Source organism: Trichechus manatus, unplaced genomic scaffold, assembly GCF_000243295.1.
Source record: "Trichechus manatus latirostris isolate Lorelei unplaced genomic scaffold, TriManLat1.0 scaffold00144, whole genome shotgun sequence".
NCBI classification, from domain to species: domain Eukaryota; kingdom Metazoa; phylum Chordata; class Mammalia; order Sirenia; family Trichechidae; genus Trichechus; species Trichechus manatus.
The window spans coordinates 1,274,470-1,418,648 of record NW_004444080.1 but is presented as its reverse complement, the minus strand read 5'-3'; the positions used below and the strand labels follow the sequence as shown (position 1 = coordinate 1,418,648).

Sequence of the window (144,179 nt, the reverse complement as noted above, 5' to 3'; positions counted from 1 at the left end):
TTGAAAAACAGAGTTTTAAGCAAATTGAGGAGAGGTAAACACAAAGAAGAGTACCTGTTGAGGTTTTCCCCTCACTCAGTAGGTTTGAGTTTGCAAAGTTTTATTCATTAAGCCTATTATTTCTTCCTAAGAGCTAGGCCTGCAATTCCAGTGGCTGCCTCTGCATATAGTAAATGGTGGTAATCTGGACTGTTTCTGTGTGGATCAACCATTGTGCATTATGCCAGGCACAGTTGTGAGTCTTTGGGGATAAGCACAAATAACGGTCATTTTGCTTCTATGAAAATATCTTTATTTCAAAATCCCAAAGAATAATAGTAATCCCATCCAAATTGTTATTTGTAGCAAAGTGAGACACTGTTTAGAGCCTTTTTCTCTTTACTCTGTTCAAGAAGCATTGGGAGTGCCAGCTAAAAATGCAGATTTCTTGGCCTTGAAACAAGAGTCCCCAGAACTTATGTTTTAAACAAGAACCCAGGCAGTTCCAACACAGGTAGATCTGTGGTCATGTTTAGGGGAATTTAGAGTAAAGGTTGCAGTGTTTCTCAATCCTGGTTGCACATTAGAATCCCCTGAGGAGCTTAAGAAAATCATGCTCGATCTTTCCCCATACGAGCTGAATCAGAGTTTTAAGGAATGGAACCTGGACATCCCTATTAACTAAGTTGAGAACCACTGTGTTAAAGAAATAAGCTCCTGGATACCATGTTGATACCACCTTTATGAGTGTCCTTTGTTATTAATCACTACATTAACCTTGGTTTTGCTCTTTATGCTTTAAGGAGAACCTTTCTTCTTCATGCTTAATGATTCCACACTGAACATCTCTGGGACTTGTCTTTCATGAGTTTACTTTTTTGTTGGCACTCAAAACCCTCACAGACACTTTCATATAGCCTTTGATCTGCTTTCTAGCAGATACCACTTTAGCTGCTAAATTACCCCCTCTTCCTAATATCCACTTTCCCTTCTGGCACACAGAGGAGATAGGGAGAAAAAAACAAAAGGGTATAGTCCTTTTGATCACAGTATGAGACCTTTCTTTCCAAATCAGGGGTTTCTCTGAGTGATAACTTCTCTATCATTCTCCTCCCAACAGGAATTCAATATTTGATTCTCACAAAATTCTTCTAGCTTCCTACAGTTTCCAAATCATCACACCTGTTTGACAAAGTTTATTTTTCCTTAAAGAGATTTCTTTTCTTCTGATTTCTTTAGATACATTTTTACAGAATCATTTTACCCATGGTGTCTTCAAGCTATGAGGCATAGTTCTTAGCGTGTAAATCTTCATAGTGACTTAATTTGTTGGATAGGGACAAATAGTATTTAATTCCTTTCTTCCTTTACGGTATCTCTCTTTTGCTATTTTCTGTTTTCACTCTACATTTTTAAACTTCTTGTTGCTAAATTGTTGTTGAGTAACCTCCAAACCAAACCTGTTGCCCTCAAGTCATTTCTCATGACCTTATATGTTACAGAGAAGAATTTTTCCTTAGAGTTTTCTTGGCTGTAATCCTTACAGAAACAGATTGCTGGGCCTTTATTCCATGCCACCACCTGGTGATTCAAATCTCCAACCTTTGGGTTAGTAGTTGAGCAGAAACCATTTGTACCACCCACGGACCTCTAAGTAACGTCTATGTTACTCAGTTCTGATTCTTATCTTTCTTGACCTGCTAGCTGCACTTGAGACAGGCAATCACTCTTATCTCCTTGGAACACTTCTTCATCTTGGTTTGCAGAATACCACACCATCCTGGTTTTCTTCCTGTCTCTGCCTGTTCCCCTGAGTCTTCTTTGCCCACACCTCCTCATATTCCCAATCTCTGAACATTGCCATGCCCCAGGGCTCAGTCCTGACCCTTTTCTTTATCCACACCCACTCCCTTGGTGATCTTATCTGTTCACATGCTGATACGCTCAGATCCATATCTCTAGATCTGACCTCTCCTTTGAACTACGAACACTTACATCCTGCTTGAATGTCTAATAAGCATCTTGAATTCTAACATACCCAAAACTGAGCACTTGCTTTACCATCTCCCACCCGCAAGCCTGCTCTTCCCCTTTTAGTGAATGGTCATTCTGCTTAGAAACCTCCAGTGACTTCCCATACCACTCAGAATAAAAGGCAAAATACCTACAATGGCCCTACACTGGTGCTACTCAGAGTGTGATCAGAACCCGTCCAGGTCCACGACTACTGTATCCAGGCCATGAGGAGATAAGTACAGAAAGGGAGAATAGGGCTTAGAAACTTTTATAGCAATTTGACAGTGATTTTACATCTGTTGAATCTAGTAATAAAAATTGGAGCTTATATTTTGTGTGTCTTTTTTATTTTTGTAATAATTCATTGTCAATTAAAAAAAAGAAAGTTGTTTACCAAAGACAGCTTGTGAAGAACTGCCCTTAACAATGCGCCCCACCTTCACCCCTCTCCATCTGTGACCTCACTCATCTCCTGCCATGCACTGACACCCTCCACTCCAGCGCTCCACTCACGCTTCCCCTTCGTCCCTTCCTTCAGGTGTCCTTCAATGAGGAATCCTCTAGGTGAGACTTTCCCTGCTCACCCTGACAAAAAAATGCCACCTATCCCTACCTCCACCCCCTGCCAACACTCTATCCCTTTTCCAAACTGCTTTTTTTTTTCCTTTGCACTTTTCACCATCTAACATATTATATGTTTTTATTTATTTATCTTAGTTGTCTCTCCCCATTAAAATGTTAGCTCTAAGAAGACGGAGCTTTGTTTTGTCTAGCCCCAGAGCCTAGAAGATACCTGGCACCTATTGTTGTTGTTAGGTGCCGTCGAGTCGGTTCCAACTCATAGAGACCCTATACCTGGCCCCTAGCGATCCTATACCTGGTACCTAGTAGGTGTTTAATAAATATTTGTTAAGTAATTCAAGTCCAAGATAAAATTTAATGTAGGTATGGCAGATGTACAGGGGACAGGAAATAACGGAGAAATACTGAAAAATTGAGGCATATACACACAAAAATGATGGGAAGAGTATGAGCATTTTCAGAAGTCATCTAGGCTGCCCATTCCCTTTGTATTGCAGGGAGGGGGGTTGTCTGATCTTATGCCACTGCTGTTGCTGGAACTTGAGCTTTGAGCAAGTGAAGGTTACTCTTTGTTCTTTTCCTTATTTCTAGGCCCTTCCTCGATTTAACCAGAAAGGAGAGGTATATAAGGCCCAGATAATGAATGTGAGCTGGTCAGCTGATCACAGAGTTATTGATGGTGCTACAATGTCCCGCTTCTCTAATTTGTGGAAATCCTACTTAGAAAACCCAGCTTTTATGCTACTAGATCTGAAATGAAGATGGATAAGACATCCTTGAACTTTTCGTGCTTCCAAAGAATATATAAAGCCTAGCTGTGCTAGCACATGCTGTTCATTGCAATTTGTAATATAAATGATTTGGCACAATATTTATCACTATTCTGTTAGACTTTTTACTGAAACTGATAATGGTGTAATAGTTCTCCTGAGGCTGTCCTGTCACATTTTATAGGTAATTAAAAAAAAAAACCAAACCCGTTGCAGTTGAGTCGATTCCAACTCATAGCAACCCTATAGGACAGAGTAGAACTGCACCATAGGGTTTCCAAGGAACAGCTGGTGGATTTGACCTGCCAACCTTTTGGTTAGCAGCTGAGCTCTTCACCACTGCGCCACTAGGGCTCCTTATAGGTCATAGTGTGACTTAATGTGCTGCTGAGATCTCTTTGTCAATGGATTAGAACTGGCAAGAACATAATGTTACTAAAAGACAGGTAGCCATATACAGTATTTGCCCTGTTCTTTTTTTTTTTCTTTTTTAACTGACTCTTAATGAAACTTTCCGTTCAACTATTAGTTGGGAAAAGGAATTTATATACAAAAATGTTTTCCATTTCCCTGCAATAATGCAAATTGTTGTATAAAGTAAGTGGAATTATACTTTTAAAATATCCCGGTATATTCTTTCTCTATAGAGATTATCATCTGTAAATGACTTGTTTATATAAATTAATGTCTTTTAAAAGGGAGAATTATAAGCTGGTCATAAAAATGCCGAATTAATAGTTTTATAACCTGTAAGACTATTAAAGGTGTTTGTTTAAAATAGATAAACTTTTAGAATTTTGCTAATATTTTGATGTTTTGTTGGGAGAACTTCACTTTCACAAACGTGCTTTGTGTAAGGAAGGTACTTTAAATGTAGCAGCCTCTGGCATTTTCTTACGTTCAGAAATCTACTTCCTTTTAACTTTCTTGGTCTTCAGCTAAAAAACAGGATAGGATAAGAAACTGAGGTCTATTCTATCCTCCATATCCTGAGTGGGAAAGTGAATAAGAGGACAGAGAAGAATTTAGTGAGTATTATGGGCAGAAAAATAAAATAATAAATGTGATACAGAAATGAATGTGTCATAATGATCATTTTGTTAGAGGCCCACTATTAGAAATAGCATCAAAATGAGTATAGTCCAACATTTTGATTTGCATTCAGAGATCCAGGTCCTTTCTAATGCTGTCTATATGAATACTGTATGCCAAAATTAGTTAGTCAAGTGAAATGTTGTGACAGAAAAAAGTAGTTTTGATGTCCTCTTGATTTTTTTTCAAAATGGGAATAATTGTTTAATCAAAAATAATAAATCAAATAATTCAGATAATAAAGTTATAAAGAAAAATCATCCATAATCCTACCACTATTAACATTTTAATCATGTAGCTGTATACATAGCTATTCTTTTTATAAAAATGGATTATACTATAGCTATTATTTGATAATTTGATGTTTTTAATTTAACAATATATTATGGGTAACTGTATGTATCAATAAACAGTTCTATATTATCATAACTTTAAATGACTGCATAGTATTTCATTGTATGTATGTAATCATACACTCAAATACTGATTGAGCATCTACTGTGTACCACGTACAATGCTAAGTACTGGTTACACATTGCCTACCCTCCTGGTCCCTGACTTCATTAGGCTTGTAGCCTAGTGGAAGAGAGAGCTGTTAAATAATCATAAAAATATAATTACATACCTAGGTAGAAAAAAATCTAATAGGGGTTCCTGATTCTGTCTGGGGGAATCAGGAGATGGATGTTTCATAATTTACCAATTCTCTATTGATGGGCATTTGCTGAATTTTAGATGAGGAATTTGACCTTCACTTAAAGAATGTGAAAACTAGGAGAAAAGGAGTCCTGAAATTAAATATGCCGCTGTTGAAAAGAAGGTCCAGCATTTTGGGCTCAAGATGTTCTCTACATTCCCAAAATAACTCTTGAGCTGTCTGTTCTATCCCACCCCCCTACCATTACCATCTTTTCTTTAGTCTCATCCATTGGGAATTCAACAAAGGATTTGCTCCTTGCCATGTGCAGGACCTTTCCGAGGAGGAGACCAGAGGTCCTGGACTATAGCCCTAGCAGCAGTTCTGAGCCAGCAGGCTCTACACATTACAGCGGGGGTCAAGGCTTTTGCTGTATTCCTAAATGTTGAAATTAAAGGGGAGAAGCCAGAAAATTCACATACTTCATTAATACATCTGGGGGTTAGAAGGCATCTATGCAAAGGGAGAAGCCAAAATTATTGCTGGAAATGGTCAACAAGAACATCAAGAGTCCATTCATTATGTAGACCATCACTCTGACATTTGAGAAGGAGACACAATAGGGAAGGAAGTTTGAAGGACAGGAGCCTGAATTGGTATTAATTTCCATTTTGGAAACCAAAAAATACCTTATGTTGAAACATTCCAAGAAGTGGTTATATAGGAAGAAGAAACAAAAGTGACAAATTCTTTGCCCAGAAAGTCCACTGATCTGTTTGGGCATTTCTCTTTGCTTTCCAGTCAAAGTGAATTCCAGGGATCATTTGATGGATTTCCTTGCTGACTATGGTTTGATAGTTGATGGAGTACACCAATGTTCATTGCAGCACTATTCACAATAGCCAAAAGGTGGAAACAACCTAATTGCTCATCAACAGATAAATGGATAAACAAAATGTGGTACATACATACAATGGAATACTACTCAGCCAGTAGGGGAAATGAAGTCTTGATACATGCTACAGTATGGATAAAGCTTGAAGACATTATGCTGAGCGAAATAAGCCCATCACAAAAGGACAAATGCTATCTCACTTATATAAAAAGACAAGAAAAGGCAAATATATAGACACCAAAGTTTATTAGGGGTTACCAGGGGTGGGAAAAGGGTGGTTAACAGTATTGGAAAAATTGCATTGATTAAGGGTAGGGTTGCGCAACTGATGTAATTGCTGTCAGTAAGTTGTACACTTATAAAAGGCTGAATTGGGAAAGGCTGTGTGATAGATATATTTATAACAATGACAAAAAAAAAAAAGATTAGCTGCTGAGGCTGCTTATGTACAACCAAACATCTCTTGGGATTTGGTTCCTTGGTTTGGAGGTTTAGGGTCATGATTTCATGGGATATCCTAGTAAATTGGCCTACCAACATGTTTAGTGCTTTTGTTTTACCTTTTAGTTCATTGTGTGGTGCCTGGAGTTTTAAAAGCTTGTAAGCATCCATTCAAGACACAACAATTGGTCTTTATTCACCTGGAGCAACAGAGGAGGAAGGAGAATAGGAGGAGGAAATGGAATGTGTGGCTAATTGCCTCCATGAACAACTTTACCAAGAGACCAGAAGAACTGGATGGTGCCCAACTATCATTACTGAACATTTTGATCAAAGATTCTATAGAAGAATCCTGATCAAAAGGGGGAGAATGCAGAACAGAATTTAAAATTCCCATCAATTCCAGACTTTCTGAAACCATGGAGGCTGGATGAACCCCTGAAACTATTGCCCTGAGATAATCTTTAAACCTTAAACCAAAAATATCCTCTGAAATCTTGAAAGCAAACAACAGCTTAGCTTAACTAATAAAGAATGTCTGCCTTGAGCATTGTGCTCTTTTAAGATCTATCTATATGGGATCAAATTGACAGGAGCAAGTCTAAAGATTAGATGGGAACCTTAGGGACCAGTGAGTTTATTATGTTAATGGGGGAGGAACAACTCAGAAAAGGAGGGTGAGAATGGTTGCACAACTCTAATGTAATCAATGTCACTGAATTGTACATGTCAAAATTGTTGAGTTGGTGTACGTTCTGCTGTGTATATTCTCAACAACAACAGCAACAAAATAAATAGATTTTTTTAAAAAAACAAGAATGCTACAGTCTTTGATCGAACACATTATAAAAGAAAGCAAGTCATTCTCCTTCAAGATTGACTGTATTATAAATCACAGAATATGAGGCCTGCAAAGTATAAAACACTGATGCATTTGCTTAACAAATCTGAAGTCAAGGTTAATCATACAGGTAAGGCAGAAACTGATGTCAAGTATCTCCATCACTTATTTCTCCCCTAAAAATACTAAATAAGCTGGTATCCTATCTTTATGAGAACAAGTCTAGAAATGACTGTGCTTTTCAGTTGAAGAGACACGTCTTTACATTGTAATTTGAAATTGGGATTTGATATACAGTCACTAGCAGTAGACTTTATTCTATTTATTGGAGAATTAGTTCAGAAAGGAAATACCCTCTCCACTCTTCTCAGAGGTGTAATTAGAGTAAAACCAGGGAAAGATCTTTGATGGGCAATGTAGGAGGACTGCAGACATTAGCCATGTTATTATATCTTCCCATCTAATTTGTATCTAGAGGAGGAAAAGGACTCTGTTCAAACATCCTTAGATTGCCATTTTTAAGAGTTCCAGGAACAATTTTTCTAAGTTTAAAGAGACTGAATGAAGTCATCAAGTTAATATTTATTCAAATTCTTATTGTTGGTAGGTGTCATGGATTGAATTTTGTCTCCCAAAAATGTGTGTCAGTTTGGCTAAGCCATGAGTCCCAGTATTGTGTTGTTGTCCTCCATTTTGTGATCTGATGTAATTTTCCTCTGTGTTGTAAATCCTAATCTCTTCCTGTGGTTAATGAGGGAAGATTAGGTTGTGTTAAAGAGGATTAGGGTGGGATGCAACACCCTTACTCAGGTTACAGCCCTGATCCAATGTAAGGGGAGTTTCTCTGGGGTGTGGCCTGCACCTCCTTTTATCTTACAAGAGATACAAGGAGAGAGATGGGACCTCATGCCACCAAGAAAGAAGCATCGGAAGCAGAGCACATCCTTTGCACCTGGGTTCCCTGTGCTGAGAAGCTCCTAGACTAGGGGAAGATTGATGACAAGGACCTTCCCCCAGAACTAACAGAGAGAGAAAGCCTTCCCTTGGAGCTGGCACCCTGAATTTGGATTTCTAGCCTCCTAAACTGTGAGAGAATAAATTTCTCTTTGTTAAAGCCACCCACTTGTGGTATTTCTGTTATAGCAGCACTAGATAACTAAGACAGTAGGACATCGGTTTTAAATAAAATTTTTGACAAAGTATGGTTATACTTTCTATGTGTAGTGTGTCTATTCTACAGCACATTTGCATTCCTTGGTTAATCAACATGTCTAGTACTTTTAAGCTCATTTTAGATTTTATAGAAACTAAATCATCATTTTGGTCTGTAAAATGATTATTATAAATGATTTATTTACCACTACTGACTGCTCTGACTGGGATCACAACGGAGGTCCCTGGACAGAGTGGGAGAAAAATGTACAACAAAAAATCAAATTCACAAAAAAGATCATACTTACTGGTCTCACGTAGACTGGAGGAACCCCTGAGACTATAGCCCTAAGAAGCTATTCTGACCTGGAACTGAAGCCATTTCCGGAGGCCACCTTTCAGCCAAACAATAGACAGGCTCATAAAATAAACAATAACACCTGAGAGGAACATGTTCCTTAGAACAATCAAGTATACAAGATCAAAAGGACATTTACCTAAAAGCAAAGATAAGAAGGCAAGAAAGGGTAGGAAAACCAGAGGAAAGGAAACTGGGAAACCAGGGCGGAAATATGGAGAGTGCTGACACATTGTGGGGAATGCAGTTAATGTCAGGGAGCACGTTACGTACAAACTATCAGATGGGAAACTAATTTGCTCTGGAAACTTTCACCTAGAGCACAATAAAAAAATTTAAAAAACAAATAAATGATTTATGTATGGCATTATAACATATGATTGATCACGGCAATGATTTATCCTATGCCAAATTCTTGGGAAAGAACACAGTCAAACTCTACAACATTATTTATATGGGAAAATATGATCCACCCCTGGACATCCTTATAGCTCAGTAATGAAGTCACTCCTGAGGTTCACCCTTCAGCCAGAGATTAGACAGGCCGATAAAACAAAACGAGACTAAAGGGGCACACCAGCCTGGGGGCAAGGACAAGAAGGCAGGAGGGGACAGGAAAGCTGGTAATGGGGAACCCAGAGTCAAGAAAGGGAGAGTGTTGACATGTCATGGGGTTGGCAACCAATGCCACAAAAGAATCTGTGTATTAATTGTTTAATGAGAAACTAGTTTGCTCTGTAAACCTTCATCTAAAGTACAATTTAAAAAATTTTTAAAAAGATCCACATTACAGGTGCATTTACTGGGCCAAAAATAGGAACTACCTGATTGATTGATTTATGCCCTGCTGCTTTCAGAAATAATTCAAGAAAGCAACTTTACGCGTATGCATAATCACTACATTTGAACAGTACGATTATTATTGTTGTATTGTCGTTTATAGCCATCTTTACACACAATTTTTAGTAGTTCCTGGGTGCTACAGGAGTCTCTGGGTGGTGCAAATGGTTATGTGCTTAACTACTAGCTGACACACTTAACTACTAGCTGAAAGGTTGTTGTTCAAACCCATCCAGGGGCACCTCAGAAACAGTCCTGGCGATCTGCTTCTGAAGTGTCACAGCCTTGAAAACCCTATGGAGCAATGCTACTCTGCACACATGGGGTCACCATGAGTTGGAAATCAATCTGACAGCAACTAACAACACACACGATTTTTAGGTAAACACCTTAATTCATTTTATTTAATCCCCACAACAATCTTATATACTGTTATTCTTTTATTTTACTGATGAGGAAGAAAAGTCTTATGATTAAATAACCTGCCCAAGGTCCCACAGGAATGGTAGAGACGGGATACAAAATTAGACGTCTTCAAAGCCAACCTCTTAAGTACTACATCATAAGCCTGCCCGAGCCACTGTGATTAATGCCATTTAATATAGTCTGCTCCAAAGTTAGGAGCCCTGGTGGCACAGTGGTTAAGCGCTCAGCAGCTAACCGAAAGGTCAGTGGTTTGGACCCACCAGCCACTCCTCGGGGAGAAAGATGTGGCAGTCTGCTTCCATAAAGATTACAGCTTTGGAAACCCTATAGAGCAGTTCTACTCTGTCCTACAGGGTCGCTATGAGTTGGCATTGACTCAATGGCAATGGGTTTTGTTTTTTGGGTTTTGGTCCCAAAGTTTATACCCCTTCACAGTTCCCTAGATTTCTGTTTAAGATAAGTTGTTCCGTTACATTGGTTGTTTTCTCGGCTGCCCACAACAAGGGAAAATTGAAGAAGGCTTCCACAGGTCCCAATTTTTGCTTGGGAACAAAATCTGTAATTTTAACATTCTTAGTGAAGAGCAAACACCATGTCAGAAGATGACTAGGCTATTTTGGCACAAAAAAAGGAGGAGGAAATCTGTATTATTGGGTGTCTACTATGTGCCAGGCACCATGCTAAACACTTATCTGTGTCTCAATCCTCATGACAACACTTCAGAGTAAGTGTATCAGTTAAGATTAGATTCGACTGCATGTTAACGGGGACCAAAACCAATAATGGTTTAAACGAAAGAAAAATCTACATCTTGGTCACGTAGACGTCCTCAGCTAGTGTGATGGCTCTGCCCCACTAAGTCCTCATAGAACTAGGCTTCTTCCAGCTTTCTGTTCTGCCGTCTCTTTGGTGTCACACCTGTCCTCACTGTCCAGATGGGAGCTTTAGCCATCACGTCCACATTCCACACAGCAGGATGGAGGAGAGGGGGAAGGTGTCTCTTAAGGAAGATTTCCAGAAGCTTTCAGGGACTTCTCCTTATACCCCACTGACTATAACTTAGTCACATGGCCACACCTAGCTGCAAGGTATGTTAGGAAATGTTATCTTTATTCTGAAATGCCGTAAGTTCAAGTACAGCTCTGTTACTATGTATGGGAGAAGGGGAGAATGGATATTAGGGAACAAATTGCCAGTCTGTGACACAGAAGATATTTTCTCCATTTTCAGGTTAGAAAAGACTATAAGACATAAAGCAATGTCTCAAAGTTACATAGCCACTAAAGTGCAGGACTGGGGCTTGGCCTAGATAAGTCCACTTACTCCCATGTTATATTACCTCTTAAACAACACAACTGCCCTGACCAACTTCTCTGACTTATGCTAATAAACAATAGAGAGTAATAGATGGGTTGAAACATTATCAAGTGAAATACCTAAAGAAGCCCAAATTATATTTTATCCTTCTTTACGTCTCCTCTGAGTCTTTGCAAAACTATCATCAAGTAGGAAGGTGAGTTTGATTTTTATTGTTTTCCACTCTTGTCCTCTGTTGGGAATGTCGTAAGTGCCACTGCCTAAAAGGTCAAAAGTTTGTAGGCAGTAAAAATGCAGGGACTCCCTCTTGCTTCCATTGTTGAAATTTCTCTCCTCTTCAATCCCAACCTTTACTTTTAAAGTGTGACAGCCAGGACTCTTTCATTGTAAGTGACGAAAGCCTAACTTTTATTGGGTACACTACAAAGGGAACTTGTTGACTCATATAACTGAAAAGTTCAGGGGTATCAGTTTTAGGCATGGCTGGATCCAGGGCTCTTTATACAACAAAAATCTCTTTCTCTCTCTTTCTCTCCCTGTCCCTTTTTCTTTCCCCCTCTCTCTCCATATCATCTCTTGGGTCTTTTTCCCTTTGTGTTGACTTCATTCTCAGGCAGTCTCTCCCAATGTGGTGGTAATGATGCCTACCAGCACCTCCAGGCTGACATTCCTAGAATCCACACTCTACTTCAAGTCAAAATCGCAGTGAGAGCTTTAATTGGTCTGACTTGGTGCACATGCCCATGAATGTGAGCAGGAGCACACAATACTCTGATTGACCAGCCTGGGAGTCAGAGTCGGCTCCATTCAACCACCTGCACCAAGAATGGGGATCTGGTAGACTTTTTAGGCAAATTTTTAAAAACCAACAAACAGGTCAGTTACATAAAGTGAGGTGTTGCTTTTCCAGCCCCAACCCACGTTAAATTCTGGATGTTTTCTAAGAGAGTTCTTCAAGGACTTGGAGAAGGGCTGGAGAGGTAGAATGGGGAGTGGGAAGAAAATACAGAAGATAATATTAAACTGCAGGTTGTTTATTTTGATTCCAATATTTTACAATTTCCCTAACAAAGAATATTTATATTTTCTTCCCAGTTTATGTTCAGTGTTAACATGGAGTAACTTCATTCTCAAACTTCAAATGGTGTAGCATTGACAATTCAAATAATGTTGTAAAAAATATTAATTACTAGCCTCAATATTCTCTATTCATGTAATCTTTTAAATTTGTCACTTATTAATCTACTTTGTTCACTTGCTTTGATATTTTACTCTTATACTGGCACATTCATTATGGAAGAAGAGAAAAGTCTAAGTTAAATTTTCAAAGCCCAATTCTAAGGTCAAACATGATGTACAGAATTTCATGCTTTACCTCGTTGTTGCTGTGTGCCGTTGAGTCAACTCCAACTCATGGCGACGCTACAGGACATAGTAGAACTGCCCCAAAGTGTTTTCTAGGTTGAAATCCTTTATGGGAGCAGATCACCAGGTCTTTTCTCCCACAGAGCAGCTGGTGGGTTCCAGCTACCAACCTTTCGGTTAGCAGCTAAGCGCTTAAACATTGCGCCACCAGGGCTCTTTTTGTAGGGATATTTACCAAGAGAAAGAGAAGACACACTTTTGAATTTACCTGACCCATTCTACGATAGATCTAGGTCATTACATTAGTCTGAAACAGGTCCCTTTCAAATTTTACAGCAAATGTCTCAGCCATTCTTCACAGAATCTGTTCCAAGTCTTCTCTGCTAACCTTAAGCATCTACTCAAACGTCTCCCCAGCATTGCATACTAAGAAGATAATCTCATTTCTATCTTACTGAGAAAACAAGGTGATTCATCCTGAGGCTTTTTAATTTCTCTCCTTTTCACGTCTAAATCTCAGCATGTTTATACTTTCTCTTTGTTTCCCTCCCTCAGAAAGAAATGGTTCTCCACCTGCAAAACCCAAACTTTCTACCCTCTCTTATTAATTCCATCTCTTCTTCCTGATTCTTGCTCCATTGTTTAACACCATTGCCCCAGATCACTCGTAAAATAGTTCTCTCTGGACCCAACCTCTCTCCTGAGCTCTAGCTACTAATTTCCCAACTCTTTAGCATATCGAGGTCACCACACATTTCAGTGAAACCTCACCTGAACAGGTTAATTCTGAAATATTCATGCTATGTTTGGGATGATTCATGTTATCATTGTTATCCCATGAAAACAACCACAGACTCTTTTATGTTACAGAAGGCATTTCCATTCACGTGAACACTGACAGTAGCATGAATCCCTGATGTTTGCAAGTTAAGAATTCAATGGAAATGAAAATGAATTCATCATGAGGCTGTCCCAGTACTGAGAAGAAGGGCTTTTAACCACAAGCTAATTCCTATGCTAGTCAGACCTTTGGGAGAGGACTTAGGCCCAGCTTGCTAAAAGAGCAGAAGAGTTTGGAGACAGTCCAGAGGAGAGCCACAAAACAATGGAAACATGACAAGAATAATTGCAGTTCTATTATAAAGAGGCTATCTATATCAAGCTTTTACTGAGTACCATTGGAATGTTACAATGCAAAGCATGGGGAACAGCTGTTGTGGGTCATAACAGGGCAGAAGGAATGAGAGCAGACTGGAGATAAAGAACTTAGGTTAGATACTTTCTGGTTTGAGCCCCTGCTGAGAATTTGCATTTCCACCCCAGATATACTGAAGCAGAATCTACATTTTAACAAGATCCGCAAGTGATTTTTATGTATAATAAATTTTGACAACCACTGCTCTGCTAGTAGTTCCCAGAATTGGTCCCTAACCAGCAGCATTAGCATTGCCTGGGAACTTGTCAGAAATGCAAATTCTCAGCAGGGGTTCAAACCAGAACAAACAGGTTAGAAGCCCTGTTAGATACAGGGGGAAAGTCAGAATCGTTAAAGAAAGGGGTTAATGCTTGTCTCTGGCTGAGTAGAAGTCAAGAGTCTCCTCCAACAGGCAGCGCCAGAGCCTTAACCCATCCACATGCCCCAGAGAAACCATCGGACTGGATTAAATAAGGGAAAACCTACTTAAGTAGAAATTTGCTGCAAGAAAACTCCACGGTAGTGCTAAAAATGTGGTAAAAATGAAAGTCCAGAAAGACCAAGATTATAAAGTCTGTACAGAAATTGCAAGCGTGCAATCAGCTGTAAAAAACAAGCAATTTAATTTCTTGGAAAAATGCGGCTAGAGTTCAACCTGCAGTGGCAAAGGCAAGTTAACTAAGTTGATGGCAGGTGTAATTAAGTTAAAGGAAACTATACTGCCTATTTATATTATTATATATATTATATATATAATTATATTATATATATAAATAGAAACATGAGCAACAATATGAAACATTAGATATTCAAATGGGACAGAGAGATGATTCAATGAGTTGTCACCACACTAACAACTCTGCAAACCAAGAGTTTCTCAAAGTTGCACAAGAATCTGGCCTTGGTCCCAACATGTTGCTGGCACAAGATTAAACGAGAGCACCATTGGTTCAAGCATTGCTTGGATAAAGCAGGACAAACTGTCGCAGAAACAGCGTAACTTTAAAAATCACCACAGTCCTTGACTGCTCAATCCTCTCTATTATTTTTGTGTATATCAAAAATATCGTTATATAAAGGTAATGCATTCTAATTTCAATCAAATAGTATTAACTTGTATAAGATGTTTCTTTTTGGTTGTAATACTTTCTAAATACAGTAAAAATTATGGGAGTTTTCACCTTTACCAGATATTAAAAGTTCTGCATAATATTTGTGAAAACCCAATTTTTGTAGTTGCCTTTTTTTTTGGGGGGGGGGACAACACGATTTTTCTTTCTTCTTTTTAAATTACTGTTTCAACTGATCTTAAGTGTATGATTCAGTGACATACATTCACTATGCTGTGCAATGGCCACTACTTCCCATTTCCAAATGTAGTTGTTTTTCAAAATGTTGAGTGCAAAGTGTCCTTTCCAAAAACCAAAAACAACAGTTGCCATCAAGTCGATTCTGACTCATGGTGACCCCATGCGTTTCAGAGTAGATCTGCCCTCCATAGGTTTTTCATGGTTGTGACCTTTTGGAAGCAGATTGCCAGGCCTTTCTTCCAAGGCATCTCTGGATGGGTTCGAACTGTCAACTGAGTGTTTAACCTTTTGTGTCACAAAATTTGGGTCAACAGTCTAGAAACAAAGTACCACCCAGAATTACTAAGTGGAAGAGTTTTAAATTCAGGATAGTTTTTATTTCTGTGGAAATATAACTTTTATGTGGTACATAAAAATAAAAGCAAAACATCTTTTAATCTGGTATGTAGCCAAAAATGCCTCATTTAATATATAGGAATTCCAGTGCTATTTCGGTGTTATTATTTGGTGGGTGTGTGAAGGATGTTGTTTTTTCTTTTCTTTTGTTTTCTTATGAAGCAAGGCTATCATGGCTTTTATTCTGGGTTCATCTCATTTTAGATTTGAATTGCCCCAGGAAGCTTCTATAATATCCTCATGACTACTGTTTAGGTTCTATATGTCATGTAAGAGCTATCTTTATATATTGGGAAAAACTACGGCAACCACTTCATTCATCAGTAAAATTATGGTTTGCTCACTTGCATTTCGTTTGCAGATGATATATTGCTAACCTCATGGGGTGATGTAAAGATTAAACGAGACAGTGGAGGCAGAGTGCTCAGCAAAAGTCATGTCATAGTCAGAACAGGTTAGGTTTATGCTGGAGTAAAGGAGCCCCTGGGTGGCGCAAACGGTTATGTGAAACAGGGATGTGATCAAATACCTGTGGACAAGCCGACTGATCTCAGTGTTATTTGTAATAGTGAAAACTGAGAAGCAACCTCAGTGCCTAAAATAGAAGAACAGTTAAACAAACTGTGAGTTTCCATTTATGGGCCATACATGTTGTCAAATAATAACCCTTTTGAAGAATTTTTAATGGTGTGAGAAAATGTGCATGATACCAAGTTACATGAAAGAAGTTATAAATCTGTATATACAATATGGTTCCAATATTGTTTATGGAAGAAAATTCATCAAAATGTTAACAGGGTTCATCACTGTGGCAGACTACAGGTGATTTTAAGTTTTGTCTTTATATTTTTCTATATTTTCCAAATTATCTTCAAAGAGAATGTTAGTTTTGTTGTAACCAGGGAGTAAACCCATTGCTGCTTATTGGATTCCAACTCATAGTGACCCTGTAGGACAGAGCAGAACTGTCCCAGAAGGTTCCCAAGGCTGTAATCTTTACAGGAGCAGACTTCCACATCTTTCTGCTGAGGAGTGGCTGGTGGGTTCAAACTGCTGACCTTTCGGTTAGTAGCTGAGCACTTAACCACTGCATCACCAGGGCTCCTTTAACCAGGGGAGTAGACATTATATTTTAAATGTGCTTTTATCCTTTCCATCTTAGTTTGCTAAGGCATGCCATAACAAAAATATACCACAAGTAGGTGGCTTTAAAGAACAGAAATTGATTTTTTCACAATTCAGGGAGGCTAGAAGTTGTCTCTCGGGGAAGGTCCTGCTTAGCCTCTTTCAGCTTCTAATAGCTGCCAGCTGGGCTTATAGATGCATCTATCTCTATCGTCTGTCTTCCCCTGTGTCTTTTCATGTGTGTGTTTCTTTTGTAAGAAACCACTCAGAAGGGACTAGGTTGGGGACCCACTCTATTCTGGTATGACTTCATTAGCATAACAGAAGAAAACCCCTATTCCCAAACAGGATCCTACTCACAGGTACAAGTGTTAGGGTTTTTCATCATATCTTTTTAGAGGACACAATTCAATCTATTAACACCATCTGCCTGCTGGTCTTCCACATGGCCCTCTCCTGGTTCCCCCCGAAACAAAAGCATCATAATTGTATTTGGCTGGTCAAGGCCATGAGTTCTAATGCAGCATACACCCATGGAACCTCAGAATGCAAACCTGGGCTCCAAGCAGCTATCGAACAAACACACAATGACAGAAAGAGAGAATAAAATAATTTGTGCAACATTGTAATCTGAGATATATACTTCCTGTAGAAGAGCGAAGTCACTTGAGATGAGCTCTTCTACCTCCCCTCAACTGTACAATCTCCTTAGTCTTGACTCCTTCTCAGAGGAAAAAGGGCCCACCACCTTTTCAGGGTTAGCTAAGCCCTATGATCATACAGTAATCTCATCCATACCTAGCTCCTTCCTTTGTGCATCTTCTACTTCCTTGGCTCTCCTGTTGGAGAGTAGTAATAATATCTCACACTTACTGATTACTTACTACTTTCAGGCACTGTCTATGCTCTTATGTATAATAACTTACTTAATCCTCACAAAAGCCCCTGAGAAGCTCTTATTTTTATCTCCATTTTGCCAATGACAAGTACACACAGTGGGAACTGGATATTCAAGTATATAAGCACATAAAAATTTAGTGATAGGTGCGTGTAAAATTAAGCAAAAAAAAAAAAATTACATTCAGAAAAAAACAACAAAAGTATAAGAAAAGGAATGTGATCATTTCCACTATTCCATTCAGCTATGAATAATATTTACATAATCATAATAAATACTAATTACTGATATAACCAAAACTGTGATACAACTATGTTGGGAGGAGAGGAAGAAGGCCAGTGTATTGGGCTTCCAAGGTAGGAGGTCAATAAATGGTATATGAAGAAATAGGAGCATAAGCATATTATCTGGAAATATAAGAAGAAAGAGTTAAAAAGGTTGTGTCAGGTCCTTAGGTACAGATAACAGAATCTTCCCTAGCAAACGTACAAATGAAGGCCTCCCAGAACCATATCACAGAACTGGCCTAGAGCTGCTGCAGCTGCCCCCAGAACCAGCTGGATCTGCTGTGGTCAGGAAGCTCTTGCTGCCAAAACTGACCCCCTCATCTACTGCCTCTGTTGCTACCCGCTCCCAGCAAAATGGATGCCACATTCTTTGCTCCTAAATCAAAGCCCTTGTTGGTGTATGTGATTAGTGGAACCTTAGTCACATTCCTCAATCCAGCAGCAAGAGAAGCTGGGATTTTTTTTTTTTTTTTCCTTTTTCATTCTCCCTTGGTATTGTGGGATTCACAATGCGGGGGATTATCAAAATATGAGAGGATGTTCAAAAGATTTTGGGTAGCCAGTAATGACAGATAGGCATTATGTAATACCTTATCTATTCCTTCTCTGTCACCCTCTATGTCCCTGCAAAATCACCAAAATTCTCACTAATCTCCCTCACAAATAGCTCATGAGTACGTTCACGTTTCTCCATCTTTTCTGCCATTCTTCTAGTGTAGGTCACTGCAACAACTTCTCAACTGGTCTCACTTTTTCTGCAGTGTTGCCTCTTAGGTTTAGGGATGGGAAATAAGAGGCTAGTTAATTGCTGAGAGGAAAGAGAGATGCCTTGAAATTTGTGATAATTCTGTCAAATTAAACTTTAATTATAGACAGTGCCCAAGGCAGAAATAACTCTAAATTGTTTCATAAGTGATAATTTAGTATTCTTTTAAACTGAAACAAAAACTCCTTCCTGAATCTCAGTTTTGACTTAAAAACTTATTAAAGATTTCTGTGCATTCAAGAACTTTTCAAAAAAGTGAAAAGACAGCCTACAGACTGGTAAAAAATATTTGGGAACCATGTATCTGATAAGGAGCCCTGGTGGTGCAGTGATTAAAGTGCTTGGCTGCTAACCGATAGGTTGGTGGTGTAAACCCACCAGCCACTCTGCAGGAGAAAGATGTGGCAGTCTGCTTCCGTAAAGATATACAGCCTTGGAAACCCTACGGGGCAGTTCTACTCTGTCCTATAGTGTCACTATGACTCGGAATCGACACATCAGCAATGAGTTTGGTTTTATATACCCGATAAGGGTCTAATATCCAAAATTTATAAAATACTTCTACAATTTAACAACAAAAAGACCAACAACCCAATCAAAAAATGGGCAGAGGACTCGAACAGACGTTTCCCCAAAGGGGATATTCAAATGGCCAACAAGCACATGAAAAGATGCTCAAAGTCATTAGTCATTAAAACTGATTGCTGTGGAGTAGATTCCAACTCATAGTGACCCTATAGGACAGAGTAGAACTGCCCCATAGAGTTTCCAAGGCTGTAATCTTCACAGAAGCAGATTGTCTCATCTTTCTCCCATGGAGCAGTTGGTGGGTTTGAACTGCTGACCTTCTGGCTAGCAGCTGAGCGCTTTAACCACTACACCATCAGGGCTACTTTCATTAGCCATTAGGAAGATGCAAATTAAACCCATAATGTGATACCATTCACCCTCATTAGAATGGCAATGATCAAAAAAACGGAAAACATTAGGTGTTGGTGAGGTTGTGGAGAAATAAGAACCCTCATCCATTGCTGGTAGGAATGTAAATCGGTGCAGCCACTGTGGAAAACAATTTGGTGGTTTCTCAAAAAGTTGAATGCAGAACTACCATATGACCCAGCAATTCCACTCTTATATACCCAAAAGACCTGAAAGCAGCCACATGAACAGATACATGTACACCAGTGTTCACCGCAGCACTATTTACGATAGCAAAAAGGTGTTAACAACCGAAATGTTCATCAATTGATTGATGGATAAACAAAATGTAGTATACACATACAATGGAATATTACTCAACTATAAAGAGGAATGAAGTCCTGATATATGTCACAACATGGAAGGACCTAGAAAACATTATGTTAAGTAAAATAAGTCAGTCACAAAAGGACCAATACTGTATGGTTTAACATATGAAATAAGCAAATATATACAAATCAAAAATTATTAGTGGTAACCAGGGGTAGGAAGGAAGGGGAAAGAGAGAGTTTTTGCTTAGGGTGCATTGAGTGTATGTTAATGGTGATGAGATAATTTGGAGAAAGATAGTGAGAATGATTGCACAAGTTGAAGGATGCAACCAATGTCACTGAATTGTACATGTAGAAATAGGAGTGGGATTGCTGGATCGTATGGTATTTCTATTTCTAGCTTTTTGAGGAGGGCCATACCGTTTTCCATAGTAGTTGTACACTTTACAATTCTACCAGTAGTGTATGAGTTCCAACCTCCCTACAGCCTCGCCAGCATTTGTTGTTTTCTGGGTTTTTTTTTTTTTTTTTTCCCCTTGATCTGTGCCATTATCCCTGGGGTGAGATGTTTTCTCATCGTAGTTTTGATTTGCATCTCTCTAATGGTTGATGATCACGAGCATCTCTTCATGTGTCTCTTAGCCGCCTGAATGTCTTCTTTGGTGAAGAGTCTGTTCATGTCCTTCGCCTGTTGTTTAATTCGATTACGACTTCTTTACTAATTCTTTTTGTATTAGTAAAGAATATAAAAAGACTCTCTGAGCTTACATGCTGTAGAAGCATTAGAGCATTTCTATGGAATAATCAGACATTTAAAATCACTAAAATTGCCTAGTGTCCAAGTAACTAAATAAATTATGGTACACCTAGACACAGAAAACGTCCCTGGGTGGTACAAATGGTTTGTGCTCAACTATTAACCTAAAGGCTGGCAGTGTGAACCTGCCCTGCAGTACTGCAGAAGAAAGGCCAAGAAAACCCTATAGAGCAGTTCTACTCTGTAACACATGGGTTGCCATGAGTTGGACTTGACTGGAGGACAATGCACTTGGGTCTTTTTTTCAGACATAGAAATACTATGTTGCCATTAAGAGAATGATGCAACTCTAAATATACTGATACGAAACAATTTACAGGATATACTAAATGAAGAAAATATGGTACAGAACAATGTAGATAGTGTGCTACTCTGTGTGTGTGTGAGCACAAAGGTGCACATTTAAAGACTATAAAAACCAGTTAAATCAGTTACTGTTGAGTTGATTCCAATTTATGGAGATCCCAAGTATGTCAGAGTAGAACTATGCTCCATAGGGTTTTCAACAGCTGATTTTAAGAAATAGATCGCTAGGCCTTTCTTATGGGGTGCCTCTGGGTAGACTCGAATCTCCAACCTTTTAGTTAGCAGCTGAGCATGTTAACTATTTGCACCACCCAGGTACTCCCTGAAGAATATAGTCATATTATACTAGTCAATTCACAGGCCATCTTTGCAATGGTACATAAACAACTGGCAATAGTGATTACCTTCAGAGAAAAGAACAAAATAACTAGAGGCAAAATTGAGGTGAGACTCGTTATCTTCTTGTTGCATGTGCATTTATTACCAATTCAAAATAGAAATAAATGATTTTTTAAGAATCTGGAATTAACTCCTATTTATAGAGGTTGAGAGATAATTAAAGTCAGGATATAGCAGAAGTTTGGGGCTCCTCCATTATTGGTATTTATCCATGCCTTCATTTTTACTTTATTCTGAAGTATTTATGCCTTTGGATTAAATATTTGCAGATCTATGATTTTCTAGGGGCCCTGGTGGTGTAGAAGTTAAGAGCTTGGCTGTTAACCAAAAAGTTGGTGGTTTGAACTCACCAACCACTCTGCAGGAGACAGATGTGGCAGCCGGCATCCATAAAGATTACAGCCTTGGAAATCCTCTGGGGCAGTTCTACTCTGTCCTATGGAGTTGTTATGAGTCTGAATCCACTCAACTGCAAGATTTTTTTTTTTTTTTTGATGGTTTGCTAGGTAGGGTTTTTTATCATACCATACATCAACATATTTACAAGTTTCTCTGATTGGAACAGATTCATGGAATTCTATTAAATACTTAAAATACGTAAGTCATGAAAAGTGGGATGACTTTCAGTAGGAATTATTTTTCAGGAGTTTAGGAATCAGTATGCCTCAGAGTTTTATAATGCTTGTAGTATAGCATTTTGCAGGTTCCAGAATGCACTCACATACATTGTCAGTTGATCCTTCACACAGAAGCCCCATGTGATTCTTGCTATTCTCAGGTTTGCCCGTGAACTAAAATTAGAACTGGGCTGACATTACGTTTCACTTGGTTACGGTCTGACTGAGGATTTTAATCACTCAGAGTCACACTGAAAAAAATTCACCCTGTATCCACTCTTAGCTAATAATCACTCACTTTGGGAATGTCAGCTTCTACATCTACCAGCAGCGGTAAGTATTTTTTCAAAAATATTTTCTTTCCATTTTTCACATATAAATTAATTGTTGATGATGCCTTTACCTGTCTGTATTTGCTGGAATGTAAAGCCAAACTTGGAACTGAAGTTAAACACTTCTTTGGGGGTTCATAGTCACTCATGTAATTGTCCTCCTCTGGAAGACAGATTCCTGAGAATAAGAAGTCTTTCTTCTAAGATGGTATTTCTTCTGCTTTCTTTTGACTTTGGGATGCCAACACCCCAGTCAAGTCATTGCCGTGCTTACTTCACTGCCACTTTATGTGCTTCCCTGCTGCGATAATAATCAAGGTGGGGAATATAAGCCTGCGCTGGAGGCAGACATACATACATCGTTATTGACTTGTTTTCTTCGGAGGAAAATTGGATGTTATAGGAAAACTGATGGATGACCAAACTTTAATGGAAAATGAGGAAATTAATTAGCAAATGAATAAAGTAGCTATATACTCTAGTAAAATACACATATGCGTGTAGATATGGACTTGGGATTTTAAAAGTATTTTTTATTATTTGATAAACAAATACTTCAAGTTATTATTGCTAAAAATCATGCCATGTTTTGATGGCTTTATATTTGGATTGTACCCTTCTTGTAGAGTTTCTCCAACAACCCAATTTTTTTTCTGCTTTTAAATTGCAATATTTTTAATATAAACATGTGAGATGGCAGGGTCAGATAAAGAGCAAGATCTTTTCTTATTTAGGGCATAAACTGTAATTAACATAAGTTTGTGTGTTTAAAAAAATTAAGAATAAACATTACAACAATAAAAAAGGATAATATATAAATTCATTTTTTAAATAGTCTAAAAGATTACATATTCAGTTAATATAATAAATTATAAGGAATTTAGGGAAGGGAGTGATAATTCACTGGGATCAAATACAGTTTTTGCTTTTTCTGCATTATGTGGATTTGAAAAGAACTTTTTCATTTTTTAAAATGATTTTTTTTTTAAGGAAGAATATACACTGTAAGGAGAGAAAGAAAAGAATATTTGATAAATTCAGCAAAATACAAGAAATAAAAACAACAAAATAAAGCAACCAACAAAATGTTACAATAAATAGAAAACATCTCGTATATCAGTAATAATAAATGTAAATGGATTAAATTTCCCTTTTTATAATATAGGTTGCATAAAAACAATTATAACATATTCAGCTTCTAAAACAAAAAGATGCAGTAAGGTTGAAAATAAAGGGATGAAAAATACTCTAATAAAGGCATTTTTCACTGAAAAGAAAGTACTTGGGGGTAACATTAATATCAGATGAAGTGTAGTTGAAAGGAAAAAACATTAAGTAGGATAAAGAGATTTCATATTGAAATACTAAGATAACTGAATAATCTTAAACATTTACATATTTAACTACATGATTCTAAACTATATGAAGCTAAAACTAAGAGAAATGTAACGGAAAGTTAACAGATCTATAATCCATGGACAGCAGTAGCACTACCTACTTCAGAAGACAGCAGATCAAATAAACGAAAATATATAAAGGATTTAAATAGCCAATTAACAAAATGGATCTAATTCATAATTATGTAATTTTACACTCAAATAGAAAATATTCTTTTGAAACACACATAAAATTTTTACAAAAGTGACCACGTATGATTGCCTACTAAAATCCAGTAAAATTAGAAATTAATAGCAAAAAGACAAAATAATGACACAAAAAACAAGATTTTTAAGTACTCTATTATTGTACCATGTACAAAAAATAAATCAAAATGGGGCATAGACCTAAATGAAAGGCCTGAAACTATAACATTTTTAGAAGAAAACATAAAAGAAAATCTTTGTAACCTTGGGTTATGCAAGGATTTCTTAGATGCCAAAGCATAAGTCATAAAAGGAAAACTGGTAAGTTGGACTTTAAAAAATTTTTAAGTATTTTATTTTGTTGTTATTGAGAATATACACAGCAAAACATACACCAATCCAACATGTACAAGTCCATGACATAGAATGCAGTCTTAAAGTTGTATAACTATTCTTATCCTCCTTTTCTGAGTGGTTCCTCCTCCATTAACATAAATTCACTGCCCCCGAAGGTTCCTGTTTAATCTTTCAAGTTGCTGTTGTCAGTTTGATCCCACACAGACAGATCTTAAAAGAGTAAACTGCTCAAGGCAGAGATTCTTTACTACTTAAGCTAAACTATTGTTTCTTAACCCAATTTTTGCCTTTCTTTTTTATTGTTGGGAGAAGAAATTTCATCTCTTCCACTATATCTCTAATCTTATGCAGTTTTTTTTGTTTTTTAATTCTACCTATTTCTTGTTTTTTCATTGTCTTCCTCCTTAAGTATGGGTTTTTAAATACTGTAGTTTAGTTTTGCCTATTTTTAAAACGATATATAAATGAAATAATACAGTATATATTCTTTTTTGTCTTGCTTCTTCCAGTCAATATTATGTTTACGCTATTCATTGAGTGTCCCTGTGCTTCACTGTATAGACCTCCATTTGTATGAAATACACACACACACATATATATACATACATACATATATATATATGTATGTATGTATATATATATAGAGAGAGAGAGTCCTGTTTAAGTGCTTGGCTCCTAACTGAAAGTTTAGTGGTTCGAGCCCAACAGTTGCTCTGCGGGAGAAAAGACCTGCTGATCTGCTCCTGTAAAGATTACAGTCTAGGAAACCCTGTGGGACAGTGACCCTACCCTGTCGTATAGGGTCATTATGAATCGGAATCAACACACAAACATATGTATGTGTGTGTGTATATATATTCAGTGCAAAAATATATATTCAGTGTGAAACAAATATACAAACAAATACATATATGCTGCTGTTGTTGTTAGGTGCTGTCAAGTTGGTTTCGACTCATAGCGACCCCACGTACAACAGAATGAAATACTGCCCGGTCCCTCGCCGTCCTCACAATCGTTTTTTTGAGCCTATTGTTGCAGCCACTATGTCAATCCATCTAGTTGAGGATCTTCCTCTTTTTCGCTGACCCTCTACTTTACCAAGCATGATGTCCTTCTCCAGGGTCTAGTCCCTCCTAATAACATGTCCAAAGTACGTGAGACAAAGTCTCACCATCCTCACTTCCAAGGAGCACTCTGGTTATATTTCTTCCAAGACAGACTTGTTCATTCTTCTGGCAGTCCATGGTATATTCACTATTCTTCACCAACACCATAATTCAAAGGCATCAATTCTTCTTGTGTCTTCCTTATTCATTGTTCAGCTCTCGCATGCAGATGAGAAATTGAAAATATCATGGCTTGGGACAGGCACACCTTAGTCCTCAAAGTGACATCTTTGCTTTTTAATACTTTAAAGAGGTCTTTTGCAGCAGATTTGCCCAGTGCAATGTGTCTTTTGATTTCTTGACTGCTGCTTCTTTGGGTGTTGATCGTGGATACAAGTAAAATGAAATCCTTGACAACTTCAATCTTTTCTCCATTTATCATGATGTTTTTTATTGGTCCAGTTGTGAGGATTTTTGTTTTCTTTATGTTGAGGTGTAATCCATACTGAAGGCTATGGTCTTTGATCTTCATCAGTAAGTGCTTCAAGTCCTCTTCACTTTCAGCAAGCAAGGTTGTGTCATCTGCATATCGCAGGTTGTTAATGAGTCTTCCTCCAATCCTGATGCCCTGTTCTTCTTCATATAGTCCAGCTTCTGGGATTATTTGCTCAGCATACAGATTGAATAGGTATGGTGAAAGGATACAACTCTGACGCACACCTTTCCTGACTTTAAACCACGCAGTATTCCCTTGTTCTGTTCAAACGACTGCCTCTTGATCTATGTACAGGTTTCCCATGAACACAATTAAGTGTTCTAGTATTCCCATTCTTCGCAATGTTGTCCATAATTTGTTATGATCCACAGAGTCAAAAGTTTTTGCATAGTCAATAAAACACAGGTAAACATCTTTCTGGTGTTCTCTGCTTTCAGCCAAGATCCATCTGACATCAGCAATGTTATCCCTGGTTCCACGTCCTCTTCTGAATCCATCTTGAATTTCTGGCAGTTCCCTGTTGACATACTGCTGCAGCCACATTTTAATGATCTTCAGCAAAATTTTTCTTGCATGTGATATTAATGATATTTGATAATTTCATAAGCTGTGCACATCTTCAATATTAGTAGATGGTGTCAAACTCTATTCCAAAGTAATTACACCAATTTATACCTCAACCAGTATACTCAGTGGCATCCCTGGGGGGATGCAGGGGGTACCACTGTCAGAGGGTTGACATCAAAATGACTGTTTTAAAATTTTCGTGCAGTGTTTCAGCAGAAGCTTATTATTTTTTATAAATATATCCCTGTAGTTATGACAACAACAAAAATTTTTGTAAGCCCAGCTTACATGTATCAATATACCTAGAAGGCTAAAATCTATGCTAATTTACTTTTTGTACCTTCTAATGAGCTCTGGTCAGAGCTGTCATGATTACCCAGTTACAATGATGCTTCAAATCACATGGTTTCCTCTGCAAGTGCTACAAGCACACGCTGTTGTTTTTGTTGCTACCAGTGTTTTTATAGTTGCTGGTTTTGTAAAATTTTCAGTGTTTTGGCTACAATATTGTGGTAATTAGCATGGGGGGGAGTCACCATCAGTTATAGCACAGGGTGACACCAACCCTAGTGATGCCACCAAGTATACCAGCAGTGCGTTAGAATTTCTGTAACTTGAATCCTAACCAGCACGTGGTACAGTCTTTTTAATTTTAGTCCTTAAGATAGGTTGTTTTGGTGGTATTTCATGGTTTTAATCCACATATTCATAAATTTGAGTACCTTTTCAAATGTTTTTCTGGCCATTTGGATTTCATCTTTTGCAAATTTCCTGTTCAAGTCCACTTTGTTTTTTTCTCGTTGATTTTCAGGAGTTCTTTATATCTTCTAGATACAAGCCTTTTGGCAGTTGCATGTGTTGCCAACATCTTCTCCCACTATGTAGAATTCTTTTTATTCTCTAAATGGTGTCTTTCAATAAAGTTCTTAATTTTAGTGTAGTCTGATTTAGCAAACGTTTCCTTTATGGATATGGTTTGTGTTCTTTTTCAAAAGCGTTCCCTACTCTCAGAACATAAAGATAAGTCTTATATTGTCTCCTTAAGGTTTATTTTTTCCACTTTCACTTTTTGGAATTAATTTTAGTTCCAAATGGATATTCAACTGTCCCAACGTCGTTTTTTTTTTTTTTTTACAGGTCATTACCCCAATGTTCTGCTGTGCCCATGTATGTATGAGTATGTTTCTGAGGTTCCTTATGCAGTTGCTTAGATGTTTGTCTATTCTTGTATCAATATAACATGATCTATTTCTATAGCTTTCAAATAGATCCTGATAGATTTAGAATAAATCCTTCCACCTTAGTTTTCTTCTAAAAGTGGCTTTGGTTGTTTTGTATCCTTTGAATGGTCATTAAATACTAGAATCTGCTTGTCAAGTTCCCTCCTCCAACCCCTCATAAGATTTTTATTGGGATTGACATGGGGATAATTGACATCTTTACAGTACTGAGTCTTCCAGTCGACGAATATGATGCCTATGTCTGCATTTATCTAAGACTTTTAAAATTTCACTGTTTCTTAGTTTTCCGTGTAGAGGTCTTACACATTCTGTTTATTCTTAAGAACTTGATTTTTTATGCTATTAAAAATGGTATTTTTAAAAGAATTTAGTATCTGTTTTTTGCTGAAATGTACAAATGCACAATTAAGTTTTAAATTGGCTTTGTTTCCAGCAATCTTGCAGAACACATTTATTAATTTTATATACTTGGCTGTAGATTCTCTTGTACTTTCTAATTTATATTGTACCCATGAAAAATGTCCTTCTGTTTTTTCCTTTTCATTCTTTATGCCTTTTTTTTTTTTTAAAACCTTACTGCAATGGGAAGGACCACCTGTACAATGTTAAAGGAGGTAGTCAGAGTAGATATTTTTGTCTTGTTCCCAATTCAAATAGAAAGTTTGAATATTTCACTATTAACTATTCATTCACTATTAGAATGTTTGCTGCAGGTTTTGAGTAGATGCAATTTAACACGTTAAAGAAATTACCTCCTATTCATAGTTTGCTAAGAGTTGTTTTTAGTCATGATATAATATTTAATTTTATTACTAAGGATTTTTTTCTACATCTATTGGCATGATATGTTTTTTTCTTCTCTAATCTATTAATTTAGAATATTACATTAACTGAGTTCTGAATGTTAAGTAAGTCTTGGTTTTTGCAAATTCCCTGAACTTCTGTTTGTCTGGAAATGCCCTAATTTCACCATCATATTTGACAGACAGTTTTGCTGGATATATAATTCTTGGCTGACAGTTATTTTCCTGCAAGGCTTTAAATATGTCATCCCATTGCCTTCTAGCCTGCATGGTTTCTGCTAAGTAGTCTGAGCTTATTCTAATTGACTCTCCTTTGTAGATGACTTTTCTTTTATCCCTAGCCACTCTTAAAATTCTCTCTTTATCTTTGGTTTTGGTAAGTTTGATTATAATATGTCTTGGTGACTTTCTTTTGGGATCTATCTTATGTGGGGTTTGATGAGCATCTTGGATAGATATCTTCTCATCTTTCATGATATCAGGGAAGCTTTCTGTCAACAAATCTTCCACAATTTTCTCTGTAATTTCTGTTATCCCCCTCTGTTCTGGTACTCCAATCACTCGTAGGTTATTTCTCTTGATAGAGTCCCACATGACTCTTACAGTTTCTTCATTCTTTTTAATTCTTTTATCTGATTTTTCCTCAAATAAGATGGTCAAGAGCTTTCTCTTCAATGTCACTAATTCTAACTTCTACCGCCTCAATTCTGCTCCTATGACTTTCTACTGAGTTGTCTAATTCTGAAATTTTATCGTTGATCTTCTGGATTTCTGATTGCTGTCTCTCTAGGGATTCTTGCAGCCTATTAAATTTGGCATTATGTTCTTGAATAACTTTTTTTAAGTTCCGCTACTACTGTGTCTGTATGTTCCCTGGCTGTTTCTGCATTCTAAAGAATTTCCTTTCTTATTTCTAGAAGAGTTCTGTATATTAATCTTTTGTATTCTGCCTCTGGTAATTCCAAGAAGTTTTCTTCCTCCAGAGAATTTATTGATTCTTTATTTTGGGAGCTTGCTGAAGCCATCATGGACTGCCTCTTTATGTGACTTGATACTGACCATTGTCTCCGAGCCATCAATAATTTATTATAATTTTGTTTTGTATTTGCTTAGTGAGACCTAGCTTATTTTGTTTTGTTTTGATATGCCCAAATAGGCTGCTCGTGTGCACTAGTTTGATTTTTGACACCTTTGGATCTCTAACGTTCTGTCACCAGGTAGTTAGTTCTGTAACTAAGTATATGCACACAGGACTCCGTTAAATTTTCCTATATGGGTTCAGCTCAGGTGTTCAGGCAGTTGGTCACCAAGTGTGTGATGCAGGCTCTCACCCCCAGTCCTAGAGAGGCATGGGGTGATTGGTGCAGACACTAGACTCTGGCTGTGGTAGGGGATCACACACTGAGCCAGGCAGGGGGCTGACGGCTGCCCCTGAGAGTCTGAAAGGAAAGCGTGTCCCTATTCTCTAGGGTGAGTAGGTAGGTGAGTTTTGCAGCCAGACTATGAGCACCCCACTCTGTTGGCTGTAAAGACTTGAGGGCACCACTTTTTCTTGGACTCCTGTAGCAGGTGGCTAGGCGCTTTAGGTGCTACCACCAGTCCTCAAGCCCCTGCTGCTGGTTGATAGCAGTGCCTACTTAAGGGGCAGGGCTGTTTCTAGGGTCACAAATCTGCCAGTTCACAGCTGAAGCAGTTGAAGTTAAACTTCAGATGTTTGCCCTGTTGTACTGTGGCAGTGAGGACTAACGCTGTTGAGATGGGTCCCCACGAGTCTATACAGGGGTGTAAGGCACTCAGAGTCTGCGGATCCCTGATACCTGTGCCCAGCAAAGGAGCTGTGCCGTCCCTGTGTCCTTGGCCTAGGGGAGCCAGCAGCTTATTTGTTCCCGCTCCAAGGCCAGGAGAATGGGTCAGGGTGCCTTTTGGGATCTACTTCCGGCCCAGCAGACTCCCAGTGCAGAGCACGGAGGGAGGAGGTAAAAGGGAGAGAGGTTTTTCCCAAATGGGCTTTTTTTCTTTTTTTTTTTTAATCCTCGCGAAAGGGTGCACGCATGTACTTATCTTAGCCTCTTGGGAGCTGCTCTTCACTGGTTCAGAGTATCCAAGCAGAATCTCTGCTGCGGGGTCTCTCTCGATGTGGAAACTGCTTCCCAAGCACATGCACTGCACAACTGTTTGCCTGCTTCACCGCGGACGGCGTGGCTGCAGAGCTGCAGTTTCGCCGCCACGGCTCTGGCTCTCCTCACCTCTTCCAAATGGTCTCCCTCTCCCATATCACTCAGATGGATTTCTTAACCTTGCCTTGTTCAGGGCTCACAGATATTCAATCAAATCACTTGTTTTTCCAGGTCTTTGTTGTAAGAGGGATATAGGAAGTATCTAACTACTCCGTCATGTTGACCACGCCTCTGTTAAGTAATTCTTGGATTCCTGGAATAAATCCAACTTGGTTATGATGTATTTCCATTTTTATATATTGCCATATTTAGTTTACTAATATTTGGGTTAAGATTTTTTTTCATGATGTATTTATTACTGAAATCAGCTGTATTTTCTTTTAGAACTATTCTTGTTAAGGTATGGGATATAGATTCCTTTATTTTCTATATTCTGGAAGAATTTATGCTAAGATTACTGTTATTGTTTCCTAAATATTTGGTAAAATTCATCATCGAAATCTCTATGCCTGGAGTTTTCTTTGTGGGGAGATTTTAAATTATGTGTTCAATATCTTTAATAGACATGAACTATTCAGGGTTTCCTTTTCTTTTTGTGTCAGTTTTTATAAGTCGTACTGTTCTAAAATTCATTCATTCTAAAATTTTAAATACATTGGCATAAATTTTTCATAGTACCCTTTATTTATTAGTTATTTGTGTCTTCTCTCTACTTTGCTTCATCATCTGTATTAGTGTTTTGTTCAAAGAAACAAGTTTTTCTCTATTTATCCTATTATATCATATCATTTTTTTATTTTATAGATTTATGCTCTTATCTTTATTATATCCTTCTTTCTGCTTTCTTTGGGTTTGTTTTGCTTTCTTTAACTTCTTGAGATGGATACAAAATTCAAGCTTCTTTTTTTCTAATATGTATAGTTAAATATGTATAAGAAACAGCTGCAAACATCCATTCATAATCGAAACGCAGAATGTACCAGGTATGAATGTAGGAAAATTGGAAGTTGTCAAAAGTGAAATGGAACATTTGAAAACAGATATCCTAGGCATCAGTGACTAGTATTGGTCATTTTTAAAACAGACAATTGTATGATCTACTCTGCCTAGAATGACAAATTGAAGAGGAACGGCATCGCATTCATTACCAAAAAGAACATTTCAAGTTCTATCCTGAAGTACAATGCTGTCAGTGATAGGATCATATCCATATACCTAGAAGAGAGATAATATGACTATTATTCAAATTTAGCCATCAATCACTAATGCCAAAGATGAAGAAACTGAAATTGTTTACCAACTTCTGCAGTCTGAAATTGATCAAACATGCAATCAAGATGCATTGATAATTACTACTGATTGAAATACGAAAGTTGGAACCAAAGAAGAAGCATCAGTAGTTGCAAAATACAGCCTTGGTGACAGAAACGACACTGGAGATTGCATGATAGAATTCTGCAAGACTAACGACTTATTCGTTGGAAGTACCTTTTTTCAGCAACATAAAAGGCGACTATATATGAGGACCGCACTGGATGGAACACACAGGAATCAGATTGACTACATCTGTGGGAAGATGATGGAAAAGCTCAATATCATCAGTCAGAACATGGCCAGGGGCTGACTTCAGAACAGACCATAAGTTGCTCATAAGCAACTTCAAACTGAGGTAGCAGAAAATTAAAATAAGTCCATAAGAGCCACAGTATGACCTTGAGTATATCCCACCTGAATTTAGAGACTACCTCATGAATAGATTTGATGCACTGAAGACCAGACGAGTTGCGGGGTGACATCAAGGACATCATATATGAATAAAGCAAAAGGTCATTAAAAAGACAGGAAAGAGAGAAGACCAAAATGGATGTCAGAAGAGACTCTAAAACTTGCTCTTGAATACAGAATAGCTAAAGCTAATGGAAGAAATGACGACGTACAAGAGCTGAACAGATTTCAAAGGGTGGCTCGCGAAGACAAAGTAAAATATTATAATAAAATGTGCAAAGACCTGGAGTTAGAAAACCAAAAGGGGAGAACATGCTTGGCATTTCTCAAGCTGAAAGAACTGAAGAAAAAATTCAAGCCTCAAGTTGCAACACTGAAGGATTCTATGGGGAAAATACTGAACGATGCAGGAAGCATCAAAAGAAGATGGAAAGAATACAGAGTCACTGCACCATAAAGAATTGGTCAACATTCAACCATTTCAGGAGGGAGCACAAGATCAAGAACTGATGGTATTGAAGGAAGAAGTCTAAGCTGCACTGAAGGCACTGGTGAAAAACAGGGCTCCAGGAATTTATGGATTACCAATTAAGATGTTTCAACAAATAGATGCAAAGCCCGAAGTGCTCACTCATCTATGCCAAGAAATTTGGAAGACAGCTACCTGGCCAACCAACTGGAAGAGATCCATATTTGTGCCCATTCCAAAGAAACGTGATCCAACTGAATGTGGAAATTATCAATCAATATCATTAACATCACACGAAAGTAAAATTTTGCTGAAGATCTTTCACAGACATTTGCAGCAGATAACAACAGGGTACTTACAGAAATTCAAGCAGGATTCAGAAGGGGACATGGAACAAAGGATAACATTGCTGATGTTAGATGGATCCTGGCTGAAAGCAGAGAACACCAGAAAGATGTTTAGCTGTGTTTTATTGACTATGCAAAGATATTTGACTGTGTGGATTATAACAAATTATAGATAACATCATGAAGAATGGGAATTCCAGAACACTCAATTGTGCTCAGGCAGAACCTGTTCATAGACCAAGAGGCAGTCGTTTAAACAGAACAAGTGGATACTGTGTTGTTTAAAATCTGATAAAGTGTGCATCAGGGTTGTATCCTTTCACCATACTTATTCAACCTGTATGCTGAGCAAATAAATCCCAGAAGCTGGACTATGTGAAGAAGAACCTGGCATCAGGATTGCAGGAAGACTCATTAACAACCTGTGATATGCAGATGACACAACCTTCCTTGCTGAAAGTGAAGAGGACTTGAAGTACTTACTGATGAAGATCAAAGACTACAGCCTTCAGTATGGATTACACCTCAACATAAACAAAACAAAATCCTCACAACTGGATCAATAAGTAACATCATGATAGATGGAGAAAAGATCAAAGTTGTCAAGAGTTTTATTTTACTTGTATCCACAATGAACTCCCATGGAAGCAGCAGTCAAGAAATCAAATGATGTATTGTATTGGGCAAATCTGCAAAAGACCTCTTTAAAGTGTTAAAAAACAAAGATATTACTTTGAGGATTAAGGTGCTCCTGACCAAGCCATGGTATTTCAATCGCTTCAAATGCATACAAAAGCTGGATAATGAATAAGGAAGAAAGAATAATTGATGCCTTTGAATCATGGTGTTGGTGAATAATATTGAATATACAAAGGACTGCCAGTAGAATGAAGAAATCTGTCTTGGAAGAAGTACAGCCAGAATGCTTCTTAGAAGTGAGGATGGCAAGACTTCATTTCACTTACTTTGGACACTTTATCAGGAGGGAATTGTCCCTGGAGAAGGACATCTTGCTTGGTAGAGGGCCAGTGAAAAAGAAGAAGACCCTCAGTGAGATGGATTGACACAGTAGCTGCAACAAAGAGCTCAAATATAGCAACATCTGTAGGATGGTGAAGACCGGGCAGTGTTTCATTGAGTTGTATGTAGGGTCGCTATGAGTCAGAACTGACTTGACAGTATTTATAACAACAACAACATATTTAAAACTATAAATTTTCATTTAAATATTTCATTAGCTATACTTTGATTTGTAAATTTTTTCTATTATTCAGTTAAAAATGTTTTGTTATTTCCATATGATGGCTTCTTTGTTCATAGGTTATTTAGAAGCATTAACTATTAGTTGAAAATACATGGGTTCTCTGGGTATATTTTTGTTATTATTTCCAGCAATTTTGCATTGTGGACAGAAAAAAATACTCTGCTACTTCAGTCTTTTGAGATTTGATGAGACTTGCACTATGGTCCAGTATATGAATTTTTTTTTTTGAGGGGGCAAGTTTTGCATGCGTATTTGAAGACAATATGCATTCTGCTGTTGTGGGATGTAGTGTTTTATATATACATATTAGGTCAAGTTTATTATGTGGTTCAACTTTTCATCATTTTTCCTAAGTTTGAAAATTTTTGTTGAATTACTGAAAAAATTGGTTAAAATCTCCCACTTCAATTCTGGATTTCTCACTTGAGTTCTGTCAGTTTTTCTTTACATATTTTGAAGCCATGTTATTAGGAGTATAATTTAAGATCGTTTTACCTTTCTTGTGAATTAAGTCTTTTATTATGAAGTGTTCCTTTATCCCTGTAATGCTGCTTTGCCTTGAAGTCTCTTTTATGCCAGCTATTAACACATTGATATCAGCCTTCTTTGATTAGTGTTTACATGGTATACATTTTTCTATTCTTTAAAATATTTTTAAAATTGAGATATAATTGACTCTTTTAAATTGTACAATTCAGTGGTCTTTAGTATATTCACAGATATGTGCAACCATCACCAGTATCTAATTCCACAACAGTTTCATGACCCAATAAAGAAACTCCATACCTCTCAGCAGTCACTTCCCATTCCCTCCTCCCTCAATCCCTTAGTAACCACTCATCTACTTTGTCTCTATGGATTTGCCTATTCTGGACATTTCATATAAATGGGATCATATAATATGTGGCCTTTTGTATCTGACTTTTTTCACTATAGGGTTGCTATGAGTTGGAATTGACTTGATGGCAATGGATTTGGTTTTTTGGTTTACTTCTCTTACTATAATGTTTTCTAGGCTCATCCATGCCGTACCATGCATAAGTACTTCATGCCTTTTTATGGCCAAGTATATTCCATTGTATGGATTTACCCCATTTGTTTATTCATTCATCAGTTAACTTTCTGGTTATTATAAATAATAATGCTATGAAAATTCATGTACAAGTTTTTGTGTGAAAATATGTGTCTTACGCTAGGTTCTACAGAGAAGCATAACCAGGGAAGTGTGTGTATGTGTTTATGTATATATAAAGAGAGAGAGAGAGAGATTTATATCAAGGAAATGGCTCATGTGGTTGTTAGAGGCTGGAAAGTCCAGAGTACGTGGGTCAGGCGTCAGGCTGGAGGCTTCTCCTCACTCACGTAGCTGCAGGGGCTAAGGAACCCAAGATCAGCAGGTCAGACAGCAGGCTGCTTGCTCAAGTTCCAAGAACTGGGGATCAGGTGATAATGAGCCAGATGCAGGATCCAGAGCAAGGAAAAGCCAGTGAGATTTGCCAAAAAGTCCATAGATATTGGATGCAGGCCACACCCCTAAGGAAACTCCCTTTCAACTGACTGGCTGCTCATAGAGGTGACTACATTATATGAGATCTCATCATGGAGGTAATTACATCATTACATTATTGAATAACTGCTAAACTACATCATAACTGCCAAACCACTGAGAATCATGGCCCAGCCAAGTTGACACACAACTTTAACCATCACAATGTTTTCAAGTCTCTTGAGTATGTATCTATGAGTGGATCTTTTTCTATTTTTGTACACTGCTCTTTTCTCTAATCTTTATGTTTTAGGTGTGCCTCTTGTAAACAGCACACTGGATTTGATTTTTTATTTAAGCCAACAATTTCTGTATATTACCTGGGAGCATTTAGTAATCGGGGAAGTGAAAATTATTACTACAATGAGATATCATTTTATACAGTAGTGTGTTGGTTAGGATGCACATCAGTGGGGATCCTTATACAGTGCTAGTAAGAATACAAATGGGCACATTCACTTTGGAAAACAATTTGGCACTATCTCATAAAAGTGAACATTCATATGTATTATGATCCAGAAATTCCACACTTAGATACTGTTATGCACTGAATGTGTTCCCCTACAATTTATGTTGAAGTTCTAACCCCTGTACCTGTGAACATGACCGTGGTTAGAAATAGTCTTTGAAGATCATTTATATTAACATGAGCTCACACTAGAGTACAGTGGGGCCTAATGCAATCTAAGTGGTGTCCTGTAAAGAGGAGAAGAAACACAGAGAAGGATAGAGGGAAGAAGGCCATGTGATGACAGAACTGTGCTGCAGCTAAAAGCCAAGGAATGCCTGGGGCTACCAGAAATTGGGAGAGACAAGAAACTTACCCTGGAGACTTCAAAGAGAACATGGCTCTGCCGACACCCTGAATTTGGACTACAAATTTCTAGAACTGTGAGACAATAAATGTCTATTCTCATAAGCCACTTGGTTTGCAGTACTTTGTTACAGTAGCCCTAGGAAACTAATACAGATATACACCCAGTAGAATCCATTCCACTTGAGTACCAAAGGTAAGAACAAGAATTTATAAACAGGAGACCTCATACCATCAAGAAAGCAGTGCCGGGAGCAGACTGCGTCCTTTGGACAGGGGTCCCTGCGCTGAGAAGCTCCTAGTCTGGGGGAACACCGAAGAGAAGGCCGACAGAGAGGAAAAGTCTTCCTCTGGAGCCAACACCCTGAGATTGGACTTTTAGCCTACTTTGGCTGTGAGGAAATAAACTTCTCTTCATTGAAACCATCCACTTGTGGTATTTCTGTTATAGCAGTACTAGATGACTAAGACAGAATTTGGTACCGGGAGTGGGGTGCTGCTCTAACAGATACCTAAAATGTGGAAGCGGTTTTAAAACTCTGAATGGATAGATGTGCGACAGTGACAGAGGACCAGCAGCAGCAGAGAACCTACAGCAGCAGAGAAGCAGCAGCAGTAGAAAACCAACAGCAGCAGAACCAGGAGACTAGTGCAAGACGGCACTGGTGGCGACCCACAGAGCAACAGAGCTGAGTGCCTGGGTGCAGGAGGCTTCCTGGCAGAGTGGGGTGCCTCCAGGCACTTATACCGGTGGAGCTACAGAGCTTTGGAACACTTGCCCCAGCAAGGCAGATGTGGGCATGAGGCCCGAGGGCCAAGAGGCCACAGAAAACAGAAGCAGAAGCTGAACAGACAAGGGACACAAGAAGCCGACCTGCTTCAGTCTCAAAAGGTATGGCCATGACCTCAGGGGTTTCAAAGGGTGGAGCCATGGCCTCTGGTGTTTCTAAGGGTGGAGTTGTCACTCCGATGGACTAGGAGAATGGTGGGCCTAAAGCCAAGGGAGCAGAGTTGCTGTCCCAGTGGGCCTGGAAGGCGGAGCTGAAGCCCAGGGCCGAGGGGCCTCCACTCAAAATCCAGAGACTGTGGCCAATGCCTAGAGTCTGGAGGGCAGAGCTATTGTGTAAATTGTCTCAGAGAACAGAAGATTATTTTCAAAGCCTTGAGGGCTAATGTAATGTGTTCTGCTGACTTGCTTGGTGCCTGTTACCACTTCTTTCCCTGCAATTTCTCCCATTTGTAATGGAAATGTCTAGCTTATGCCTGTTCTGCCATTGTACCTTTGGAAGCAGATAACTTGTATTCTAGATTTCATAGATGAAGAGGAATTTTTGGATTTTGGACTTGGAGTTAAGACTTTTGCTATGATATGATGGGGTGAATGTTTTCCATGTTGCAAGGATGTGATTTTTTGGGGGCCAAAGGGTGGAATGTCATGGTTTGCATTGTGTCCCCCAAGAAGTGTGTGTATCAATTTGGCTGGGCCATGATTCCTGGTACTGTGTGAGTTTCCTGCATGTTGTAAAACCTGCCTCTATGATGTTAATGAGGGAGGATGGCTGGCAGTTGTGTTAGTAAGGCAGGACCTGATCTACAAGACTGGATTGTGTCCTGAGGCAATCTCTTGAGACATAAAAGACAAAAGTGCTCAGTGAGACAGGGAGACCTCATACCATCAAGAAGGCAGTGCCGGGAGCAGAGTGCATCCTTTGGACAGGGGTCCCTGCGCTGAGAAGCTCCTGGTCCGGGGGAACACCGAAGAGAAGGCCAACAGAGAGGAAAAGCCTTCCCCTGGAGCTGACACCCTGGAATTGAAATTTTAGCCTACTTTGACTGTGAGGAAATAAACCTCTCTTCATTAAAAAAAAAAAAAAAAAGAATTTACAAAACAATATTGCTCCTAATAGCAAAAATATGAGACTCAAATATCCACACTCATTAGAATGGAGAAGTAAATATTGGCAAAGTCGTATGTTTTGGATATGATGGCATATCAGTACATAAATTACTTCCTTCTTTATGGAGCTATATTATTTCCCATTGTGTGGATATATTTACCAATGGAAAGTTAGGTTGTTTTCAATCTTTTGCTGTTACAAAAAATGCTGCAATGAATAACTTTGTAATAAGTCATTTTACACATGAAAATGTATGCAGCGTAAATGTATGCAGCGTAAATTCCTAGAAGTTGAACGTGCATTTGTGATTTTGATAGAACTAAAGCTCTCTATGTAACAATATAACAATGTATCCTGCTGCCATTAGTATATGAGAGCACCTGTTCTATGCTGCTGCAAGTTTCACATCTTCCTTTCCAAAGTTTATACCTTGTATTTGCTTTTCTTGCATTATAGCACTCCAGTATAATGGTGAAAAGAAGTGATTATTGTGGAAATTTTTGTCTTTCTGAATTTGGGAGATAATAATACAAATAGTTGTGAATCAAATCCTCCAATTATTGATTATCTAACTTGATTAAAAAAAAAAAAAAGCTCAAGACCGCTATTTGTAATGGCTGCAAATCATTTTGTCAAAAGGATCAACAAAAATTTATATAACCATTCCACTTATACTGTGTATTTTTCTCTCATTTCTGAGATTCAGGTCACAATTCTCAATATTGTATCTGTCCCTTTGCAATGTATGTTTACACAAGGGCAAATAATCCCCATATATTTATTATCATTTAACTGAATACCAGCTTGTGCATATGGTATCCAGATTACACAGATATCCCAAAATGCCAGTCTTGTTTTATATACTATTACTTAGCCATTTTCCTATAATTGGCTATTTAGGCTAGTTGTGGTTTTTGTTACTGCAAATTACACAGTAACAAAGAAGTATTCTTGGCATCAAGTTCCACCTCTGTCACATATTAGATATGAGACCTTGAGCAAATTGCTCTTCTTTTTTAAGGTCCAGTTTTCTCATCTGTAAGAGAGACAATAGTGTTGTTTTAAGGATTATTAAATGAGATATGGCATGCAAAGTCTTTAAATAGTTTTAGGAACATAGAAAGTGCTCAATAAATATTAGCTGTTATGATTATTACAGTACTAAGTGAACATTTTGAAACATATGCTTTTTCTTTGATACAATTAGGTCCTTTCTGAGATGGTATCTGTGATTCAGATATCTGGAACTTAATGAAGCTGGTGACTCTGTGGCAATGTGGAGAAATCATGACAGAAAATGTGGTTTGTACCGGGGCTGTCAACTCCATAAAGGAAATTTGGGAAAAAAGAATAAAGAAACAAAATGAAGATCTGAAGCGAGAGAAAGAATTTCAACAGAAGTATGTTATAACATGCTTATTAATGAGAATTCATAACACCATCATTACAAAATAGAGCATTTATTAAATGCCTAGTTATAACTAGCAAACAAATGAAATGTTCTTTGATGGCTACTTTTGTTGATTTATCATTTATCATTCTAATTGGCTAAAATAGCCAAATTTCAATTTAAACTTATTTTTTCTTTGTTAACTATACACGAAAAGTTTTCTAAGACAGAAATAATAGAAAACCTTTTGCTAGTTATTTTATAGCTTGATATTATTTTCATGTATGTTTTCAATGGATGTAAAAACCAATAGGGGTATGCCTCAGAATAACTAAGATTTTATGCATTTTTATATCTGAAAAACAAAGTCCAGATAAAACTGGAATGTGGTAGTATGCAATTTAACTCTGAAGTTGAACCATATTGTTAGCAAGCCATGAAAAAACGTATTTATTAAATATCTATGGATTTGCACCAGAGAAATGCAACATCAAAACCACAATGAGATACCATTTCACACCCATTAGGATGGCTATAATAAAAAAGTTGGACAATAACAAGTATTGGCAAAGATGTGGAGAAATTGGAACCCTCATATATTGCTGGTGGGAATGTAAAATGGCATAGCCAATTTGGAAACAATTTGACAGTTGCTAAAAAAGTTAAACACAAAGTTACCATATGATCCAGCAATTCCACTCCTAGGTATATACTCGGGATAAATGAAAACATGATCACACAAAAACTTGTACACAAATAATGATAACATCATTATTCGTAATAGCTGTAAACTGGAAGCAACCCAAATGTCCAATAATGGATGAATAGATAGATAAAATGTGGAAAATCCATACAAGGAAATATTATTTGTCCCTAAAAGGGAATGAAGTACTGATACATGCTTACAGAATGGATGAACCTTGAAAACATGCTAAGAAGCCAGATACAAAAAGCCACATATTGTACAATTCCATTTATACGAAACGTACAGAATAGGCATATCTATAGAGACAGAAAGTAGATTAGTGGTTGCCAGGAGCTGGGGGGAAGGGGAAATGGGGGACTGTTAATGGATACGGAGTTTCTTTTTTGGGTCCTGCAAACGTTTTGGAATTAGATAGTGGTGACAATGGCACAACTCTGTGAATATACTAAAAACCACTGAACTGTATACTTTAAAAGGATGAATTGTAAGATGTGTGAATTATAACTCAACAAAGCTGTCATAAAAAATCTATGGAGCGTTGTGACATTTTTCAAAAACTTAAAAATAATGTCATTATGGTACTAATCAAATTTATAATTCTTACAAATAAATTTTTGTTTGATTTCCAGATACCATTGATCAAATGGTTGTCTTTCATAAGTCATATAAAAAAGTAAATGCTACCTATCTCATTAACTATGAACTAAAATGATTTCCTGGTCTCCTAGGCTAGTGCGGGTCTGGGAAGAGAGAGTTAGCTTAACTAAGCTAAGAGAAAAGGTCACCATGGAAGATGGAAGAGCTGTTTTGAAGATAGAAAACGAAGAATGGAAGGTAAGTTTTAGAGACGTGATATTCAATTTTCTGTATCTTGTATTTTGTAGGAGAGTTCAGAAAATTATTCTGAGACTGTGTAATTAAGACCAACAGTTTTTAATTTTAATTAAAAAATGCAAATTAATTTGGGCAACATGAATATGACATTTTTTTCTACAAAAATTCAATCATTTTGCCTCAACCCTGCCTATACTAAGTCATTTGTAATACTAAAAATGCAAATTAATTTGGGCAACATGAACATGACATTTTTTTCTGCAAAAATTCAACCATTTTGCCTCAGCCCTGCCTATACTAAGTCATTTGTAATAATTTCCCCCACTAACTCTTTTAAGAAGCAATTTCTCCTTTTCCACTAAAAATAAAAAGACGACCATCTGCCTAATTAAAATCATTTAGCTTTTCCAAAGCAAATGCTCAGTGAAAACGTCACAAAATGGAAATGGATATTAATTTTTTTTTAGGCCCACCACATGATTATTCTCTCTCTGTCTCTCTCACGCACACAAAGTTGCTTAATTACTTTGACATGTTCTGATTTTTTACAAGGTCCTCTAAGCTTCTTTTGGAGTCCCTGGGTGGTGTAAATGATTAACACACTCAGTTGCTAACCGAAAGGTTGGAGGTCCAAATCCTACCAGAAGCACCTCAAAAGAAAGGCCTGGTGATCAACTTCCCAAAAAGCAGCCATTGAAAACTCTATGGAGCACAGTTCTACACTGACACACATACAGTCACCATGAGTTAGAATCAGCTCACTGGCAACTGGTACTGGTAACCTTCATTTTCTCTTCTGGCCTTCATAGGCTGAAAGGGAAAAGGCATAAAATTCAGAATAGCTGAAACTTCAAAAACATATAAAATCCTTCAAAACAGGAATGGAAGGAAATCTGAATTATTGATTACAGTGGTTTTTTTTGTTTCTCTATGCTTTTGATTAACCACCATTTTCAATAACATACACACTCTAGGAAAAGCAAATACGACACAATTTTTAGGACATAGTTTTGTTTGTGTACTATTGACCAAAATACATTATTTTTGTTCATTCTATTATGATTGGGTTTTGAAGGTTCAGAAAAAAAAGGAAAGGTCTTAAAAATTAGAAGAAACACAAAACACTTGGAAATGTAATTCATCAAGGAAGATATTCCAAAGTGCTTTGAAAAATCAAAAACTATTGCTACAACCCAGAGGTAAGTCCATCCACCTATGAGCAGCTGAGTTTTGACAAAGAGTTAAAATCCATTCAGCATGGAAGAAACAGTCTCTTTAACAAATGGTGCAGACAAAACTGGATATCCATTTGCAGAAAAATAAAACAGGATCCATACCTAACACCATACACAAAAACTAACTCAAAATGGATCAAAAACCTAAAGTTTAAAGCTAAAACTATAAAATTCCTAGAAGATAATATACAGACAAAACTATGGGGTCTAATTATTTTCAGTAATAGATTACCAAACACAAGGACAAATGCATGAGCAACAGAAGACAAATTAGATAACTGGGACCTCCCAAAAATTAAATACTTATGCCCATCAAAAGACTTTTTGAAAAGATTAAAAAGAGAACTACAGATTGGGAAAAAATCTTTGGGAATGACATATCTGATAAGGATCCAATCTCTAAAATATATGGAAAACTTTAACAACTTAACAACAGAAAGACAAACAATCCAATTAAAAAATGGGTAAAGGACATGAACAGACACTTCACCAATGAGGACATTCAAGCAGCCAACAAACACATGAAAAGATGCTCGTGATCATTAGCCATCAGAGAGATGCAAATCAAAACAACAATGAGATACCATCTCAACCCTTCCAAAATAGTACTGACTGGAAAAAAAAAAAAAACAAAAAAACCAGAAGACAACTGCTGATGAGGTTGCAGAGAGATTGGAACCCTTATCTACTGTTGGTGGGAATGTAAAACGGTAGAACCACTATGGAAAATGGTATGGTGCTTCCTCAAAAAGTTATAAGTAGAAATACCTTATGATCCTCAGGAATGACTGAGTGGCAGCGTGGGGGGTGGTACCTGAGTTTGAGTGGCCAGAAATAACCTTTGAACTAGAACCTACATCCTGATGAAGAGAACTAGGGAGAGAACATTCCTGGTAAAGGGAACAGTGACTTCAAAGACTCTAAAGGAGAACAACTTTGGCATGTTTAAAGCAGAGCAAAGAGATTCAGTGAAGATGTGAATCCCAGTAAAAAAAAAACATGGCTTGTAAAAATTTGGGAAAAATGTTTAAACTCATTTATATTTAAAGTTGTAGTTAAGCCATAATTAAAAATGTTCCTGTTCACTTAAATTTTCAAATTAAAATGAACTGAAATATGTTTCTCAAAAAAAAAAAAAGAAAAAAAAGGCCTATGATCCAGCAATCCCACTCCTGGGCATATACCCTAGAGATAGACAATGCACACCTATGTTCACTGCAGCATTATTCATGTGATAGCAAAAAGATAGGAATGTAAGTACCCATCATCGGATGAAAGGATAAACAAAATATGGTATATACAAAACAACAGAAAACTATACTGCTATAAAGAATAATGATGAGTCTGGGAAACATAACATGGATGAATCTGAAGGACATTATGCTGCGTGAAATAAGTCAAGTACAAAAGGACAAAAATTGCATGATCCCACTTTTATAAAAAGACAAAAAGAGGTATATATACAAAAATCAATGTTCTTTGGTGGTTACCAGGGATGGGAGGGGGAGGGAGGGGAAATCACTTTCTAGATAGTAGATGCTTGTCATTTTTGGTGATGGGAAAGGCAATAGCAAATGAGGGTGAATTTTGCACAACTTGACCAAGCTAAATGATGATACTAAGAAGTACACAAGAATAAGGGACATTTTTAGTAAATGATATAACATACACAATTCTGCAACTACATCAATAACAACAAAAAAATCTGTGTTTGGTTACATAGGTAGATATGTATGCATATATGTGTATAGGAAGGCAGATGTGGATGCATGTACAGCTACATCTGTAGGCATAAATACAAACATGTTTGTGTGTGCTACATATATATCCAGATATATAATAAAGCACATAGGAGGCAAAGTTACAGAGACTTCCTAGACATAACCAAACTCCTTGCAGGATTAGTTTACTGGTTTGAAGGCTTAGGACCATGGTCTCATGGGACAACTGGGTCAATTAGCACCACATAGTTAATAAAGTTTATGTTCTACATCCTAGTTTGGTGAGCACTGTCTGAGGTCTTAAAAGCTTGCTAGTGGCCATCTAGGACACAGCTATTGGTCTCTACTCATCTGGTACAAAAGAGAAAGAAGAAAACCAAAGACTCAAAAGAAGGAACTATTCCACAGGACTAACAGCCCACAGGAACCATGGCCTCATCTATCCTGAGACCAGAAGAATTAGATGTTGCCCAGCTACCACTACTGACCATTCTGAGATAGTCCCTGGTAGAGTGGGAGAAAAATGAAGAACAAAACTCAAATTTAAATAAAAGGCTAGACTTACTGGACAGGTGGAGACTACAGGCACCCCTAAAACTCTCACGCTGATATACCCTTTAAACTTGGAACTGAAACCACTCCCAGAAGTCACCTTTCAGCTAAGTAACAAATTGGACCATAAAACAAACAATATCACTACTGAGTACTGAGCTCTTAAAAAAAAAAAAAAATCATCTATATGAGGCCAAACCGTCAACATTAACCCCAAAGAAAAGACGAGAAGGTAAGGGTGGGGGGCAGGGAAGCTAGAGTAATGGAAATGGAACAACCAGGATGGAAATAGAGAATGTTGACACACTGTGAAAAATGTAACAAATGTCACTGAACAATATCTATAGAAATTGTTAAATGTGAACCTAAATTGCTGTGTAAACTTTCACCAAACACAATAAAATATTTTCTTAAAAAACAATTGCTACAATAATACTGTCAGTGTGGCATGGTACTGAAATAATACAGTGACTCTGTCACTTTTTTACTTGAGTTTAGACCCTCCCTTCGTCTCTACTGAAACTGAATCAGCTACAGGAATGGCAACTTCATAGAACTGGTTTGTTGAAAATTCCTGAATTCATTGGAAGATTCCAGAACCTTATCGTGTTAGATTTATCTCGAAATACAATTTCAGAGATACCTCGAGGAATTGGTAAGGAATATTGCTATTATTCTTGTGCTATTTTATCCACCTGCAGATGTGATTTTTACTGAGGAAAATTTTTTAATACATGGAATAAAGATCTCATCTTTATATAGTCTTGAGAAAAATGTAAACATCTAATCTAAATCAAAGCTTTCAAGAGATTCAAGCTTCTAGAGTTACTGAGATGATTCACGATGAGATTTCAATTAAGGAAAGTTTCTTTGGAGATATTATTGTGTAGATTCTAGAAATAACACTGCTCTTTCAGCTGTAACTTCTGGAAGAGAACCAGTTGAGGAAAAAAAAAAAAGAAATCCCTAAAAGGAAAATTTCTCAGGCTATGGTGCAGATAAAGCAGAATGATTTTTTTTTTTTTTTTTTGCCAATAGCACTGATAGACCACTTCCTTGTTTGAAGAAAGGGCAGGACAGAGACTGGGAAAAGGGAAGAACCTAAGAACTATAAATTTGCCAATATGAAACTGGCAAGTGTTATACTGTAATACTTAATAGCTGGAAACACTATTTTATATTTATCTGTTCTTTATTATATATTATTTTTTGTAGGATTGCTCACTAAACTTCAGGAATTGATTCTTAGCTACAACAAAATCAAGACTGTTCCCAAGGAACTAAGTAACTGTGCCAGCTTGGAGAAACTAGAACTTGCTGTTAACAGAGATATCTGTGATCTTCCACAAGAGGTCAGAAAGACACAAATGCCTACAACTTTATTTTTCATCTATTAATGTTTTACTTCTCAACTGTATGGTCATGAAAAATAAAACTAACAAAGAAATGCTGTGAGTTTTAGTTCAGAAAAAAATATTTAGTGAAAACTATTTCCTATTCTTATAAGAATAATGCATGCTTTAATTAGAGAAGGATCTGCTTAATCCAAAAGATACTTCTATTATTTCACACTACTGGCATCATTTATTGACTAGATTGTGATCTTCTTGAAAGCTAGATTGAGTATCTTATTTTTATATCCCTGGAATTGAGGGTAGAACCTAGGTTGTACTGGTTATTTAATAAATGGTTTTTAAATGAACAAATTAAAAATGATCACAAATCACAATGTTGTGATAGAAAAACTCGTTTACTAGTTTTTATAGAGTGATCAGTTTTCAGCTAGAGGTGAAATGATGAGACATTAATTACTGAGTTTAGGAAACATATTTCTTTGCTAGATTCCTAGGCTCTACCAAGTAAAACCAAGAAAACAGGCTTGGAAAGCCTTCAAACTTTGATTTGGTATAATGTCTTGTTATTGGCCAAACTGATCATATAGATACAGACATTTGTATTATTTTTCAAACATACTTAATGCTCTTAAAATAAGCAAATTTCCATTGTGCTTTGCCTTGATAACAATGACTCTGTGAGATAAGAGCTTAAAAAAAAAAAAAAAACTCAAAATAAAATACAAGACTATTCCCTTCTCATACTTTACCTTGGTGAGTATACTAGTTTTTTGTCTTTTGAAACCAGTAAACATGTCACCAATAGTTGTTGCTCTAGCAAGTAAAAAAGCTTCAGATATGTATTTCATCTTATGATTCCATTTAACAAAATGTATGCCCTTGCTTATGATGAAAATGATGATCACAGAGACAATTTCTTTATACTACAAGAGGGTCAATAAATATTTCCAGTTTCTAATTATAGTGATTTTTATTTCTAGGATTGGTTTTGTGACTGAAAAGCTGAATGAATTTGGGCATGTCTATTAACCTGTATTTACCTTAGTTTTTTCATTTATGGAAAGGGATTATAGTGGTACAAATACTGAACTGAGATCTTAAGCCTACAATTCTTTAATTTCAAAAGTATGGTTCTGAGCTGTGGGGACCATGGTCTTGGGGAACATCTAGCTCAATTGGCATAACACAGTTTATAAAGACATTGTTCTACATTCTACCTTGGTGACTAGTGTCTGGGGTCTACCTGTGAGCAGCCATCTAAGATACTCCACTGGTCTCACCTCTTCAGGAGCAAGGGAGAATGAAGAGAACAGGATACAAGGAAAAGATTAGTCCAAAGGACTAATGGACCACAACTACCAAGGCCTCCACCAGACTGAGTCCAGTACAGCTAGATGGTGCCTGGCTACCACCACTGACTGCTGTGACTGGGATCACAACAGAGGGTTCTGGACAGAGCTGGAGAAGGATGTAGAACAAAATTCTAACACACAAAGAAGACCAGATTTACTGGCCTGAAAGGGAGTGGAGAAACCCCGAGAGTATGGCCCCCAGACACCCTTTTAGCTCAGTGGTGAAGTCATCCCCGAGGTTCACCATTCAGACGGGGATTGGACAGCCCCGTAAAACAAAACAGGACTAATGAGGCACAGCAGTCCAGGGGCAAGGACTAGAAGGCAGTGGGGACCAGAAAGCTGGTGATAGGGAACCCAAGGTTGAGTGAGGACAGTGTTAACATGTAGTGGGATTCTTAACCATTGTCATAGGGAAACGTGTACTGTTTAATGAGAAACTATTTTGTTCTGTAAACCTTCATCTAAAGTGCGAATAGCAGCACAACTGGAAGAACGTAACTGATGTAACTGAATTGTACATGTAGAAATTTTTGAAATGGTGTATCTTTGGCTATGTATATTTTCACCAAAAAAAAAAAAAGGGGGTTCTCCAAGGCCGAGAAGGGAGCGTGTTGACCTGTCATGGGGTTGTTAACCAATGTCATAATATGTGTAATGACTGTTTAATGAGAAAATATTTGTCCTGTAAACCTTCACCTAAAGTACAATTAAAAAAAAAAAAAAAAGTATGGCCCTGAAGCAGATGTGAGGTCTTGGACACATCCCTTTATATTACTAAGTCCCAGTTTTCACATATGCAAAATTAAGACTGTTAGATTAGAAAAACTTTTAATATTTTTCAATCTTCTAAAATTAAAGTGTTTAAGTAGTACTGAGAAACTCGTAATTGGAGACTCATCTCTCAGCTGTTAAACTGCACACACTTTATACACACAAAAATATTTGTTAAAATAAAAGCAATCTTTTTACACTCTATTCCAAACTACTTGAAATTTTAAAAAGTCTGATAACACATTTTGAAAGAGTGTTTTATTCATTGCTTGGATTCTAGAGCTGAAGAAACAGCATCACCTACTAGACAGAACCGTCCTGCTTTTATGCATCCACAAAACATGGCATTTCCTAACTTTTTTATGGTGTGAAAGTTGTGGAACAAATTCGAACATGCCCTGAGACAGAAATAAAGCATGGAACTTTTCTAGCTAAATGGGGAGTTTTCTGTAAAAGTTAACAAAATTATTGTATCTTGAAACTTTTACTAGGATGTTATGTGGAAAGAGGGAAAAGATTTTGTAGCTTTACTTCTACTCATTGCCACTGAGTTGATTCCAATTCATAATGACCCTAGTTCAGAGTAGAACTGCTCTATAGGGTCTCCAAGGAGCAACTGGTAGATTCAAACTGCTGACCTTTTGGTTAGCAGCTGTAGCTCACTATAGCTCTTAACCACTGCACCATCAGGGCTCCACAAAAACTTGAGTTCACAACATACCTCCATCATTTTCTAATGGCCCGTGTGAGCCATTTTATCTATAAAATGGAAATAATGACACTTGCCTTGTAAGATGGTAGAGTTTTTCGTTAATGTACAACGGTGAATAACGTACAGAGATAAAGGTATGTTTTGAAGTGAATAAAAACTAGAGCTACATGCATCAACATGAATACATTTAAAAACTGATAGTGAGATAAAAAAGGTAAGTTACAGAAAGTACAGTATCATAATCCTTACCAAAAATGTTAAAATATATAAAATACTAGATTTTGTTTATGACATGTATTTGTTTATATATTTTAATAATAAATATATTTTATAATTTATACATATACATAATTTAAAGAAAGTACAGTATCATAATCCTTACCAAAAATGTTAAAATATATAAAATACTAGATTTTGTTTATGACATGTATTTGTTTATATATTTATATATTTTAATAATAGATATATTTTATATATTTATACATATACGTAATATAAAAATATGGGAATGATAGATACCAAATTCAGGATAGTAATTACTTCTAGGGAGGAAGAAAGGAGAAGTACCTAGAGGCCTGCAGTTGTATCAATATGTTTCTTTGTTAAGCTAAGCACAATGTTATTTTATTCTCAATAATTTTGAGTTATTTCATTAAACAAATTATTAAAGAGTAAATTCTATGATTGAGATAACATGTGTAAACGGCCAGGCACAAAGAAGGGGGTTCAATGATAACTATTATTTTGGAGTCTGGTTTTTCCCATACAAATCTCATGTACTGGATGAAAACAAACAAACATAATACATAGTTACTTTCAGAAGGTAAAGCACTCAAGTACTGATGAGCTTCTGCCAGGCAGGTTCACTAAACCCTAGCACTTGGCTATTTGGAAGATACAGTTCCATTAAATAGATAAAACTTTTAAGAGTTTTTCATTTCTCTGGAAGTTATTTAGCTTTATTTCAAATTTGTTCTGGACTACTATGACTAAATAAAGCCCAAGTATAATGTGAATGTTCCTTGATATGAAATATTTACTATACCAATGTAAGTCTTCTACTAGTTTACATTGTGGAATTTATTCTTAGAATCTTGCTTTCCTCTTCAGCTCAGCAAGCTGTTAAACCTTACTCACCTTGATTTGAGTATGAACCATTTCTCTACGATCCCTCCTGCTGTGCTGGACATGCCTGCCCTTGAGTGGCTCGACATGGGAAGCAACAGGCTTAGACAACTTCCTGATACTATAGTAAGGTAAAATAAATAACTTTCTATGCTATCAACAAAGGTCTTGAAACCAGTTATGGGAAAAACAAAAACCAAAAAGGATTCCAAGTATAAATGATCCACTGAGTTCTAAATATGCTGTTTTTTAATACTAGTCTATTTTCATTTACTCCTAGTAAAAGGTTTTGGGAGAGAAAAACTGGCTTTCTGATTTAAACAAATTAACAAACGCCACAACAGTAACACTGTTTAGCACATGCCAGACTAAGCACTTTAGAAATGGATGAGGTAACTAAGGCCCAGAGATATTAGCTAACTCATCCAAGATCACAGTAAGTTGGCAAGCCAGTGTTTGAACCTAGGCAGCCTGGCCCAACTCCATGCTGTTAAATAACCACTATGCTATACCACCTTGTATATAAAATATATTAAAAATGTTTCATATATTTTAACATTTTTGGTAAAGATTATGATGCTGTACTTATTATATGGGCATACTAATACTTTGTGATTTTCTTCTCTAAAGACTTTGACGATCAGGTTAAATAGCTTTTACTTCAGTTCTTTAAGAAATCCAATCAAAATAGTGAAGAATCTGCTATAGTTCTAGAATACAATTATTTCATTTCTATCACATGAGGAGAGCTGTAGTGTAGGTAAGAACTCTCCCATGTAGTTTCTCTAGAGTTCAGATAATATGAAGTCAGTTAACTTAATAGGTATACCAGATAAAGATGATGTTATAAAAGGTGACATTTCTATTATTTTTAAGTTAATGAAAACCAGGATTTCATATTATGTGAGATTAATTGTAGAAACTTTTTTTTCTTAATCCTTCAGAATGCAAAGTCTACATACTTTATGGCTGCAAAGGAATGAAATAACATGCTTGCCAGAAACAATCAGCACTATGAAGAATCTGGGTACGTTTGTTCTCAGCAACAATAAACTGCAAGATATTCCAGTGTGCATGGAGGAAATGACAAATCTGAGGTAAAAAGCTTTAGACACAAAACTGATATGTTCTTTCCTGGCTGCAGAACAAAGTAATATAGAGAAATTTTTATTAATAAATTTGAGTTCTCATTCATAAAAACAGATATATTAAATTTTTTTTCTAACTTTGAAATTTTGTAGTTGATGGCTGGAATTCATATAATACTGGTCTAAATTATTCAAGAAAGAATTTTTCAAATTCAAGTATTACTGGGATTTATTAGGTTTAGTAAATGTTCTACATCGATGACATTTTCATGAAAACCATCTTTATAACTGCTAATGAATCTCATTAGCAATATAAAACCTGGAAGAATAAAAATAGTGATTATTTTCCTTCTAAGTAACTATAAATGGACATAGGTAATTATGCTACAGATAAAAAGCATATATAGCATTTTACTAAGTTAATTGCTTTTGAACTCCCTCAAGTGTTCCCATAATTTAATTTCTTGACAGTGAGCATAAGACATCAGAATTCACACCAAAACCCACAACTTCCATAACAAACTCAATCATTTACTTATTCAGCAACTACTAAGCATCGTACTAGGTGGTAAAGACAGTGATAAATGAGACACAAATAAGTCTATCAAATATGCAGAAACTTTTCCATAGCATTAATTATATATTTAAGATGCATTAAAGTTGCTCTTATAAACTCTACCACATTAAATATATGGTATGGACTAACAGTTGCTTTTACAAGCTTTGAAAGCAAGTTGTCTAAAGCTATTTTTTTCCTTTAGGAAAGAAACTTGAAAGATGTCCAGTTATTGAAATCAGTTTAAAAAAAAAAGTAATTTAGTATATTATCATTTGATCTTTCTCCAGGGAAATAAATGTGCACTTCTATGGCTCCTATAAAAATACTGTTTTTTGGTGAACTGCTAGGTTTGTCAACTTCAGAGACAATCCACTGAAATTGCAAGTAACACTTCCTCCCAGTGAAGGCATAGGTGAAGAAGAACGGGAACTATTTGGTGTTCAGTTTATGCATGCATACATACAGGAGTCACGGAGAAGAGAAGGTATGAGATTTGTAGATAACACATAACACAAATTAAATATTCTTTTTGGTGGAGGAGTATGTGTACAATTAACGTCTTTCTATTAATTCCTTCACAGATCTCTCATTCCATCTTGCCAAATTCTAGCCTCTTGATCAATGTAGGAGGGAAAAAGTAAAATTCAAATCAGTTCATAGTTCTGATAAGAGGTTGGACACAGAGGTGGTAAAGATATTCAAAGTCTTTCTAGTGGAGTCAGGAAACAAATTCTTTGGCCAAGCCCTTGTGGAACAACCAAAAAGTGAATAAAGATGTGATTCTTAAAGCTTCACTACCTCACTCTATCAGTTTGTCACATGTCAGTTTACTCTAAGAAACACTATTTCCCAGCCCTTTTGTCTTTTTCTACAATCCACAAACAGGAAAAACATTTTGTCTAACCAGCAGCTAAAACGTGAGATTTTGATATACAGATTTCAACCATATAACCTCTGATAATTTAGAATTAAAAAACTTTTTTTTTTTTTTAAACTAACGAAGGAAAGCATTTAAATTAAGTAAAGATTAGGAGACAAGGACAAAGAGCATAATTCTGTGTTAATAAAAATGAAACAATGTTGTTGTTAGGTGCCGCTAGGTCAGTTTCGACTCATAGGAACCCCATGTACAACAGAGTGAAACACTGCTCTGTCCTGCGCCATCCTCACAATCTTTGGTATATCTGAGTCCATTGTTGCAGCTACTGAGTCAATCCATCTCATTGAGGGTCTTCCTCTTTTTCCCTGACCCTCTACCTTACCAAGCATGATGTCCTTCTCCAGAGACTGGTCCCTCCTGATAACATGTCCAAAGTATGTGAGACGATGTCTTGCCATCCTTGCTTCTAAGGAGCATTCTGGCCGTATTTCTTCCAAGACAGATTTGTTCTTTTGGCAGTCCATGGTATATTTAATATTTTTCACCAACACTGTAATTCAAAGGCATCAAATCTTCTTTATTCATTGTCCAGCTCTTGCGTGCATATGAGGCAAATGAAAACATCATGGCTTAGGTCAGGTGCACTATAATCCTTAAAGTGACATCTTTGCTTTTAACAATTTAAAGGTCTTTTGCAGCAGATTTGCCCAAGGCATCATTTGATTTCTTGACTGCTGCTTCCATGGGCATTGATTGGGGATCTAAGTAAAATGAAATTCTCGACAACTTCAATTTTCTCTGTTTATCATGATGTTGCTTACTGGTCCAGTGAAACAATAGTAATAAAAATCATGGTTTTATAATTCACGAAAATTGAAGCAAGTTTTTAACTTAAAAGATAAACTTTTGTTCGACTCAATGCAACAAAGTTACCACTTTCTTTGCAGAATGAGTATAATCAGCATCCAACAGCTTTTCAGGTAAGGGAAATTTTTTTTTTTTAGCAAATCCAATAATGATGCTGATTAGATTTACTGTAGCAAGGTAACAGAAGCAACAGAATGGAGGATAGGTTGGAGGAAGCCAAGAGTTATAGTAGCTTGGGGTCTAGTATTCGAAAGCAGAGTATAAATATACTACAGACAAGGAGGAGACAGAATTGATGATTGAAGATGACAAAAGGGAGAAGTCCAGGATGAACCTGGATGGTAGTGTCAAGATGGGGGAATGAAGCTGGTTTTGTGGGCAACATCCGGCAGTAGAAGAGGAAGATCAGTTCCAGTTTTAAATTTCATGTACCTGTGGGACATGTAGAAAGAGAGGAAGTTGTGTAGATGAACCTAAAGATCAAGAAGTGATTTGCTGAACCTAAAAATTCTGCAGGCTCAGGAATATATACGCATACTCACATAGTCACTTTTCTCATGATATGTAAAAGGAAACAGACAATGTTGGGAAAACAATAATCTTGACCTAAGGCTGGTATGTTGAAGGACAAAAGCTATCTTTCCAAGTATTTGGTATCATTGTCAGAGACATAACATTAAGCTAAATGGGCTACAGGACTGTAAAATTCTTGTGTGTGAATGTGTTTTATGAAAACAACTGAGATTATACCTTTTATAGAATATCTTTTATTTCTGGGCACAAATTGTTAAATGATGCTAAACAAATTGTATGATGCAAATCAACATTACCTGATACAATATAATCTAATTATTGAATAATGTATTATTTCCATTTATATTCTTTTGTCTGGGGGCCTTGAGTAACTAACTTAAAAATAATCAAACTAACCTACTTTAATGATACTTGACATAAAACAGAAAACATAACTTAAACCAAGACAAAATTAAAGCCTGCCTACTGTATTATTAAAAAAATAATTCATGAATTACTACTAACAGTTAACATTTATTATTAGTCTGTGTTTGGAACTGTTCTAAGCATTTCACATGTGCTAACCAAAGGCTGGCGGTTCAAATCCACCAGCCGCTCCAAGGGAGAGAGATGTAGCAGTCTGCTTCCATAAAGATTACAGCCTTGGAAACCCTATAGGGGTCTCTATGAGTTGGAATTGACTCGACAGCAATGGATATGGTTTTTGGTATCTCATTTGATGCTGGCAAAAACCTTGTGAGGTAGGTATTATTATTATTATCTCCATATTATAAGGAGGAAATTGAGGCACAGAGAGATTAAGTAGGTCACAGAGCTGAGAGATGGGAGAGCTGGGATTTGAACCTAGGCAGTCTGACAAGACATATGAGATTAAACTAAAGTAAAAAGGTCAGAAATTAAAAATGGGGTGGGCTTCTAATTTATAATTCACATAATCACAGATCTACAGGATAAATACAGTTATCCAACAATATCATTATGATCTCTAAATTAGTAATTCTGGATCCTTGTCTTGGCACATACACTAACAACTAAGTAAAGATAAATTTTACAAATAAACAAATTAAGAATAAGATGTGGAAGAGTTAACAGCTGAACCATATGTTTGGGTTTAATATTTCCTCATGCTACATGGTTGCTATGCATCAGAATCGACTCAATGGCAACGGGTTTGTTTTGTGCATAGATATCACCACTGAAATTAAATAAAGCCTATGTGTGAGAAAATTTTTGGTTTCATTATGTAATTCTATTTTATTCCCAGTTAGTCTGCCAAATAGGAGAACATACTTGTATTTGTACTTGTACGTGTACCGTATTTTTACACAAATAATGCGTGCCTTCTACATTTGTTTGCCAACTGCTCCCTCCCCCGCTAGGTATTTTCATAGGTGCTACTATGCTAACATTTTTACATGTTGCTGTAAAAACATCAGCATAGAGCGCTTATGAAAATATCTCAAGGGGAGGGAGTGGTTGGCAAACAAATGTAGAAGGTGCGTGTTATTTGTGTAAAAATACGGTAAACACTGCCTGTTGAAAGATTTCAGATATCTAGTTATATTCAGGTTATTTGCAGATTTAAAATTTGTGAATTATGCTTATAAGTAATCTGGTTTTTTGGATGTCCTAACCAGATAATAATCCAACTAATAATGCAGTGAAATAGCTTTTTTTTTCCTTAAAAATACCCCTTCAGTTCTGGTTTATTTGCCATGGACAAATTCTGACAATATGTAAATACAGGTATGGCTCTGGAAATCTGAAGGTGACTTCACTGACTGTGAACATATTTGAATTTGTTTGCATTAAAAAAAAAAAATCACAATTCATTATCCTTTCATCTGCATTAGAAAAAAAAATCAAAATACATGCCAAATTCTCAGATTGGCCCTTGTTACAAACTGATACTTGATCATTATCTAAACTTGAGAAATAAAAAATATTAGATAAAACTAAAGGAAAGTAAGTTTCCAAAATTAATGCAAATAGAAAGTTAAAATGATAGTTACATGTTGATATGTTGTGTGTGTTTCAGATAACCAAGTCAACTGTTGACAACTTTACTGGTCTCTAAAAATACTGATGGATAATATAATTCGAGATGCCCTGCTGAAGAGGATTACTTTGAGAATTTGGTGAATTCTCTAATGTTTGGACTTCTGAAGTGAAAAACAAAGCTATTACCAAAGTTTCATGAGGCCACATTTTTTAAAGTTCATGTTATTTAAATTATATTTTCATGAATATAAAAAAATACAATTCAAAATGTTATTTTCTTGGCAGAAGACAGACGTTCAAAATTTCTTTTCCTAAGCAACTGCTTCTGGTGATGAAGAATGACTTGGTAGAGCTGTTAACAGTACATTTTCCAAAGACACCAGAGGGTCTGTATAGTACTGTAAAGCAGGACTGAATCCCTTCTGCTGTAAATACTGTACCCGGCCTTGGTCAATCAGTAATTTACAAAGATGTCCTATTTTCTTCTTTTCTCCAATAGTAAGAAACCTAAATCAGATAAACACACATCAAACAATGTTAAAATTCTATAAGCATTTATAAAAAATCACTTTAGTCACTTCTATTTACTGAGAAGCTATTAAATAACCCACCATATAATAGGTACTATATCCAGTGCTTCAAAGATATTTTATTTATGACCACAATAAAAAAAAATACGTAATTTCACTTATTCTAAAATATATTTTCATGAATGTTTATAATACTCATCTACAAAGAAAGTAACAGCAATAATCACATTTCTCCTTTAATGTTGTGCATTACAAAAGTAATCACTTACCCAGGTAAACTATCAGCACTATCATCTGCGATTCTGTATCCGTCGTCATCATGCACTTCATGCTCATCATTCTGATTATCTTTTTTCTTTGTGGTAATATTTGAGGCTTCCAAAGATGTTTTCCGCATCCCACAAGTGGCCCAACTACTCATTCGCTGGAAATAGTGGAATTCCACTGCTCCAAGGCCTAGAGCCCTGAAATATTCTTTGCCCACATAATGTCTCCAATCACACCTGTGGTGACAACAGAGTGCAATAACAATGCCAGCCACAGGGGTCCACTTCTCTGGGACATTTTTTTCACTTCCTTCCTTGGCCAAAGTGTTAATTTCTGTTTCTGTTTTATCATTCTTTATGCGTTTGGCTAAAGGTTCTTCATTCCTTTCCTCACAACTGGCAGCATAGGTTTCAAGCAAACATCGTAATGCAAGATCTGCAAACACAATTATGTGGCCCCCCCAAACCACATCATCTTTAAAAATAAATATTTTTTACATTTATTAAGCAGTATGGTTTTTAAAAACCCAACAATAAAAACAACAGAAGCCTACTTAGCTTTATATTTGTAGAAATTCCTTCATGAATTATCAACTTTGTTCATATTTGCTCTTTTTTTCATCATCTTCTCGCTTTCTCTAAAGATTTATTCTGCAGGAAGCCCATTTCCCAAAGAAACTGCCTGAAGCTTAAGATCTACAGTTGGGAAAAACTTGAACTGGCTCTCATTTCTCTGATCCTAGCTGAGGAAATGACTTGTATAGGAAAAAATTTACCTGTATTTACATTTCAGGGAAGTTTTGAGCTTAAGAAACTTAAAGGAAGAAATAAAGAAGAAAGGCAGTTTTGCTTAGGTTGATGTCAGTCCTTAAACTTAATATGTTCACAGCAAATAGTGAAGAGTTGAGGAGCTGAGAAGGTCAGGATGTGGAAGGTAGGCCTCAGTGCAGTCTTACTATATTTAAGAGAGTCATTCAATGAATAGCTACTGAGTGCCTTTCATGTGCAAAGAATTGAGGATGCCATGATAATTAATACAGACAAACTTGTAGGCAGATGTACTCCAGATTAAAATAAAAAATTTTAGTGCATTTTAAACCTAAGCAAATGGATGTTTGAGGACTATAGCTATTTCCCATTGACAACTGCTATACTGTTGACAGTACTGGAGAGACCCCACATATACTCTTCTGTAAAACATGTATTTTCTGTTTGATTAGATTGTTACCCTGTTTAATCAAAAGTATATATATTTTCAAATTTTACTACCCTAAGATGTCACAAGTGAATATTAAATGATCTTATATTCATTAATATATTTAATTCAATATATGAATTCAAGTCAGCAAACATTAAAGGGAATTCACTATAGAAATAGCTAACCTATTATTTTGCAAACTATTATCTTGTGACAAAATATATCAGGCCACTATTTTATTTACATTTGACTTATATGATTTTCAGAAATGTGAGTAACTAGAAAAATGATTAAAAGAATGAAGTTATTTTAGAATCAGAAGGAGCTGCAGTAATCTATTTCAACCCATCATTTATAAGAACTTAAGTGACAAAGCCACATACTTAGTAAGGAACAAGAAAATACAGCAAATCTTGGCCAAGATTATTCATTCACTCAAACATTTACTGATTCCTGTTACATACCAAACACCACGTTAGCACAGGCCCTATGCTAAAAAAATTCACAATGTAGTGGGAAAATTATATATATAAATGAATAATTATAATACAATAAGGCAAAGATATGCAGAAGGCAATATGATAAATTCTAAGCAGGCATATCTTAATATTTAAGGAGGCTCCTTGAAAGTGGTGACAACTGACCTGAAGCATGAGTAGAAACTGACCAGTTTTTTTGTTTGGGTAGGTGGGAGGAATTCCAGGTAGAGTAGAAACAGTATGGTATGTAGGGAAAAAGGAGCCCTGGTGGTGCAGTGGTTAAGTGCTCATCTGTTAACCAAAAGGTTGGTGGTTTGAACCCACCAGCTGCTCTGCAGAAGAAAGATGTGACAGTCTGCTTCTGTAAAATTTACAGCCTTGGAAACCCTATGGGGCAGTTCTACTCTGTCCTATAGGGCCACTATGAGTCAGAATTGACTAGACGGTCACTGGTATGTAGGGAAAACAAGGTTTAATGTTGCTGAACGATAAAGGCAAGAAGTGGCAGAGAGGAAGGCACAAGCTAGATTATTGAGACTAGTACATTAAACAGCTTGGACTTTATCCTGTAGGTGATTGGGAGTTACTGAAGAGTTTTAAGAAGGGGAAAGACATTCAGTATGCAGCATATGAATCTTAAGTTAATATTTAAAGAACAGGTAGTAGAAGAAGTCCATTAAAGTAACAGAGAATAAATGGCATACATATAGGGGAAGAATGAGGAAAAAGAGTGTCACAAAAAGAAGGGAACAATTTCAGTAAGAGTAAGCAACTGCAGCAGAGATGTTTAGTAAGATAATAGAATAATAGAGTAAGGAAGTGAGAATTCAGATAGAGTGAATAAAAGGGAAAAGTGTGTGGGACATGAGAAATAGATCTGGCCAACGTAGATTACACTTTTGAGAAACTTGGATTAGATGTGTAGGAGAGAGATTAGATAGCAGCTAAAGAAAACTAAGAATCAAAGGAGTGTGCTTCCTCTGTCCCCTATATCCCAGGATAGAATTGGCTTACTTCAGAAAGCTTTTATGATGCGTGAATGCAGTCTAAAAACTATCAAGGACAACACAAATATATAGTACTCAAAGCCATTTCCACCCAATTTAAATAATGTTTTATGGAGGCTATAAATTTCCCACGTGGACGATGATATTAGCAGGAGGCAGGAAGAAGAGGTAATAATAGTTAACATTTACTGAGCACTAATATATGCCAATATTATGTGACCTAGAAAATTATACATTATTAGCCCCTACCTCTATGAGGTAACCAAAGCTCAGAAAGGTTAACTTGCCAAGATTACACAGCACAGTTGAACCCTAGACAGTCTGATTCCAAACCTCACGTTCTTTTCATTTCAACATGTTAAATCTGATGGATAAATGTGCTAAAACAAGACATCTTAGCTTTTTTTGCCTAACATTTCTTTTTTCTTTTTTGTCCTTGCAAACATCCCAGAATCCTGATACACAAAAATCATCTGGTGGGAGAGAGTTCAGAGTCCTACCAAATCAACTCATCTAAAAAGTCAGTAACTTCTGGGATGGAACCACATTAAGTTCCATAAATGATTCCTTTTTTAGTTGAAATATAACCCAAAGAACTTTAAGGTCCCATATGACACAGTATTTACCCATAAAATTCTTAAATCATCCTGCAAAAAGTGTAAACAGGAAAGCTCTGTATTTGAGATTACATAGGCCAGTGCTACCACAGAGCCCAGGTGGCACAGTGGTTAAAAGCTTGGCTGCTAACTGAAAGGTTGGCAGTTCAAAACCTCCAGCGGCTCCATGGGAGAAAGATGTAGCAGTCTGCTTCCATAAAGATTTACAGCCTTGGAAACCCTATGGGGCAGTTCTACTCTGTCCTATAGGGTTGCTATGAGTTGGAATCCACTCGACAGCAGTGATTTTAGAGCAACCATGAAGATTAATGGGTTGCGAACATAAGTTATCAAAATTATTCAAAAGAGGCTATTTAAATGGTTGGGACCATGTTAAGCTAAAAATTTAATATGTTAGTCTAGACATTATTAGTCTGTTACATACCTGTTGCCACACCACACAGATGCTTTCCAATTCCTACCACAGGTAGTTTTTCTTCTATTAGCAAAGGAACCTTGTCTGAAATAAAGGGAAATGAGAGCTCAGTTAGTTCCTTGTGAGATAAGTTAAATGATGTGGCCTTCCAAAAGAAAGAAATAATTAGAACCTCTGGATTTTAGATCTGAAAGAGATACCAAAAAAAAAAAAAAAAAAAAGAAAAAAAAATCCTCCCTTTATAGTTTAGGAATGACGGGTTTAAAGATGTAGCAACTTGCTAAGTAACAGCTGGCTACTTACAGAGCCAAAATTAGAGTAAAAGTTTCTTGACTCTTAAGTCAAAGCTTTCCTCTATACCATGCTAAATATTAAATAAAAGGACTCAGAATTTGCCTTTCTAGAAGACTTATTTTGCTAAGTATTAATCCATCAATAAAAGGACTCAAAACTTTCCCTACTAGAAGATTTATTTTGCATGAATAATACAGTTAACTCATAATACATGCATATATTATATATACACGTATGTATAACGTACAGTATAAACAGTATTCAATATTATAATTAAAACTATAAATAGGACTTTTAATATATCTTAATGATCAAGAATAAGGTATCATCTAAGCTATTCACACTGTTCTGAAAATAATAACCGTAACAGTTCTGAAACACTAAAGAAAAAATATTTCAGCAAGATAAAGCAGTACCCGTTGCCACTGAGTTGATTCCTACTCATAGTGACCCTACACGACAGAGCAGAACTGCCCTATGGAGTTTCGAAGGCTGTAATCTTTATGGAAGCAGACTGTCACATCTTTCTCCTGTGAAGCGGTTGGTGGGTTCAAACCACTGACCTTTCATCTAGCAGCTGAGTGCTTAACCACTGCACCACTAAACCCACTACTGTCGAGTCAATTCTGACTCATAGTGATCCTACAGAATAGAGTAGAACTGCCCTATAAAGTTTCCAAGGTGGTAATCTTTATGGTAGCAGACTGCCACACCATTCTCCCATGAAACAGCTGGTAGGTTCAAACCACTGACCTTTTGGTTTATAGCTAAGCGCTTTAACCACTGAGCCACTAAGGCTTGATAATGCAGTAAAATGTAGAATATCACACTCATGGCTTTCATCTTTTTCTCCTATTCATTTTCCTTCTTCAAAGATTCTAAAATAAAAAGTATGCCTCCCCCTACAAATTCTACTACAGCATCTAGTCCAAAGGAGGTGCTAAGTAAATATTCCAACTCTTCTGATGTCTTGCTTTGAGATGGTAATACATGCTATAAGAAATTGGTGCCAATGGAAGTCTTATGCGCTGCTAGTGGGAATGTAAAATGGTACCACCACTATGGAAAACAATATGGTGCCTCCTTAAAAAGCTAAAAATAGAAATACCATACTATCCAGCAGTCTCACTCCTAGGAATATCCTAGAGAAAAAAGAGCCATCACATGAACAGACATATGCACACCCATGTTCACTGCAGCATTATTCATAATAGCAAAGAGATCGAAATAACCTAAGTGCCCATCAACAGATGAATGGATAAACAAAAGTATGGTACATACGTACAATGGAATACTATGCAACAACAAAGAACAATTATGAATCCACAAAACGGATGAATCTGGAGGGCATTACACTGAGTGAAATAAGTCAATCACAAAAGGACAAATATTGTATGAGACTACTATTATAAAAACCCAAGAAAAGGTTTACACACAGAAAAAAACAATCTTTGAATGTTATTACGGAGGGGAGGTGAAATCACTAAGTACACAGTAGACAAGTGTTAACTTTGGTAAAGGGAAAAACAACACACCATACTGGGAAGTCAGCACAACCTGACCAAGGCACAGTCACAGAAGCTTCCTAGACACGTTCAAACACCTTGAGGGACCAAGTTACTGGGGCTGAGGGCTGCAGACCATGGTCTTGGGGGACATCTAGGTCAACTGGCATAACACAGTTCATAAAGAAAATGTTCTACCTCCTACTTTGTTGAGTAGCATCTGGGGTCTTAAAAGTTTACAAGCAGCATCTAAGATACATTACTGGTGCTATCATGTTTGGAACAAAGGAGAATGAAGAAAACCAAAGATATGCAGAAAATATTAGTCCAAAGGACTAATGGATCACATCACAGCATCCACCAGCCTGAGCCCAGAAGAACTAGATGATGCCTGGCTAGCACTACTGACCTGTCTGACAGGGATCACAACACAGGGTTCTGGACAGAGGACGAGAAAAACATAGAACAAAATTCAAAATCACAAAAAAACACCAAACTTACTGCTCTGACACAGACTTGAGGAACCCCCAAGACTATGACCCCTGGACACCCTGCTGGCTCAGAACTGAAGCCACTCCTGAAGTCTACCTTTCAGCTAAAGATTAGACAGGCCTATAAAACAAATAGTAACACATGTGAGAAATGGGCTTCTTAGTTCAGTCAAGTATACAAGACCAAATGAGCAACACCTGCCCAAACGCAAAGACCAGAAGGCAGGAAGGAACCGGAAAACTGGACAAATGGACAAAGAGAATCCTGGGTGGAAAGGGGGAGAATGCTGACACACTGCAGGGATTGCAGTCTATGTCACAAAATAATTTGTGTATACATTTTTGAATGAGAAACTAATTTGCACTATAAATTTTCACCTAAAATGCAATTAAAAAAAAATTGATGCCAAGCAGAATAGTTCGCCTTTGTTTACAGAGGTTTAAATTATGGTGCTTGAAGAAGCTTACCATCAATTAGTGTAAAGAGAAAGCATGTCTAAGCAAGCCCTTCCGTGTTTATGCTTGACACATTAACTTATCTCCTTGCCCTTCTATTTCTTTGAGCTTGGAAAACAGGGCAGATGATCGGGGCAAGAACGGCAGAATGAACACAAGCACCATTTTGTTCCCTGCTAAAACTCCACCAAAGGAAAAGTGAAAGGATTTGTTAAAAGGCATAAACTATACAAGGTCTGGAAGAAGAGGAAAGGAGACAAAAATAGGCAAGGCTAAGAACCAACCCAATTTAATCCATGAATCTCGAAAAGGCCGAGGAACTATGGGCATCAGGCACCTTGGAAGTGGAGCTGGAGTGGCTTTAATAGAGTACTGGTAGACAGTTTAAGAAGTAGTCAGATCCCTACCTCATAGCCTTTCTCACTTGGTGGAAGACTAGCAATTAATTCTCTGGAGAAGGTAAAACAGGGGGTCTGTGGACTGAGGGATAACAGCAATTGAGAGATGAAGTGTGGTAAAATAGAAGGATTAAGTGAGTGTGCGTACACTTCAACTATTGTTCCCCACTGGGTCCCAGAATGATGGTAGTTAGACCTTTATCCTCTACAGAGGCGACTGGAAGGCTTCTCTGGGGAATCTAACCAGCCCAGGAAGAAATATCAAACCTTAAGCAGATCACCCCAGGGTGAAGTTCAGAGTTTACAAACCCACCTATATACTCAGATCTTTTAACTATGACCAGACCATTAAGGAGTACCAGATGTTTGAGGACAGCCTCTAACTTGAAAGAGACACACCAAACAAATGGAAATGAACTATTTTGTGAAAAAGAGATTATAAAGGTAGAATAATTACCAAAGAATGAATGCAAAGAAATTGCCTGGAAAGCTGAGAGGAATGGAATCTCAAAACCAGGTTTTCTCATCCTGGGCATTATTGACATTTTGGGCCCAATAATTCTTTGTTGTGGGGTACTGTCCTGGACCTTACAGAATGTTTAGCAGGATCCCTGGCCTCTCTACTCACTACATGTCAACAGCACACCTAATGCTGTAACAATCAAAAATGTCCCAGATATTGCCACGTGTCCCCCTGGGAAGCAAAACTGCTCCTGATTGGAGAATTGCTGCTACAAATTAAAGGGTCCACCAAGTGCCCAGCACAACATATAAAAATAGAACCATGGCAAGGCATATCACTGTGAAATTTTGGAACATCAAGAACAAAGAATAGAGCCAATAAATTTCTAGAAAGAAAAATGTCAATCATGTACAAGAAATCAGGATTCAGAGCAGATTCAGTTTTTAACAGCAACACTGTTGTTGGCAGATGCCTTCAAGTCGGTTCCGACTCATAGCAACCCTATGTACACAGAACAAAACACTGTCCTGTTCTGCACCATCCTCGCAATGGTTGTTATGCTTCAGCCCACTGTTGCAGTCACTGTGTCCATCTATCTCATTGAGGGTCTTCCTCTCTTCTGCTAACCCTCTACTTTACCAAGCACAATATCCTTCTCCAGGGACTGATCCCTTCTGATAACATGTCCAAAGTATATAAGACATAGTCTTGCCATCCTTGCCTCTAAGGAGGATTCTGGCTGTATTTCTTCCAAGACAGATATGTTCGTTCTTTTCGCAGGCCATGGTATATTCAATATACTTTGCCAATACCATAATTACAAGGTGTCAGTTCTTCTTCCATCTTCCTTATTCATTGTCCAGCTTTTGCATGCATGAGGCAACTGAAAACATCATGGCTTGGGTCAGGTACACTGTCGTGGATTGAACTGTGTCCCCCAAAAATATCTGTCAACTTGGCTGGGTCATGATTACCAGTATTGTATGACTGTGTATCATTTTGTAATCTGATGTGATTTTCTCACGTGTTGTAAACTCGATCACTATGATGTAATAAAATGGATTAGTGACAGTTATACTGATGAAATCTACAAGATTAGGTAGTGTCTTAAGCCAATCTCTTGTGAGATATAAAAGAGAGAAGCAAGCAGAGACACACGGGAACCTCACACCACCAAGAAAGCAGTGTCGGGAGCAGAGCGTGTCCTTTGGACCTGGGTTCCTGTGCTGAGATGCTCCCAGACCAAGGGAAGACTGATGCATCACAAGGACAAGGACCTTCTCCTGGAGCTGACACCCTGAATTTGGACTTGTAGCCTGCTGGACTGTGAGAGAATAAACACCGCTTTGTTAAAGCCATCCACTTGTGGTATTTCTGTTATAGCAGCACTAGATGACTAAGACACGCACCTTAGTCTTTAAGGTGATACCTTTGCTTTTTAACACTTTAAAGAGGTCTTTTGCAGCAGATTTGCCCAATGCAATGCATCTTTATTTTCTTGGATGCTGCTTCCATGGGCGTTGATTGTGGATCCAAGTAAAATGAAATCCTTGACAACTTCAATCTTTTCTCCGTTTATCATGATGTTGCTTATTGGTCCAGTTGTGAGGATTTTTGTTTTCTTTATGTTGAGGTGTAATCCATACTGAAGGCTGTGGTCTTTGATCTTCATCAGTAAGTGCTTCAAGTTCTCTTTACTTTCAGCAAGCAAGGTTGTGTCATCTGCTTACTGCACGTTGTTAATGAGTCTTTCTCAATCCTGATGTCACATTCTTCTTCAGAGTCCAGCTTCTTGATTATTTGCTCAGCAGGTAGATTGAATAGGTATGGTGAAAGGATATAACCCTGACACACACCTTTCCTGACTTTTAACCACACAGTATCCCCTTGTTCAAACGACTGCCTCTTGATCTATGTACAGGCTCCTCACGAGCACAAGTAAGTGTTCTGGAATTCCCATTCTTTGCAATGTTTTCTATAATTTGTTATGATCCACACAGTCGAATGCCTTTGCACAGTCAATAAAACACAGGTAAACATCTTTCTGGTATTCTCTGCTTTTGGCCAGGATCCATCTGACATCAGCAATGATATCCCTGGTTCCATGTCCTCTTCTGAATCTGGCTTGAATTTCTGGCAGTTCCTTGTTGATATACTGCTGCAGTCACTTTGAATGATCTTCAGTAAAATTTTACTTGTGTGTGATATTAATGATATTGTTTGATAATTCTCACATTTGGTTGGATCACCTTTCTTAGGGATAGGCATAAATATGGATCTCTTCCAGTAGGTGGGCCAGCTAGCTGTCTTCCAAATTTCATGGCATAGATGAGTGAGCACTTCAGCACTGCATCCATTTGTTGAAACATCTCAATTGATATTCTGTCAATTCCTGAAGCCTTGTTTTTTGCCAATGCCTTCAGTGCAGCTTGGACTTCTTCCTTCAGTACCATTGTTTCCTGCTCATATGCTACCTCCTGAAATGGTTGGAATGTCAACGAATTCTTTCGGTAAAGTGACTGTATTCCTTCCATCTTCTTTTGATGCTTTTCCCCATAGAATCCTTCACTATCGCAACTTGAGGCTTGATTTTTCTCCTCAGTTCTTTTGGCAAGAGAAATGGCGTGTTCTTCCCTTTTGGTTTTCTATCCCCAGCTCTTTGCATGTGTCATTGTAATACTTTACTTTGTCTTCTCGAGTCGCCCTTTGAAATCTTCTGTTCAGCTCTTTTACTTCATCATTTCTTCCTTTTGCTTTAGCTACTCTACATTCAAGAGCAAGTTTCAGAGTCCCTTCTGACATCCCTTTTGGTCTTTTCTTTTTAATGACCTCTTGCTTTCTTCATGTATGATGTCCTTGATGTCATTTCACATCTCACCTGGTCTTTGGTCATTAGTGTTCAACGCGTCAAATCTATTCTTGAGATGGTCTCTAAATTCAGGTGGGATATACTCACGGTCGTACTTTTGCTCTCTGGACTTGCTCTCATTTTCTTCAGTTTCACCTTGAACTTGCATATGAGCAGGTGATGGTCTGTACTGCAGTCGGCCGCTAGCCTTGTTGTGACTGATGATATTGAACTTTTCCATTGTCTCTTTCCACAGATGTAGTCAATTTGATTCCTGTGTATTTCATCTGGTGAGGTCCACGTGCAAAGGTGCTGTTTACGTTGTTGAAAAAATGTATTTGCAATGAAGAAGTGGTTGGTCTTACAAAATTCTATCCTGTGATCTCCAGCATCGTTTCTATCACCAAGGCCATATTTTCCAACTACTGATCCTTCTTCTTTGTTTCCAACTTCTGCATTCCAATTACCAGTAATTACCAACGCATCCTGACTGCATGTTTGATCAATTTCAGACTGCAGAAGGCGGTAAAAATCTTCAATTTCTTCATTTGTGACTTAGTGGTTTTGCGTAAATTTGAATAATAGTTGTATTAACTGGTATTGCTTGTAGGCGTAGGGATATTATCCTATCACTGACAGCGTTGTACTTCAGGACAGATCCTGAAATGTTCTTTTTGACGATGAATGCAATGCCTTTCCTCTTCAAGTTGTCATTCCTGGCATAGCAGACCATATGACTGTCTGATTCAAAATGGCCAATACCAGTCCATTTCAGCTCATTGATGCTGAGGATATCTGTCAGTTTGTCGTACTGTGGAGGCTTGCATGTTGCTGTGATGCTGGAAGCTATGCCACTGGTATTCAAATACCAGCAGAGTCACCCATGGTGGACAGGTTTCAGCTGAGCTTCCAGACTAAGAAGGAGCCGGCGGTCTACTTCTGAAAAGAATTAGCTAGTGTAAATCTTATGAATAGCAGCAGAACACTGTCTGATATAGTAACGGAAGATGAGCTCCCCCAGGTTGGAAGGCATTCAAAACATGACGAGGGAAGAGCTGCCTCCTCAAAGTAGAGTCGACCTTAATGACGTGGACTGAGTCAAGCTTTCAGGACCTTCATTTACTGATGTGGCTTGACTCAAAATGAGAAGAAACAGCTGAAAACATCCATTAATAATCGGAACACAGAATGGACGAAGTAGGAATCTAGGAAAATTGGAAGTCGTCAAAAATGAAATGGAACTCATCAAACTAGAATGCAGAATGTAATTTTATGAACTATATTACGCCATTTGACCGAGATGTCCCACAAGACTGTGGTCCTAATCCTTCAAACCCAGAAAACCAATCCCACAAGATCTTTGGTTATATTTAAGTATTCGTCTAACTGTTCCCCCTTTGTGTTTTATTATATATTTGAATATATGTACATACAGTCACATACATTCATATGCACACACCTACATACACATATATACTCACATAAATAAACCTGTACACATGTATATGCCTACATACATACATATATATCTGCACATATATTTTTTGGTTATCGTTGCTGTTCTTTCAAAATGATACATGCCATAGCAATTACCAACAGGTCCTTTTTTCTTGTGTATATTTTAAGTGACATCATTTATCTTCATCAAGCTGTGTACACTTCACCCTCATTCAGTGGTACCCTCAAATTTATCTTTAATTCATGGTTTCTTGGGAAGCTATAAGAGGTGCTCTACCCAAGACAGCAAATTAATAGTGAAAGATGTGGGATAAGATACGGAAAAAAAAAATTCCAACCCAGGAGAGTGAAAGGAATCCCCAGGAAGAGACTGAAGAGAGTTTTAAGGGTGACATCTGGGCCACAGGAACAGAGGGCATTCAGCCCAGATTGAAACAGCTCTGAAGGATCCAGAAAAGAATTTTTCAGGATGACAAAACCGACCGAATACCTGATGCAACTGAACATCTTGACAGGAGACCTAGAAAACTGGTTAATTAATGATAAATACAGGAAAACAAAAAAAAAACTAGGTACATAAAAATATAAAGTATCAACAATAAAAAACGGTACAAGAAAAAATTAACTGTAATTTACTAAATATTTCAGATGTGAAAAATGAGAAAGCTTAGCTTACAAAATTTATAATTTAACTATATTAGAAAGATGAGGAATAGGAAGTATATGTGCGGGGAGGGGAAAAAAATCCCAATCTTCATCTATCATACTGCACAGTCAATAGACAAGCATTAAAAAACAAGAAGTAAAAATCAACATAAGCCTGTTGTTTAGAGAATTTAGGTAAGTATAAAAATTCACGTAAAAGAGTTGAATGTGGTTTTCTCTGAAGAGAGAGAAAAGGCAGGGAGAGAAACAGCTGATGCTGTTTTTATAACAAACTTTGTAGAAGTACATACACGTAGTTTTTGACTCTTTTAACTACATACATGCATAACTTTAACAAAAACCAAAAAAATAAAAAGGAAAAGCGGGAGGGAAATCTGCAGTGAACTTATTAAATAGGCACTTCCTATTCTTTCTCTTCTCCTAAACAATTAACAGTAAATTCCAACCCTGCAACCCAGAAAGGAAGAGAAATCCTCTAATTCCACCTGCTACTCATTTCAAAACTTCTAATCACTCTCAGTATGTTACTATGTAAGTATTTCATGCTAAAAATCAAGAAAATATTGAAGTATAAAAGAAAAGTCAGGAGATTACAATTCACATTCTCATTAGCAGCTATAGGCCTGGGTAGGTCACTGTTCTTTAGCACATAACAGAAAAGTTTTCCAAAATTAATGCAAATTCTAAAGGACAGTACTGAAGTATGTTGCAGATATTTGCTCAATCCTTTCTTTATTAATCTTCCTCTCTTCTCATATGTAAAAACATGGGATGGGGGCACATGGTGGGCAGAGAAGAGTCATATGAGAACTATTTAAGAAATACAGTAGGCTAATTTTCAGTATGGTTAATAAGAATTCAACACATAGCATAAAAACTTGTTTACGGTTTCTGACATAATATATTCAGTTAGTAAATACAGCTATTTATATATATGTGCCGGCTGCCTTACAAAGCTGGATTAAACTTAGCAGGTAGAAGGGGTTGTAGGGATATATTTGTATTATTTTCATTAAAAATGTATATAGAAAAGGTATATAAAGGGCACGAATGAATATAACTAAGGGGTGTGTGTGTGTATGTGTGCGTGTGTGCGTGTGTGTGTGCGTGTATGGAATATGAGTTCCACAGGGATGAAGTTATTTTCTTTGGGATAATTTAGAATTCTAGGAAGTGTCTCCTACACAATAGACAACAGAAAACTATCTCATTTTCTTTAACGGTTCAAGTAAAGTCATGTTAATTATAGGCAAAAGGCTATTTCATGGTTTATGAACAGACTCAATCATTCATTTAAACTGGACAAAGAAGCAATATAAGGACTTTTGGAATCAAAATATCAAAAATTTTAAACTCTTCCCTAATATCACACTTCATTTTCAGCTGATACTGAAAAAGAATTTTTTAAAGTTTTAACCTGAATTCAATTTACCTTTATGTAAACGTTACCTATAATATTCTAGATTAACAATAGATTAATTTGTTTTCCCTGAGGAACAGTTCTGCATGATTAGATTTCTAAGCAACCCTCAGAGTCTGAAACTTCTACGATTTATGGTAGAGACTGGAAGAAGACTCATTAATAACCTGTGATATGCAGATAACACAACTTTGCTTGCTAAAAGCGAAGAGGACTTGAAGCACTTACTGAGGAAGATCAAAGACTACAGCCTTCAGTATGGATTACACCTCAACATAAAGAAAAATCCTCACAACTGGACCAATAAGCAACATTATGATAAACAAAGAAAATACTGAAGTTGTCAAGGATTTCATTTTACTTGGATCTACAATCAATGCCCATGGAAGTAGCAGTCAAGAAAGCAAACAACCTACTGCATCAGGCAAATCTGCTGCAAAAGACCTCTTTAAAATGCTAAAAAGGAAAGATGTCAGGTGCACCTGACATAAGCCATGGTATTTTCAATTACCTCACATGCATGTGAAAGCTGGACCATCAATATGGAAGACCAAAGAAGAACTGACACCTTTGAACTATGATGGCAAAGAATACTGAATATACCATGGACTGCCAAAAGAACATACAAATCTGTCTTGGAAGAAGTACAGCCAGAAAGCTCCTTAAAAGCAAGGATGGTGAGACTTTGTTTTATGCACTTTTTATCAGGAGGGACCAGTTCCTGGAGAAGGACATCATGCTTGGTAAAGCAGAGGGTCAGTGAAAAAGACGAAGACCCTCAACGAGATGGACTGACACAGCAGCTCCAACAATGGGCTCAAACACAGCAATGACTGTGCGGATGGCGCAGGACTGGGCAGTGTTTTGTTTTGCTGTATACAGGGTTGTTATGAGTCGAACTGACTTGATGGCACCTAAAAACAACTGAAAGTTATGCAACTTACTCAAACACAAGTGTTGAATATCAATTTGAAGTCTTTCAAATACTGAATTTTTCTTTCTGTGTTTACCATCTACCTATAAAAACAGAGAATATTATTATAACAATGATATTTTATTCAAAAAAAACTTTATAGACATGAAGGATTTCCATTTGAAGTCAAAATTCAAAGCAAATAAAACTTAAAACTATATATTCTTTGGTGAAAACTCCTAACTTTTTATAAGGCTTGACAATTTTATAACTATTTATGCATATATGTATACATTTGTGATGGTTAAGACTGTGTGTCAACTTGGCTGGGCCATTATCCTCAGTGTTTATATGTGATCACTCCCATGTCTGGTATGAGTTGCCAATCAGCTGAAAGGGAGTTTCCTTGAGGGTGTGGCCTACATCCAAATATAAGCAGACGTTCTGGCTTTTTGCTTGCTCTGGATCCTGCAGCTGCCTCCTGTTCATCTGACCTCCGGTTCTTGGGACTTGAGCTATCAGCTTATCTGCCATCTTGGGATTCATGGATCTTCACAGCCTGTTAGGTAGGAGCTCTGCTCTCCGACCTGCCGATCTTGGGTTTACCAGCCCCTGCAGCTACATGAATCGACAGAAGCCTCTACCCTGATCCATGGACTTTGGACGTTCCAGCCTCTACAATCATGTAAGCTGTTTCCTTGATATAACTCTCTCTCTATATATATATTTATACACTTTACTGGTTTTACTTCTCTAGAGAACCCAGCCTAAGACAACACTACTTCATTTAATTCTAAAATTTCCTAACTCATTGATGAAGGAACTGGGGTTTGATGATATTAAGTGACTTACCTCTTTTCACCAGACCAGTTGACTCCAACTCATAGAGAACCTATAGGACAGAGTAAAACTGTCCCACAGGGTTTCCAAGGAGCAGCTGGTAGATTTGAACTGCTGACCTTTCTTGTTAGCAACCATGCTCGTAACGGCTGCGCCAACACCTAGCAGATAAAGTCTCTTTCCTCAGCATAAAATACAAGACCTTCACTAGTCTAGCCCTCTCCTCCAGCCTCATTACTGCTGAACTCCATTTTATACCATGGGCTCGCACCACAGAAATGTTTCCCTGTTGTTTCAGCCATTTGGTTACACTGTATTTGCTTCTCAAACCCTTTGATCTAGGAAGCACTATCTCACCTTTCAAGCTCATGCATCATGTTTTCTGTGTAGTCATTCTCTACTCCTTCCCTCCAACAAAACTTGTCAATCACTCCTTTGAATCTACACTGTATTCTATGTGCTTTTTTTATATTGCCTTTAACAGTTTACTACAATCATTTATCTGTCTGTCTCTTCTTTATAAAAATATGTAATAGAGCAGAGAAACTTTGTCTTATTTGAACTTATATACCCAAGGTCTACTATGATACCTGGCACTACATTCAATAAATGTTTACTGAATGAATGGTTAGTAAGTGGCAGAGGTAGGATTAGAACTCAAGATTTAACTTCTAACCTGGCTCTTTTCACATATTTTCCTTTTTCTGTAAAGTTTGAGAACTCAGATCAATGGACTACAAAATTTAGATAAAAAAATTCACCTTCAGTTTAAGTCATCAGTTAGAAACAGTAAAAAGCTACAATCAAATACGCAAAAAATAAAATTCACTTTCTTCTGCATTCTTTGAGAGACAGGTTCCTGAATATAATTTTTTTTTAACAATAAGAAAAACACTGAGTTGTTTACTAGTATACTGCAATGTTTTTACTCACCTTAAATCTTGTGGTAACCTTTTCTACTAGGATGAAGTGCACTTTTTCAGCATCTTTTAAGGCAATATCAACCCAGTGAGATAATTTTCCCTTTCCTGCTCCAAACTCAACAAAGCATCTTCTTGGACCAAGTAACTTTAATTTTTCAATGTTACCTAAAATAGAAGCCTGGAAACTTCACGAGATTATTTTACAAACTACAGCAAACACATTTGGCTCAATCGGGAAAACAGCAAGGTAATTTGTACATCTATAAGTTAAGGTAGCATGTTCATATTGAGAATTTCCTTTTGGCTTTAAATTTTTTCTTTTAAAATACTTAATACTTGTTCTATCAGTACTCAGAAACATATCCATACCAAAAACATACACATACTTTGTGAAATAGAAAAATTCTGTACTTGGAAAGATAAACTAATCTAAACAAAATCTCATTAATAGCTGTATTTAGGAAGAATACAAATCTAGCTTCTTACAAATGAATAAAAGGCCATTTAGTAGAGTTACTATGGCCTAAACATACCTGCTGTTTCAGGTGCTTGGTAGCAGAATCACCATTTTTAGGGTCATTAAGGGCATCATGCAATACTGGATGGGACATAATTTGATCTTTAAGGGTGGAGTTCAAACCTGTGCCAAATGTAAGCAGAGCATCTTAAGCAATCAAACACGAAACCATAAGACTCTGAACAACAGTAACCTCTTTTACATTATCAACTCATATACCATCTAATACCTCTAGAAGAATTTATTTTGCAACTTGTGGCAGACTTACCTACACTTGCTTTTCTCAATTTCTTAATTAAGTTTTCCAACTGTTCTTCAGATAGAAAAGAAATTGGCACCTATATACAAAAATAAAACTAAATAATACTGCCAAAAAATGCATTTCTTCTAAACTTCTTTATACAAGTTTTATCTGATCTGTGAATACTTCATATATAATTTGTATATATGTTTATATACATATATATTTGAGAATATACACATGTATGTGTGTGTGCGTGCGTGTGCGTGTGTGTATGTGTGTGTGTATCTATCCGTGCTACCAAGCTCCCCAAGAGTATATTCCACACAGCAACTCTTCTTTCTGCTAAAACCTTTTCCCTAAGCTGCCATGGGAACCGCTCAAGAGCTACACTCTACTCAGTCTCTGCCATGGTACTTCAACTTCCCTAACTTTCTCAGGGTCAAGAGCAGTTCTAGGCTCAGAAGGGTTCACGAATCAAATGAGGACTCTGAGTCATACTGTAGCTCTGTTATGGGGCGTGAGCTAGTCTGAGAACCAACCATCATCAATAACACTGATTCTATAAAAAATGTATTGAAAATTCAAAATAACTGACTCATTCAGACAAAAACTACAACACAGCTTATTCACAAAATGGAGATAGCCCATAATTACCTTTTAAAGTTAAATATTAAGTTAATGTACTTACTAATTGCTCAGGTATTTCTGTTTCATCCTTTAAGCCCGCATTAATATCTTGAATAAAGAAGTCCTTAACAAAAACAAAACCATAACAATACTGTTAATAATGTGAAGAGCTCACAAAAATTAAGCTAAAAACCTGATCCTCCCCTTCTTCCTATTCTCTGTATCCCCCATCTTCTACCTTCCTCTTGTTCATTTATTTATTAAAAAATTATTAAACACCTACTATGGTCTCTGGCTTGATATAGGTGTTGGGGATTTAGCACACCAGAGAAGAGAACAGATAAAAATCTGCATGTTCAGGATCTTACATATTAGTACTAGTGAGATGGTTATCTGTGTATGTATTTATAGTCTAAAAGAAATTCACTGGTAATTTTTATTAAAATTTTTGCTTGTCTACAGCATAGACTGAGGACCTTGCCAATTTCTCCTTATGATGTTAAAACAAAAATGACAAAGTATCACGTATACATGGCTATTTATCAGACAAGCAGCATGATTAGGAAGGAAAAAAAAATAGGGATAAAATATAGATATTACAGTGGTATAAGCCTGATTTCTTCTATCTTAAAATACTAACTAAAAACTGAAAAAATGTTCTGTGAAACTAAGTTGTTTAAATTAACATTACGAGATCTTTCTAGTCCATCTTCAGATAATCTGTAAAGATCTAAACCAGCACCGTCCGATAGAACTTTCTGCAATGATGTAAATGTTATATAGCTGCCCTAGCCAACATGGTAGCCACTAGCCTTGAAATATGGCTGTGTGATTGAGAAACAGAATTATTTAATTTTAATTAATTTGAATAGTCACATGTGGCTAGTCGCTATCATATAGGCAGTACAGATTTAGATGAATGAAACAGTACTATTTCTGCAAATTCTGTTTTAAAAGTGAAAACAACTCCTGGAACTTTGTTAACAGAGGCTGAAAGGTAACACCTTGATTGTGCGTGTGCTGCTACTTCTATCTATTTGGATACTAACGGAAATTGCTGAATGAGTGGAAAGGGAAAGGACTGCAAGTAGTACAGTGTTTTGCTGGGTGACTGGAAAATTAGCTATAACTTATAATTTGATGTGCTCTTAGTTTAAAATCATTACAAAGAGCACTCCCAAAAATTTGTGTTGTGGATTAGATTTTTAAATATGAAAGCTATTTATATTGGAGAGACTTATCAACTACTTTCATTTTGTATACAAAATTTTCTTTAAACTGATGAACATATTTACAAAGTAAGGGAGAATAGTGATAAGACTATTCTTAAGTCCCCCCCTGCATCTTCCCACCACTTTCCTCCTTTTCTTTCCACTGTGTCCTGGCATTGAAACGAATATAACCACCTTTCCCTCCTCTTTAATTCAGTCTATTATCATGTCTTACCTGGACTTCAGCAATAGCCCCCTAACTAGTCCTCCTGATTCCAAGCTATCCTCCCACACTGAGGTAAGAGAAAGTTTTCTAAGAGGTACATCTGAGCATTCCTCAGCTTAAAATCCTTCAGTGGTTCCTCATATTTTTCAGAATAAGGTTCAAATTCCTTAAAAGCATCATGTGGTTTCTTACCTCCATGCTTTTGCACATTCTTTCTGCCTAGAAGGATTCTTCTTTTTCTTTGACTCAACAAGACTCAGCCCAAGTGTTATTTCCTCTGGGAATCCTTTCTTGATCCCTTAGATTTAATTTTAACTTTGATGCAAGTACATGCTCTTATCACATGTGTGTTTACTTCTTTCACTGACCTTACTAAACAAGATCTCTAATTGGTTTAATTATAAGTTTAACAGTCTCAAATAATCTCCCTAAAGGCAGGGTTCATATTTTATCTAAATAATATTAATTTTAAATAATATTTAGTAGGCATTAAGTAAATATTTTTGAGTAAATAAGATGTGAACTTTAACTATCTGAATAACATTCATGTTGCATACAATTCTACTTTCTGAATCAGACTAAGTGGATTTACAGTCCGAGACCTTATAATACACTCAAATGTATTTTACCAAAATCAAGCCTCCTGAGGCAAGAGCCTTGTTAAACATTCATATCTGTAACCTAGTAATATATAAATATTATACATACACATTTCACCATTCAATTTTACTGATAAAACACTTACGGGTTTTGGCTTCTCTCTTGAGTTACATTTTTTCAAATGCTTTGCTAGTTGATCTTCATATACTGTACTAAATTTAAAGAGAAAATTATTTAAAATGAGATTTGTGACAATTACTATTTCCAGCACAGAAAAACGCTTACTTGAACCACACTTACTGTTTTGGATCTAAAGGACACAGGATTCTTTTTCGAGCATTTTCTTCCTAATAAATTAAAAGAAATATATTTACTTAAAATAAAATATCAAGTTTATCACTTACAGATATTAGATATAACTTTAGTGTATCATAAGCTTATGCATCACCAGAACAAGGTAAGAAAACCTTAAAAGAACAGAATGAAAAATGGGTAAAATCAGGTCAAAGGGTTTAACAACAAAAAAACTCCAAAATAATTGGTTTATTTATATAAGAAGAAATACTGTTTCGGACAAACAAGGGTATATAGCTTCAAATAGGTTATAATGAATGCCTACATATGGAATTTTGAATCTAAAATAGTATCAATTGTAATATTCATTATTATATTACGTATTTCCGAGAAAGAAAAAATGCTGCCAATTTAGATTATGACATATCATTGGTTTAAAGATGCATCTTGATTTCAAAGATGTTTGAATGAAAAAAAGAAGTATCTTAGAAACAGTTAAATATGTTAATTATTTGCCATGTTGCCATAGCCTATTGGTTTTGTAACTTTTTACTACAGCAAAGTCGAATCCTATTTGTTTCTAACTTACAAGTATTTAACTATCTGCAGTGGGGAAAAAAAGGAAAATGAATAGGTCTGACAATTCTGCCCAACATTCCACATGAATCTGTGTGCAATACAATACCGTAAAAGTTAAGACCACAGACCAGCTAGGTACGCCTAGGTATGAATCCTATCTCTATCTATTAATAGCTCTGGGATCTTAGTCAAATTTAGAGCCTCATTTGAAAGAGAATAATAATATGTCTTACCTTCTAAGGTTTGTAAAAATTAAGTGAGTTAAATTTAAAAAAATGATTAGCACAGTGTTGGTCATATGTAAATTCTAAGTGCTGGCTGTTATTCTTAACTTTTTTTAGTTTATTTTAGTCTGATGTGCCTCTTGGTATATCCATGAAACTATGTGTACTGAATTTCATGGCAAAGTTAAATGATTTTTCAATAATTTTTGAAAACATTGTGCTATTTCTTCTTGCTGACTTTAAAACCAAACCTCTATGTAAGAAAAACACTTTACTGCAGTTCACAAAGTCTACCTATATGATTTAATAAAACAGTACTATTTCCATTTATTTTGGGGGGTTAGAAACAGATTTCTCAACCTTAACATTTTGGGCTGGGAATTCTTTTTTGTGGGAGGCTGTCTTGTACGTTTTTGGATGTTTAACAGCATTCTTGGCCTCTATTCACTGGATGACAGTAACATGACCCAGCTGTGACAACCAAAATGTCTTCAGATATTGGCAATTGCCCTTGAGAGGCAAAATCACCCCCAGCTGAGAACAAATGGGTTAAAATGAGTACAAGGGGTGCCTTCACAGGAATTTATGATACCTTTTAAAAAAGACTGAAACACAACACCCAAGTGCATCATAAATTACAGATTCAGTAGGATGGCCATGATTCAAAAGCAAATCACAGTCATAGAAAGTGTTTTCATTCGGTGTTTTGCAGGTTTTATTCAAGGGACTAAAAACAATATGATGTCATTCCTCTCCAAAAATACCAATCAGCTTGTAACGATCTATTCACATTCTACTAATGTCACCATCTGCAATCACCTTCCAAATGTCTGGGTAAGGTGAAGTCTAAGGCCTTTTAATAAAGTAGAAATAAAATCTATCTTATTCTTTAACCAAGAGATGCTTGCTGGTCCCTTTAAAAACCAGCCAGTGCAACTGCAGGTTTACTTCAAAGACTTTCCATGATTAAATTACAGGTCTTGCACATTCCAAAACAAGAATGTCCTTGCTTCAGTATGCTTTATTCTAGGCAAATTATCAGTCAAATCAAAATAGGAAGTAGGGCTATAGCTATGATGAGCAATGGCGATGAAAGGGCTCAGGCGACTGATCTGTGCTGGATATTCTCTAGACGGATAAACCTTTTGACTAACAAAGAAAAAGAATGTAAGTAATATTGGACATCCAGAGGACAGAAAACTAGATGCAGGCCTATTTGATTTACTCTTTCTAATCCTCTCAGTCTGACATACTTTTTCTGTAGTATCCTGCTCCTCTCGTTCTCATTTTTATCTATTTCATATATCATATACACTTACATATATACATATATTGTTTGACAGTACAATTACATGTATAGGTGTATCATCGAATGCAGTTGTATGCCTTCTGTTCTAAATTTTAAAGGGAGTCAATTATTAGCTTCCTTAATCTATCCTCCTCCTTGCCAGCAAGTAGTTTTACGTTGCTTTCTAAAGATTGGAGGTCTAAACAAATTTTTTTTAAAAAAAGTTTCTCTCAAAACCGCATTCACAAGAAATGGTTACCACTTAAGAAACGAGAATTAGAACACAATTAGTGAAACCTCGGGATCGTCAATCAATGGCTTTCTAAAACTACCACGTCCCATTGGGAAGGGTGGGCGGGGTGTAAGAAGCCGTAGCTTGAAGTAAAACTAAAATCTAGCATTACCATGAGCTAGGATTGAGATAATGCGTCGCTGCTGTACTTAGTAAAAGAAAACAATGCTCATCACTAGCTCTCATCACCGTTCCCCAGGGAGGGCAGGATAGCGTTTATTAAAGGAAAACCTAGATAATCCAGGAGACAGCAGAAATCTTTCAAAGAGGAGAGGGGCCGCGTCCCAAAACCCCTCAGACCGGAAAACTAATTTCGGACTCTCAGGAGGGTAGGGCGATACCAGACCTCCGCGGCTCCAGCGTGTTCACCACAGAACCGTTTCCCTGCTGCCACCACCATTCTGCAGAACCGCTTCTTCTTTTCCACATAATAACCGCATCTACCCTCAGCTGGAAAACTAGTCGCTTGCGGGGTCGGCGCAAAAGCCGCCATAATTCAGGACCCGCTTCCGGTGTCGAGCACCTTAAGATGTGAAGAAAAGTTCTCAGCTTCCCTGGGTTCCCTTTCCCTTAACAAACATGGCTGCCTCGCGTCCCGTCGTACAGGCTAATTTCCGGAACCACCGCAACCGTCTTCTCGCTATTCTTCGCAAAACCGGAAGAAACTGACGGTGGCTGGCAAAGTCCAAACCTCCTCCGTCTTCCTTCCCGTTTCTGTCTCCCCGCCTCCTCTGTGAGAGTCGAGCGCCAAACTCAAACTTTACCAGGGCCCTGACGCTCTTCAGGCTAGTGCTAAAGGCCGGGCCTGTCGGACCTTTCCTCACACCAGCCAGGCAGCGGTCCAACATGAGCCAGGTTCTGTTCCAGCAACTGGTTCCCTTGCAGGTGAAATGCAAAGACTGCGAAGAAAGGTGAGGTCGGCGCCACCCGTTGCCTGTGGGTGGCGGTTGGGGTCGGGCCAAGGGAGAAAGATGGCGGATCCTGCCAGTGGACACCGACTGCGGCTGGGTGTCCGGCCCGCCTGCCTGGAAGCAGAGAGAACACCCAGCTGGGACTCAATGGGTACCCCTCTCAAGTTCGCGTTTGCAGAGGGGGCCAAAGGAGGGGTATAAGGAAATGGGAAGCCAACTCCTATCTAGTCAATGTCAAAAATCCTAGTGCTGAACGGAATTGTGGAGATTATAGCTCCACTCTTCTCTTTTGACGGATAAGAACTCTGGCCCAGAAAGGTAAAATGATTTATGGGAGTGCTGTCATCGATTTCACGGTAGGGCCAGCAGTAGAACTCAGGCCTCAGCTTCAGCCTTTCTCGCTCTCTCCTTTGGAAGTAAATTTAACCCTCAAATTAAAAAAAAAAAAAAATCCATTTAATAGTGTACTTTGCTCTTCTAAACATTAGTTATTTGGAAAAAAAAAGCAAATTAGCGTTTAATGGACTAAAAACAGTAAGGGAAAAACCAGAAACTTCATTCATTCAAGAATATTGCTTACTAGCAAAACACCTTGCTGGACACTGAAAATACATGGTCAAGAAAAACAGCCTTTGTCTTCATGGAGTTTACAGTACACTGCGAGAGGAGATACAGACCAGTCTCACAGATAAATGAAAATTGGAACTTTGATTAAGGAGGTGGTGGCATTGGGGCTTAAACAGAGAGATTTGACCAGAAGTCAGGGATTTAAATTTTTGTCTCAGTTCCACCACGTAGCTGTCTCTTAGCTCCTCGAAACCGTTACGTTTCTCACTTGTAAAACATATAATAACATGCCTACCCAACATGGTTATGAGAAACAGGTGTGAAAATGTATGTGAAAACTGAATGGTGTGGAAATGTAACATTAAAAATGAAGACATTGATTTATTGATTTGCCATTAATGTGGTTCAGAGTTAGGTCCAAATCAATTGGCAAGCCAGGCAAAGAGATGGTACCAAAACCAGCAGCTGCATATGGTGATATGTAGGTTGTGTTAGATGGACAGTTTTCTGTGCTATCCAATATTGTAGCCACTAGCCAAATGTGGTTACTTTACACTTGTAATGTGGCTAATCCAAACTGATGTGCACACTAGATTTTGAAGATTTACTATGGAAAAAAAAAAGAATAAAATATCTTATTGGTAATTTTTATATTGTTTTCAACCGACAATATTTTGGATATATCAGATTAAATAAATACGTTATTAAAATTAATTCTAGCTTAATTTTTTTTTAAATGTGGCTTCTAGAGAATTTAAAATTACATCCACAGCTCACATTTGTGGCTTTCATTATATCTCTATTGGATGGTATTGTTCTAGAATGATTATAGAAGATAACAGAAAGAAGGGTGTCACTTCTGATTTCATTGTTGAAGCTCTTAGCTGTTCTTCATCTCGTTACACTGTCATCACAATTATCTTCTTAAAACACTATTTCAAACTTTTCATTTCTCTTTAGAGACCTTTCCTTTCATATATTCCTATCATCTATATATGGGGTTGGCAAACTACAGCCTATGGCCCGTATGTCGCACTGTTTCTGTAAATAAAATTTTGTTGGAACACAGTTATGCTCATTTGTTTATGTATTATCTATGACTGCTTTTGTGCAACGATTGCAGAAATGAGTAAGTGTAACAGAGACCTGATGGCCTGCAAAGCCTGAAATATTTACTGTCTGGCCCTTTACAAGAAAAAGTTTGCTGACCCTGACCATGGCGATAGGTAGTTTGTTTTATAGGGGGGAAAATTCTAGACTTTTTAGTTAAGTATTCAGGACTAGTTTAGTTCAAGAAATATCTGTGAATGCGCACTATGTACCAGGAACTGTCCTAGGTGCTGAGGCTATAAAGCTCCTTTTGCTTTCCAACAAAAGAGTTATTCTAATCCTCAAGGAACTCACACTTTAGTAGGGGAAACAAAAAAATTTTTTTCCTCGGAGAGGCAGCATAGCACAAGTTAAGAGTTTAGGTGCTGGAGCCAGATTACCTGGGTTTAAATTCCAGTTCTGCAATTTATTGGTTGTTTTTTCTGTACAAGTTACTTCTCTGTGCTCATCTTTTAATTGATGATAGTAGTACCTACGTCATGGGATTGTTGTGAACATGAAATAAGTTAATTCATATAAAGTGCTTCAAACAGTGCCTACATCCACGCTTGGCCACAGCTCTGTTAGCAGAGCAACATTAACTATTCCAGATTGTGACCTCAGTAGCAGCTTTTCTCTTTTAAGCTCTTTGATTTCTCCAAGATAATCAATGGAATTAACATAATGTGAATGGAGTGTGCTGCAGTGATATATCTAAAGGAATGAGGTACAGGCAGGGAATGAGTCGTCTTTCCTTGAAGTGTGATAAAAAGCAACCTGCATTCCAATCTTCTCTTGCTTGATGACAGGGCAGCAGATTTCCATTTACGTGCATAGGTTGTTAATCAGTGTAATATTGCTATATTTCCAAGAGAAATCACTAGGTGAAAGCAAGGAAGGTTTTATTGGCTATAAAAGTATTTGCTGTTTCAAAAAAACAAAAACAAAAACCAGTGCTTAGAGCATAATCAGCACCCACTAAACATTACCTATTAATAAAGTGTGATTAATGCATGAATATAAGTAATCTACCTTTTCAGTTTTATTTTAAACTCCTTTCCACGATATGCTACTCACACAAGACTACTTGTTATCCTCTGGATGTACCTAGTACTCCCTCTCTACCATACCTTTAATATTGATATTCCCTCTTCCCCAAATGCTCTTTCTTTCATCACCTTTAAGGCCTATCTTAAATCCTTTCATTACAAGGACCTTTTTAAAGTTGGCAAAGTTGACATTAATTGCCCTTACTCACTTATTAGATAACACGATGTAGGTGAAAGACCTGACTTCCACTTTGGGCTCCACAGTGTGACCTTAAACAAGTCCGTACTTTTGTGAGTCTTAAGTTCTTCCTCGGTGAGACAGAGATAATATTTACTTAACAAGATTATTTGTTAAATAAGATGATATATGTAAAATACCTGGCAGATATTCAGTAATGTTAGTAACTCTTCCATCCCCTCTCTGAAGACCTAAAATGCAATCAGAAGCAAATCTGGGGAAAAATCATTTAGTCTGATCTAAATTTGAGGACATGGACCATGTTTATTTCTGTTTGTATCCTTAGCACCCAGCGCAGCATATGATTTAGAGTAGCTTTTATTTGTTTGCATTGAGAGTTTAAGGTCATAGCTACTAGGTGGCAGAGGTGGGCTAGAATCCACTTCTGCCAATGCCTGATGTTTAAGATTTTTTTTTATTTTTTATTTAAGAGAACACCTAGCCAAATCTAACTGACGGAAGATGTTACGTAGATTTATGCACTGTTCAGAGTGCGGCGTTTATTTTGAGAAATAGTATTTTTTATTGAGTTTTTATTGATGAAGTGTTCTATATTGTTTCTATGATATTACCCTTATGGAGGAAACAGAACTTGTGATTTTAGGTAGTATATCTCCTGGAAGCTCAGATTTTTCTACAAGATATTTCTAGGGAAGGATTTGAAATGAACATCAAGAATAGCTTTAATTTATGGGTCTTTCCTTTCTTCTTTTCTCTCCCAACATCTAATGAATATAGGCATTTGGAATGTATGCAACAGTATCATTAATATGATGGGAAGATTATCATGTTAATTTAATGGTTCTTGAATTTTTACAAATTTGTGAAGAATGACAGGACTTTTAAAACTGTAACCATAAAAAATTAGTTATCAACAGTAGTGTCATACCACTATGGCAGTATATACTAGAAAACACTTCCGAGGATAAAAACTAAACAGTGATGTTGTAGATAAAAAGGACCTAACAAACCTTATAATTCAATCCACTTATCTTACAAATTAGGAAACTGAGGCTTTTTTCCCCACAGAAACCTTAATTTAAGTGGAATTTGAGTAGGAATCTCATTATTTCATATATATTGCCATCAATACTCAATTGCTATGTCAGTATGTTTTTTTTAGTTCTGTAGTAGGCAAGTAGAATGTGTACAATCTTGAAAGAACAGCTTAATATTGAACAAACTCTTTTTATGAGTTTACTTTCTTTCTCTGAGCATCAGGCAAAGACCATTGTTATTTAATTCTAGCAGAATAGCTTAAGACCTGTTGGTCCATGGATGCTTTTTTTCACAGATTTCCCCCTTTATTTCCATTTCTTTTCAATTAATGTTTACAAATCACCTTTATCTATAGTCCTCTGTCCAATGCTGGATTCTCTAAGATGCAGTATAAAATGTGAAAGGCTATGGTCCCTCCTCCCAGGGCTTAGTTAGGAGATGATAAATGATGATAAACTTGTTTACAATCTTCTGTGGATATATTGCATAAATAGTGTATGAGGTAGATTTGGTTTGTGGCTCTGAAAAACTTCTTATGTAGGCATAAGGAGAGGGAATATGTTGTCTTTGTGACTCTTAAACTTTTTAAGCAATTCATTCATATTTTATATTTTTAAAACAGAGCTTCTCATACATCAGTCTCCTCATTTGAAATGGTATTTTTTTTAAATGCAAAAAATTGTTATTAAATGATGGTTTTTTTTTTTAATAGAATCAAGGCAGTAAGTTAGTGTATACCAGGCTAGTACTAGGCACTGTACAATGTGTATCTTATTTAATCCTGGTGGAAGAACAAAAACTTAAACTTCAAATCCGGTGTGCTTTCCAAACATCTATTCGTAAATTAGGGCATACCTGTGGAAGATCTTGTAGCTTAAGACTGAAAACTGTAGCTAAAACAAATGTCAGTGATAACTAATTTCATGTGAATTTTTCTGATAGTTGGACATATCTTTTCACGCAGGAGATTAAGTGTTAGAGTGAGCATTGAACTACAATCAGTTTCTAACCCAGTTCACAGAAAGGTTGGTATTTCTTTCTTTTTGAAATATGATAATTTCTGTACATTGTAGATAATTATTTTTGTTCTTTAAGAATGTGGGATCTTTTGTTATATCATTTTGCTTTCTAATTTTGGGCCATTTTGTAACTGTTGAAAATCTGGAGTGTTGAAATCTACTAGGAGAACAGCTAGGGGTTTAGGGGCCAGACTCCTTAAGTTTGCCCAGTGCACTTATAGGTTGCTAGAATATATATTGCTCCCTACAGAATTGGCATTTCATGATGTAAACATGAGAACAGAGTAAATTGAAGCACTGAAGGGAGATATTAGTTTTTGAATCTTTTACTATACCTTTTCAAGTGAGCTATTTAGATCATTAGAGCATCAGTCCCATATGATCTTCAAAAGTATGCATCATTAACAGAGCTAATGGTACAGGATAAAGGGCTAAGAAATATGTGGTCTATAAACTGAAACATTCTGAAATTCAAACTACCATATCTGGCTTTTTTTCATCTACTGTAATTGAAACTTTGAACCTCTTGCTGCTGAAACTCTTATCACCACCTTCCTAAGGACTTAGGGATTGGTAAGGAAGTGAAATAGACGTATATGGAATTAGACTAGGAGGAAAGGTCAGAGGCAGAATAGGAGCTTGATCTTTCTGTATTCTGGGTGTGTTTCACATGAACTAGGATTTAGCCTACCCTGGTGGACATTTTCATTGCTTCAATTACTATCTAATTTTAAAATTTAAATTAAAAAACAAATATGTGAGAAGGAAAAAAATTTATAAGTAATACATTAATATTAGAGGATCCAAAAAATAAATGTCATTACCTTTCTCTCTGCTTCTGATTCTTTTCTAATCAACCTTTTTATTAATCCCATTCTCATTTAAAAATGCTTTCTCCATTCTTTTTTCGCTAAACACATTCAAGGGCCTAGTAGTATTAACTCTCTCTCAACAGCAGCTTTAATTTTTTTATAGCACGTTGGGGTGGATTCATAAAGTACTTAAATAGAATCTGTTTAAGAACAGGGCATTCTGAAAAGAACAAATACTCAGATTGCTAATTTTCCAGGGTAGGGATTGTGTTTTATACTTCTACATGTTCTTTCTTATGTCTGCTGTAATTCTTTTCCAGCTCTGTTTATAAGTCTTTTAGATTTTTATAAGGCTGTAGCAGTTCCTCAGTGGCAATGATTGAATTTTAACTTCAAAACGAAAACTTATTCTAACGTTAATGCTTATCTCTTTAATAATCCTCTGTCATCTTGTTGCTTGTCTATTTTCCCTACACCTACGTTCTCTTTAGTACATAATTTCTGTGTGCTTTTCTCAGGAGCGAATTAACCAGTAAGCAAGATATGCACGGGCTTAGTTGTTTTTGCTTACCTTTCACTACAGATTAATTAATAAGTAAGCACAAGTAAGCCCATGCATATTTTGCTTATTAGGTAATCTGCCCCTGGGTTTTCTGTCAGCTTTAGCTGCTGTGATGATCTGCCAAAAAAACCAAAACCAAACCCACTGCTGTCCGGTAGATTCTGACTCATAGCAATCCTATAAGACAGAGTGGAACTGCCCCATGGAGTTTCCAAGGAGTGGCTGGTGGATTTGAACTGCTGACCTTTTGGTTAGCAGCCTGAGCCCTTAACCACCAGTGCCACCAGGACTCTGTGATGATCTGCCACAGACTATAAATTTAGCTATCTGGAAAGTGGTCTTTATGAAAGTACCCACTTCATTTGAGATTGAAAACAGATAGGGTTCCATGTCAGTGGCCACCTGGAGTAGGAGAGAATTGGCCCTTAGGAGGAAGCCCTGGCACATGTCACTTGATATCCTTGTCTTCTGCCTGAGAGACAAAAGCTACTTCCTTTTCCAGAGTGGATGATAGTTCTGCTGTTGTATTTGCCACTTTTGAAAGCAGGGCTTTGAACCGGTTCATTCTGGTTTGAACCCCTTCTAAGAATTTGCATTTCCAGCAAGTTCCCAGGAGATGCTAATGTTGGTTAGGGACCAGTTCTGAGAATTATTAGTAGAGTGTTGGTTCTCAAAAATTTATTAAACACTAGAACCACCTGAGGATCTTGTTAAACTGTAGATTCTGATTCAATATATCTGGAGTGGAAAAGCAAATTCTCAACTGGGGTTCAAACAGGACCAAACGAGTTCAAAGCCCCATTTGAAACACCAGACCAGTTAACTTGCGGAAAAGCTTAAAATTTTATGTGGTAAAGTCAGTGGTAAAGAATATTTTTGTCATGCAGCAAGGGCTGGGTCTGTTTTACTAACCCACTAATTGGATGATATTACTTTAATTTGGATTCCTAGCATTTAATTAACTTTTACAGACCCCTGTGTGGCCAGCAATGGGTTTAGTTTATGTGGTTCTCAAGGAGTAGACTATCTACCCCTATGAGAGATTTTAAGTCTCTGAAGACTAACGAGGAGCCTTGGTGGCACAGTGGTTAAGAACTACGGCATGCTATGGCTGCTAACCAAAAAGGTTCACAGTTCAAATCCACCAGCGGCTCCTTGGAAACCCTATGGGGCAGTTCCACTCTATCTTGTAGGGTCACTCACTATGAGTCAGAATCGACTTGACAGCAAGAAGGTTGGTTTTGGTTTCTGGTTAAAGACCAATGAAAAATCATCATCAGCAGAAAATAAACAAAGCCATCTGAAATATAACTGACACATTGATGTTATTGGATGATTTCACTTCCAAGAAGGAAGAAATGACTCTAAAAGCCAGATCTACTGAAAACATTAAAAACAACAATCTTTCTTTTAGGATTTAGTTATTCGTCTGACTGATGATACTGATCCATTTTTTCTATATAACCTCATTATATCTGAGGAAGATTTTCAGAGGTAACTAATTTTTTTTTCTGGTCTCAAATTATACTTAATCTAGGAATAAATTGGTTTCTAAGTTTTATGAATGTATTCATACTGTTCTCTTTGAAACATGTACTGATTAGGGTCATTTAGATATTTTGAGAACACTGCATTATTTATAATGTAATTATTCAGAATGTTTTGGAAATAAGTTTATCATAGATTATCAGAGTTCTGTTTAAAACAGCTAAAAAAATTTGGAGCTTTAGCTAAATTTATTGACCTTTTTCCTCCTGTTGAATAAATTCTACCAAAATCAAAGTTCCCTAGCTTAATTCTTGATTATAATGGGTGTTCAGTAATAGAAAAAAGAATCATTCATTGTATTAATTATAATTAAGTATAATAATTAAATTTTTTTCCTTTAAAAGATTTTCTTTTTGTCTGTTCTGTTTAGTTTAAAATTCCAGCAAGGTCTTCTGGTAGACTTCTTAGCTTTTCCACAAAAATTTATAGATCTACTTCAGCAATGTACTCAAGAACATGGCAAAGAAATTCCAAGGTAAGTCTCATGAGAGCACTACATTAGTGAATTTCTCAAGACAAACTTTTCTTTGAAACACAAGCTGCTGGCAAAATATTTTCCATATATTTTAAGTAATTCTATTTCTTTAAAAAAAATCCCTTAATGGCCTTAATTCAATATTTTTAAAAATCTAAATTAATACATTGTTGTTGTTGCTGTTGCTATTAGGTGCTGTTGAGTCAGTTCTGACTCACAGCAACCGTACGTACACCAGAATGAAACACTGCCTGGTCCTAAGTCATCCTCACAATCATTGTTATGCTTGAGCCTACTGTTGCAGCCACTGTGTCATTGAGGGTTTTCCTCTTTCAGCATTCTGGCTGTACTTCTTCCAAGACAGATTTGTTCATAATTCTGGCAATCCATGGTATATTCAATATTCTATGCCAACACCATAATTCAGAGGTGTCAGTTTTTCTCTGGTCTTCCTTATTCATCGTCCAGCTTTCGCATGCATGTGAAGTGATTGAAAAAAACATGGCTTGTGTCAGGCGCACCTTAGTCCTTAAGGTGGCATCTTTGCTTTTCAGCACTTTAAAGAGGTTTTTTGCAGCAGATTTGCCCAGTGCAACACATTGTTTGATTTCTTAACTGCTGCTTCCACGGGTGTTGATTATGGATCCAAGTAAAATGAAATCCTTGACAACTTCAGTCTTTTCTCTGTTTATCATGATGTTGCTTCTTTGTCCAGTTGTGAGGATTTTTGTTTTCTTTATGTTGAGGCGTAATCCATACTGAAGGCTGTAGCTTTTGATCTTCATCAGTAAGTGCTTCAAGTCCTCTTCATTTCCAGCAAGCAAGGTTGTGCCATCTGCATAATGCAGGTCGTTAATGAGTCTTCCTCCAATCCTGATGCCACATTCTTCTTCATATAGTTCAGCTTCTCGGATTATTTGCTCAGCCTACAGGTTGAATAAGTATGGTGAAAGGATACAACCCTGACGCACACCTTTCCTGATTTTAAACCATGCAGTATCCCCTTGTTCTGTTTGAATGACTGCCTCTTGATCTATGTACAGGTTCTTCATGAGCACAATTAAGTGTTCTGGAATTCCCATTCTTCGAAATGTTATCTATAATTTGTTATGATCCACACAGTCAGATACCTTTGCATAGTCAATGAATGATGAACAAAATACCAAAATTTTAAATAAAGACAGTCTGACAGGGTCAAGACTAGAGTGAGGTGAGTAAGGCAAGTTGGGCAAGTGCAGAGTCACAGCCTGTCTTTATTACAGCCGTATCTATTTTCTAAGTCTGTGTTTAGGGCTCCTTTAGATATTAACTTTGAAGGAACCATGATTAAAGTCAGAAGTAGTTACTGTCTTAGTTGTCTAGTGCTGCTACAGCAGAAATACCACAAGTGGATGCTTTAACAAAGAAATCTATTCTTTCATGGTTTAGGAAGCTGGAAGTCCAAATTCAGGGCACCAGCTCCAGGGGAAGACTTTCTGTTTCTGTCAGCTGTCAGAGAAGGTCCTTGTCATCAATCTTCCCCGGTCTAGGAGCTTCTCAGCACAGGGACCCCAAGTCAAAAGGATGCACTCTGCTCCCAGTGCTTTCTTGGTGGCATGAGGTGTCTCTCCTCTCTGTTCAGTTCTCGCTTTGTATCTCAAAAGCGGTTGACTCAAGGTACAACCTAATCCTATAGGTTGAGTCCTGCCTCATTAACATAACTGCCTCTAATCCTGCCTTGTTACCATCATAGAGATTAGGATTTACAACACATAGGTTAATCACATCAGATCACAAAGTGGTGGACAACAACACAGTACTGGGAATCATGGACCAGCCAATTTGACACACATTTTGGGGGACATAATTCAATCCTGCAATAGTTGCCTTTAATTTTTAGGTCTTGACAAAGCCATTAAAGCTATCTGAAGTATTTAACAACATCAAGTATATGTTTTTATAATTAACATGGAAAAAAGGAAAGAATAAGATAATGTGTTTGTGTGTATGTGTATTTGTATTCATGTTCATGTAGTGTTGGTGCCTGATCCTTTCATTATAAAGTTACCACAACCTTTTATCTTTTGATTTTATCAATTGATGATTGTTGTTTTAATCAATTGTTTGATTCCAAAAAACCCAAACCAAACCCATTGCCGTTGATTAGGAGCTATAGAATGGTGCTTTTCTAATTTTGTCATTCTTTTCATATTTATTAGGTATAATTCTTCTACAAAGAAGAACTTTCCCTCATCAACTAGGGCTGTTTGATTACTCTGAAAAGTCATACAGGAAAGGATAAATGCTTAATTCTGTCTTTCAAATTGTTAGTTTTCAGAGTAAGAAGTTAATATCCTAGTCACTTCTGTGGTATTCAATGAGTTTTGTGTTTGGTTTTGTTTTTTGTTTTTTGCTTTCTTTCTCTCCCCATCTGCCTCTTGTTGTTAACTCATGGACTTTTATATACTACTATGTTTCAGTCAATCCTTTTTCTTTTTTTTTGCCTAATTTATCCCTTCTTTCACCATTCAGAATCCTTTTCTATTTACACCTATAATTCTGCTATGCCTCCTTTCCTGGTCCTTGTAAGTAGAGGAGCTCTTGATTTAATGGGAGAGTTTCACTGTCTTATAAATATGTTATAATGTGACACTTTCTTTTCAAAGGTTTTTGCTACAATTAGTTTCTCCAGCAGCCATTTTGGATAACTCACCTGCATTTTTAAATGTGGTGGAGACAAATCCTTTTAAGCATCTTACTCACCTTTCACTAAAACTTTTACCTGGAAATGATGTGGAAATAAAGAAATTTCTAGCAGGATGTTTGAAATGTATCAAGGTAAAATTTAAATTTAAGTTATTCTTTTAAAATAAGCATAGAAAGTCTTTCATAAATCACTGAAGAGACATATTGCCATTCATTTGTATTTTCTGAACAAAGCTATTTAAAGATTTCCAGTAAGTTTTTGTAACGTAATATATTTATTTTATTTTATTTTTCATTTCATCAGGGTACAACAATGACCAGGAATTTGGAAACTTAAGTCCCAGAGTTTTTACTACTTTTCTGTGACCTTGAGCAGGTCACTTAAACTTTTGGTGTCATCATTTTATCAGCTGGCAGATATGTATAGAAATACCTACCCTATCTAGCCCCATCTTAAGTGAGATAACATATATGAAAATGTCTCAAAATGTCCAAAGTGCTGTATAACTATATAAGGCATATGGCGCAAGACAACAACATAGGAATACCTCTTAAGAGTTTTCAGAAAGTTTTTTTATTCAAATGCTATAGATCAGTGCATTTCAAACTTTAATGAGTATACAGATCATCTGGGGATCTCATTAAAATGCAGATTCTGATTTAAAAGGTCTGAGATGGACCTGAGATTCTGCATTTCTAACTCGTTCTCAGGTGATGCTGAGGCCACACTTTGCTACGCTTTGAGTAGCATGGCTACAGATGAGTGTATTAAATTGTAAACTGCATAATTTTATTATTTTTACAAATAGGAAGAAAAATTATCATTGACGCAATCACTAGATGATGTTACTAGGCAACTGAACTTGACACAAAAGGTAATTCAAGATTCATTTTTTATTTGTAAGTCATCCAGGCATTGGCTCTGAGTTGCTTCTTGAATCATATCCAAGCTTTTGTGTATTTTCTTTAACACACGCTACCATTGAATTCCCTCTCCTTTCTGCTACCCTTCCCCTACCAGTTAATTATCGTAATCTGATGCTTTCTCTCTTAGATACTTTATTCTATCCAACCATTTCTGTTATCCCCAAAATATTACGCATTTTCTCCTATCTCTAAGTCTTTGTTAACATAATGTATGAAAAGTATCTGTCACATATTAGTTTTCTGCTCCCCTTTTAATTCATCTCATTCCTCTTGGCTAAAATGCCGTTTCAGTTCCTGGCTTCTAGACCTTTCTTTCTTTCTTTCCCTTCCTTCTGTTAAGTTTAGAATTAATTCCTTTGTTGGGCCCCTCTAAGCTTCTCATTCTTTTGGTCTTAGCTACAATCTTTTGTTCCTTGTCCTTGAAATTGAGGAACAAAGTATCTGACAAGCTGTGTGGCTTTAGGTAGAAAATATCCCTGCACAGCATGACCCATCTTGGGGACCTGTGTGTTGCTTTTCTTTATAAAAATGCCAGAGGAAGGGATTGGGTGGCGAAGAGCCAGATCAAATTAATAAAAGGTTAAGATAGTTAAGCTTTACCTGTGAGCCATTTTAGCTCTAAAATTGCTTTTATTCCAATCTTGATTTCCTCAAATTAAGAAAAAAAAACGTGTAGGAAAATGCTTTGAGTGTGTCTTGAAAAGCTGTGATTACGTTTTCTTTAATATCTTTGTAAATATTGCCATGTTCTAATCAAAAGTATTTACACATTTAAGAGGCTATCTTAATATTTGTATTGAACTCTAATACAGACATTATCAGAAAAAATCCAAGAACTAGATAAGCTACGGAATGAATGGGCATCACACACAGCAGCACTGACAAATAAGCATTCTCAGGAACTGACAAATGAGAAGGAAAAGGCCTTGCAGGTATGAATATTAAAGGAAACTAGAAAAAAATATTTTTATTGCCAATAATCATTTTGTTAATTATAAAAGTAATATTTGCTTGCTTCAAAATTTTCAAACATTATGGAAGTGTGTTTTTGTGTGTGTGTGTGTGCGCGCGCGTGCGTATACAAAGTAGAACTGCTCCATTGTGTTTCCAAGAAGCAGCTGATGGATTTGAACTGCCGACCTTTTGGTTAGCAGCCAAGCTCTTAACCACTGTGCCATCAAGGCTGCTATATATATATATATATCAGTTCAGATATTCCTTTTTAGTGGCTGCATAGTATTCATTGTTTGGATATCATTTAAATTACTTAACTACTTACCTAACTCATAAGTATTTAAATGCTTGAAAATTTTGGTCTTTGCAAACAATACTGCAATAAACGTTCTTTGTTCCTACAAGTGAGATTGCAACATACCTTTATAAAATATTGATAGATACTGCAAATTTGCCACCCAAAAAGGTTGTACCGAAAGGATGTCTCAGAGATAATGTATGAGAGTGCCTATTTCCATGTGCTTTTGAAATTATTACTCTCTTAGTATTTGCCATCTGATAGGTGTTAAGGTAGTACCTATGTTAATTCATATTTCTTAGATTTTTAGTGAAGATATAAGCATCTTTTAATATGTCTTTTGACCGTTTTATTTTTCCTGTGGATATTTTTTAATATATTTTGCTCACTTTTCCTATGTGGTTGTCATTTTCTACTGCTTTATAGTGTGTATTTCTCTTTTTACCTTTTACAGTATGGTTTCTTTAATATTAGTTTTATTTTTTTGCTCTTTATGACGTGTTTTACTCTTAAACATGCAGCTTGATGATTTTTTTCGTGTAAATTTTACCCAAATTAAGATTCATAAAATTGTACCACCCTCCAGGTTTCCTGTGTACCTTTCCAGTGTATAGCACACTCTTATCACAGGAGGTCATCACGCTCCTAACTTCTGTCATAACTGGTTGGTTTTGCCTGTTCTTCAACTTCATATAAGTGGAATCATACAGTATGAACTTATTTGTGTCTGGCTTCTTTTACTCAGCATAGTGTCTCTGAGATTCAGTTATGCTCCTGTGTGTTTCTTTTTACTGTTGCATAGTAGTCTATTATATGAATATACCATAATTTATTTTCCTGTTGCTAGGCATTTTAGTTGTTTCTAATCTTTTTGTTATTATTAAAAAAGCTGCTGTGAACATTTTATACATGTCTTTTTGTAGACATATTTACTCATTTTTCTTGGCTATGTATTTAAGAGTGAAATGGCTGGGTTCTAGGGTAGACCTATGTTTAGCTTTAGTAGAAACAGCCAAACAGTTTTCCAAGGGTGATATACCAGTTCATACTATCATTCTGGAGGTTTGTAATAGCATCTTATACTGATGTTGAGCACTTTTCATATGCATGTTGACCACTTGGATATTTCTTGTGAAGTGCTATTCAAGTCTTTAACCCATTTTTAAATTGGACTATTAATATCTTTCTTATTGATTTGTATGCATTCTTTGTACATTCTGCACATGAGTCTGTGTCAGATATATGTATCGTAAATACTTCCTGTGGCTTTCCTTTTCATGTCTTAATGTTGTAAAGTAAGGATATTATGTCTTTGTTATTCATATTATAAACATTTTCTCTTGGCCTGTCATTTGCCATTTATCGGTATCTTTTTCCATATATAGTTCTTTTTATTTGAATGTCATCACATTTGTCAGTATTTTCTTATATGGCTTAAGGCTTCATTTCCTGTTTGGAAAACATTTATCACCCCAAAATTAGAAAAAATACCATCTAATATTTTCTTCTAATGCTTTTATAATTCTCTTGTTATATTTAATTCTTTAATCTATTTGGAATATGCTATTGTGGTATACAGTATGAGGTAGCAATTTTTTGCCATATAATCAGTTCCAATACCATTTTTCCCCAATGATTTAAACGCCATCTTTATTATATCCTAAATTCCTTTATGTATTTGGGCCTGTTTCTGGGCTTTTGGGAAGAACTGATATCCTTGGGAAGATATCAGCCAAGGGAAGAGACACATAGGCCAAGAGTCCAGAAGGGGTCCAAGTGCAGAGCTATTAGTCATCCTCTCCTGTAGAATCATGGATGGCATCACTTCCTCCAGGCCATGATGTGTGACAATATACAGAGTATTACCAACCAGGGAAGCTCACTTGAGTCTTTGGTGTCCAGAGTTTTTATTGGGGTCAGACTAATGCTTTTAGTCTCGAGTTCCTTCAGAGGTCAGAACTGATGCAGGGTGGCTCAAAGCCCTCATGGTAAATCATATTGTTAGACTGCCTAGTGGCCAAAGTCCCAGCAAACAAAGACAGCCCTGTCAGGAGGACATTCCAAGGACCTAGTGATCATCTCGCAGTAACTGATGGCAAACGCCAGACCTCTCTTTGGGAAGGTTAATTCTTCACTACACACTAAACTCAAGAGATGAATGAGAATATTTTCCAGTTTTCTCTATGCTTTGGAACAGTTAGATAAAAGAAGTTAGCTTTTCCTTGAAGGCCTGATAGAATTAGCCTTTTAACGTTTTAATCTGATGCCTTTTTGAGGCATTTATCTTTAAGTTCTTTTCCCATTTGCACTGTGATTATTGGCCTGTTTGGATTTTCAAGTTTTTGAGTGAGCTTATGTTTCCTTAAAAAATCGTGTATTTCATCTACATGTTCCAATGTATTAGTACAATATCATACATAATATTGTCTTATGATTTTTGTCTCCATATCATTTCTCTTTTTTCATGCTCTTAATTTATGTTTATTTTTGTTTTGATGAGACTCAGTCGTGGCCTATTTTTTAGTGTTTTTGAAGAACCAGTTTTTTGTTTCATTAATTAGTTCTGCAATATTTCCCCCCATTTTATTGATTTCTCATATTTAGTATTTTTTTGGCTCTATTTTCCAGTAAGTTAAGTTCTAAAAGTCTGTTTGTTAGTGCTTTTTTTTTTAAACTCCAAACCAGATAAAGGATTTGTTTGCATTGCCCATGCATTTTCTAATAGGATTGAGAATCAGTCACTTGCTCCTTTAAAACCAGGCCAGTTCTTCTCTTCTTGCTGATAGGTATTCGATACAGCAGTGGTTTTAAAACTTCAGTGTACATCAGAATCACCTGCAAGTCTTGTTACAATACAGATTGTTGGGCCCTTTTCCTAGAGTCTGATTCAGCAGGTCTGAAGTGGGGTCCTGGAATTTGAGTTCGTAACAAGTTCTCAGGTAATGCTGATTCCTCAGGTCTGAGAACCACCACTACAAAGCATTGTTTCCCAAATTAGACTAATTCTGGGAAAATTTGAATCCTTCACACTTTTGTCTATTTTTCTTTATACTACTTACTCCTTTTTTAAAAATCCATTCTTAATTTTAAATAATAGTCTAATTATTTCTATTTGTTTTTTTATTGTTGTTTCTATTGTTTATAGTAGCTTCTTTTCTGTGAGAAATTATAGCAGCAAGTAGAATCACCTATCTTCATTTTATGTATTAATTATTTTCTTGATCCTGACTTCTCTATTTATTCACTTTTCTTCTGATTGTTCATAGAACTTTCTCTTAATCCTTCTTTTCAAATTCTTATCATTCTAAGCTCATCTCCAAAATATTTTTCTCGTCTCATGTTCTGATTAAAGCCTCTGTAGAATATTCTTTTGAAAAATATTGCTTCTACCTCTACAAATTTTCCCGTTTTTGTTGGGCTCTATTATTTTTGCTATAATTCTGAAACTATCCTTCCAAAAGATATTTTTTTCTTTCAGAATAGAAATATTTTTTCTTATATACTTTTTCTAAAAATATCCAAATGTTTCAAAAGTATACAAAGTAGAAATTGTAAATTTTGTAATCCTATCCTTCATACTTTCAATTTTTTAAATTAAAAAAAAATCCTCAGCATTCTAATGATCACTAGAATAAAAGCAGTTATTCGTTTTTACTGCCTTTGGCCCTAGTACATTTACATGGTTTTTAAAAAAAAACAAACCTGTTGCTGTGGAGTCGATTCCGACTCATAGTGACCCTATAGGACAGAGTAGAACTGCCCCACAGGGTTTCCAAGGAGCGACCGGTGAATTCGAACTGCCGACCTTTCGGTTAGCAGCCAAACTCTTAACCACTATGCCACCATTACCTTTAGTGTCGTTGATTACCCTCTTCTTTTAGAGAGTTACAGTTAGCATCTTTACTAGCTCACTGTTTTTGTTTTATTTATTTTACTTTATCACTCCTTCAGTGTTTTCTTCCAAGATTACACTTTCAACTTTATATGGACTCTTTCCTGTTTTATCTTTTTTGGCCTCTTCTGTTTTCCAGTTTTCCCAGAATGAGGAAATTCCTGAAGTAGTCATGTAAAATTCCCAAAGTATTTTATAAGTACTTTGAGAATTTTACATTAGTACTAGTGGTAGGAACTTTTTGATGGGTACAGCCTTTCCAGAAAGCGGTTTTGGAATTTGTATCAAGCTTTATAATCACTATATTCTTTGACCTATAGTTGATCATAAGGAAATAATCTAAATTTTGACATATATATATATATATATATGCATAAAAATATTACTGACAGTGCTTTTTGTAATCGTGAAAAATTGGAAACCAAATGTTTGTAGTAGAGGAGAGGTTAAATGAATTATGGAACAGCCATAGGGTGGCACGTTGTGTAGTTATTCAAGTTTATACTAAGAGGTTTTTAATGACTCGAGAGGGTACACATGCTAAATGATCAATATTGTCTAAATAGCTTGATCTTAATTTGGTAAATTTAAATATATATAATGTGTGTGTATGAGTGATATTGATATAAATATATAAATGACTGGAAGAGAGTATTCCTAATATTAACTCCCTGGATGGGATTATAGGTTATTTGTAATTTTCTTCTTTGTACTTTTAAAGAGCACGTATAACTTTCATAATCAGAAAAAAAATGTATTTTATTTTTAAAAAGAATTTAAGATCTGATAGTGTTTATCAACAGAAATTATTGAGATAGGTTTGCAGTATGATTCAAATAGACACTAGCAATGACACAATCATGATCTCGTTCAAGTTTTATTGTTGGTTAAATGTAACTATTAAGTGTAAGACTGAGCTAATGAACAAAACCTTGCCATTAAGATAATTTTAGATTTTTTTTTTTTGCCCAGTATGAAAGTATAATACATAATGGTTGTAAAAAAACTGCAACAATAGTGTTTCAAGCAACAACTGAAAGTTCCTCATATGTCCCTCTCGTTTTTCTGTTAACACAAATAGGTTCGTATTATATATACTGTTTTGCAGTTTACTTTTTTTTTTACTTAATCATATTATTCTTCTGTTAACTTGAAAACCATTTTCTCTAAACATATGTAATAAGTTTAGGAGAACAGAAATTATGAACAAGATTGTAGTGGTAAATCTGCCTGTGTTGCCATTACTTTCTCCATCATGAAATCCATAAATGAAAATAGATCCTCTTCAAAATAAGGAAACTTAATAATTATTAAATAGAATAATTAAGATTGTTTTTTATGTCCTTCCTTACTTGTATTTCTGGTTTTTTCTTTCTTTGAATTTTGGTACTGTATTTTTGTTATATAATAGGCACAAGTTCAATATCAACAGCAGCATGAACAACAGAAAAAAGATTTAGAAGTCCTCCATCAACGAAACATCAACCAGCTACAAAACAGATTGTCTGAGTTAGAAGCGGCTAATAAAGACCTAACTGAAAGGAAATATAAAGGAGACTCCACTATCAGAGAACTTAAAGCAAAACTTGCTGGTGTTGAAGAGGTATTGAATGTTGTGTTTTTGTTTTTTCCAAATTTAAATCTTAATGTTTTAATTTGAACAATGTTACTGTCTCAGTCATCTGGTGCTGCTCTAACAGGAATACCACAAGTGGATGGCTTTACAAAGAGAAATTTATTCTCTCACAGTCCAGGAGGCTACAAGCCCAAATTCAGGGCATCAGCTCCAGGGGAACGCTTTCTCCATTGGCTCTGGAGGAAAGTCCATGTCATCAGTCTTCCTTTGGTCTGGGAGCTTCTCTGCATAGGAACCTCAGGTCCAAAGGACGCGCTCTGCTCCCAGCACTACTTTCTTGGTGGTATGAGGTTCCTATGTGTCTCTGCTGGCTTCTCTCTTTTATATCTCAAAAGAGATTGCATTAAGACACTAATCTTGTCAACCTCATCACAGTGATAGAATTTACAACACATGAGATCACATATAGTCTCATCATAGTGGTAGAGTTTACAACACATAAGGAAATCACATCAGATAACCCAGTCATACAATACTAGGAATCATGACCTAGCCAAGTTGCTACACACATTTTTTGGGGGACACAATTCAATCCATCACAGTTACTTTATCACTTCTGTGAGTGGTCTTCTCCTGAATGCAGTTGATCTAAGAATTTCTTGTTTGTTAGGGTAGTCCATTCAGGCAATGCAAAGAAAATTGAGAATTTGAAATCTGATAAAAAAAAGGCTACTTAAGAACAGATCTGAGGTAAACTTGGATTTTTTAAATTAGTGTCTTGAGGAGTGATTGATTGGCACAGCCCTCAGATTTTCAGTGTACTTTTAATACTAGCCCAGTATCTGTAGCTCATAGGGTATTCCGTGTTGATAGGGCTGGTTCTTTCCTGCAGCCTACTCAACATATCAAACAACCATATGAAGTTTAGTGTCCAGTAATAATCATGATTATAGTAATAATGGTAGCTAACACTGAGCACTTGCTATGTGACAAGTACTGTTTTAATTCTTATAACAATTTTTTAAGGTAAGTACTATTATTATCCCCATTTCACAGATGATAAAATTAAGGCACAGGGAGGTTAAGTAACTTGCTCAAGGTCACATAGTCAGTGACAGAGCAAGAACTAGAACTCATCTTTTGTTTGCCTGTCTTTAGTACTACCTTGTTCTTTCTTGCCAAAGAGGAATTTAAAAAAATTTTGCTATAGCTGTACTTCTGGAAGCTATGTCCGCAAGGTTTACTTTTGGTGTTGGGGTAATCAGTTGATGCTTTGGCATGGTGATGATAGACTCCTGCCTGGTATTATTGTTGTCAGTTGCTGTCAAGTAGGCTTTATTACGCCTTATGTACAACAGAACGAAACATTGCCTGGTCCTGTGCCATCTTCGTGATCATTTATTTGTTTGAGCTCATTGTTGTGGCTATTGTGTCAATCCATTTCATTCAGGGTTTTCCTCATTTTTGCTGACCCTCTACTTTAGCAAACATGATGTCCTTTTCTAACAATTGGTCTTTCCTGATGACATGTTATTATACAGTATTGTCATATGATTTATCAGAAAATGTATATATGTATGTAAATTTTGTTATCTATCATATTTAAATACAAATATCACCACTGTTAATCTAGCTCACAAGACTTCCACTTCCACTCCATTTCACTGGTCTATTAACTAGACTTAGAAGCTGTAAGACCTGACAGATTTTATTTTCAGATCCTGATAGCATTCTGTTCTGGACAATAGTTCTTCCTTCCCACCCACCTTCTTCACTTTTCATACCAGTTAGTCAAACATTTTAGTCTGTATAATACATTGGATAGTCTAAATGCTTCATTATAATGCCATATGATTTCTTCTGCCTCAGCCCTCAACCTGGCCAGCATATAAACAGCATTTCATTATGTTGATTTTTATATAATCTAACCAAAATATTAGTTCCAAGGTTTGTATAAGACTCTTCTAAATTATGAGTCCTGGGAATTTATTTAAGGCATTGTTGCTGCTGTTGTTAGTAGCTGTTGAGTTGATTCCAACTCATTGCGACCCTGTGTGTGCAGAATAGAACTGCTCCATAGGGTTTCAGGGCCGTGACTTTCAGAAGCAGATCAGCAGGCTTGTCTCCCAAGGCACCTCTGAGTGTGTTCAGACCCCAGCCATTCAGGTACTAGTCAAATGCTTTACTGTTTGCGCCATCCAGAGATTCTGTTTAAGGCACTAGTACCTTAAAAATAATACTTGCTATGATATATTGAGTATCTACCGTGTGCCTGGCAATATGCTAAGCAATTTACATAAAGGTTTTTGTGAACCAAAAGGAAATCTAGCAATATTAACATATTTGTTGGCATGGAAAGATATTTGTAATATATAAGCCAAACCAAACCCGTTGCCGTCGAGTTGATTCTGACTCATTGCGACCCTATAGGACAGAATAAAACTGCCCTGTAGCGTTTCCAAGGAGCAGTTGGTGGATTCAAACTGCCGACCTTTTGGTTAGCAGGCATAGCTCTTAACCACTGCACCACCAGGGGTCCCCAGTATATTATATGAAGAAGGTAAATTATAAAAATGTACTGTATGAGCTCATTTTTAGAAAAAACCTATGTATGTAAGCAACAGAAAAATATTAATTGGCTAATTCTAGATCATAGTCACTTTTTAGAAATCAGTTAGGGAGCTTATAAAAGTCACCATGCGCAGGCCATATGCTACACTAATTTAACAAGAATCTCTTGGGGGATAGTACCAGGCATCAGTAATTTTTAAAGCTTCCCAGGTGATCCCAATATGCAGACTAGATTGAGAACCAGGGCTTAATGGTAGAATGATAGGACTTTGAACTGTCTTTGTGGCTGAACATGTATTTTGAAATTCTTATTATAATGAGAATGTATTAGCTAAGTGGTTTTTTTAAGCTGTAAATTTAAGACTTCAGAAAATTCTTGTTACTAGTTTTTAAATGTTGTGGTTATTTATAAATCAAGATTGTTTTATTTACCTTTGATATGACTGAATTAGACGTTAGTGTATTTTACAATTATATTTCACATCTACAGGTTACACTTGTAATAGAGACTTTCATGTCCTTTGAAAACATCATACGTATTAAGACTTTAACATTTTTTTTTATTGCTGTAGTTTAAATGTTTACATTTCAAGTTAGTCTCCCATACAAAATTTTATACATACATTGTTATGTGACCCTAATTGCTCACCCCATTCTGTGATAGCACACTCCTCCTTTCCGCCCCTGATTCCTCATGTCCGTTCAACCAGCTCCTAACCCTCTCTGCCTTCCCATCTCACCTCTGGACAGAAGCTGCCCCTTTGATCTCTTGTATCTACTTGACTAAGAGGCACACTCTTCACGAGTATCACTTTATGTCCCACAGTCCAGTCCAATCCCTGTCTGAAGAGTTGGCCTTGGAAATTGTTTTACTTCTGGGCTGATAGAGAATCCAGGGGCCATGCTTTCCGGGATACCTCCAGTCTCAGTCTGACCATTAACTCTGGTCTTTTTACTAGAATTTGAGTTCCGCATCCCATCTTTCTGCTGCTCCATCAGGGACTCTCTGTTGTGTTCCCTGTCAGGGCGGTCATTGGTGGTAGTCGGGCATCATCTAGTTCTTCTGGTCTCAGGCTGATGAAGTCTCTGGTTTATGTGGCCCTTTCTGTCTCTTGGGCTACTACTTTCCTTATTTCTTTGGTGTTCTTTATTCTCCTTTACTCCAGGTGGTTGGGACCAATTGATGCATCTTAGATGGCCGCTTGCATAGACTTTAAAATTTTTAAGGACATTTTTCAGCACAACTGGACTAAACAAAAGTTAAGAAGTTTCCTGAATACAATCAAACACTTTGAGGGACAGAGTAGCAGGGGCAGGGATCTGGGGACCATGCTTTCAGAGGACATCCAGGTCAATTGAGATAACAAAGTTTATTAAGAAAATGTTCTGCATCCTACTTTGGTGAGTGGTGTCCCAGGTCTTAAAAGCTTGCAAGCGGCCATCTAAGATGCATCAATTGGTCCCAACCACCTGGAGTAAAGGAAAATGAAGAACACCAAAGACACAAGGAATATACCAAGAGACAGAAAGGGCCACATAAACCAGAGACTTCATCAGCCTGAGACCAGAAGAACTAGATGGTGCCCGGCTACCACCAATGACCGCCCTGACAGGGAACACAACAGAGAGTCCCTGATGGAGCAGGAGTAAGGTGGGGTGCAGAACTCAAATTCTAGTAAAAAGACCAGACTTAATCATTTCACTGAGACTGGAGGAACCCTGGAAAGCATGACCCCTGGACTCTGTCAGCCAGAACTAAAACAATTTCCGAGCCCAACTCTTCAGACAAAGATTGGACTGGACTGTGGGACATAAAATGATACTTGTGAAGAGTGTGCTTCTTAGCTCAAGGAGATACATGAGACTAAATGGGCAGCTTCTGTCTAGAGATGAGATGAGAAGGCAGAGAGGGTTAGAAGCTGGTTGAATGGACATGGGAAATCGGGTGGAAAGGAGGAGTGTGCTGTCACAGTATAGGGAGAGCAATTAGGGTCACATAACAATATATGTATAAATTTTTGTATAAGAGACTAATTTGAAATGTAAACTTTCACTTAAACTACAACAATAAACAAAAAAAAATTTTAAGGACAATTTTGATATTTTAGACATCTTTATTATAACTAATCAGACCAGCCAATTTTCCGTTTGCATAATACATAATTTCAATTTTTTTTCACCTCTAGGAGCTCCAGCGGGCTAAGCAAGAAGTCCTCTCTTTGCGAAGAGAGAATTCTACACTGGATGCTGAATGCCATGAAAAAGAAAAGCATATTAATCAGCTACAAACAAAAGTGGCTGTTTTAGAACAGGAAATCAAGGATAAGGACCAGCTTGTTTTAAGAACAAAAGAAGCATTTGATACAATCCAGGAACAAAAGGTCTACTTTAAATTTTTTAAACAAATCAATGATCACATTTACAAATGATGCTTTTCCTAAACAAACATAAATGCCCTAATTATTCACATTTTTTGAAAAATATGTATCAGGTGGCTTTAGAAGAGAATGGAGAGAAAAGTCAGGTGCAATTAGAAAAACTTGAAGCTACGATAAAATCATTGTCAGCAGAACTTCTTAAGGTTTGTTTTAAAAATTTTAATAGAATATTAATATTTCACTGGATTATGTTGAGATATACATATGAAGCTCTTTCACAGGCAAATGAAATTATCAAGAAGTTACAAGGGGATCTGAAAACTTTAATGGGTAAGTTGAAACTGAAGAATACAGTTACTATTCAGCAAGAAAAACTCTTGGCTGAGAAGGAAGAAAAATTACAAAAGGAACAAAAGGAATTACAAGATGTTGGACAGTCTCTCCGAATTAAAGAGCAAGAGGTAGTTAATATTTTGTATTTGTGTGTGTATGACTGTTTTATTTGCAAAGTATAGAAAATCTTCCTCAGATATATTTTTTAGATTACTACTTTGTTAAGTTAGGGAATACAGGGTCTGGTTTTTTATAAAAGAATATCACTGGCTCCAACAGAAGTTAATAGCCGATTTCAATTTTCATAGTCATCATGACTCACATACATTGAGTGTGCACATATATATGTGTATGTATATATACACGCATAGTAAATATTTCATTACATATTTGAACTAACTCTTATTCCCATTTAATGAGAATCAGTAGAAAACAATAGTAACTCATTTCTTTAGTTTTTATTTTAGCCTCTATTGTATTTGATTTATTGTGAGGATTGGTGTATTTCAGGTATGCAGATTACAAGAACAATTAGAAGCTACAGTTCACAAACTTGAAGAAAGCAAACAACTTCTGAAAAATAATGAAAAGTGTAAGTATATTAAATTTCATGTAAATGAGGTTTGTATTTCATTCTGAACCTGAAAAATTTTAGTTGAATTCATAAAGCCTAGGTAAGTAAAGATATTTCTATTCACGAATAATTTCTGCTTTAAATATATTCTCTTAATGTCTTTGCTATAGTAAATTGTATCATCTGCCTTATAAAACACTTATTGTCATTATAATGAAAACCATATCACGTGTCAACCCAACCTTAAAAGTGTTGAGAATATTGGCCACAATTTACTATTTAAATTCTTTACTATATCTTTTTTTTTGTTAATTGCTATGTTTATCCAGTAGTAATAAAATGAGTTGTTTAAGCTAAAACATAAAATTAATGCTTCAGTATTTTCTCAGTTTCTAGCACTGGGTATCAGACATAAGGCTGTGGACTTTAAGTAAACTATAAGAAGTCACTCTACAAATGGAAGCCTTCAAAAAGTATTTGCCTAGTCTCAGAAGAGTAGAGATTCTTGACCAGCAGAAATATGTGCTTTTAAGAGTAATAGAATAAGGAGACTCATGTGATAGTTGCCAAAATAAGAATCTTTTTTTTTTTTGCCAAATCTTTTCATTAGCTAAAATAAGAATCTTTAATGACAGATATTTAGGTGAACCGATATTGTTTTCCAGTGACATGAGGTAGTTTTAAAAACAAAAGTTTTTAAATCTCAATATTAAAGTTTCAAATGTTTAAAATGACTAGAAAATTAAAATTCTTTACCTTGTTTCTTGTTTTTTTTACTTAAGTAATCACATGGTTAAATAAAGAACTCAACGAAAACCAGCTAGTAAGGAAGGATGCATTGGGCCTTTCTACCACGCCACCGGCACATTCTAGCAGCAACACAATCAGAAGTGGAATTTCTCCTAACCCTAATGTGGTAAGATTTAAATTAAGATGTGACTGGTCTCGGTGACTGTCCTGAAACAAAAGTATTCCCAGAGTGTTAGGAAGTCTCCAAGTGGTGGTACTAATACCGACTGGAGTCCTATAGTTATTAGCACTTAGAGTGTCCGTTACCCTTGGAAATAGGACGTAGGCATACCATACTTGCTCTTAACAAAGAAGCTGTATTTAAGGACACACTTTTTTGTAAGACTGTTTAATGGGTATAGAAAACATTCAGTACCAACCAATGTAATGTCAGATGTGCTGAAAACTTTAAAACACATGCACACAAGCATTCAGGAGACTTCATGGAAGAGAAAATTCAGGGATTGGGTTCAGGTTTGGAACTATGAAGGGAGGAGCCTAAACTGAGTTCTCTTGGAAAAAGGAATCTTGGGAACCCTGTTAGCAGGTTTGTGGGCTCTAAATTTTGGAAGAAACTGGTTACGAGATACACGCTTTCTAGCTCCCAGGTCTAGGTCTCTTGCTTTTTTCTTGTAGGAAATAAGAGGAGAGAAAGAGAAAGGTAGTTCCTTACATGCAGGAGCTAGCCTGACACAGCTAGGCCTTGCTGTTCTCCTGTTGAACATAAACACTTTCAAAGAACGTCAGCATCAGACAAGGCCACTCTGACTGATGGATCAAGACAAAAACAAGACCACTTCATAATCGTGTGTGAACACAGACAAAAATACGAACATTGCCATACCACAAAAATGACCAAGTATCCTTCTTTCCTGGCAAATACAGTGACTGCTGCTTCTTTACCAATTGCAGCTTTAGCTTTAATACATTCCTCTCACCTAAAGATTAATTAAGATACCCAGTTATAAAATTATCCCCACTTCCTGACAGCATCCAATCCAGAGCAAAGCCCTGCTTCCTAAATCACTAACATGAACCAGATTCTATAAGTCCGTTTTAACACCCACTTACTGAGAAACCCAAGTTCTTCATGGTATATAGCCTTCCTCATTTTGAGGAGAAATAATGCCAGTTTGTGTGCCTACAGCTGGGTTCCTGGTGATCTTTGACAGGAGGGCATTGACAGAGGGTTTAAAATTCAAATGTCTAATGGAATGTTTAGTAAATCACATAGTGCTAGATGTCTAAAGAATGGAAAGGTTTGCTTTCAAATTGGAAAAAGGTACAGAAAGAAGTTCCTGGGACTGAATTACAAACTTGAAAAACTTGACAGGTTTAACTTTAATGATGGGTGATAAAATACCAGAGTGAAATGTATTTTTATCATGTGCCACTTGTGTACACAGTTGCTTCTCAAGATTTGTGTTTCAATTGGCCTTTTATGAAAATAAGCTTTGTTCCTATGATCCTGTAACATTGGTTAATAGTGATGTCACTATATTGAACATTAAGTGGCAAAGCAAATCATTGTCTTAGTTAGATCTAGTTTTTAGTCAGAGAGTCTGGCAGAAAATTACTTTATTCCTGATTGGCCTCTTAATGTTTGATTCCCCCTAACCCCATTTCAGGAATAGGAGGCCTAGAGGGAACCAAGATGGTTCAGAGGTCTTTGTTTTAACTCAGTTCAAAGGCAGGCCTAGTGGTTTGTTTTGTGTAAGCTTGCCCAGAGCCAGCCTCTCTGAAAAGCCCACTGGGCCAAAGGCACCCCAGCCTCATACTATATAATAAACCAGGGTTTTGTAGTATCATTTTGGATAAAATTGGCTTCTGAGAGTGCTCTTAACTATTAGTTATAACAGATGCTAATACCTCCTGGATCAGCAAATAGTGCTTAAAACTGATTTCTCATCCTTACTGTTTTTTATGTGTTTATTTTTAGGTTGATGGTAGACTTACCTACCCAACTTGTGGGATTGGTTATCCTGTCTCTTCTGCATATGTATTCCAGAATACCTTTCCACATCCAATGTCTGCCAAAAATGCCATCCACCCAGTTTCAGGACCAAAGGTAGCCAAATTAATTAATGCTTTTTTTTTGGAAAAATATGGCAGCTCATTAATGTACAAATATTTTTCACCTTTTTAAAAATTCATTTATTTTTCGATCTATTGCTAAGTATTAGGTAACATATTAAATGGATACATTACTGAGTATTCATCTCTGTGAATATTGTTGACCAGCATGTATGCTTATGGAAAATATTATAATGTACTACATGACATTTCTTGAGTCACTGTAATTTGTGAAAAACTGGACATCCATCTGCCTAAACCTTATTTATTCCCACTCACCCTCTCCATTTTTATTTATTCCTCTACTTATTTTCTCTTGTTTATATTTCCTACAATTCTGAAGCCTAACTAGGATCACTGGCCGACTACTACTGGAGTATTAGCAGTGGTGACATTTTGGACTTCATTGCCAAGATTTAAAAGCCTGTCTAGGCAGGCTTATAGCAAATTCTAAAATGTAGTTATGGCAACAGTATTGCAAATAGCATATGCCCATCAATCCCTCCACCCCTTGATTAATTTGCTAAGGCTTTTTTCTATCCGTTTGAGTTCTTTATTATCATTATCATTACTAATGTCTTAGATTTATATATTATTTTAACATATATTATCATTTTATTTTTGCAGTAATTTAACCCACCCAGACCAGTCACTTATTTTACTTTCATTCCTAACTTCAAGTCCGAATTGTTTTTTCCCTAAATCATGGAGACAAACATTTTTGAAAGAGTATTTTAATAAAAGATAAAATTGAAGATTTTTAAATTGGCTTTATAAACTCTATCAAATTAGTTCCTGGCTGCTCTAAAAATAAGTTGACTATGTTGTTTAGGCAAGTGCTTCATTTTAGTTATATCCTTATAGTGAAAAAATAAAACCTAAAACAAATCATTTTGAGCTTGAACCTCCAATACATGTGTATTTATTTATTAATGAATTGTGTGCCTGTACTGCTGAACTTCTGTCTTATGTGCAGCATTGGTTAGTGGTTAAGAAAGTGGGCTCCGGTGTTAGCGTTTAAATCCTGTCTCTAACAATATACTCTTGGGCAGGCCACTAAAAAACAAACACCATCCGACACTCTGTGCTTCAGTTCCCCATTTATAAAATGGAGTGATAATTTTATCTACCTTACTTGATTATTGTGAGGGTTAAATAAGTTAATGCACTTGCTTAGAATAGTGCCTGGTACATGATAAAACCAAAAAAACCAAACCTGTTGCTGTCAAGTGGATTCCGACTCATAACAGCTGCGCTCTTAACCACGGAGGCACCAGGGCTCCACAGTACATAAGTGCTCCATAAATCACATAATTAATAATAAAATGTATTAAAAAACAGAAATTAAAGAATGAGATTTAAAAATGCATCTAAATCCAAGTTATACCATTTTCTTCTCATACCTCAATAGGTGGTCCTGATTTCCACCTACTTTGGAGACCATTGATCTAGGTAGTTTTGTGCTAGCAGCTATGGTGATTAAGACATACACTCTTTTGTGTTGCTTTAAAAATGATAATGCAATTTAAAAAATCACTATTTTATTGAATGTTGACACTGAATAAAATGACATTGAATCTGTGATATCTTAACCTGTCAAGATTTAGTACATTTAAGTAGAGGTTTAACTCTGAGAATGTAAAATAACACAAGTTAAATTAGACAAGAAACAGAATTATGCTGAATGAATACATGAGTATTTATTTCACTCATGGATTATTTAGTTTGTTTTTTTTTTCCAAATTTCTAACTAGCTGTAGATTTTCCATGTATCTTTCTGTTACAGATTTTAGTTTAATTCCATTATGGTCAAAAAACACACTTTGTATATCTTAGTTACCTAGTGCTGCTGTAACAAATACCACAAGTGGGTGGCTTTAAAGAACAGAAATATATTTTCTCATAGTTCTAATGTTAAAAGTCAAAAGTCAGCGTTTCAGCTGTGTGATCTGTAGCCCCCTAGCGTCCCTTGTTTCCTTGGTGATCTCCATATGACATCTGAGTTAAGTCTCTGTGTCTAATCTGCTCTTTTTAAACTCAGAAGTGGTTAGATTTAGAACCCACCTTACTTGAGTATGGCCTAATTAATAAAACAAAGAAGACCACATTTCCAGACAAGATTACAGGCAGTCCCTGGGTTACGGCTGTGACACTTACCTACAAACTGTAGTTACGAACCAACCCCTGTAAAGCCTATTATATCAAACCCGGTAAAGCCTATTACATTAAAAATTCGAGCCACATACAATGGTTCATAATTACAAATGGGCCCTACTTTGTGACATGCATCAAAACATTATTATTGCTATATTATTCTGTTAAAGATGTTTTAGTGTATCTGGAAATACTTCTTTAATATTTGTTATGCATAGAAAGGTACGTCCTGTGGAGAGCCTGGGCCCCTTCCCTGCCCCCACGTCGCAGCCCCTCTTAGCCAGGAGCAGTGATGCTGTTTTCCCAAAGGAAGGCTGGGAAGACCGTGGAGTCTGCAGCGCCCCACCCCCTTGTCTTTTCTTGCTTTGGGATCTTGCTGCCTGTTCTGGGAGAGGTTCTGAGAAGAGACAAGATCCAAGGATACAAGCACAGGTTTTCGAGGCAGCACGGAAACAGGGCTCGGGACACAACATCCCCTGTGTGCCCTCTGGGTCCTCGCTGGTCAGGATGTGAAGAAGGAAAACCCTCAGCGTCTACCGCGCCTGAAGCCTGCCCTCGAAGATGCCCCAGAGAGCGCAGTGGGGGCCCGCGGCTGGAGCACCTTTACCCGCAGCGCCTCTGTCTGTGAGCAGCGAAGCCGTCGGGCCTGCTCCCTTTCTTCCGAAAAAGTGCGATGGGGACCACCGCCCCCCTGGCAGTCGGCACAGCTCCAGGGCCAGCAGCATGGGACTGGACCGAGTGCCAGTTCCCTCAGGCTCACCCAGAGTAGGGCGCAACCCCTACCTGCCTGCACCCCCCTTAGCTTTAGCTTCCCCAGCACCAAAAAAAAAGAAAAACATTTAACTGCCGTTAGATACAAACAGTACTTAACTGTTCTGACTTATGTACAAACTCCACTTAAAGACAGATTTAGGAACAGAACTTGTTGGTAATCCAGGGACTGCCTGTACATTCACAAGTATAAGTGTTAGGATTCTAACATATTTTGTGGGACACAATTCAATCCATAACATTGTATGATTTCAGTTCTTTTAAATTTCTTAAGATTGGTTTCATAACTCAGGACATAGTCTATCTTGGTCAGTGTTCCATGTACACTTGAAAAGAACAGGTATTCTGTTTTTGTTGGATATAGAGTTCTCTAAATGTCAGTCAGATCCAGTTTGTTGAGTTCTTATACATCCTCATTTTTCTATTTATTTTATGAATTACAAAGGGAGGTGTGTTGATATTTCCAATTCTTGTGGATTTTTCCTGTCTTCCATTTCTCCTTTTAATTCTATCAGTTTTCCTTGATGTATTTTGAAGCTTTTTTGCTAGGTGCATATGCCTTTAGAATTGTTATTTCCTTGTGGTTAATTGACCCTTTCAATTATGTACTGTTTCTTCTGTGTTATCTTCTGGGAGTTTTATGTAGCTTCCAGATTTATTCTTGGTGACTTTCCTTACTCAAAAGTCTACTTTGATATGAATATAGCCACTCAAACTTTCTTTTGACTGATGCTTTCACGGAATATCTTTTTTCACCCTTTTACTTACATTGAAATTGGTTTCCATGTAGAAAACATACAGTTGGGTCTTGTTTGTTCCCTGTTTTATTTTTTATATTTTATAATTATTTTATTTATCAATAATACTGAAATTTTCTTTTCACTGAAAGATACCATTAATAATATCTTAAGGGAAGTGTGTTTGAATATACTTCATTACTTTTCAAAATCTTCAAGAAATCTATGATCCTAAAGCAATTCAGAGGTCTGATTCCAAGTTGTGTTTCAAACTAATTTTTTAATCTCATACTTCAGTTATTCAAAGATTTTAGTTAAAATTCAGCTAATACCTTTTTAACCTCCCTAATGTTTATCCATTATTTTTCACACTAATTGGAATATGTTGCATTTTTTGTCTTTTTTTTTTAAATAAACTATTTTTTTAGCACAGTGTTAGGTTTGCAGAAAAATTGCAAAGAAAGTACAGAGAATTTCCTTATACTCTGTCTCCCTGCTCGGTTTCCCCTATAATTAACACCTTGAATTGGTGTGGTACATTTGTTACAATTGATGAACCATTATTATTAATGGAAGTCCATACATAGTTTATATTAAAGTTGATACTTTGTGTTTTACAGTTCTGTGGGTTTTGACAAATGAATGATGTCATGTATCCACCACTATAGTATCATACGAATAGTTTTACTGTCCTAAAAATGCCCTGTGCTCCACCTATTCCTCCCTCTTCCTCCCTACTTCCCAAGCCCTGCCGACCACTGATCATTTACTGTCTCTATAGTTTTACCTTTTCCAGAACATGATATAGTTGGAGTTATACAGTATGTAGCCCTTTCAAACTTGTTTCTTTCACGTAGCAGTATGCATTTTAGGTTCCTCTATGTTTCTTTCTTTCTTTTTTTAATACTATTTTATTGTGATTTTGGTGAAAAATTGCACAGCAAATTAGGTTCCCATTTAACAATTTCTATATATATTGTTCAGTGACATTGGTTACACTTTTCACAACATGTCAACATTCTCATTATTACCATTCTGGTTGTTCCGTTTCCATTAATCTAGCTTCCCTGCCCCCCTTAGCTTCTCATCTTTGCTTTAGGGTAAATGTTGACTGTTTGGTCTCATATAGACGATTTTTTAAAAGAGCTCGGTATTCACTGGTGATATTGTTTGTTTTATGATCTAATCTTTTATTTAGCTGAAAGGTGACCTCTGGGAGTTGTTTCAGTTCCAAGTTGAAAGTGTATATCAGGGTGACAGTCTTAGCAGTCCCTCTAGCTTCTACCAGTCCAGTAAGTCTGGACTTTTTAAAGAATTGAATTTTGTTCTCTCTACATTTTTCTCTCATTCTATCCAGGACCATCTATTGTGTCCCCTGGTCAGAATGGTCAGTAGTGGTAGCTGGGCAATGTCTAGTTCTTCTGGTCAAGATAGATGAGGACGTGGTTTGTGTGGCCTATTATTAGTCCTGTAGAGTAGTTTCTTCTTTGAGTCTTTGGTTTCCTTCTTTCTCTTTTGTTCCAGACAAGTATACATCAATAGTTGTATCTTGGATGTCTGCTCACAAGCTTTTAAGACCCCAGACGCTACTCACCAAACTAGGATGTAGAATATAAACTTTATAAACTATGTTGTGCCAGTTGATTGAGTTGTCCTATGAGATTGTGGTCCTATGCCTTCAAACCCAATAAACCAGTCCCGTGAGGTATGTGATTATGTCTAGAAGTATCTGTAACTGCCCCTTGTGTGATTTATTATGTATATGAATATATATGCAGCACACACAAACATGTATATACATATGCCTGCAGATACACCCATACATGCACACACATTTACTCACAAATACCTTCCTATATATGTATATGGAGCCGTAGTGGCTCAGTGGTTAAGAGCTCAGGCAGCTAACCAAAAGATCAGCTGTTCAAATCCACCAGCTACTCTTTGGAAATTCTGTGGAGCAGTTCTACTCTGTCCTATACGGTTGCTATGAGTCAGAATTAACTCGACAGCAACAACAACAAATGTACATATATGCATACATATCTACCTATGTAACCACACATTTTTTGGTTAGTGCTGTTGTTGAGAAGTTGTATATGTTATATAGCATTTACCAGAAGTGTTGCTTGTTCTTATGTACTTCTTAGTGTCCTTATTTACCTCAGTCAAGTTGTGTGGACTTCACCTGCATTCAGTATTGCCTTTCCCATCATCATAAATAACAAGGGTCTACTATCTAGAAAGTGATTCTCCCTCACTCCCCTTTCAATCCCTGGTAACTATCAAAGAATGTTGCTTCTGTATGTATACCTATTCTTGTCTTTTTATAAAAGTGAGATCATACAATATTTGTCCTTTTGTGATTGACTTATTTCATTCAGCGTAACGTCCTCCATATTCACCCATGTTATAAAATGTTTTGAGAACTCATCATTATCCTTATAGCTGCGTAGTATTCCATTTTATGTACATACTGCAATTTGTTTATCCAGTCATCTGTTGAGGGGCACTTAGGTTGTTTCCATCTTTTTGCTATTGTGAATAATGCTGCAATGAACATAAGTGTGCATGTGTCTATTCTTGTCACTGCTTCTGGATCTCTAGGGTATATACCTGGGATTGGGATTGCTGGATCATAAGGTATTTCTGACTTTTTGAGGAAACACTGTACCATTTTCCATAGTGGTTGTACCATTTTACAATCCCACCATCTGTGTTTCTTTATAGCTTGATACTTCATTTCTGTTTATTGCTGAATAATACTCCACTATATTGATACAGTAGAAGACATCTTGGTTGCTTCCAATTTTTGGCAATTATCAATAGAACTGCTATAAACTTTAGCACGCAGGTTTTTAAATGGACATTAATTTTCAACTCATTTAGGTAAATGCGTAGGAGCACAATTGCTGAATTGTATGGTAAATTGTTTAGCTTTGTAAGAAATTGCTGAACTGTCTTCCAAAGTGTCTGTACTATTTTGCATTCCCAACAGCAATGAATGAGAGTTCCTGTCGCTCCGCATCCTTGCAAGCGTTTGGTGGTGTTGATGTTTTGGAGTTTTGCCATTCTAATAGGTTTATTGTATTTCCTGTTGTAGTTCTCATATACTCTCTCCCCACTCTGTATACTATTTCTTCTATTATTAATATCTTGCATTAATGTGGTACATTTGTTACAATTAAGTAAGCTCCATAGTTTATTTTGGAGTTCACTTTCTGTGTTGTACAGTTCTGTGGGTTTTGACAAATGCTTGATGTCATGTATCCACCATATCATACACAATAGTTTTTCTGTCCTAAAAACCCTGTGTTCCACCTAATCATTCCTATCCCCCAGCCCTGGAACCCCTGGTATCCCTGCTCTTTTTACTGTCCTTATAGTTTTGGCTTTTCCAGATGTCATATAGTTGGAATCATAACAATATGTCACTTTTTCAGACTGGCTTCTTTCACTTAGCAATGTGCGTGTCTTTTTGTAGCTTGATAGCTCGTTTCTTTTTATCGCTGAATAACATTCCATGTATGGATGTACCACAGTTTATTTATCCATTTACCTATTGAAGGAAGGACATCTTGGTTGCTTCCAGTTTTGGGCAATCATGAACAAAGCTGCTATAAACATTCGTGTGCAGGTTTTGGGCGGACATGTTTTCAACTAGGAGTTGGATCATGTGGTAACATTATGTCTAGCTTTGTAAAAAAAAAAAAACTGCCAAGTTGTCTTCCAAAATGTATGTAACATTTTATATTTCCAGCAGCAATAATAGATGTGTATCTGTTAGAATGGCTAAAATGCAAAACACTTGACAACTCCAAGTGCTAGCAAGGTTGTGGAACAACAGGAACTCTCATTTATTGCTGCTAGGAATGCAAAATGTTATAGACACTTTGGAAGACAAGCCCTAGTGGCACAGTGGTTAAGAGCTCAGCTGCTAACCAAAGGGTCGGCAGTTTGAATCCACTCGCTGCTTCTTGGAATCCCAACGGAGCAGTTCTACTCTGTCCTGCAGGGCCGCTGTGAGTCGGAATTGACTTGACAGCAATGGGTTAATAGGTGTGTAGTGGTATCTCAATGTCGTTTTAATTTGCAATTCCCTAATGACTTACGATGTTGAGCATTTTTTTATGTAATTATTTGCCATACGTATGTCTTTGGTGAAGTGTCTGTTCAGACCTTTTGCCCACTTTTTAATTGTGTTGATTTTTTCTTATTGTTGAGTTTTGAGAGTTCTTTGTGTATTTTGGATACATATCCTTTATCAGATATGTGTTTTGGAGGTATTTCCCCCCGGTCTGTTGCTTATCTTTTCATTCTCTTAACAGTATCTTTCACAGAGCAGGAGTTTTTAATTTTAATAAAATCAGTCTTTATCATTTTTTCTTTCATGGATCATACTTTCAGTGTTCTATTTAAAAATTAACTGGCAAACCCAGAGTTATCTAGATTTTCTTCTGTGTTATCTTCTAGGAGTTTTATTGTTTTGCATTTTACATTTAAGCCTATGATCCATTTTGAGTTAATTTTTGTGAAAGGTATAAGGTCAAAATCTAGATTAATTTTTTCACACATGTATGTCCACTTCTAGGACCTTTTGTTGAAAAGACTACCCTTTATTGGATTGCTTTTGCTCCTTTGTCAAAATCAGTTGACTGTATTTGTGTGGGTCTATTTTTGGGCTCTATTCTGTTCCATTGATCTGTTTGTCTATTCCTTTTGTCAGTAATACAATGTCTTTGTCAGTGTAGCTGTATGGTAAGTTGTGAAGCACATGCCTAGTACTGGCAAAGACTCAAGGGGAACCATATGCAGATTTCTGGTGCTTTTTTTCTGTATAGCTCCCTTTACTCTATAACTCTGCCCTGGAAACCTTCAGCCACCCCAGCCTTCCTAAGCTCTGATCTTGGTCTCCTCAGTTTTGCAAGACCTCCAGACTGCGTGTTCTCCCTCTGAACCTGCAGTCTGGAAAGCGCCCTCCAGTTAGAAAGTGGGTCAGTTGTCGTGATCACACTTTTCTCAGAAATCACAGTCCTGCATTACCTATTATCCAGTATCTGAGAATATTCATTTCATTTATCATTCAGTTTTCTAACTGTTTATGCTGAGTGTCTGCAAGCTCTATCATATGTTAATATCTAGTACCCTGTCTTTTCCTTGCTCTTCATGCGTGTTTATTTTTCTGTGAGGAGTATTAGAATCAGCGTATCTAAAAAAAACCTTGTTTGTGTTTAATGTTACCATTTTAAACATGTTGAATAATGTGGAGAGAACTTCTTTACAATATTGAGCCTCGATAGTCAAGTACAGCAGTGTATGCCTTTCTAATTTACAATTTTATATTAAGCTAGTATCTATTCATATTTTGTTGAATTTACCCCATAATAGATGTTTACTGTTTTCAAATGCCTTTTCTTTTCTATGTAAGTGGCTACGATTTTTCTTCTTTGATTAATATGGTAATTTATGCTTATGGATTTTCCAGTATAGAATCCATCTATACATTCCTTGATCATTAAACATTGTTACTTTAAATATACCAGTAGATTTTATGTGCTGATATTTTTGATTATTCCAAAATTCAGATTACTAGCTCTCATTTGGAATCCTTAAATGAATATAACATAGGCTTTGAAAGTTGTTGAAAGAGGAAGAATTCTCAGAATACATTAGACAAATAAATGCATTGCTGCAGTACTTGGTTACTTTTAACAATATAACACTTATGTTAAATATGTTAGTGTTTGTATTTTTGTGTCCAAATAATTAAGAGAATCATTTTGTATGAATCATCTTGCTTGTAACCAAGGAACTTGCTTGGTTCCTTGCAGGGAGAAATAGGGCTTTTTTTTTTTTAAACTAAATCTTCTTAATAAAATGTGCTTGAGTGTTAGAAAATATAGGTTGAACCTGTATTTTTATGGTCTGAATTTTTCAGAATAAACTTTTAACCACCTCATATCAATATGTAGGAGCCCTGGCGGCTTAGTTGTTACGAGCTTGTCTGCTAACAAAAAGGTTGGCAGTTCAAACCCACCAGCTGCTCTGCAGGAGAAAGATGTGGCAGTCTGCTTCTGTGAAGATTTACAGCCTTGGGAACCCTACGGGGCAGTTCTATTCTGTCCTATAGGGTTGCTATGAGTCTGAATTGACTCCATGGCGATGGGTTTGGGTTTTTCATTTTATGTTAATATGAGGGGCAGTGGTGGTTCAGTGGTAGAATTCTCACCTTTCATGCAAGAGTCGTAGGTTTGATTCCCAGCCAATGCACCTCAAGCACAGCCACCACCCATCTGTCAGTGGAGGCTTGCATGTTGCTGTCTATGATCCTGAACAGTTCATTGGAGGTTCCAGACCAAGACTAGGAAGAAAGGCCTGGCATTCTTTTGAAAAATCAGCCAGTGAAAACCCTGTGGATCACAATAGCCCTGTTCTGCATAGGGTCGCCATGAGTCAGGGGCCAACTTGACAGCAGCCAACAACATCATCTCAATATAGAACTGTATGCATTCTCAGTAATTGTTATATGCTTTCTCTCTTCACAGGTTCAGTTTAACTTACAGTTTACAAAACCAAATACATCTGTAGGAGATGTCCAGTCAGGAGCAACTATTAATATGCCTAGCTCATCTGATAAGGAAAAGTAAGTACTTCCTGAAGATTGTCCTTCTATTTTTCAGGCATGTTGATGGAAATATTTTTCTTTGCAGTCAGCTGCTTTTTTGGTTGTTGTTTTGTATGAGTATGTTTGCCTCTGGGAACACTCCATTTTTCTTATTGCTTCCAGTGTTAAGTAATCCAAGAAAATAGTTAAACCAGCTAGAATTGTATGGTAAATATGAGCAAAGGAGCTTATGTCTTGTATGTAACATAAATAAGCTTTAATGCTAGTTAGTGACTTCTGTTTTGTCTGCTTAGAGATTTCTTGTGTATTTTTTAGATCTTAAGCAGGTTTTGCCTAGTGAATTTTGTGACTAAATCAAACATGTCATACATGTAAACTTGTCTGAGTAGTCTTCATGCTTTTAATATTGTTTTCTTATGCTTTCTTCTTTATTTAAATTTAACAGCTTTAAGGCCTGTCTGCGACACTCATTAGCATGACTTATTAGCATCCCCAATACACTGCAAATTAGTAACACAGCTCAAAGAGAATCCTAAGGCTAGCTCTCTGACCTTTAGTCATTGGATCTTCTGAAAGTGGTACCAAGACAGTAGTAAATAGTATTTGTGAGCCTCTATTTTGAAAAATGTCAGAATTCTTTGAAGTCTCGAAATGTGTGTATTTTTAATCTTTAATCTCACACTTATTGAAGAGGCAGAAAATCTGGAATTCATATTAGTGGTAGAAAACTATCAATGTTTGCATATTTAATTCCATCATACAAATCAAGAGCAAATTTACTAGCAGAAAATACGGTGATCGTATTTGCAATATAAAATCAAACATAATCATATGTCCATAAAACTTGGCCAGTTCAGCTGTTGTTTGTTTAGAACTCGTAACTAGCAGAAAGTGGCAGTGGATATCAAAGGTTAAAGGAAAAAACAAAGTTAAAATTGAAAAAAATACCTATTCATCAACTTAATTCTTTTCTGAAAATTGTGAAAAGGCCATCGAGTTTGAAAGGTAAAAGTTATTATTTTGCCAGAGACTTTCACTTGAGTGTACTATCAGATTTAGAAAGAAGGAAGTGGTAGAATGGGGGAAAATACAACTACAGAAATGCCCATTATTTTTCTAAAATCCGAACAGTTGTGTTCATCTGACCAGAATTCATTATTACATAATTTGTTAGTATTTTAATGACAACTTTGAAGCATTGTGAAATTTTGAAGAGTATTTGGCCAATAGAAAAAGAAATCTTAATCATTTTAAATATAGAATGAGATAGAAATTACCAACGAAACGATTTTGAAGGCATGTGCACATATATTTTTCTTCTATCAAATATCACTTATGCTGTTGCAAATTTTATAATAATTATAGAATTTTATTTTCCCCCACCAGTCCTTATCCCAGCTCTTAGAATTTTTAGTTTGATTTATAATAATCTATACTGTGAAGAAGGGTACCTTCTATATTAACCTGCAAAATTAACTACTAAAGAGAAAAACAGTATTTGTTAAAATAAGTAAACAATTACTATTTTCTTTTTAAGTGGTGAAAATTTGGGGCTGGAATCCAAATATCTGAAGAAAAGGGAAGACAGCATTCCTTTACGTGGGCTCAGCCAGAATCTATTTAATCATCCAGGTGAGAAGACATTTCTGAAATGGATTTTGTACACTTTGGTTTAATGGAAAGTATATATAAAGGTTTAAATGAATACAAATCTCTCTTTGTCCTCATTTGCAGACCATCAGAAAGACAGCACTCTAGGCGCATTACAGACATCATCAAAACCCACAGTGCTCCCTTCTGCATCTTCAGCATATTTCCCTGGACAGTTACCAAACAGTTAATTCTAATGTCGTCTTTTACTTTTTATTGAAGTATTAGAAACTCAGGTGGTTTAAAAGTGTGTTAACAGCATAGATCAAATCTTTATCAAATAAGCAAGTTTCAGATTGTATTTGCACTACTGCTGTATTAACGTTTTGGTCCTTTATTAAGTATTGCTGTCATTTATGTAAGACATTTTAGATGAACAAATTTGTACTTGGGGATTGGTGAGATTCTGAGTAAAAGACTTTTCAGTATGTGAACACGGTGCTGTTTTATGGAATACTGGTTAAATGAATTTTAATAAATTAATCCTTGGAACTTCAGTTCTAAGGAAAGAGTTGATCTTTATAAGGGACATTCTAATCATACTGGGTATCTAGGTAAATTGAAAACTGCCCAGAACATAATAGTATGAAACCAAAGAATGCTATCATTTCATCATTTTCACTGGAAAATAAAGTTTTAAATTTGTCACCTGAAAATTATGAGGGAAAATGATTATCTTCTAAGAGATCTCTATTACTGATGATGTTGACATTAAAGGGAAAAGTCCTAAAATTACCTTGAATGAATGAAATGAATTAGACATCAGAGTAAATGTTTTTCTTAAAACCTTTAAATTTGCTATTAAATAAGTCTATTAAATAATTTTACACACTTACTATAAAAATAACTGGACATGACGAGATTTGCTATAAAGTGCTTTAGTCATTTGAACTGAAAAGTTCGTTAAGATTTTAATGCTGCTTCTTAAAAAGAAGCATTTTTTGGAGTTTTATTAGTTTGCCATGCAGTTAAATATCAATGGAATTTTGTTTTACAATTGGTAATGTACAAAATCTTTACTACAAGAGCATCATGAATATTTTTTGTAACAGAACTTAGATTCACTTTAATGTTTGCTTAATAAAGTCGGCAAACGAATACCTGTTAGAAGTTAAAGCTCTCTTTCCTTTATCTGAAATAATTTCAAGAATTGTTCCAGAGGTAATTTAAAAAAATTTACCCAGAATCATAGGGACCCATTTTGGGATTTTTGGTGACAACCCCCCAGTACAGAATAACATTCTCTTAAGAATCTTCAAAATCAATTTTTGTTTGCAAAGAGTTTCTAATACTTGTGATATTTTAAGAATTATTTTCAAGTACTTTATTACATAGGTGAGAAAAGAGGCATTTTAAAATAATGACATGCCAACATTATAGGGCTCCATGGTAAGACAAAGAATCTTAGCTAATTTTTTTTTTTTTTTTACAAAACCATTATTTTGAGTTTTCTGAAACTCTGGAACACAGCTGGCAATTTCAAGCAGGCTTCTGGGATCAGATCTAAAAAATTCAGTTTAATAACAGGCAGTGACTTTTTATATACAGTTTTTCCTCCTTTAGATAGATGATATACTATATTAGTAAGAATACTGGGTTACAATAACTTAAAAGCACTGACTAATAATCTGGAAAGAAGCCTCTTGGTGATAGTAGACTGTTTTGTTGTAAATAATTAATAAACATTGTGACAGGGTTTGGATGGGAAATATGACATACAGGTAGCTCTTCCTTCTTCTTTAAATAAGTATCATTTTCTGTATTCACATGTGGAAAAATTCGAAGAATTTCCAAGGTAGGGTAGACGATCATTTTGGTATCAACCAGCTAAAGATTTTTTGTATTAAATGTGTATGTACAGACTTCTAGTGCGCTACTTCTTTGCTCTACCTCTTAAAAACATTAAGCTGAAATTGTTTTGCAGTGTAAAATTGTACATGTGTTAATAATCAAAATGTTGCATTTAATGTATTTCTGAAAACTTGTGTGAACTTTGTTAATAAAGTATTAAAATTACTTTGGGAGTATGATGTAAAAAGTATAAAAACAAACAATTGATCTACAACATCTATGCTTAGAAAATTAAGTTCTTCAAGTTAATTACTAAGTTTTCATTTCTTTCCTCTTACTACAAGAATATTTTATAGTTAGGGAAAAGAAAATGGATTCAAAGGGAGAAGGCACAAAGCTTTGTTACTGTAAAAACTGATTAAGGTAACAAATAATGCCAAAACAGGCCTTGTAGGGAATCACTGATCAAGACTTAAAAAAAAAAAAATTATTAAATATTTAAATTTTTTATTAACAGAATATTTACATTCTTTTAAGACCTTATTTAACCATTGTGAATGTTCCAAGTTTAAAAAGCATTAAGCAATAACCACACACAAGATGAAAACATTGTAAACTATACAATACTTTATGTACAATTTTTACAAAGTAACACTTTTTTAAATAATATAACTGGACACAAAAATATACACTTTAGAGAAATTCACATCAGTAATTGTATAAAGCTCTCTTCTAGGGTCCTGAAAATTTAGGACAAACATTAGCTCTGTAAATAAAGTTACTGTGACAGTCCTGAAAGGCCACTATATATATTTATCTACATATAGATATCACATTGACATTTTCAAGGCTACCAGCTTTACTATATAATTTTTAGATTATGTATTCAAGTGTTGAGGTTCTTACGATTATGCAAACATTAAAAGAACAGTGGTATAAGAAGTAGCTGGGGAACAAATTCGAACCAGCAGTTAGATTTATAGGCTCTAAACATCCCGATTTAAATTCTAAATGTCTGGTATTTTTTTCTCACATCAAAAACAGTAGTGAATAATGTTTAAAATAAAATTACTGCAAACAAGCATGAAACATGATTCAGATTTAGTACAATATTCTTAAGTTTTTTTAATGCAAACAATTCATTACCATTTCTTTAGTGCATCTGCATTAAGGCTTTGAATTATTTGACCCAAGATTTTACAGTATTAAAATCTGACTCAAGATTTTATAATGTTAAAACAAACAGGTCCACAACCATACTACCTACTCTGTCTCACTGAGACTCAGCAGAGAGTTAAAGCTCAACACCTTAAGGAAATGGAAGCAGAGACATATGCTAATAGCTAAGAAGTTACATATACAGTTTTTTAATTAAAAGATGTATAATAACACAAACAGCTTAGTGGCAAGAAATTGGTGCTAATAAACAAAAAGTTTCTGTTTAAAAGAAATTGTAACATCTTTGGAAAACCATCCTGTTCTTTCTTTAGTTCCCACGAAGTTCATGCAGATACATTTCTTAAGACAATCTTAAAAGTACATTGTGGATGGAAATGGAATGTACATCCAGAACTACAGGTGAAAACTAAGACCTGGGTGCTGATAGAAAAATCTTCCTGATTTCTGTCGTCACACATTTGTGTCCTGGAGTAAAGGTTCTTTGGCCTCTCCTGGGGCTTGTGTACTATGAGGATGGCTGTGACCACCACAGTGCTTTTTCCAACTGCTGGATCTTAAGCTTAAGTTGGTATGTTCCGGAATAAACAAGGCAACAAGCAGAGCCAGCAGTACCGAACAGGCTCCAAAGAGGAAGGGGGGGCCAGGGATGATGGAATTCTGAGGAAGGAGAAAGTAATTAGGATTTTTGCACAGATACCTTTGTTCAGAAGAAACTGCTTATCTGTTAGAAACTGACAGCTATGCATTAAACGCAATGGCTCCCATCTCTCATTAAAGCCACAGTTATAAAACATTCCCTTTTTAGGGGAAAGGGGACACTGTCATACTCTCAATATAAAAGTCCTGAGGATAACAAATGACCCAAGAAACAGGGCCAAAAGATTAAAAAAAAAAAAGCCTATGCAAAAACACCATATTGCCACCTTCAGCACCAAATCTGAACACTGATGTTCTATGATCCTCTAAGTAATTTGTTAGTTTAAAAGGAAAAATTTATAGAAAGATCTCAAAAGTAAAATCAAGCAGCATACAATATTAACTCCAGAACTGCAGAATCAATTAGTGTTTTCTTTGTCTCAAAAAGGTAATTACTGGAAAAAAAAAAAAAGAATGCCTACTTCACAACACAAAACCAGTGGGAGTTCACCATATTAATATGAATGCTTCAGTGAATTTTTAATAGTTTCTAATATTCACTACTTGTGCATCCCTCCAATAAAACAAACCTAAATACAAAAAAAAAAAAAAGGTAATTACTGAAAGTGAGGAAAACACACAAAAAAAGAATCAAAGCAGATCTTTGTTTTAGCCCAAAATTACCTTCATTCTTAGCAAAAACTTGCACTGCTGATTTTATTTGTGTATAGCACACAAACATTCCTTTTTACTTAGAAGTTGTTGTAGACAGTTGAAAGATTAATGTGGGACTCTGCTAAATAAGGAAACTGATGAGCTGTTTGCATTGGCTAAAATGATCGATGTTGTTTGCCATTAAAACTTTCAGTTGTAAGGAGGGAGGTATGGCAAACAAGTGAACAAAGATGTTTACCACCACATAACTAACTTTTCACGTAGGAGGCAGGGAACAAAGGGAATTGTGATATTACAAAAGTCTCACACAAAAAGACAAGAAGTAGTATACAGAATGGTTTGACATATGCCATTACGTGTAATTTGACAAAGTAGATATTTAAATAATTTTTAACTCCCCAGGGCAAAAAAAGTACCCACAGCCAATTTCACGAAGAGTAATGTATACAAGAGGAAACAGTTTCTTAGGCTTTGGTTTTTAAGTGTTTTATTTAAATTAAAATACTAAGAACTCACATAGAAGCTTTAGTAGCAAAAACCATTTATGGTATCTTTCAATCCAGACAAATGAACTATATAATATCTATCATGTGAATGCAGAATTACCTGTTCAAAGTGGTGCTGAGGGCTTGTGTTTGTTCCCAAGTCTGTTCCTGTTATTGGCAGTTCCTTGAGTTCCACGTGGAATATGTAGAATATGAATCCATAAAGGGCTGGTCCCAGACCATTGCACAATCCTCGAATTCCTGTTATCATTCCTTGAACAACACCTAAATGGTTTAGAAACACTCATTTACTGCACCGTTCGTTTTTCCCTACTCTAGCACCAGTACGAATGTGAAAGCACTTAATCTAAATCCAAGGCTTTTATCAGATACAAGCAGTCTACTCCAACACTACTAAAAGTCACTTAGAAGTGATCGATCGGTTCTACAAAGTATAGTAAGCCATCTGATTCAAGTGTGAGCTCAGAGGTATTCATATATAGGTCTAACAGAGAAACAAGTGGGCAAAGAGGCACTTTATTTCCTTAGATTATAACCCTCAAAACGTCCCCTAGTTAAAAATCAGTCATGAGCTCACAAGCACAACTGTGAAAAACTCTCCCCAAGCAGCTAGTTAAGATCTTTTTTAAGTCAAATATGACTCCTTTCATAGAATTTGATTTTTGTTTATCTCTAGGATCTTCTATCAAATTTAAAATGCAACTTGCTTTGGCCACAAGCCTTTCCTTCCTCATTTAGCAACCAAGTGGCCACTGCCACTCTTTCGTAACACCTTCTTTTTCCTTACAACTAGATAAAAACATATCCTTCTCAAAAAACAATTCTTCATCTGTTAGCATTCCAAGAATTAAATGTTCCCCCTACAAAGGCATAAGACAGTTTGCTGTTATATGTCTTTCTATAATGAAAACCATAAAATCTTAATAAAAGAGCTATGACTGTATCTCTAGGTGTCTAGCACACAAGAGATGTTTAATCAATGTTTAGTGAACATACATGGCCCATCTTCATCACTACATTTTTCTAGCAAACAGATAGGGCCACATATTCAAAGTGAGAGACAATGGAATATCCACCTCATGATAAGACTAGAATCTGCTTTTCCTCCTTAAGATGAAAGCAATTTTAAACTTCTCTACCCTGAACACAGGCTTATGTTTCAGTACTTAAAATACAGAGAAGAAGAGCTGACATCAATTCTACTCAAACTATTCCAGGACACAGAAAGCAAGGCATACTGCCTAATTCATTCTATGAAGCCAGCATAACCCTGATACAAAAGCAAAGACGTCACTAAAAAAGAAAATTACAGGCCGTCATGAATATAGATGCAAAAATTCTTAACAAAATTCTAGCCAACAGAATTCAAAAGCATATCAAAGAAAAAAAAAATCTTGATCAAATGGGATTCATACCACATCATGACCAAGTGGGATCAATACCAGGGATGCAAAGATAGTTCAACATTAGAAAATCAACAAATTTACCAAATAACTAAAACAAAGAAAAAGAATCACATGATCATCTCAATCAATTCAGGAAAGGCATTTTCTAAAATCCAACACCCTTTCCTGATAAAAACTTTCAGCAAAATAGGAATAGAAGGGAAATTCCTTAACATAATTAAGGGCATATATGCAAAACCAACAGCCAACATTGTTCTCAATGGAGAAAGTTCGAGAGCATTCCCCCTGAGAACGGGAACAAGACAAGGATGCCCATTATCACCACACTCTTATTCAATACTATACTGAAAGTCCTAGCCAGAGTAATAAGGCAAGAAAGGGAAATAATGGGTATACAAATTGGAAAGGAAGAAGCAAAACTATTCTTATTTGCAGATGACATGATCCTATACACAGAAAATCCCAGAGACTCTACAAGAAAGTTACTGGAACTAATAGAAGGATTCAGCAAAATGGCAGGGTACAAGATCAACACACAAAAATCAGTCAGAGTCCTCTACACTAACAAGGACTCGGAAATCAAGAAAACAATATCATTTACAATAGCCCCCAAAAGGATAAAGTATCTAGAAATAAACCTAACCAGGGACACAAAAGACTTATACAAGGAAGACTAAAACTTTACTGCAAGAAATCAAAAGAGATCTACAGAAATGGAAAAACACTCCATGCTCATGGATTAGAAGACTTAACATTGTAAAAATGTCAATACTACCTAAAGTGATCTCTAGATACAATGCAATCCTGATCCAAATTCCAACAACATTATTCAATGAAATGGAAAAACTAATCTCCAACTTTATATGGAAAGGAAAAAGGTCCCAAATAGCTAAAGCAATATTGAAGGACAACAAAGTAGCGGCTTCACACTTTCCAATCTCAAAACTTACTATACAGCCACAGTAATCAAAACAGCCCGGCACTGGTGCAATGACAGACACATAAATCAATGGAATAGAATTAAGAACCCAGAAGTAAATCCATCCTGTACGGGCAGCTGATCTTCGTCAAAGGGTTGAAGGCCATTCAATGGGGGAAAAAACAGTCTCTTTAACAAATGGTGCTGGCAAAACTGGATATCCATTTGCAGAAAAATGCAACAGGATCTGTACCTCACACCACGCACAAAAACTAACTCAAAATGGATCAAAGACCTAAATGTTAAAACTAAAACATTCCTGTTGGATAACATAGTAACAAAACTAGAGGACTCAAATTTATGGCATAAATACACGATCAAACACAACTAAAAATGAATGAACAGAAGATAAAATAGATAACTGGGTCCTCCTAAAAATTAAATACTTACCAAAACACTTTACTGAAAGAGTAAAAAGAGAACCTATAGACTGGGAAAAAATCTTACGCAACAGCATATCTGACAAGGGTCTAATCTCTAAAATATATAGAAAACTTCAATAACAAAAAGACAAACAATCCAATCAAACAATGGGCAAAGGACGTGAACAGACACTTCACTGAAGAAGACATTCAGATGGCCAACAAATACACGAAAAGATCGTGATCATTTAGCCATTAGACAGATGCAACTCAAAACTACAACGAGATACCACCTTACCCCTGTAAAAATGGCAATGATCAAAAAAACAGAAAACAACAAATGCTGGTGAGGTTGTGGGGAGACTGGAACTCTTATACACTGCTGGTGGGAGTGTAAAAGGTACAACTACTATAGAAAACAGTATGGCACTTCCTCAAAAAGCTAGAAGTAGAAATACCTTATGATCCAGCAATCCCACTCCCAGGTTATATCCAAGAGATATAAGAGCAGTGACACGAATAGACATACGCACACCTATGCTCACTGCAGCATTATTCACAATAGAGAAAAGAGAAACAACCTAAAGTGCCCATCAACAGATGAGTGGATAAACAAATTGTGGTACATACAATGGAATAAGTACACAACTAAAAAGAATAATAAGGAGTCCATGAAACATAACATGGATGAACCTGGAGGACATTATGCTGAGTGAAATAAGTCAATCACAAAAAGACAAATATTGTATGGCCCACTATTATAAAAAGTCAAGAATAGATTATATACAAAAAGCAAAGTTCTTTGATGGTTACAGGGATGGGAGGGAGAGGGAGGGGGTATCATCTTCTAGACAGTAGACACTTGTTACTTCTGGTGATGGGAAAGGCAATCCCAAATATGGGTGAAGTCAGTACAACCTGACCAAGGTAAATAATGACACTAAAAAGTACACGAGAAAAAGGGACAACTTTGGTAAATGCTGTAACATATACAATTTTGCAACCACAGTAAAAACAACCAAAAAATATGTGTGTGTTTACACAGGTAGATATGGATGCATATATGGGTATAGGAAGGCAGATGTGAGTAAACGCATGTGCATGTATAGGTGTACCTGTAGGCGTATGTATATACATGTTTGTGTTTGCTGCATATATATCCACATATATAGAACAAACTACATACGGGGCACAGTTATGGAGCCTTCCTAGACATATCCAGAGTCTCGTGGGACAACTTAAATCAACTGGCATTAACATAGTTCTTGATTATAATGTTCCACATCTTAGTTTGGTGGGTAGCGCCTGGTCTTAAAAGCTTGCAAGCGGTCAACTAAGACAAAACTATTGGTCTCTACTCATACAGAGCAAAAGAGAATAAAGGAAATCAAAGTCTCTAAGAAGAAACTAGTCCATGGGACTAACAGCCCACACAAACCACAGCCTCTTCTAACCTGGGACCAGAAGAACTAGATGGTGCCTGGGTACCACTATTGACTGTTCTGACCAGGGACACAATAGAAGGTCCTGGGTAGACTGGAAGAGAAATGTAAAACAGAACTCAAATTCCTAAAAAAGGCCAAATCTACTAGAGTGAGAGAGACTAGAGGAACCCCCGAGACTGTCACCCTTAAGATATCCTTTGAACTTGGAACTGAAGCTATTTCTAGAGGTCACCCGTCAGTCAAATAATAGATTGGCTTATAAAGTAAACAATGTCACCTGTGAGTAATGTGCTCCCTTAAACAACAATGTGAGACCAAATGGTCAACACTGACCCTAAAGCAAAGATAAGAAGGCAAGGAAGGGAAGGGAAGCTAGATCAATGGAAACAGAAAAAAACAGAATGGAAATAATGAGAATGCTGACACACTGCGAAAGCTGTAACCAATGTCACAGAACAATTTGTATAAAAATTGTTAAATGGAACCTAATTTGCTGTATAAACTATCACCTAAAACACAATAAAATATATTAAAAAAGAAAGAGAACACAAGAATTCGAATATCCTGTCCTTTAAAACAATTATCATTGGTTCCTATTAACTTACCTTGTTGATCAGCATCAGCAGTTCGTGAAACAAGTGCACTGACAGCTGGAAAGGTAATGCTAGACATGGCTGCTACCGCCCCAGCAGCCCACATCATCCTATAATCAGTCAAAAACAGCAAAACAAAAATAGTAAATTATGAGTCCTCTCCATTGTACCTGTCAGTCAAAATACAGTTAAAACTGCGTAACTCCTACTGTGAAATAGTGCAGTAAGAAACGGTACAGGAAAAGGAAAACTGTACCTGCTCTATTCCTTCCTTACTATGTAACTCTGGGCAAGTTACTTAAAAGTCTAACCCTGTTTACTCTTCTAGAAGACAGAAATACAACCGCTTATTTTCACTAGAACCATGTGGGATTTTAATGTAAAACTGGGATATCATTTTTCAAACTGTAAAATGTGCTGGATATTATTTCTGCTGGGGGTGGTTATATTGAGGGTAATACAGATAAAGACACATCATCACATGTTTTCAGGCATGTGAAGCCAGGAAGTCTTCTGGTAAGGTTCTCGCTAAGAAGCCCTGGTGGTGCAATGGTTAAGCGCTTGGCTACTAACCAAAAGGCTGGTGGTTGGAACCCACCCAGCGGCTATGCAGGAGAAAAGACCTGGCAATCTGCTGCCATAAAGACTGTTGTTGTTGTTGTTAGGTGCCGTTGAGTTGGTCCTGACTCATAGCGGCCCTGTGTACAACAGAATGAAACATTGCCCAGTCTTGCGCTATCCTCACAATTGTAGTTATACGTGAGCTCACTGTTGCAGCCACTGTGTCAATCCCATAAAGATTACAGCCTAGAAAACTGTCTGGGGCAGTTCTACTCGGTCACATGGGGTTGCTATGAGTCGGAATCGACAACACCCAATAACAACAAGGTTCTCACTGATTTGCGATTCAGTGTAAAGATATCACTGATACGATCTAATCCTTAAGTTTTGAAGAATAAGTAACTTTGATGTTCCTGGGGCGATGTTTAAAAGAAAAGCTTTAGATATTTTAAATTATGAGCACATCTTTGTAAAAGCTAGGCTGGAAACCAAATTGCCCACCAAAACACACTCCTCATGTTTACTCTTACTCATATCCAAGTCTAAATAGAGGGGATGTGCTTGAAACGTTAGCAAATTGTGCAGTTCAGTTCCAAAATACATGAACGTACTGTTCACTATTACCTTCACCTCCCCGCAGGAAACCACATGGGCAAGAAAAGGTGAGAGGCGGGGCATGAAGCTGAGACTAAAACAACTGGACTTTCTCCCTTATTTCTAGTTTGCCATCAGAAATGAACTCAAAAAAAATATGCAGGAAAAAAAAAGGTAAATGACACTAACTTTCAAGACCTTGTTACAATGGGATCATATGCTTTTTCCTAGTGACACAAACTAGATTAAATGCTTGTTTAGAGATCCAAAGGCTCAATAATATCATTCATGAATTCAGCCTGTCACTTAGCTATGTCACCTTTCTATACTCAAGTTATTTCTAGAATATATAAATACGTAAGTGTGAGATTTGTATTATATACATTCTGAGAGAAAAAAAGCAGTTAGTAAGCAATAGATTAAAATCATAGTTGAGAAACAAAGAAGGCAAACACTAAAATTAAGAAAATAAAAATTATTTAAACCTACCAAGGTTCTGAACCAAAGCCATACCATGCCAGCTGTAATATCTGAAATCCCAGACCCAATAAAATGGTGTTCTTATTTCCAATCGACCTCATAAGTAAACTCAAGACTATAGTCTGGAAAACAAAAAAAAGGAAAAACAAAATAGTTTATTGGAATGAACTTTTAAAAAATAAAAAGAACACAAAATATGTTGGTGCCTTTTTTAAATCTATAACATAAAAGGATTATTACCCCTTTTGTACAATTTGGTTTTTCAGTAACAATTGCCCTGAATATATTTGAGATCATTACTCCAGGTCATACAAGCAAGGTCCCTCTGCTGGCAGAGATCCAGATTCAGAAAATGAGTCAGACAAGTGAAAAGCAAACCTCTCCACTCAACATATGTCTACAGAGGGCCACTTAAGCCAGAAGCTGAAAACAATAGGGTCAAAAGGTTCTAACTAGGAATTTAGAGCTTCATGTAATAGCTTTAAAATCATTTTTATAGATCCACAGTTAATCCAAAATGTCTTTTATCCCAACTAAAGAAAAATAAAATTATACGATTACCCATATGTCTTTCACCTAAATTACCCTACTGTTGAAACTACGATGCTTTTATTAACAGTTTAACAAGTATCAAATGGGAGAAGTATGGTATAATAATTAAGAACACAGTCTTAAAAACACCAGGGATCATAACCTTGGCTCTAACTGTGTGGCCTGGGCAAGTCACCTGACTTAGAGCCTTAGTTTTCTCTCTTATGAAATGAGGATACTAGTACCTATTTCAAAACCTTGCAGTGTGAATTACATGAGATGATGTTTACATAAAGCGCTTAGCATTGTCTGGCAAATAGTAAGCATTTAATAAACAATATTATAAGTTGAAGGGTTTTCTTGCTTCTCCTTTTCTTTCAAAGCTAATATAAATTCAGCAATGATCTGTAGACATTAGAGAAATATTTTTTTGCTATTCTAACTAAAATATTAAATACACCACATAAGATAATTACTCCAGAGAGAAAGAAGTGAAAATAATTCAGGAAATGATGATTTTAAGACAGACTGATACACTAAACTCACAGCCCTCAAGTATGATGAATTTTAAAATTCTTTAAATTGGAACTATCACTGAAGAGTTTAATCAGACTCCAGAGGATAGTCTTGAGTTTACTTATGAGACAAATAGGCCAGTGGACAGCAAATGAAGATTCTTAAAAGGATTCTTGAACAATTAAGACTCACAGCTTTCTTCCCTGAGACTTCCATGATTATAAGACTGAGTTTCATCAGGCATGGCTATTTTGTGGGACTATATTCTCTGATAACTACAGCCACAAAATGGAACTCACCAGAGTAAGCAGTTCAACTTTAAAAGTGTACCCAAAGCTCAGTGGCAACAAGTTGGCTGGGAGAAACGGAACTAGAATGAAAAGATGACTAACTTGGAAAACTACTTTCAAGAATATTCCCCAGTGCAGCACTTTCATCTAAAAATTGTGATTCCTCTTTTATGTCTCTAGGATCTCAGGGCAAAACATACAACTTATCATTGCTAAATGCAACCTAGGGGGAAAAAGCAATGTTGAAAGAATAAACAGAGATTTCACCCATGATGAAATATCTGCCACTTCAGCCAGGAGAAAAGAGGGATTGCAGAATGCTAACCAAAGAACCCTAGCTCAGTGAAAACGGGTTTAACTGGCCTGGCCATGTTCCCTGGAGCAGGCATTCCTTCAGGAATGCTGGTCTAAGGAAGAGCCTGTCCTTAGAGAAACTGACACTGCTCAAGCATGTATCATGAATATTACAAAAAGTGCTTATAAAATGGAGACTTCTCATAGCCCTTTATCTACCCAGCTAACCAGTAGGTATTTATTTGTAGAAATCAGTATCTCTCCCTCTTTGGGAAGCTATTCTCAGAGACTAAATGCTAATTCAATAGCAAGGCTCACAGTGTATTACCACAACCATTCTCATTTTACCAACGGGATAACTGGAGCAAAAAGGTTAATATATGTATTTTTAAGGTCATGGGATAAGTCATTAAATCAGAAACAGAAAGGCTGACATGTTCCCTCCCCCTTCTTGGGAGTATCGTCCTGTGTTCAGAGCTACTGAGTGAACCTCTCACACCCCTTCCCCCCACATTCTACCTTGTGACCCAAAGACCCTAAGGACACTGACATCTATCACATGACACGGTAACTGGTGACAATGGTTTTCTCCTTCAAGGCAGGGATTTTCTCTTATTTATTTCTGTATCCTCAGCACCAATCAAAGTGCTTTTTACTAGTGAGTAAAGTTCTCAGTAACTGTTTAAGGGAAGCAAGCATGATTCTAAGTATATCACAGTATTCTCAATTCTTAGTAATAGTAATAACAGAACAAATTATTTTATACAGTGTGCAAAACAGAAAAAAAATTGGTGTCCCTTAGTTTAGTAGATGACAAAACTGAGACTCCCAAAGGTTAAATGACTTAAGCAAGATGACAAAGCTGATTACCAGTTAGAAATGACATTGGCTTTGGTCAGTCAGTCAACAAATATTTGCCAAGTTCTTACTAAGTCCAACTGCTATCCAGGTCTGAGAACACAATAGTGAATAAGTCAAAATACTAGTCAGCACATACATTACCTTCAAGTAGAGGAAAGACAGACATAAGCATATTAACAAGCAAGGTAATTTCAGGTAGTAACTGCTATGAGGAGTCCCTGAGTGGCTCAAACACTTAAGCACTCAGCTGCTAAACCAAAGGCTGGAGATTCAAGTCCACTCATAGGCACTTTGGAAGTAAGGCCTGGCGATCTTACTTCTGAAAAATCAGCCACTGAAAACCCTAAGAAGCCCAGTTCTACTCTGACATATGGGGTTGCTGTGACTCAGAACTGCACTGACGGCAACTGGTTTGGTTGTATTTTTTAACTGCTAAGAAGAAAATGGAAATTCTGGTGGTATAGTGGTTAAGAGCTACTTCTGCTAACCAAAAGGTTGGCAGACTGAATCTATCAGGTGCTCCTTGGAAACTCTATGAGGCAGTTCTACTCTGTCCTGTAGGGTCACTATGAGTAAGAAACGACTAGACAACAAGGTTTGGTTTGGTTTTAAAAAGAAAACAGAATAAGATAATGTGATGGAGGTGCTGCTTAGACCACAATGGTCAGGGAAGGCCTTTCTGGGGTGACATTTGAAGTGGTAACTGAACATAGAGGAAGAGAGAGTTAACGTGAAGATCTGGGGTAGAGACCACTCCAAGTAAGGATGACAACAAGTGCAAAGGCCCTGGACTAGATCCCACTCAACAAGATGAAGAGTAGAGTAAAATGAGGTCATGTCAAGAGTCTAAATTTTATTCTGGTTGCAACCGAAAGCGAGTTTTAAGCAGGGAAGGTATATGATTGGATTTTCACTTTATAAAAATTACTCTACCTAGTGGAGAATGAACTGTAGGAAGGCAGCTAGGTGGCACAAGTGCTCACAACTAGTTGAAAGGCTGGTGGTTTGAACTCACCCGGTGGTGCCTCGGAAGACCAGCTTGGAGGTACCATTTGATAGACTGGATGTGGAGTAAGGAGAATGAAAGAAATCAAGAATGAAGCCCAGTTTTCTGGCCTGAACAACCAGAAGAGTGGGGGTAACACTGAATGTGATAAGAAACACTAGGTGGGGAGAACTAGGGGAGGGAGGAATCTACACCTTAGCTTTGGCCATCTTAAGTCTGACATGCCTAACAGATGAATCAAATAAGAGCTGAGGGATTAGCCTGGAGGTATAAATTCACATGTCACCAGCATATAGAGGACTAGATGAGAAAGAGAAATGTGTAGAACTATATCCATGCAGCACTTAGTAAACACTGATTTAGTACAAGTGTTATAAAATTATATGCCTACTGGGGCCAAGGAGTTAAATGAGTGAAATAGGTAGGTTGTAAGGCAATAGTAAATGATAAGGCCCATGGCAAACTGGAAAGTAAATGCTCCAGAGGGGTCAACAATTACTTGGCTCCTGCTGGAATGTTACCAGATCTAATCTTTTTTTGGAAGAAGCTGTATATCCTTGTTTTTAATGTAATACTTCCAATTTTTAAATGCTTAATACTTATTTTAAAAGTTTTAAAAACATTATATGAAAAGAAAAAATGACCCCTAATTTAGCACCTGCTGGGTTGCAGGCACAGTACTGGGTATTAGAGGGACAAATATGAATATGATACAATCCTTAACTCAAGAATTGAAGAGCCCACAATTTACTAAAGTAGAAATAATCAGAAATAAACAGAGATAAAATCTGTAATACATGTTATTCTGTGCAAGGATAGAGACATGCCCAAATTATAAGGGAACACACAGAAGGGGAGGCAGAAAGGACAACAGGAACAGAGGCAATAAAATAAACAAACATAAAGGGCATAAATGGGGAGCTACAAGCAGCTCTGGGATGCTGGAGAAGAGTGTGAAAGACACTGGTCTTTCACTTACTGGAGAAGTCAACATGGGACAAATCATTCTCAATTGTATACTTCTGCACAAATGAGAATACAAGATAATTCTTCTACCTGTGGAGCTTAATATTTTAGTAGGTCATACAGTGATATAAAAATGTAATTATCAATATTTACATGCATACCACACACTCCTACTTATCTGTTTTTGAAGGCCGATTAATTTTCTCACTTTTTTTTTTTCATCTCAAAACCTATTTCTGTGTAGGCACCAAAAGCTAAATGATGACTCCAGTACGTCATTCCTTGTGGACTGTGTGTCGACTGCACCACACATGCTATGCCATTAAACGCTGTCTGAATTGTTGCTTATTCCTTTCCAGTCTCACTAACTTCATGCTGCTGCAGCAGTGATCTTTCCTATACAAATGCAACCACGTCTCTTCTCTTATTTACATATCTGCTCTACCACATTCTGAGCTCTTAGAGACTGTTTTTTATCTTTGTATCCCCTATGGGGAGCCCTGGTAGTGCAGTGGTTAAGAGCTCAACTGCTAACCAAAAGGTGAGCAGTTTGAATCCACCAGCCACTTCTTAGAAACCCCGTGGGGTAGTTCTTCTCTGTCCTATAGGGTCGCTATGAGTCAGAATCGACTTGATGGCAACGGGTTTTGGTTTGGTATCCCGTATGCCAGGTGCTGTTTGCTAAACAGAGGAAAATACCCTTCTAAACCACCTGCAACTCATCACTCAAGCAGTCCACAATGCTACTGCCTGTTAAGGATTGAATTGCGTCTACCAAAAATATGTATTGTAAATCCTAACCCCTATACCTGTGGATGTAATCCCATTTTTGCATAGAGTTTCCTTTGCTATGTTAATGAGGACCTATCAGTGTAGGGTATGTCTTAAGCCAATCACTTTCAAGATATAAAGAGCCATTAGGCACAGAGAGAAGCAAGCAAAAACAGAGGAAAGACAGACATCACGTGGAGAACTCCAAGGAACACTGAGAAGAGCGTTAGTGAAACTAAGACATGGCCCAAATTTATTAACTGATCGTGGGAGCTGCGGGCACTTAAGTATGAAATGGAGCTTAAGATACTTACACCTTTTAATCACTAGAGTAAATATGAGCCTGTTCTCTAAATCTGTATCTATGGCATAAAAATCTTAAAATACTAGCAAACCAAATCTCAGCAATATGTGAAAATGATAATGCATCAGGACCAGGTTGGATTGATTCCAGAATTACAAGGTTGGTTTAACACTTGATAATACATTACACTCTACCCTTACTATTTGTACATTTTCCTTTGTGTTATGCTTCAATAGTATTTTTTAGAAAAGCCATTTTTAGCTATAGGTGACAATATATTTTTCCTCCCAGCTTAAAAGCACTTTTTCTGATTATCCTTTCTGTAGACATCTGAAAAACCAAAGGTGTGAACCAAAGGCCAGAAACAAATGGTTTAATGCAATGTTTTTCTAGATCAAGAATTTTGAGGATAAAGACTTTCAGGCAACATGGTGCCACAGTCAAAAGCACCACGCCGTCCCTCCACAGCAAACATCAGAAAAACTAAGTCAGAGTCACACGTCAATCCTGAAACCCTAAGCATCAAATGAAGAGATAGAGAACTCAGCCAAACACTGAATGGAATAAGAAACTGACTGAGAACAGAGAGCAAGGAGAGATACATGCAGAGGTCCCCATCAGCTAATGCAGCACGGATCAGCCATCTGTGACTCCTGTCGGAGATCAGCGAATGGGGGGTATGAGGAAGCAGCCTCACGGAGCTTCCAGCAGGAGACAGAACAACCGGTAACCAGCGATACACGCTTTCCCACTCCTCACCCTTCTTCATCCCCACTTAGCCTCCTCTGCTTCCTGCAGCCATAGTCTCTTGGCTGGGAGGCACCCAGGTGTCACTTGGATTCCACCGGCCCGCACTGGCCAGCTCCCTGAGTGCCTTTTGTTGGCTGCTGGTGTTGCTTTTTTCTGCTTCTTTAGATTTCTCCCAGACCTCTCACCACTTCCCCCTCCTTTCTCTCAAATACCCGGCTCTGTACGCCATCTTTTCTTCTTCCTGAAAGGTTGTGAAACATCATTCAACTGTGAAACTGCTTCCTGGCCCATGCTTGTTTGTTTGCTCTGATTTGTTCTGTTTTGATTTGTTGGTTTGTATTCTTCTTCTTTTCTCGGCTTAGGAGCCCCTTCTAGCCGGGCAGTACCGCGCAGCTTAGAAGCTACTCCCTTACTCTGCACAGATGCACAGGATATCCATGGAAGCATTTTTTTTTCCTTGTTTTTTTGGTTTTGGTTTTTTTGTTTGTTTGTTTTGTTTTCTTCTCTCCCTTATTCCCTTTTTGTCTTTCTTCATTTCTATTTTCTCAATTTATTCATTTTTTTTTTTTTTACCCTTTTTCTTTTTTGCTTTTCATTTTTGTTTTTCCCCATTTCTGTCTCTCATCTCTCCACTCCAATAGCAAGCTCCCTTAGCACTCTTTTTTGTTTGTTTTTGGCTCCTGTTCCTCTCTCTCCTCTTTCCCATGCCCATCTTAGCTCCACACATCACAATCTACCCCCTCCTTCCTGCCTAGCTGCACCGTGCGCTTAACATCACGCTCCCAAGCAGCACAGGCACAGCCTACTGGAACCTGACCTGCACTGATTCCCGGTCCACACTGTCAGCCTGGTATGTTCCACAAACAACCCATCCCAGCAACTCCCCTTCAGCTGGACCTGTCCTGCTGTACCATACCTGAGTGACTGACCCTGCCCATTGGAGAAGGAGGTGAAAAGTAAATAGAGCAAACAACAAAGAACGCACAGCCCACCTACTCAGACTTAACAAAATGAAACAAAAAAGCAGGATGAAACAAACAAATCTACAAGCAATAAATGCGGAAAATAACCACTGGATGCCCCAAAGACAGCAGACAATATAAAAACATATTCAAAAACAGGACAGGATGGTTCCAATAAGCATGCAAAATAAAACACCAGATAACTTTCCAGCAGAAGAAAAGGCACTAGAGCTAACTGATAGGGAATTCATATCTCTAATATTCAGAATTATCCAAGAGTTGAAGCAAAAAGCAGACAGAAATGAGGAAAAAATAGACAAATTCATGGAAAAGGCAGACAAATTCATGGAAAATACAGACAAAAAAATGAAAGAATTCAAGAAAATAATACAGGAACAAAATGCCAAAATAAATTCACAACTAGAAAACATACAAAAGCAACAATTAGAAATCAAAAAGATAAACAACAAGATTTCAGAAATGGACAGTGTCATAGAAGGGCTGAGGAGCAGGTCTGAAACGATGGAAGATAGGATCAGTGAAATTGAAGACAAACACTTGGCTACAACGCTGTCTAAGGAAAAATCAGAAAAAAGAATGAAGAAAAATGAAGAGACCCTGAGAATTATGTGGGATAAAATTAAAAGCAAAACTCTGTGAGTGATCAGAGTTCCAGAACAGGAGGAGAAAACAGGAAAAACAGAGAGGATCATTGTAGAATTGCTGACAGAAAACTTCCCTGATATCATGAAAGATGAAAAGCTGACCATCCAAGAAGCTCAACAAACCCCATATAGGATAGACCCCAAAAGAAAATCACCAAGGCATATCATAATCACACTCACTAAAACCAAAGACAAACAAAGAATCCTGAGCAGCTCGAGAAAAACAAAAGTCATATACATAGGAGAAACAATAAAAAAACTAAGCTCGGATTATTTGGCAGAAACCATGCAGGCAAGAAGGCAATGGGATGACATATATAAAACCTTGAAAGAAAAAAAAAAAGCCAGCCAAGAATAATATATCCTGCAAAACTCTCGTTCAAATATGATGGTGAAATTAGGTCATTTCCAGATAAACAGAAATTAAGGGACTATGTAAAAACCAAACCAAACTTACAAGACTTATTAAAGGGAGTCTTTCGATCTGAGAACAACCAACATCAGACCACAGGCTGAATACAGGACACAGGATTGTACTAGTCAGATACCAACCTAGGAAAGGAACTCTTAAGGACTACGTAAACCAAAAGAATTACAACAGGGAACCAGAGAAGTTAATCTGTAAATGACAACAGCATCAGAACAATAAAAGAGGGAATAAACGGTGTAGGTTTAGAACCTTCTAATGCAGAGGAAGGCAAGGCAATACCGGGTAATAACAGACTGGTTCAAATCTAGGAAGATAAGGGTAAATTCCAAGGTAACCACAAAGAAAGTTAACAAACTTAACTCATCAAAATAAAGAAGGAAAACATAAAGTCTCAGTAAAAATAAAACCTACAAAAACAAAAGAAATGAAAAAAAAAAAAAATCCACAAACAAAAGGAACTCAGCACAGGAGAGTAACAGGAACAAAGAAAACATCAGCATCACAAAAAAAAGCACTACAAAATGCAATCTCACTCCAGGAATATATCCTAGAGAAGTAAGAGCCGTCACATGAATAGACACATGCACCCCCATATTCACTGCAGCACTGTTCACCATAGCAAAAAGATGGAAACAACCCAGATGCCCATCAACAGATGAATGCATAAACTATGGTACATACACACAATGGAGTATTATGCAACAATCAAGAACAATGATGAATCTGTGAAGTATCTCATAACATGGATGAAACTAGAGGACATTATGCTGAGTGAAATAAGTCAATCACAACAGGACAAGTATTGTATGAGACCTCTACTGTAAAAATTCATGTAAAAGTTTACACACAAAAAGAAACAATCTTCGTTAGTTACGAGGTATGGCAGGGGTGGGGGGAAATAAATAGACAATAGATAAGTGGTAACTCTGGTGAAGGGTAAGACAGTACATAGTACTGGGGAATCCAGCATAACTTGTACAAGGAAAGGTCATGGAAACGCCACAGATACTTCCAAACCCCCTGAGGGACTGAACTGCTGGGTGGAGGGCTGCGGGGGCCATGCTCTCAGGGAACATCTAGCTCAACTGGCATAACACAGTTTATAAAGACAATATTCTACATTCTACCTTGGTGAGTAGCATCTGGGATCTTAAAAGCCTGTGAGCAGCCATCTAAGATACTCCACTGGTCTCACTCCTTTGGGAGCAAGGACTAATGGACCACAGCTACCACGGCCTCCACCAGACTGAGTCCAGTACAGCTAGATGGTGCCTGGCTACCGCCACTGACTGCTCTGACTGGGATCGCAACAGAGGGTCCTGGACAGAGCTGGAAAAGGATGTAGAACAAAATTATAACTCATACACACAAAAAAAGACCAGATTTACTGGCCTGACAGAGACTGGGAAACCCCGAAAGTATGGCCCCTGGATACCTTTTTAGCTCAGTACTGAAGTCACTCCCGAAGTTCACCGTTCAGCCAGGGATTGGACAGCCTCATAAAACAAAATGGGACTAATGAGGCACAGCAGTCCAGGGACAAAGACTAGAAGGCAGGAGGGGACAGGAAAGCTGATAGGGAACCCAAGGTTGAGAAGGGACAGTGTTGAAATGTTGCGGGGTTGTTAACCATTGTCATAGGGCAATATGTGTACTAACTGTTTAATAAGAAAATATGTTTTTTGCAAACCTTCATCTAAGGTATTAAAAAAAAAAGAATTATCTATGTGAGATCAAACTGACAACAGCAACTCAAAAGGTTTGATGGGAAGCCTACAGGGCAGTGAGTGAAGATAATGGTGATGGAATAATTTGGAAAAGGACAGTGAGAATAGCAGCACAACTGGAAGAATGTAATCGATGTCACTGAATTGTACATGTAGAAACTTTTGAAATGGTTTAACTTTGGCTATGCATATTTTCACCAAAAAAAAGGTCCTCCAAGGTCAAGAGGGGACAGTGTTGATGTGTCATGGGGTTGTTAACCAATGTCATAAAACAATAGGTGTAATGACTGTTTAATGAGAAATTATTTGTTCTGTAAACCTTCATGTAAAGTACAATAAAAAAATTAAAAAAAAAAAAAGAATTTTGAGGGTAAAACTGAAGCCAGAAATAGTACTAGTAGCCAATGCCATCTGTGTGTATATGGAAGAGCATGGGGCAAGTGTATTATAAAACTTAAAATTAAATATGAAGATTAAGTTTATCAGTGAACCCAGTAAAAATTCATAAATGAAGAGATCTGCAGAAGGAATCCTACCTAAGAGATGGTAAAATATCAGAGTCCAATTAACAGACCCTACACTCCATTTTCTTAAGAGTACAATAAAAACAAAGTTGCAATTTAGTAGAGCAGAAGAAATAAGGCAGAAAAAAGTTAATGGAGAGATGACTGTCTGTTGACAGTCTGAAAAAGCAAAGCCAAACAGCAAGAAATGAGCACGGGTTTTTCACAAAAAGGAGAAAGACACTGACTCTGAGTGGGAGAATTCTGGTCACTGGAGAAGAATACTACTTTACTGTGGAACAGAGACAATTTGGAAGACAGGATGAAATATCTCCTAAGAAAACCCAAATTCCTGTGCTGATCAGTATCTTAATCATCAAAGCAACCAGCATTTGCCAACTGGGCTTCCGAGATACACAACATTCCTCCGCTCAAAACCCTCCAGTGGCTTCCTATCTCACTCAAGTCTTATGACGACTTACAAGTTCCCACATGATCAGGCAACACTCTCTCCCTGGTTCATTCCACACATACATGCTGTTTCTTATAAATGCCAAGCACAGTCTCTTCGTAAGGTTTTGTTTCTGTTCCCTCTGCTTAGAACTCTCTTCCTCTAGGTATCTCCATGGCTTGTTGCTCATTTCCTTTGGGTCTCTGTTCAAATATCACCTTGTATCAGCAATGCCTTCCCAACTCCCCTAAGACTGAAAAAAAAATAGCTTGCCCCCAATTGTTCTGTATATCCTTCTTACCCTTTTCTCTATAGCTATCATTATACCTCATGTGTTTACACCAACATATTTATTAATTTTCTAGACTGTAAACTCACCCCACTAGAATGTAAACTCTAAGACAGCGGTTAAGTTCACTGCTATATAACTGGTGCCTAACACGTGGTACGTATTCAATAAGTATGTGCTGAATGAATGAATCAATAGTAGAACACGGACAAAAAGACATGAGATTTCTGACTTTAGGCAGGTGTGTACCCTAACATAAGAAGCCCTGGTGGCGCAACGGCTAAGCACTTGGCTGATAACCAAAAGGCTGGCAGTTCAAATCCACCAGAAGCTCCGTGGCAGAAAAGATCTGGTGATCTGCTTCCATAAAGATTACAACCTAGGAAACCTCATGGGGCAGTTCTATTCTACCATATAGGGTAGTTATGAATATTACCTCAACAGGATACAACAACATACCCTGGTATAAATGAATAAATTGGCTTTCTGGTTTATACATCATATATTGAAATGATTAATGTGTCCATCCCAAAAATCTGATTAATTTTAGATAGTTTAACAAAACTGAGTTTCTGGACCTACAAAACTAAGAATCCTGACTTTGGTGACTTCACCAAGGTACTATCACTTTATAAGATCCCATTTGGATGGCCAGTCAGAGTTACTCACTACAACATCACTCTCTGTGACTAAAGAGAAACTCACCTGTGCAATAATAGAAAGAATGCCAAGGACTGCTATAAATGCTGCAACACTTTCTGGTGAAAATTTCATTATCTAGAAGGTTTCCAGAAAAAGTTACATTAATAAATGAAAAAGCATAATAAATAACATACAAATGCAACTACTGGTACAATAATAATAAATGGGCCAGAAAAAATAAACGCAACTCATTTATAACTAAAGAATACTTCACAAGAGGAATCTAGCTTTCACTGGGAACCAAAAATATAACAGGTATTAACACACTAAAAACAACACCTACTCAGACATGGATCTTAATGTGGATCTACTAAATCGAATACTTGGAAAGCACTACCAAGCATTCAGAATCCATTTTACAATTAAACGATCCACCATTACATGCTTTATACAGGTATGGTTAAAAGCCTGCTCTCTGCCTAATAAGATTAATGTCAAGGAGAAATAAACTTGCTTTTGCCTTCATTTTGGCTGGCTGCTCTACTATTATATGCTCTAAATCACAAAGACTGTTTAGAGCCAGTGACTGGAATAAGGCATCCCATCACCTGTATAAGCAAAAACCAAATAAAACCAAACCACATATCTTGCCAGGGGAAAACTTATCTTTTGTCTAAGCCAAAAGTCACAATATGCAAGACACCTCCACAAGAAACGCATGAATTAGAACATAAAACATCCCCATCAAAAACGAATGAGGAACATCAGCCAAATAAAACAGGAGGTTATTTTTAGTGAGCTGTTGTTTACAAAATGGCAGTTGTTTTTAAAGGTTTCTGTTGATTTTACCTCTCTCAAGATTAAGTATTTTTTTATTATTATGTACTAAACGATTAAAAAAAAAACCACCTTAGTAGAATAGGATTTTACCTGTCTGAGGTATAAAAAAAAGCTGGAATATTGGCCTGCTTCCGGTAGGTAG

The 144,179-nt window shown here is 36.7% G+C and overlaps 5 protein-coding genes across 6 annotated transcripts in view; 3 read left to right on the top strand and 2 right to left on the bottom strand.

The window, feature by feature from the left end:
* Positions 1–6,061, top strand: part of DBT (dihydrolipoamide branched chain transacylase E2) — a 51,591-nt gene extending 45,530 nt beyond the window's left edge. The window contains exon 11 of the mRNA XM_004385718.2: positions 3,169–6,061. Coding sequence (XP_004385775.1) covers positions 3,169–3,336 — 168 coding nt within the window. The 3' untranslated portion in view covers positions 3,337–6,061. The remainder of the gene's footprint in view (positions 1–3,168) is intronic.
* A 33,515-nt stretch (positions 6,062–39,576) lies between these two features.
* Positions 39,577–53,301, top strand: LRRC39 (leucine rich repeat containing 39). The gene is made up of 7 exons (XM_023739989.1): positions 39,577–40,202; positions 41,627–41,732; positions 45,739–45,895; positions 46,456–46,592; positions 50,544–50,689; positions 51,503–51,655; positions 52,553–53,301. Exons 1-7 carry the CDS (start codon positions 40,054–40,056, stop codon positions 52,713–52,715), a joined length of 1,011 nt encoding a protein of 336 aa, XP_023595757.1. The 5' UTR covers positions 39,577–40,053; the 3' UTR covers positions 52,716–53,301.
* Positions 53,302–56,693: 3,392 nt separating this feature from the next.
* On the bottom strand, positions 56,694–80,376 carry TRMT13 (tRNA methyltransferase 13 homolog). Of its 2 annotated transcripts, none has more exons than XM_004385735.2 (11): positions 80,123–80,376; positions 77,400–77,446; positions 77,245–77,311; positions 75,124–75,186; positions 74,460–74,529; positions 74,208–74,314; positions 73,685–73,852; positions 71,943–72,015; positions 61,009–61,083; positions 57,287–57,719; positions 56,694–56,994 (listed from the first exon to the last, which is right to left on the bottom strand). In XM_004385735.2, exons 1-11 carry the CDS (start codon positions 80,267–80,269, stop codon positions 56,799–56,801), a joined length of 1,446 nt encoding a protein of 481 aa, XP_004385792.1. In that variant the 5' UTR covers positions 80,270–80,376; the 3' UTR covers positions 56,694–56,798. The 2 variants fall into 2 exon arrangements, with proteins under 2 accessions (XP_004385792.1, XP_023595756.1); XM_023739988.1 differs by lacking the exon at positions 80,123–80,376 and adding an exon at positions 79,889–80,114.
* SASS6 (SAS-6 centriolar assembly protein) lies at positions 80,342–120,993 on the top strand. The gene is made up of 17 exons (XM_004385717.3): positions 80,342–80,687; positions 85,594–85,654; positions 88,437–88,516; positions 88,941–89,045; positions 91,691–91,862; positions 92,540–92,605; positions 93,470–93,589; positions 99,213–99,404; positions 104,135–104,329; positions 104,440–104,529; positions 104,608–104,787; positions 105,170–105,251; positions 106,016–106,149; positions 107,962–108,090; positions 118,303–118,400; positions 119,920–120,014; positions 120,117–120,993. Exons 1-17 carry the CDS (start codon positions 80,623–80,625, stop codon positions 120,221–120,223), a joined length of 1,971 nt encoding a protein of 656 aa, XP_004385774.1. The 5' UTR covers positions 80,342–80,622; the 3' UTR covers positions 120,224–120,993.
* A 1,286-nt stretch (positions 120,994–122,279) lies between these two features.
* The window catches only part of MFSD14A (major facilitator superfamily domain containing 14A), a 55,701-nt gene continuing 33,801 nt past the window's right edge, over positions 122,280–144,179 (bottom strand). The window contains exons 7-12 of the mRNA XM_004385716.2: positions 144,128–144,179; positions 143,261–143,332; positions 131,249–131,361; positions 129,617–129,714; positions 124,920–125,083; positions 122,280–123,659 (exon numbers count right to left, since the gene is read on the bottom strand). The exon at positions 144,128–144,179 is cut by the window's right edge and continues 62 nt beyond it. Coding sequence (XP_004385773.1) covers positions 123,453–123,659; positions 124,920–125,083; positions 129,617–129,714; positions 131,249–131,361; positions 143,261–143,332; positions 144,128–144,179 — 706 coding nt within the window. The 3' untranslated portion in view covers positions 122,280–123,452. The remainder of the gene's footprint in view (positions 123,660–124,919; positions 125,084–129,616; positions 129,715–131,248; positions 131,362–143,260; positions 143,333–144,127) is intronic.

Coding starts and splice junctions, on each gene's coding strand:
- SASS6 (XM_004385717.3), top strand. CDS start 80,623: ATGAGCCAGGTTCTGTTCCAGCAACTGGTTCCCTTGCAGGTGAAATGC. Junction 89,046..91,690: donor CATGGCAAAGAAATTCCAAG/GTAAGTCTCATG, acceptor TTCTTTTCAAAG/GTTTTTGCTACAATTAGTTT. Junction 118,401..119,919: donor AGCTCATCTGATAAGGAAAA/GTAAGTACTTCC, acceptor TTTCTTTTTAAG/TGGTGAAAATTTGGGGCTGG.
- TRMT13 (XM_004385735.2), bottom strand. CDS start 80,269: ATGGCGGCTTTTGCGCCGACCCCGCAAGCGACTAGTTTTCCAGCTGAG. Junction 74,315..74,459: donor ATTGAGAAAAGCAAGTGTAG/GTAAGTCTGCCA, acceptor CATTTGGCACAG/GTTTGAACTCCACCCTTAAA. Junction 61,084..71,942: donor TATTCAACACTTGTGTTTGA/GTAAGTTGCATA, acceptor CCTTTATTTCAG/ACAAGGTTCCTTTGCTAATA.
- LRRC39 (XM_023739989.1), top strand. CDS start 40,054: ATGAAGCTGGTGACTCTGTGGCAATGTGGAGAAATCATGACAGAAAAT. Junction 40,203..41,626: donor GAGAAAGAATTTCAACAGAA/GTATGTTATAAC, acceptor CTGGTCTCCTAG/GCTAGTGCGGGTCTGGGAAG. Junction 41,733..45,738: donor TAGAAAACGAAGAATGGAAG/GTAAGTTTTAGA, acceptor ACTTGAGTTTAG/ACCCTCCCTTCGTCTCTACT.